Source organism: Delphinapterus leucas, chromosome 9, assembly GCF_059928025.1.
Source record: "Delphinapterus leucas isolate spDelLeu-1000000601 "Yukka" chromosome 9, BTC_Dleu_Yukka2, whole genome shotgun sequence".
NCBI classification, from domain to species: Eukaryota; Metazoa; Chordata; class Mammalia; order Artiodactyla; family Monodontidae; genus Delphinapterus; species Delphinapterus leucas.
The window spans coordinates 112,621,085-112,761,850 of NC_143137.1; positions in this window are offsets into that span (position 1 = coordinate 112,621,085).

Sequence of the window (140,766 nt, forward strand, 5' to 3'; positions counted from 1 at the left end):
CTCGGGTAGGCCTCGTTTTCCCTGCAAGTTCACTGAGTACCTGCAGACACCGGTGGGCCGGCTGAGCAACTTCGAGGCCCATTGGTGCATCCCTCGGAGGCCCACTGTGCGTGCCCAGTGATGGGCAACACACTGTACGTTCCTTGAGGAGAGCTACATTTCCAGAGTCCTCGAACGGCCTCAGGACAACATTGCTGGTGAGTCCGAAGTGCACAGGAAACTTCTCATGGTCCTTGTGTGAGCTGCCATGAGAGAACACTGTGCTTGGAGTACTTCGAGGCCCTCGTACGTGAAGTCACTCTGCTCGAGGAGAAAGTCAGCATCTTACCCTGCTATATCGCTACCGGCACACCCAGCATGAACACATGCCTGGAAGTAAGGCCCTGATTTGCCGTGCAGAAGCAGAGGCGTGCAGCAGTTTCCATGAGGCGCTGGCCTCTGCTCTGCGTTCCTTGAACGGCAGCACAGTTTTCTGGACACCTAGGACGCTAGCCTGGGCACCCTATTCCCGCAGGAACACTTGAGTACCCCAGGCTCACCTGGGTCAGCTAAGCAACGTCCAGACCCGGAGCCCGTTACAGCCCCTCTGTGCATGCCGGGTGTAGGGAAACGCACTGCCCTCTCTTTTGGAGCAGCTTCATTTCCTCAGCCCTCGCACACGTTCACGAACAGCGTTCTGGCACGTCCCACACGGCGTGCAAGTCTTACGCGTTGCCCTAGCCTGAGCTGCACTCAGGGTAACCCTCGTCTTCGCATTCCATCTAAGACGTCCTGCCTGAAGTCACCGTGCCTCCTAGAGGAAGTCAGCTTGCGTTCTTACTGCAGTTGAAGTCCTGTTCTTCCTGTGGCACTGCAGGCTTTCGAATAGCCACAGGCCCAGAGGAGCAGCTTACGGCGTTCCTTGGTTGAGGCAGTTCGCATGATGCAGAACACCCTACTTCGAGAAGTTGAGTCAGGGAAGGAAACACAGGGTAACCTGTGTCTCCTCGGACTTCTTAGAAGCCACAGGGGTGCATGCTGAGGGTGCCCCTGGAAAAGGGGACCTGCTGGAACTAGCCTTGCTTTCCCGTTTTGAAGGCAGCGTTCACGCTGCATTGAAAGTGCCTGCCATTCCCTCCTCTTGACAGGCCTGTAAACACTGTAAGAATGCTTCTGGGGAGAAAATGAGTTTGCTCTGTCTAAACCAGGGGCTTCCATGGCCGCGGTGGTGGTCAGCCTGACAAGCTCTAGAGCTAAAGGGAATCTCAACGTGAAAACTTGCCTCCAGGTTAGGCCCTTAGTAGCCGTGCAGAAAGGGAGGCATGCAGCTGTTTCCATGAGTTCTTTGTCCCTTATATGCTTTACTTTAAAGGAAGTACACGTCTGAGGACTCCTAGGCCTCTCGGGTAGGCCTCGTTTTCCCTGCAAGTTCACTGAGTACCTGCAGACATCGGTGGGCCGGCTGAGCAACTTCGAGGCCCATTGGTGCATCCCTCGGAGGCCCACTGTGCGTGCCCAGTGATGGGCAACACACTGTACGTTCCTTGAGGAGAGCTACATTTCCAGAGTCCTCGAACGGCCTCAGGACAACATTGCTGGTGAGTCCGAAGTGCACAGGAAACTTCTCATGGTCCTTGTGTGAGCTGCCATGAGAGAACACTGTGCTTGGAGTACTTCGAGGCCCTCGTACGTGAAGTCACTCTGCTCGAGGAGAAAGTCAGCATCTTACCCTGCTATATCGCTACCGGCACACCCAGCATGAACACATGCCTGGAAGTAAGGCCCTGATTTGCCGTGCAGAAGCAGAGGCGTGCAGCAGTCTCCATGAGGCGCTGGCCTCTGCTCTGCGTTCCTTGAACGGCAGCACAGTTTTCTGGACACCTAGGACGCTAGCCTGGGCACCCTATTCCCGCAGGAACACTTGAGTACCCCAATCTCACCTGGGTCAGTTAAGCAACGTCCAGACCCGGAGCCCGTTACAGCCCCTCTGTGCATGCCGGGTGTAGGGAAACGCACTGCCCTCTCTTTTGGAGCAGCTTCATTTCCTCAGCCCTCGCACACGTTCACGAACAGCGTTCTGGCACGTCCCACACGGCGTGCAAGTCTTACGCGTTGCCCTAGCCTGAGCTGCACTCAGGGTAACCCTCGTCTTCGCATTCCATCTAAGACGTCCTGCCTGAAGTCACCGTGCCTCCTAGAGGAAGTCAGCTTGCGTTCTTACTGCAGTTGAAGTCCTGTTCTTCCTGTGGCACTGCAGGCTTTCGAATAGCCACAGGCCCAGAGGAGCAGCTTACGGCGTTCCTTGGTTGAGGCAGTTCGCATGATGCAGAACACCCTACTTCGAGAAGTTGAGTCACGGAAGGAAACACAGGGTAACCTGTGTCTCCTCGGACTTCTTTGAAGCCACAGGGGTGCATGCTGAGGGTGCCCCTGGAAAAGGGGACCTGCTGGAACTAGCCTTGCTTTCTCGTTTTGAAGGCAGCGTTCACGCTGCATTGAAAGTGCCTGCCATTCCCTCCTCTTGACAGGCCTGTAAACACTGTAAGAATGCTTCTGGGGAGAAAATGAGTTTGCTCTGTCTAAACCAGGGGCTTCCATGGCCGCGGTGGTGGTCAGCCTGACAAGCTCTAGAGCTAAAGGGAATCTCAACGTGAAAACTTGCCTCCAGGTTAGGCCTTTAGTAGCCGTGCAGAAAGGGAGGCATGCAGCTGTTTCCATGAGTTCTTTGTCCCTTATATGCTTTACTTTAAAGGAAGTACACGTCTGAGGACTCCTAGGCCTCTCGGGTAGGCCTCGTTTTCCCTGCAAGTTCACTGAGTACCTGCAGACACCGGTGGGCCGGCTGAGCAACTTCGAGGCCCATTGGTGCATCCCTCGGAGGCCCACTGTGCGTGCCCAGTGATGGGCAACACACTGTACGTTCCTTGAGGAGAGCTACATTTCCAGAGTCCTCGAACGGCCTCAGGACAACATTGCTGGTGAGTCCGAAGTGCACAGGAAACTTCTCATGGTCCTTGTGTGAGCTGCCATGAGAGAACACTGTGCTTGGAGTACTTCGAGGCCCTCGTACGTGAAGTCACTCTGCTCGAGGAGAAAGTCAGCATCTTACCCTGCTATATCGCTACCGGCACACCCAGCATGAACACATGCCTGGAAGTAAGGCCCTGATTTGCCGTGCAGAAGCAGAGGCGTGCAGCAGTTTCCATGAGGCGCTGGCCTCTGCTCTGCGTTCCTTGAACGGCAGCACAGTTTTCTGGACACCTAGGACGCTAGCCTGGGCACCCTATTCCCGCAGGAACACTTGAGTACCCCAGGCTCACCTGGGTCAGCTAAGCAACGTCCAGACCCGGAGCCCGTTACAGCCCCTCTGTGCATGCCGGGTGTAGGGAAACGCACTGCCCTCTCTTTTGGAGCAGCTTCATTTCCTCAGCCCTCGCACACGTTCACGAACAGCGTTCTGGCACGTCCCACACGGCGTGCAAGTCTTACGCGTTGCCCTAGCCTGAGCTGCACTCAGGGTAACCCTCGTCTTCGCATTCCATCTAAGACGTCCTGCCTGAAGTCACCGTGCCTCCTAGAGGAAGTCAGCTTGCGTTCTTACTGCAGTTGAAGTCCTGTTCTTCCTGTGGCACTGCAGGCTTTCGAATAGCCACAGGCCCAGAGGAGCAGCTTACGGCGTTCCTTGGTTGAGGCAGTTCGCATGATGCAGAACACCCTACTTCGAGAAGTTGAGTCAGGGAAGGAAACACAGGGTAACCTGTGTCTCCTCGGACTTCTTAGAAGCCACAGGGGTGCATGCTGAGGGTGCCCCTGGAAAAGGGGACCTGCTGGAACTAGCCTTGCTTTCCCGTTTTGAAGGCAGCGTTCACGCTGCATTGAAAGTGCCTGCCATTCCCTCCTCTTGACAGGCCTGTAAACACTGTAAGAATGCTTCTGGGGAGAAAATGAGTTTGCTCTGTCTAAACCAGGGGCTTCCATGGCCGCGGTGGTGGTCAGCCTGACAAGCTCTAGAGCTAAAGGGAATCTCAACGTGAAAACTTGCCTCCAGGTTAGGCCCTTAGTAGCCGTGCAGAAAGGGAGGCATGCAGCTGTTTCCATGAGTTCTTTGTCCCTTATATGCTTTACTTTAAAGGAAGTACACGTCTGAGGACTCCTAGGCCTCTCGGGTAGGCCTCGTTTTCCCTGCAAGTTCACTGAGTACCTGCAGACATCGGTGGGCCGGCTGAGCAACTTCGAGGCCCATTGGTGCATCCCTCGGAGGCCCACTGTGCGTGCCCAGTGATGGGCAACACACTGTACGTTCCTTGAGGAGAGCTACATTTCCAGAGTCCTCGAACGGCCTCAGGACAACATTGCTGGTGAGTCCGAAGTGCACAGGAAACTTCTCATGGTCCTTGTGTGAGCTGCCATGAGAGAACACTGTGCTTGGAGTACTTCGAGGCCCTCGTACGTGAAGTCACTCTGCTCGAGGAGAAAGTCAGCATCTTACCCTGCTATATCGCTACCGGCACACCCAGCATGAACACATGCCTGGAAGTAAGGCCCTGATTTGCCGTGCAGAAGCAGAGGCGTGCAGCAGTCTCCATGAGGCGCTGGCCTCTGCTCTGCGTTCCTTGAACGGCAGCACAGTTTTCTGGACACCTAGGACGCTAGCCTGGGCACCCTATTCCCGCAGGAACACTTGAGTACCCCAGACTCACCTGGGTCAGCTAAGCAACGTCCAGACCCGGAGCCCGTTACAGCCCCTCTGTGCATGCCGGGTGTAGGGAAACGCACTGCCCTCTCTTTTGGAGCAGCTTCATTTCCTCAGCCCTCGCACACGTTCACGAACAGCGTTCTGGCACGTCCCACACGGCGTGCAAGTCTTACGCGTTGCCCTAGCCTGAGCTGCACTCAGGGTAACCCTCGTCTTCGCATTCCATCTAAGACGTCCTGCCTGAAGTCACCGTGCCTCCTAGAGGAAGTCAGCTTGCGTTCTTACTGCAGTTGAAGTCCTGTTCTTCCTGTGGCACTGCAGGCTTTCGAATAGCCACAGGCCCAGAGGAGCAGCTTACGGCGTTCCTTGGTTGAGGCAGTTCGCATGATGCAGAACACCCTACTTCGAGAAGTTGAGTCAGGGAAGGAAACACAGGGTAACCTGTGTCTCCTCGGACTTCTTAGAAGCCACAGGGGTGCATGCTGAGTGTGCCCCTGGAAAAGGGGACCTGCTGGAACTAGCCTTGCTTTCCCGTTTTGAAGGCAGCGTTCACGCTGCATTGAAAGTGCCTGCCATTCCCTCCTCTTGACAGGCCTGTAAACACTGTAAGAATGCTTCTGGGGAGAAAATGAGTTTGCTCTGTCTAAACCAGGGGCTTCCATGGCCGCGGTGGTGGTCAGCCTGACAAGCTCTAGAGCTAAAGGGAATCTCAACGTGAAAACTTGCCTCCAGGTTAGGCCCTTAGTAGCCGTGCAGAAAGGGAGGCATGCAGCTGTTTCCATGAGTTCTTAGTCCCTTATATTCTTTACTTTAAAGGAAGTACACGTCTGAGGACTCCTAGGCCTCTCGGGTAGGCCTCGTTTTCCCTGCAAATTCACTGAGTACCTCCAGACCCCTGTGGGCCGGCTGAGCAACTTCGAGGCCCATTGGTGCATCCCTCGGAGGCCCTCTGTGCGTGCCCAGTGATGGGCAACACACTGTACGTTCCTTGAGGAGAGCTACATTTCCAGAGTCCTCGAACGGCCACAGGACAACTTTGCTGGTGAGTCCGAAGTGCACAGAAAACTTCCCATGGTCCTTGTGTGAGCTGCCATGAGAGAACACTGTGCTTGGAGTACTTCGAGGCCCTCGTACGTGAAGTCACTCTGCTCGAGGAGAAAGTCAGCATCTTACCCTGCTATATCGCTACCGGCACACCCAGCATGAACACATGCCTGGAAGTAAGGCCCTGATTTGCCGTGCAGAAGCAGAGGCGTGCAGCAGTTTCCATGAGGCGCTGGCCTCTGCTCTGCGTTCCTTGAACGGCAGCACAGTTTTCTGGACACCTAGGACGCTAGCCTGGGCACCCTATTCCCGCAGGAACACTTGAGTACCCCAGGCTCACCTGGGTCAGCTAAGCAACGTCCAGACCCGGAGCCCGTTACAGCCCCTCTGTGCATGCCGGGTGTAGGGAAACGCACTGCCCTCTCTTTTGGAGCAGCTTCATTTCCTCAGCCCTCGCACACGTTCACGAACAGCGTTCTGGCACGTCCCACACGGCGTGCAAGTCTTATGCGTTGCCCTAGCCTGAGCTGCACTCAGGGTAACCCTCGTCTTCGCATTCCATCTAAGACGTCCTGCCTGAAGTCACCGTGCCTCCTAGAGGAAGTCAGCTTGCGTTCTTACTGCAGTTGAAGTCCTGTTCTTCCTGTGGCACTGCAGGCTTTCGAATAGCCACAGGCCCAGAGGAGCAGCTTACGGCGTTCCTTGGTTGAGGCAGTTCGCATGATGCAGAACAGCCTACTTCGAGAAGTTGAGTCAGGGAAGGAAACACAGGGTAACCTGTGTCTCCACGGACTTGTTAGAAGCCACAGGGGTGCATGCTGAGTGTGCCCCTGGAAAAGGGGACCTGCTGGAACTAGCCTAGCTTTCCCATTTTGAAGGCAGCGTTCACGCTGCATTGAAAGTGCCTGCCATTCCCTCCTCTTGACAGGCCTGTAAACACTGTAAGAATGCTTCTGGGGAGAAAATGAGTTGGCTCTGTCTAAACCAGGGGCTTCCATGGTCGCGGTGGTGGTCAGCCTGACAATCTCTAGAGCTAAAGGGAATTTCAACGTGAAAACTTGCCTCCAGGTTAGGCCCTTAGTAGCCGTGCAGAAAGGGAGGCATGCAGCTGTTTCCATGAGTTCTTAGTCCCTTATATGCTTCATTTTAAAGGAAGTACACGTCTGAGGACTCCTAGGCCTCTCGGGTAGGCCTCGTTTTCCTGAAAGTTCACTGAGCACCTCCAGACCCCTGTGGGCCGGTTGAGCAACTTCGAGGCCCATTGGTGCATCCCTCGGAGGCCCTCTGTGCGTGCCCAGTGATGGGCAACACACTGTACGATCCTTGAGGAGAGCTACATTTCCAGAGTCCTCGAACGGCCTCAGGACAACTTTGCTGGTGAGTCCGAAGTGCACAGGAAACTTCTCATGGTCCTTGTGTGAGCTGCCATGAGAGAACACTGTGCTTGGAGTACTTCGAGGCCCTCGTACGTGAAGTCACTCTGCTCGAGAGGAAAGTCAGCATCTTACCCTGCTATATCGCTACCGGCACACCCAGCATGAACACATGCCTGGAAGTAAGGCCCTGATTTGCTGTGCAGAAGCAGAGGCGTGCAGCAGTTTCCATGAGGCGCTGGCCTCTGCTCTGCGTTCCTTGAACGGCAGCACAGTTTTCTGGACACCTAGGACGCTAGCCTGGGCACCCTATTCCCGCAGGAACACTTGAGTACCCCAGGCTCACCTGGGTCAGCTAAGCAACGTCCAGACCCGGAGCCCGTTACAGCCCCTCTGTGCATGCCGGGTGTAGGGAAACGCACTGCCCTCTCTTTTGGAGCAGCTTCATTTCCTCAGCCCTCGCACACGTTCACGAACAGCGTTCTGGCAAGTCCCACACGGCGTGCAAGTCTTACGCGTTGCCCTAGCCTGAGCTGCACTCAGGGTAACCCTCGTCTTCGCATTCCATCTAAGACGTCCTGCCTGAAGTCACCGTGCCTCCTAGAGGAAGTCAGCTTGCGTTCTTACTGCAGTTGAAGTCCTGTTCTTCCTGTGGCACTGCAGGCTTTCGAATAGCCACAGGCCCAGAGGAGCAGCTTACGGCGTTCCTTGGTTGAGGCAGTTCGCATGATGCAGAACACCCTACTTCGAGAAGTTGAGTCAGGGAAGGAAACACAGGGTAACCTGTGTCTCCTCGGACTTCTTAGAAGCCACAGGGGTGCATGCTGAGTGTGCCCCTGGAAAAGGGGACCTGCTGGAACTAGCCTTGCTTTCCCGTTTTGAAGGCAGCGTTCACGCTGCATTGAAAGTGCCTGCCATTCCCTCCTCTTGACAGGCCTGTAAACACTGTAAGAATGCTTCTGGGGAGAAAATGAGTTGGCTCTGTCTAAACCAGGGGCTTCCATGGCCGCGGTGGTGGTCAGCCTGACAAGCTCTAGAGCTAAAGGGAATCTCAACGTGAAAACTTGCCTCCAGGTTAGGCCCTTAGTAGCCGTGCAGAAAGGGAGGCATGCAGCTGTTTCCATGAGTTCTTAGTCCTATATATGCTTTACTTTAAAGGAAGAACACGTCTGAGGACTCCTAGGCCTCTCGGGTAGGCCTCGTTTTCCTGCAAGTTCACTGAGCACCTCCAGACCCCTGTGGGCCGGCTGAGCAACTTCGAGGCCCATTGGTGCATCCCTCGGAGGCCCTCTGTGCGTGCCCAGTGATGGGCAACACACTGTACGTTCCTTGAGGAGAGCTACATTTCCAGAGTCCTCGAACGGCATCAGGACAACATTGCTGGTGAGTCCGAAGTGCACAGGAAACTTCTCATGGTCCTTGTGTGAGCTGCCATGAGAGAACACTGTGCTTGGAGTACTTCGAGGCCCTCGTACGTGAAGTCACTCTGCTCGAGGAGAAAGTCAGCATCTTACCCTGCTATATCGCTACCGGCACACCCAGCATGAACACATGCCTGGAAGTAAGGCCCTGATTTGCCGTGCAGAAGCAGAGGCGTGCAGCAGTTTCCATGAGGCGCTGGCCTCTGCTCTGCGTTCCTTGAACGGCAGCACAGTTTTCTGGACACCTAGGACGGTAGCCTGGGCACCCTATTCCCACAGGAACACTTGAGTACCCCAGGCTCACCTGGGTCAGCTAAGCAACGTCCAGACCCGGAGCCCGTTACAGCCCCTCTGTGCATGCCGGGTGTAGGGAAACGCACTGCCCTCTCTTTGGGAGCAGCTTCATTTCCTCAGCCCTCGCACACGTTCACGAACAGCGTTCTGGCACGTCCCACACGGCGTGCAAGTCTTACGCGTTGCCCTAGCCTGAGCTGCACTCAGGGTAACCCTCGTCTTCGCATTCCATCTAAGACGTCCTGCCTGAAGTCACCGTGCCTCCTAGAGGAAGTCAGCTTGCGTTCTTACTGCAGTTGAAGTCCTGTTCTTCCTGTGGCACTGCAGGCTTTCGAATAGCCACAGGCCCAGAAGAGCAGCTTACGGCGTACCTTGGTTGAGGCAGTTCGCACGATGCAGAACACCCTACTTCGAGAAGTTGAGTCAGGGAAGGAAACACAGGGTAACCTGTGTCTCCTCGGACTTCTTAGAAGCCACAGGGGTGCATGCTGAGGGTGCCCCTGGAAAAGGGGACCTGCTGGAACTAGCCTTGCTTTCCCATTTTGAAGGCAGCGTTCACGCTGCATTGAAAGTGCCTGCCATTCCCTCCTCTTGACAGGCCTGTAAACACTGTAAGAATGCTTCTGGGGAGAAAATGAGTTGGCTCTGTCTAAACCAGGGTCTTCCATGGCCGCGGTGGTGGTCAGCCTGACAAGCTCTAGAGCTAAAGGGAATCTCAATGTGAAAACTTGCCTCCAGGTTAGGCCCTTAGTAGCCGTGCAGAAAGGGAGGCATGCAGCTGTTTCCATGAGTTCTTAGTCCCTTATATGCTTTACTTTAAAGGAAGTACACGTCTGAGGACTCCTAGGCCTCTCGGGTAGGCCTCGTTTTCCCTGCAAGTTCACTGAGCACCTCCAGACCCCTGTGGGCCGGCTGAGCAACTTCGAGGCCCATTGGTGCATCCCTCGGAGGCCCTCTGTGCGTGCCCAGTGATGGGCAACACACTGTATGTTCCTTGAGGAGAGCTACATTTCCAGAGTCCTCGAACGGCATCAGGACAACATTGCTGGTGAGTCCGAAGTGCACAGGAAACTTCTCATGGTCCTTGTGTGAGCTGCCATGAGAGAACACTGTGCTTGGAGTACTTCGAGGCCCTCGTACGTGAAGTCACTCTGCTCGAGGAGAAAGTCAGCATCTTACCCTGCTATATCGCTACCGGCACACCCAGCATGAACACATGCCTGGAAGTAAGGCCCTGATTTGCCGTGCAGAAGCAGAGGCGTGCAGCAGTTTCCATGAGGCGCTGGCCTCTGCTCTGCGTTCCTTGAACGGCAGCACAGTTTTCTGGACACCTAGGACGCTAGCCTGGGCACCCTATTCCCACAGGAACACTTGAGTACCCCAGGTTCACCTGGGTCAGCTAAGCAACGTCCAGACCCGGAGCCCGTTACAGCCCCTCTGTGCATGCCGGGTGTAGGGAAACGCACTGCCCTCTCTTTGGGAGCAGCTTCATTTCCTCAGCCCTCGCACACGTTCACGAACAGCGTTCTGGCACGTCCCACACGGCGTGCAAGTCTTACGCGTTGCCCTAGCCTGAGCTGCACTCAGGGTAACCCTCGTCTTCGCATTCCATCTAAGACGTCCTGCCTGAAGTCACCGTGCCTCCTAGAGGAAGTCAGCTTGCGTTCTTACTGCAGTTGAAGTCCTGTTCTTCCTGTGGCACTGCAGGCTTTCGAATAGCCACAGGCCCAGAAGAGCAGCTTACGGCGTACCTTGGTTGAGGCAGTTCGCACGATGCAGAACACCCTACTTCGAGAAGTTGAGTCAGGGAAGGAAACACAGGGTAACCTGTGTCTCCTCGGACTTCTTAGAAGCCACAGGGGTGCATGCTGAGTGTGCCCCTGGAAAAGGGGACCTGCTGGAACTAGCCTTGCTTTCCCGTTTTGAAGGCAGCGTTCACGCTGCATTGAAAGTGCCTGCCATTCCCTCCTCTTGACAGGCCTGTAAACACTGTAAGAATGCTTCTGGGGAGAAAATGAGTTGGCTCTGTCTAAACCAGTGGCTTCCATGGCCGCGGTGGTGGTCAGCCTGACAAGCTCTAGAGCTAAAGGGAATCTCAACGTGAAAACTTGCCTCCAGGTTAGGCCCTTAGTAGCCGTGCAGAAAGGGAGGCATGCAGCTGTTTCCATGAGTTCTTTGTCCCTTATATGCTTTACTTTAAAGGAAGAACACGTCTGAGGACTCCTAGGCCTCTCGGGTAGGCCTCGTTTTCCTGCAAGTTCACTGAGCACCTCCAGACCCCTGTGGGCCGGCTGAGCAACTTCAAGGCCCATTGGTGCATCCCTCGGAGGCCCTCTGTGCGTGCCCAGTGATGGGCAACACACTGTACGTTCCTTGAGGAGAGCTACATTTCCAGAGTCCTCGAACGGCCTCAGGACAACTTTGCTGGTGAGTCCGAAGTGCACAGAAAACTTCTCATGGTCCTTGTGTGAGCTGCCATAAGAGAACACTGTGCTTGGAGCACTTCGAGGCCCTCGTACGTGAAGTCACTCTGCTCGAGGAGAAAGTCAGCATCTTACCCTGCTATATCGCTACCGACACACCCAGCATGAACACATGCCTGGAAGTAAGGCCCTGATTTGCCGTGCAGAAGCAGAGGCGTGCAGCAGTTTCCATGAGGCGCTGGCCTCTGCTCTGCGTTCCTTGAACGGCAGCACAGTTTTCTGGACACCTAGGACGCTAGCCTGGGCACCCTATTCCCGCAGGAACACTTGAGTACCCCAGGCTCACCTGGGTCAGCTGAGCAACGTCCAGACCCGGAGCCCGTTACAGCCCCTCTATGCATGCCGGGTGTAGGGAAACGCACTGCCCTCTCTTTTGGAGCAGCTTCATTTCCTCAGCCCTCGCACACGTTCACGAACAGCGTTCTGGCACGTCCCACACGGCGTGCAAGTCTTACGCGTTGCCCTAGCCTGAGCTGCACTCAGGGTAACCCTCGTCTTCGCATTCCATCTAAGACGTCCTGCCTGAAGTCACCGTGCCTCCTAGAGGAAGTCAGCTTGCGTTCTTACTGCAGTTGAAGTCCTGTTCTTCCTGTGGCACTGCAGGCTTTCGAATAGCCACAGGCCCAGAGGAGCAGCTTACGGCGTTCCTTGGTTGAGGCAGTTCGCATGATGCAGAACACCCTACTTCGAGAAGTTGAGTCAGGGAAGGAAACACAGGGTAACCTGTGTCTCCTCGGACTTCTTAGAAGCCACAGGGGTGCATGCTGAGGGTGCCCCTGGAAAAGGGGACCTGCTGGAACTAGCCTTGCTTTCCCATTTTGAAGGCAGCGTTCACGCTGCATTGAAAGTGCCTGCCATTCCCTCCTCTTGACAGGCCTGTAAACACTGTAAGAATGCTTCTGGGGAGAAAATGAGTTGGCTCTGTCTAAACCAGGGTCTTCCATGGCCGCGGTGGTGGTCAGCCTGACAAGCTCTAGAGCTAAAGGGAATCTCAATGTGAAAACTTGCCTCCAGGTTAGGCCCTTAGTAGCCGTGCAGAAAGGGAGGCATGCAGCTGTTTCCATGAGTTCTTAGTCCTATATATGCTTTACTTTAAAGGAAGTACACGTCTGAGGACTCCTAGGCCTCTCGGGTAGGCCTCGTTTTCCCTGCAAGTTCACTGAGCACCTCCAGACCCCTGTGGGCCGGCTGAGCAACTTCGAGGCCCATTGGTGCATCCCTCGGAGGCCCTCTGTGCGTGCCCAGTGATGGGCAACACACTGTACGTTCCTTGAGGAGAGCTACATTTCCAGAGTCCTCGAACGGCATCAGGACAACATTGCTGGTGAGTCCGAAGTGCACAGGAAACTTCTCATGGTCCTTGTGTGAGCTGCCATGAGAGAACACTGTGCTTGGAGTACTTCGAGGCCCTCGTACGTGAAGTCACTCTGCTCGAGGAGAAAGTCAGCATCTTACCCTGCTATATCGCTACCGGCACACCCAGCATGAACACATGCCTGGAAGTAAGGCCCTGATTTGCCGTGAAGAAGCAGAGGCGTGCAGCAGTTTCCATGAGGCGCTGGCCTCTGCTCTGCGTTCCTTGAACGGCAGCACAGTTTTCTGGACACCTAGGACGCTAGCCTGGGCACCCTATTCCCACAGGAACACTTGAGTACCCCAGGCTCACCTGGGTCAGCTAAGCAACGTCCAGACCCGGAGCCCGTTACAGCCCCTCTGTGCATGCCGGGTGTAGGGAAACGCACTGCCCTCTCTTTGGGAGCAGCTTCATTTCCTCAGCCCTCGCACACGTTCACGAACAGCGTTCTGGCACGTCCCACACGGCGTGCAAGTCTTACGCGTTGCCCTAGCCTGAGCTGCACTCAGGGTAACCCTCGTCTTCGCATTCCATCTAAGACGTCCTGCCTGAAGTCACCGTGCCTCCTAGAGGAAGTCAGCTTGCGTTCTTACTGCAGTTGAAGTCCTGTTCTTCCTGTGGCACTGCAGGCTTTCGAATAGCCACAGGCCCAGAAGAGCAGCTTACGGCGTACCTTGGTTGAGGCAGTTCGCACGATGCAGAACACCCTACTTCGAGAAGTTGAGTCAGGGAAGGAAACACAGGGTAACCTGTGTCTCCTCGGACTTCTTAGAAGCCACAGGGGTGCATGCTGAGTGTGCCCCTGGAAAAGGGGACCTGCTGGAACTAGCCTTGCTTTCCCGTTTTGAAGGCAGCGTTCACGCTGCATTGAAAGTGCCTGCCATTCCCTCCTCTTGACAGGCCTGTAAACACTGTAAGAATGCTTCTGGGGAGAAAATGAGTTTGCTCTGTCTAAACCAGGGGCTTCCATGGCCGCGGTGGTGGTCAGCCTGACAAGCTCTAGAGCTAAAGGGAATCTCAACGTGAAAACTTGCCTCCAGGTTAGGCCCTTAGTAGCCGTGCAGAAAGGGAGGCATGCAGCTGTTTCCATGAGTTCTTTGTCCCTTATATGCTTTACTTTAAAGGAAGAACACGTCTGAGGACTCCTAGGCCTCTCGGGTAGGCCTCGTTTTCCTGCAAGTTCACTGAGCACCTCCAGACCCCTGTGGGCCGGCTGAGCAACTTCAAGGCCCATTGGTGCATCCCTCGGAGGCCCTCTGTGCGTGCCCAGTGATGGGCAACACACTGTACGTTCCTTGAGGAGAGCTACATTTCCAGAGTCCTCGAACGGCCTCAGGACAACTTTGCTGGTGAGTCCGAAGTGCACAGAAAACTTCTCATGGTCCTTGTGTGAGCTGCCATAAGAGAACACTGTGCTTGGAGCACTTCGAGGCCCTCGTACGTGAAGTCACTCTGCTCGAGGAGAAAGTCAGCATCTTACCCTGCTATATCGCTACCGGCACACCCAGCATGAACACATGCCTGGAAGTAAGGCCCTGATTTGCCGTGCAGAAGCAGAGGCGTGCAGCAGTTTCCATGAGGCGCTGGCCTCTGCTCTGCGTTCCTTGAACGGCACCACAGTTTTCTGGACACCTAGGACGCTAGCCTGGGCACCCTATTCCCGCAGGAACACTTGAGTACCCCAGGCTCACCTGGGTCAGCTGAGCAACGTCCAGATCCGGAGCCCGTTACAGCCCCTCTATGAATGCCGGGTGTAGGGAAACGCACTGCCCTCTCTTTTGGAGCAGCTTCATTTCCTCAGCCCTCGCACACGTTCACGAACAGCGTTCTGGCACGTCCCACACGGCGTGCAAGTCTTACGCGTTGCCCTAGCCTGAGCTGCACTCAGGGTAACCCTCGTCTTCGCATTCCATCTAAGACGTCCTGCCTGAAGTCACCGTGCCTCCTAGAGGAAGTCAGCTTGCGTTCTTACTGCAGTTGAAGTCCTGTTCTTCCTGTGGCACTGCAGGCTTTCGAATAGCCACAGGCCCAGAGGAGCAGCTTACGGCGTTCCTTGGTTGAGGCAGTTCGCATGATGCAGAACACCCTACTTCGAGAAGTTGAGTCAGGGAAGGAAACACAGGGTAACCTGTGTCTCCTCGGACTTCTTAGAAGCCACAGGGGTGCATGCTGAGGGTGCCCCTGGAAAAGGGGATCTGCTGGAACTAGCCTTGCTTTCCCATTTTGAAGGCAGCGTTCACGCTGCATTGAAAGTGCCTGCCATTCCCTCCTCTTGACAGGCCTGTAAACACTGTAAGAATGCTTCTGGGGAGAAAATGAGTTGGCTCTGTCTAAACCAGGGTCTTCCATGGCCGCGGTGGTGGTCAGCCTGACAAGCTCTAGAGCTAAAGGGAATCTCAATGTGAAAACTTGCCTCCAGGTTAGGCCCTTAGTACCCGTGCAGAAAGGGAGGCATGCAGCTGTTTCCATGAGTTCTTAGTCCTATATATGCTTTACTTTAAAGGAAGTACACGTCTGAGGACTCCTAGGCCTCTCGGGTAGACCTCGTTTTACCTGCAAGTTCACTGAGCACCTCCAGACCCCTGTGGGCCGGCTGAGCAACTTCGAGGCCCATTGGTGCATCCCTCGGAGGCCCTCTGTGCGTGCCCAGTGATGGGCAACACACTGTACGTTCCTTGAGGAGAGCTACATTTCCAGAGTCCTCGAACGGCCTCAGGACAACATTGCTGGTGAGTCCGAAGTGCACAGGAAACTTCTCATGGTCCTTGTGTGAGCTGCCATAAGAGAACACTGTGCTTGGAGTACTTCGAGGCCCTCGTACGTGAAGTCACTCTGCTCGAGGAGAAAGTCAGCATCTTACCCTGCTATATCGCTACCGGCACACCCAGCATGAACACATGCCTGGAAGTAAGGCCCTGATTTGCCGTGCAGAAGCAGAGGCGTGCAGCAGTTTCCATGAGGCGCTGGCCTCTGCTCTGCGTTCCTTGAACGGCAGCACAGTTTTCTGGACACCTAGGACGGTAGCCTGGGCACCCTATTCCCGCAGGAACACTTGAGTACCCCAGGCTCACCTGGGTCAGCTAAGCAACGTCCAGACCCGGAGCCCGTTACAGCCCCTCTGTGCATGCCGGGTGTCGGGAAACGCACTGCCCTCTCTTTTGGAGCAGCTTCATTTCCTCAGCCCTCGCACACGTTCACGAACAGCGTTCTGGCACGTCCCACACGGCGTGCAAGTCTTACGCGTTGCCCTAGCCTGAGCTGCACTCAGGGTAACCCTCGTCTTCGCATTCCATCTAAGACGTCCTGCCTGAAGTCACCGTGCCTCCTAGAGGAAGACAGCTTGCTTTTTTACTGCAGTTGAAGTCCTGTTCTTCCTGTGGCACTGCAGGCTTTCGAATAGCCACAGGCCCAGAGGAGCAGCTTACGGCGTTCCTTGGTTGAGGCAGTTCGCATGATGCAGAAAACCCTTCCTCGAGAAGTTGAGTCAGGGAAGGAAACACAGGGTAACCTGTGTCTCCTCGGACTTCTTAGAAGCCACAGGGGTGCATGCTGAGTGTGCCCCTGGAAAAGGGGACCTGCTGGAACTAGCCTTGCTTTCCCGTTTTGAAGGCAGCGTTCACGCTGCATTGAAAGTGCCTGCCATTCCCTCCTCTTGACAGGCCTGTAAACACTGTAAGAATGCTTCTGGGGAGAAAATGAGTTTGCTCTGTCTAAACCAGGGGCTTCCATGGCCGCGGTGGTGGTCAGCCTGACAAGCTCTAGAGCTAAAGGGAATCTCAACGTGAAAACTTGCCTCCAGGTTAGGCCCTTAGTAGCCGTGCAGAAAGGGAGGCATGCAGCTGTTTCCATGAGTTCTTAGTCCCTTATATGCTTTACTTTAAAGGAAGTACACGTCTGAGGACTCCTAGGCCTCTCGGGTAGGCCTCGTTTTCCCTGAAAGTTCACTGAGTACCTCCAGAACCCTGTGGGCCGGCTGAGCAACTTCGAGGCCCATTGGTGCATCCCTCGGAGGCCCTCTGTGCGTGCCCAGTGATGGGCAACACACTGTACGATCCTTGAGGAGAGCTACATTTCCAGAGTCCTCGAACGGCCTCAGGACAACTTTGCTGGTGAGTCCGAAGTGCACAGGAAACTTCTCATGGTCCTTGTGTGAGCTGCCATGAGAGAACACTGTGCTTGGAGTACTTCGAGGCCCTCGTACGTGAAGTCACTCTGCTCGAGGAGAAAGTCAGCATCTTACCCTGCTATATCGCTACCGGCACACCCAGCATGAACACATGCCTGGAAGTAAGGCCCTGATTTGCCGTGCAGAAGCAGAGGCGTGCAGCCGTTTCCATGAGGCGCTGGCCTCTGCTCTGCGTTCCTTGAACGGCAGCACAGTTTTCTGGACACCTAGGACGGTAGCCTGGGCACCCTATTCCCACAGGAACACTTGAGTACCCCAGGCTCACCTGGGTCAGCTGAGCAACGTCCAGACCCGGAGCCCGTTACAGCCCCTCTATGCATGCCGGGTGTAGGGAAACGCACTGCCCTCTCTTTTGGAGCAGCTTCATTTCCTCAGCCCTCGCACACGTTCACGAACAGCGTTCTGGCACGTCCCACACGGCGTGCAAGTCTTACGCGTTGCCCTAGCCTGAGCTGCACTCAGGGTAACCCTCGTCTTCGCATTCCATCTAAGACGTCCTGCCTGAAGTCACCGTGCCTCCTAGAGGAAGTCAGCTTGCGTTCTTACTGCAGTTGAAGTCCTGTTCTTCCTGTGGCACTGCAGGCTTTCGAATAGCCACAGGCCCAGAGGAGCAGCTTACGGCGTTCCTTGGTTGAGGCAGTTCGCATGATGCAGAACACCCTACTTCGAGAAGTTGAGTCAGGGAAGGAAACACAGGGTAACCTGTGTCTCCTCGGACTTCTTAGAAGCCACAGGGGTGCATGCTGAGGGTGCCCCTGGAAAAGGGGACCTGCTGGAACTAGCCTTGCTTTCCCATTTTGAAGGCAGCGTTCACGCTGCATTGAAAGTGCCTGCCATTCCCTCCTCTTGACAGGCCTGTAAACACTGTAAGAATGCTTCTGGGGAGAAAATGAGTTGGCTCTGTCTAAACCAGGGTCTTCCATGGCCGCGGTGGTGGTCAGCCTGACAAGCTCTAGAGCTAAAGGGAATCTCAATGTGAAAACTTGCCTCCAGGTTAGGCCCTTAGTAGCCGTGCAGAAAGGGAGGCATGCAGCTGTTTCCATGAGTTCTTAGTCCTATATATGCTTTACTTTAAAGGAAGTACACGTCTGAGGACTCCTAGGCCTCTCGGGTAGGCCTCGTTTTCCCTGCAAGTTCACTGAGCACCTCCAGACCCCTGTGGGCCGGCTGAGCAACTTCGAGGCCCATTGGTGCATCCCTCGGAGGCCCTCTGTGCGTGCCCAGTGATGGGCAACACACTGTACGTTCCTTGAGGAGAGCTACATTTCCAGAGTCCTCGAACGGCATCAGGACAACATTGCTGGTGAGTCCGAAGTGCACAGGAAACTTCTCATGGTCCTTGTGTGAGCTGCCATGAGAGAACACTGTGCTTGGAGTACTTCGAGGCCCTCGTACGTGAAGTCACTCTGCTCGAGGAGAAAGTCAGCATCTTACCCTGCTATATCGCTACCGGCACACCCAGCATGAACACATGCCTGGAAGTAAGGCCCTGATTTGCCGTGCAGAAGCAGAGGCGTGCAGCAGTTTCCATGAGGCGCTGGCCTCTGCTCTGCGTTCCTTGAACGGCAGCACAGTTTTCTGGACACCTAGGACGCTAGCCTGGGCACCCTATTCCCACAGGAACACTTGAGTACCCCAGGCTCACCTGGGTCAGCTAAGCAACGTCCAGACCCGGAGCCCGTTACAGCCCCTCTGTGCATGCCGGGTGTAGGGAAACGCACTGCCCTCTCTTTGGGAGCAGCTTCATTTCCTCAGCCCTCGCACACGTTCACGAACAGCGTTCTGGCACGTCCCACACGGCGTGCAAGTCTTACGCGTTGCCCTAGCCTGAGCTGCACTCAGGGTAACCCTCGTCTTCGCATTCCATCTAAGACGTCCTGCCTGAAGTCACCGTGCCTCCTAGAGGAAGTCAGCTTGCGTTCTTACTGCAGTTGAAGTCCTGTTCTTCCTGTGGCACTGCAGGCTTTCGAATAGCCACAGGCCCAGAAGAGCAGCTTACGGCGTACCTTGGTTGAGGCAGTTCGCACGATGCAGAACACCCTACTTCGAGAAGTTGAGTCAGGGAAGGAAACACAGGGTAACCTGTGTCTCCTCGGACTTCTTAGAAGCCACAGGGGTGCATGCTGAGTGTGCCCCTGGAAAAGGGGACCTGCTGGAACTAGCCTTGCTTTCCCGTTTTGAAGGCAGCGTTCACGCTGCATTGAAAGTGCCTGCCATTCCCTCCTCTTGACAGGCCTGTAAACACTGTAAGAATGCTTCTGGGGAGAAAATGAGTTGGCTCTGTCTAAACCAGGGGCTTCCATGGCCGCGGTGGTGGTCAGCCTGACAAGCTCTAGAGCTAAAGGGAATCTCAACGTGAAAACTTGCCTCCAGGTTAGGCCCTTAGTAGCCGTGCAGAAAGGGAGGCATGCAGCTGTTTCCATGAGTTCTTTGTCCCTTATATGCTTTACTTTAAAGGAAGAACACGTCTGAGGACTCCTAGGCCTCTCGGGTAGGCCTCGTTTTCCTGCAAGTTCACTGAGCACCTCCAGACCCCTGTGGGCCGGCTGAGCAACTTCAAGGCCCATTGGTGCATCCCTCGGAGGCCCTCTGTGCGTGCCCAGTGATGGGCAACACACTGTACGTTCCTTGAGGAGAGCTACATTTCCAGAGTCCTCGAACGGCCTCAGGACAACTTTGCTGGTGAGTCCGAAGTGCACAGAAAACTTCTCATGGTCCTTGTGTGAGCTGCCATAAGAGAACACTGTGCTTGGAGCACTTCGAGGCCCTCGTACGTGAAGTCACTCTGCTCGAGGAGAAAGTCAGCATCTTACCCTGCTATATCGCTACCGACACACCCAGCATGAACACATGCCTGGAAGTAAGGCCCTGATTTGCCGTGCAGAAGCAGAGGCGTGCAGCAGTTTCCATGAGGCGCTGGCCTCTGCTCTGCGTTCCTTGAACGGCACCACAGTTTTCTGGACACCTAGGACGCTAGCCTGGGCACCCTATTCCCGCAGGAACACTTGAGTACCCCAGGCTCACCTGGGTCAGCTGAGCAACGTCCAGACCCGGAGCCCGTTACAGCCCCTCTATGCATGCCGGGTGTAGGGAAACGCACTGCCCTCTCTTTTGGAGCAGCTTCATTTCCTCAGCCCTCGCACACGTTCACGAACACCGTTCTGGCACGTCCCACACGGCGTGCAAGTCTTACGCGTTGCCCTAGCCTGAGCTGCACTCAGGGTAACCCTCGTCTTCGCATTCCATCTAAGACGTCCTGCCTGAAGTCACCGTGCCTCCTAGAGGAAGTCAGCTTGCGTTCTTACTGCAGTTGAAGTCCTGTTCTTCCTGTGGCACTGCAGGCTTTCGAATAGCCACAGGCCCAGAGGAGCAGCTTACGGCGTTCCTTGGTTGAGGCAGTTCGCATGATGCAGAACACCCTACTTCGAGAAGTTGAGTCAGGGAAGGAAACACAGGGTAACCTGTGTCTCCTCGGACTTGTTAGAAGCCACAGGGGTGCATGCTGAGGGTGCCCCTGGAAAAGGGGACCTGCTGGAACTAGCCTTGCTTTCCCATTTTGAAGGCAGCGTTCACGCTGCATTGAAAGTGCCTGCCATTCCCTCCTCTTGACAGGCCTGTAAACACTGTAAGAATGCTTCTGGGGAGAAAATGAGTTGGCTCTGTCTAAACCAGGGTCTTCCATGGCCGCGGTGGTGGTCAGCCTGACAAGCTCTAGAGCTAAAGGGAATCTCAATGTGAAAACTTGCCTCCAGGTTAGGCCCTTAGTAGCCGTGCAGAAAGGGAGGCATGCAGCTGTTTCCATGAGTTCTTAGTCCTATATATGCTTTACTTTAAAGGAAGTACACGTCTGAGGACTCCTAGGCCTCTCGGGTAGACCTCGTTTTACCTGCAAGTTCACTGAGCACCTCCAGACCCCTGTGGGCCGGCTGAGCAACTTCGAGGCCCATTGGTGCATCCCTCGGAGGCCCTCTGTGCGTGCCCAGTGATGGGCAACACACTGTACGTTCCTTGAGGAGAGCTACATTTCCAGAGTCCTCGAACGGCCTCAGGACAACATTGCTGGTGAGTCCGAAGTGCACAGGAAACTTCTCATGGTCCTTGTGTGAGCTGCCATAAGAGAACACTATGCTTGGAGTACTTCGAGGCCCTCGTACGTGAAGTCACTCTGCTCGAGGAGAAAGTCAGCATCTTACCCTGCTATATCGCTACCGGCACACCCAGCATGAACACATGCCTGGAAGTAAGGCCCTGATTTGCCGTGCAGAAGCAGAGGCGTGCAGCAGTTTCCATGAGGCGCTGGCCTCTGCTCTGCGTTCCTTGAACGGCAGCACAGTTTTCTGGACACCTAGGACGCTAGCCTGGGCACCCTATTCCCGCAGGAACACTTGAGTACCCCAGGCTCACCTGGGTCAGCTAAGCAACGTCCAGACCCGGAGCCCGTTACAGCCCCTCTGTGCATGCCGGGTGTCGGGAAACGCACTGCCCTCTCTTTTGGAGCAGCTTCATTTCCTCAGCCCTCGCACACGTTCACGAACAGCGTTCTGGCACGTCCCACACGGCGTGCAAGTCTTACGCGTTGCCCTAGCCTGAGCTGCACTCAGGGTAACCCTCGTCTTCGCATTCCATCTAAGACGTCCTGCCTGAAGTCACCGTGCCTCCTAGAGGAAGACAGCTTGCTTTTTTACTGCAGTTGAAGTCCTGTTCTTCCTGTGGCACTGCAGGCTTTCGAATAGCCACAGGCCCAGAGGAGCAGCTTACGGCGTTCCTTGGTTGAGGCAGTTCGCATGATGCAGAAAACCCTTCCTCGAGAAGTTGAGTCAGGGAAGGAAACACAGGGTAACCTGTGTCTCCTCGGACTTCTAAGAAGCCACAGGGGTGCATGCTGAGTGTGCCCCTGGAAAAGGGGACCTGCTGGAACTAGCCTTGCTTTCCCGTTTTGAAGGCAGCGTTCACGCTGCATTGAAAGTGCCTGCCATTCCCTCCTCTTGACAGGCCTGTAAACACTGTAAGAATGCTTCTGGGGAGAAAATGAGTTTGCTCTGTCTAAACCAGGGGCTTCCATGGCCGCGGTGGTGGTCAGCCTGACAAGCTCTAGAGCTAAAGGGAATCTCAACGTGAAAACTTGCCTCCAGGTTAGGCCCTTAGTAGCCGTGCAGAAAGGGAGGCATGCAGCTGTTTCCATGAGTTCTTAGTCCCTTATATGCTTTACTTTAAAGGAAGTACACGTCTGAGGACTCCTAGGCCTCTCGGGTAGGCCTCGTTTTCCCTGAAAGTTCACTGAGTACCTCCAGAACCCTGTGGGCCGGCTGAGCAACTTCGAGGCCCATTGGTGCATCCCTCGGAGGCCCTCTGTGCGTGCCCAGTGATGGGCAACACACTGTACGATCCTTGAGGAGAGCTACATTTCCAGAGTCCTCGAACGGCCTCAGGACAACTTTGCTGGTGAGTCCGAAGTGCACAGGAAACTTCTCATGGTCCTTGTGTGAGCTGCCATGAGAGAACACTGTGCTTGGAGTACTTCGAGGCCCTCGTACGTGAAGTCACTCTGCTCGAGGAGAAAGTTAGCATCTTACCCTGCTATATCGCTACCGGCACACCCAGCATGAACACATGCCTGGAAGTAAGGCCCTGATTTGCCGTGCAGAAGCAGAGGCGTGCAGCAGTTTCCATGAGGCGCTGACCTCTGCTCTGCGTTCCTTAAACGGCAGCACAGTTTTCTGGACACCTAGGACTCTATCCTGGGCACCCTATTCCCGCAGGAACACTTGAGTACCCCAGGCTCACCTGGGTCAGCTAAGCAACGTCCAGACCCGGAGCCCGTTACAGCCCCTCTGTGCATGCCGGGTGTAGGGAAATGCACTGCCCTCTCTTTTGGAGCAGCTTCATTTCCTCAGCCCTCGCACACGTTCACGAACAGCGTTCTGGCACGTCCCACACGGCGTGGAAGTCTTACGCGTTGCCCTAGCCTGAGCTGCACTCAGGGTAACCCTCGTCTTCGCATTCCATCTAAGACGTCCTGCCTGAAGTCACCGTGCCTCCTAGAGGAAGACAGCTTGCTTTTTTACTGCAGTTGAAGTCCTGTTCTTCCTGTGGCACTGCAGGCTTTCGAATAGCCACAGGCCCAGAGGAGCAGCTTACGGCGTTCCTTGGTTGAGGCAGTTCGCATGATGCAGAAAACCCTTCCTCGAGAAGTTGAGTCAGGGAAGGAAACACAGGGTAACCTGTGTCTCCTCGGACTTCTTAGAAGCCACAGGGGTGCATGCTGAGTGTGCCCCTGGAAAAGGGGACCTGCTGGAACTAGCCTTGCTTTCCCATTTTGAAGGCAGCGTTCACGCTGCATTGAAAGTGCCTGCCATTCCCTCCTCTTGACAGGCCTGTAAACACTGTAAGAATGCTTCTGGGGAGAAAATGAGTTTGCTCTGTCTAAACCAGGGGCTTCCATGGCCGCGGTGGTGGTCAGCCTGACAAGCTCTAGAGCTAAAGGGAATCTCAACGTGAAAACTTGCCTCCAGGTTAGGCCCTTAGTAGCCGTGCAGAAAGGGAGGCATGCAGCTGTTTCCATGAGTTCTTTATCCCTTATATGCTTTACTTTAAAGGAAGTACACGTCTGAGGACTCCTAGGCCTCTCGGGTAGGCCTCGTTTTCCCTGCAAGTTCACTGAGTACCTGCAGACACCGGTGGGCCGGCTGAGCAACTTCGAGGCCCATTGGTGCATCCCTCGGAGGCCCTCTGTGCGTGCCCAGTGATGGGCAACACACTGTACGTTCCTTGAGGAGAGCTACATTTCCAGAGTCCTCGAACGGCCACAGGACAACTTTGCTGGTGAGTCCGAAGTGCACAGAAAACTTCTCATGGTCCTTGTGTGAGCTGCCATGAGAGAACACTGTGCTTGGAGTTCTTCGAGGCCCTCGTACGTGAAGTCACTCTGCTCGAGGAGAAAGTCAGCATCTTACCCTGCTATATCGCTACCGGCACACCCAGCATGAACACATGCCTGGAAGTAAGGCCCTGATTTGCCGTGCAGAAGCAGAGGCGTGCAGCAGTTTCCATGAGGCGCTGGCCTCTGCTCTGCGTTCCTTAAACGGCATCACAGTTTTCTGGACACCTAGGACGCTAGCCTGGGCACCCTATTCCCGCAGGAACACTTGAGTACCCCAGGCTCACCTGGGTCAGGTAAGCAACGTCCAGACCCGGAGCCCGTTACAGCCCCTCTGTGCATGCCGGGTGTAGGGAAACGCACTGCCCTCTCTTTTGGAGCAGCTTCATTTCCTCAGCCCTCGCACACGTTCACGAACAGCGTTCTGGCACGTCCCACACGGCGTGCAAGTCTTACGCGTTGCCCTAGCCTGAGCTGCACTCAGGGTAACCCTCGTCTTCGCATTCCATCTAAGACGTCCTGCCTGAAGTCACCGTGCCTCCTAGAGGAAGTCAGCTTGCGTTCTTACTGCAGTTGAAGTCCTGTTCTTCCTGTGACACTGCAGGCTTTCGAATAGCCACAGACCCAGAGGAGCAGCTTACGGCGTTCCTTGGTTGAGGCACTTCGCATGATGCAGAACACCCTACTTCGAAAAGTTGAGTCAGGGAAGGAAACACAGGGTAACCTGTGTCTCCTCGGACTTGTTAGAAGCACAGGGGTGCATGCTGAGTGTGCCCCTGGAAAAGGGGACCTGTTGGAACTAGCCTTGCTTTCCCGTTTTGAAGGCAGCGTTCACGCTGCATTGAAAGTGCCTGCCATTCCCTCCTCTTGACAGGCCTGTAAACACTGTAAGAATGCTTCTGGGGAGAAAATGAGTTTGCTCTGTCTAAACCAGGGGCTTCCATGGCCGCGGTGGTGGTCAGCCTGACAAGCTCTAGAGCTAAAGGGAATCTCAACGTGAAAACTTGCCTCCAGGTTAGGCCCTTAGTAGCCGTGCAGAAAGGGAGGCATGCAGCTGTTTCCATGAGTTCTTAGTCCCTTATATGCTTTACTTTAAAGGAAGTACACGTCTGTGGACTCCTAGGCCTCTCGGGTAGGCCTCGTTTTCCCTGCAAGTTCACTGAGCACCTCCAGACCCCTGTGGGCCGATTGAGCAACTTCGAGGCCCATTGGTGCATCCCTCGGAGGCCCTCTGTGCGTGCCCAGTGATGGGCAACACACTGTACGTTCCTTGAGGAGAGCTACATTTCCAGAGTCCTCGAACGGCCTCAGGACAACTTTGCTGGTGAGTCCGAAGTGCACAGAAAACTTCTCATGGTCCTTGTGTGAGCTGCCATGAGAGAACACTGTGCTTGGAGTACTTCGAGGCCCTCGTACGTGAAGTCACTCTGCTCGAGGAGAAAGTCAGCATCTTACCCTGCTATATCGCTACCGGCACACCCAGCATGAACACATGCCTGGAAGTAAGGCCCTGATTTGCCGTGCAGAAGCAGAGGCGTGCAGCAGTTTCCATGAGGCGCTGGCCTCTGCTCTGCGTTCCTTGAACGGCATCACAGTTTTCTGGACACCTAGGACGCTAGCCTGGGCACCCTATTCCCGCAGGAACACTTGAGTACCCCAGGCTCACCTGGGTCAGCTAAGCAACGTCCAGACCTGGAGCCCGTTACAGCCCCTCTGTGCATGCCGGGTGTAGGGAAACGCACTGCCCTCTCTTTTGGAGCAGCTTCATTTCCTCAGCCCTCGCACACGTTCACGAACAGCGTTCTGGCACGTCCCACACGGCGTGCAAGTCTTACGCGTTGCCCTAGCCTGAGCTGCACTCAGGGTAACCCTCGTCTTCGCATTCCATCTAAGACGTCCTGCCTGAAGTCAGCGTGCCTCCTAGAGGAAGTCAGCTTACGTTCTTACTGCAGTTGAAGTCCTGTTCTTCCTGTGGCACTGCAGGCTTTCGAATAGCCACAGGCCCAGAGGAGCAGCTTACGGCGTTCCTTGGTTGAGGCAGTTCGCATGATGCAGAACACCCTACTTCGAGAAGTTGAGTCAGGGAAGGAAACACAGGGTAACCTGTGTCTCCTCGGACTTCTTAGAAGCCACAGGGGTGCATGCTGAGTGTGCCCCTGGAAAAGGGGACCTGCTGTAACTAGCCTTGCTTTCCCGTTTTGAAGGCAGCGTTCACGCTGCATTGAAAGTGCCTGCCATTCCCTCCTCCTGACAGGCCTGTAAACACTGTAAGAATGCTTCTGGGGAGAAAATGAGTTTGCTCTGTTTAAACCAGGGGCTTCCATGGCCGCGGTGGTGGTCAGCCTGACAAGCTCTAGAGCTAAAGGGAATCTCAACGTGAAAACTTGCCTCCAGGTTAGGCCCTTAGTAGCCGTGCAGAAAGGGAGGCATGCAGCTGTTTCCATGAGTTCTTAGTCCCTTATATGCTTTACTTTAAAGGAAGTACACGTCTGAGGACTCCTAGGCCTCTCGGGTAGACCTCGTTTTCCCTGCAAGTTCACTGAGTACCTCCAGACCCCTGTGGGCCGGCTGAGCATGTTCGAGGCCCATTGGTGCATCCCTCGGAGGCCCTCTGTGCGTGCCCAGTGATGGGCAACACACTGTACGTTCCTTGAGGAGAGCTACATTTCCAGAGTCCTCGAACGGCCTCAGGACCACATTGCAGGTGAGACCGAAGTGCACAGGAAACTTCTCATGGTCCTTGTGTGAGCTGCCATGAGAGAACACTGTGCTTGGAGTACTTCGAGGCCCTCGTACGTGAAGTCACTCTGCTCGAGGAGAAAGTCAGCATCTTACCCTGCTATATCGCTACCGGCACACCCAGCATGAACACATGCCTGGAAGTAAGGCCCTGATTTGCCGTGCAGAAGCAGAGGCGTGCAGCAGTTTCCATGAGGCGCTGGCCTCTGCTCTGCGTTCCTTGAACGGCAGCACAGTTTTCTGGACACCTAGGACGCTAGCCTGGGCACCCTATTCCCGCAGGAACACTTGAGTACCCCAGGCTCACCTGGGTCAGCTAAGCAACGTCCAGACCCGGAGCCCGTTACAGCCCCTCTGTGCATGCCGGGTGTAGGGAAACGCACTGCCCTCTCTTTTGGAGCAGCTTCATTTCCTCAGCCCTCGCACACGTTCACGAACAGCGTTCTGGCACGTCCCACACGGCGTGCAAGTCTTACGCGTTGCCCTAGCCTGAGCTGCACTCAGGGTAACCCTCGTCTTCCATTCCATCTAAGACGTCCTGCCTGAAGTCACCGTGCCTCCTAGAGGAAGTCAGCTTGCGTTCTTACTGCAGTTGAAGTCCTGTTCTTCCTGTGGCACTGCAGGCTTTCGAATAGCCACAGGCCCAGAGGAGCAGCTTACGGCGTTCCTTGGTTGAGGCAGTTCGCATGATGCAGAAGAGCCTACTTCGAGAAGTTGAGTCAGGGAAGGAAACACAGGGTAACCTGTGTCTCCTCGGACTTCTTAGAAGCCACAGGGGTGCATTCTGAGTGTGCCCCTGGAAAAGGGGACCTGCTGGAACTAGCCTTGCTTTCCCGTTTTGAAGGCAGCGTTCACGCTGCATTGAAAGTGCCTGCCATTCCCTCCTCTTGACAGGCCTGTAAACACTGTAAGAATGCTTCTGGGGAGAAAATGAGTTTGCTCTGTTTAAACCAGGGGCTTCCATGGCCGCGGTGGTGGTCAGCCTGACAAGCTCTAGAGCTAAAGGGAATCTCAACGTGAAAACTTGCCTCCAGGTTAGGCCCTTAGTAGCCGTGCAGAAAGGGAGGCATGCAGCTGTTTCCATGAGTTCTTAGTCCCTTATATGCTTTACTTTAAAGGAAGTACACGTCTGAGGACTCCTAGGCCTCTCGGGTAGACCTCGTTTTCCCTGCAAGTTCACTGAGTACCTCCAGACCCCTGTGGGCCGGCTGAGCAAGTTCGAGGCCCATTGGTGCATCCCTCGGAGGCCCTCTGTGCGTGCCCAGTGATGGGCAACACACTGTACGTTCCTTGAGGAGAGCTACATTTCCAGAGTCCTCGAACGGCCTCAGGACCACATTGCTGGTGAGTCCGAAGTGCACAGGAAACTTCTCATGGTCCTTGTGTGAGCTGCCATGAGAGAACACTGTGCTTGGAGTACTTCGAGGCCCTCGTACGTGAAGTCACTCTGCTCGAGGAGAAAGTCAGCATCTTACCCTGCTATATCGCTACCGGCACACCCAGCATGAACACATGCCTGGAAGTAAGGCCCTGATTTGCCGTGCAGAAGCAGAGGCGTGCAGCAGTCTCCATGAGGCGCTGGCCTCTGCTCTGCGTTCCTTGAACGGCAGCACAGTTTTCTGGACACCTAGGACGCTAGCCTGGGCACCCTATTCCCGCAGGAACACTTGAGTACCCCAGGCTCACCTGGGTCAGCTAAGCAACGTCCAGACCCGGAGCCCGTTACAGCCCCTCTGTGCATGCCGGGTGTAGGGAAACGCACTGCCCTCTCTTTTGGAGCAGCTTCATTTCCTCAGCCCTCGCACACGTTCACGAACAGCGTTCTGGCACGTCCCACACGGCGTGCAAGTCTTACGCGTTGCCCTAGCCTGAGCTGCACTCAGGGTAACCCTCGTCTTCGCATTCCAACTAAGACGTCCTGCCTGAAGTCACCGTGCCTCCTAGAGGAAGTCAGCTTGCGTTCTTACTGCAGTTGAAGTCCTGTTCTTCCTGTGGCACTGCAGGCTTTCGAATAGCCACAGGCCCAGAGGAGCAGCTTACGGCGTTCCTTGGTTGAGGCAGTTCGCATGATGCAGAACACCCTACTTCGAGAAGTTGAGTCAGGGAAGGAAACACAGGGTAACCTGTGTCTCCTCGGACTTCTTAGAAGCCACAGGGGTGCATGCTGAGTGTGCCCCTGGAAAAGGGGACCTGCTGGAACTAGCCTTGCTTTCCCGTTTTGAAGGCAGCGTTCACGCTGCATTGAAAGTGCCTGCCATTCCCTCCTCTTGACAGGCCTGTAAACACTGTAAGAATGCTTCTGGGGAGAAAATGAGTTTGCACTGTTTAAACCAGGGGCTTCCATGGCCGCGGTGGTGGTCAGCCTGACAAGCTCTAGAGCTAAAGGGAATCTCAACGTGAAAACTTGCCTCCAGGTTAGGCCCTTAGTAGCCGTGCAGAAAGGGAGGCATGCAGCTGTTTCCATGAGTTCTTAGTCCCTTATATGCTTTACTTTAAAGGAAGTACACGTCTGAGGACTCCTAGGCCTCTCGGGTAGACCTCGTTTTCACTGCAAGTTCACTGAGTACCTCCAGACCCCTTTGGGCCGGCAGAGCAAGTTCGAGGCCCATTGGTGCAACCTTCGGAGGCCCTCTGTGCGTGCCCAGTGATGGGCAACACACTGTACGTTCCTTGAGGAGAGCTACATTTCCAGAGTCCTCGAACGGCCTCAGGACAACATTGCTGGTGAGTCCGAAGTGCACAGGAAACTTCTCATGGTCCTTGTGTGAGCTGCCATGAGAGAACACTGTGCTTGGAGTACTTCGAGGCCCTCGTACGTGAAGTCACTCTGCTCGAGGAGAAAGTCAGCATCTTACCCTGCTATATCGCTACCGGCACACCCAGCCTGAACACATGCCTGGAAGTAAGGCCCTGATTTGCCGTGCAGAAGCAGAGGCGTGCAGCAGTTTCCATGAGGCGCTGGCCTCTGCTCTGCGTTCCTTGAACGGCAGCACAGTTTTCTGGACACCTAGGACGCTAGCCTGGGCACCCTATTCCCACAGGAACACTTGAGTACCCCAGACTCACCTGGGTCAGCTAAGCAACGTCCAGACCCGGAGCCCGTTACAGCCCCTCTGTGCATGCCGGGTGTAGGGAAACGCACTGCCCTCTCTTTTGGAGCAGCTTCATTTCCTCAGCCCTCGCACACGTTCACGAACAGCGTTCTGGCACGTCCCACACGGCGTGCAAGTCTTACGCGTTGCCCTAGCCTGAGCTGCACTCAGGGTAACCCTCGTCTTCGCATTCCATCTAAGACGTCCTGCCTGAAGTCACCGTGCCTCCTAGAGGAAGTCAGCTTGCGTTCTTACTGCAGTTGAAGTCCTGTTCTTCCTGTGGCACTGCAGGCTTTCGAATAGCCACAGGCCCAGAGGAGCAGCTTACGGCGTTCCTTGGTTGAGGCAGTTCGCATGATGCAGAACACCCTACTTCGAGAAGTTGAGTCAGGGAAGGAAACACAGGGTAACCTGTGTCTCCTCGGACTTGTTAGAAGGACAGGGGTGCATGCTGAGTGTGCCCCTGGAAAAGGGGACCTGTTGGAACTAGCCTTGCTTTCCCGTTTTGAAGGCAGCGTTCACGCTGCATTGAAAGTGCCTGCCATTCCCTCCTCTTGACAGGCCTGTAAACACTGTAAGAATGCTTCTGGGGAGAAAATGAGTTTGCTCTGTCTAAACCAGGGGCTTCCATGGCCGCGGTGGTGGTCAGCCTGACAAGCTCTAGAGCTAAAGGGAATCTCAACGTGAAAACTTGCCTCCAGGTTAGGCCCTTAGTAGCCGTGCAGAAAGGGAGGCATGCAGCTGTTTCCATGAGTTCTTAGTCCCTTATATGCTTTACTTTAAAGGAAGTACACGTCTGAGGACTCCTAGGCCTCTCGGGTAGGCCTCGTTTTCCTGAAAGTTCACTGAGCACCTCCAGACCCCTGTGGGCCGATTGAGCAACTTCGAGGCCCATTGGTGCATCCCTCGGAGGCCCTCTGTGCGTGCCCAGTGATGGGCAACACACTGTACGTTCCTTGAGGAGAGCTACATTTCCAGAGTCCTCGAACGGCCTCAGGACAACTTTGCTGGTGAGTCCGAAGTGCACAGGAAACTTCTCATGGTCCTTGTGTGAGCTGCCATGAGAGAACACTGTGCTTGGAGTACTTCGAGGCCCTCGTACGTGAAGTCACTCTGCTCGAGGAGAAAGTCAGCATCTTACCCTGCTATATCGCTACCGGCACACCCAGCATGAACACATGCCTGGAAGTAAGGCCCTGATTTGCTGTGCAGAAGCAGAGGCGTGCAGCAGTTTCCATGAGGCGCTGGCCTCTGCTCTGCGTTCTTTGAACGGCAGCACAGTTTTCTGGACACCTAGGACGCTAGCCTGGGCACCCTATTCCCGCAGGAACACTTGAGTACCCCAGGCTCACCTGGGTCAGCTAAGCAACGTCCAGACCCGGAGCCCGTTACAGCCCCTCTGTGCATGCCGGGTGTAGGGAAACGCACTGCCCTCTCTTTTGGAGCAGCTTCATTTCCTCAGCCCTCGCACACGTTCACGAACAGCGTTCTGGCACGTCCCACACGGCGTGCAAGTCTTACGCGTTGCCCTAGCCTGAGCTGCACTCAGGGTAACCCTCGTCTTCGCATTCCATCTAAGACGTCCTGCCTGAAGTCACCGTGCCTCCTAGAGGAAGTCAGCTTGCGTTCTTACTGCAGTTGAAGTCCTGTTCTTTCTGTGGCACTGCAGGCTTTCGAATAGCCACAGGCCCAGAGGAGCAGCTTACGGCGTTCCTTGGTTGAGGCAGTTCGCATGATGCAGAACACCCTACTTCGAGAAGTTGAGTCAGGGAAGGAAACACAGGGTAACCTGTGTCTCCTCGGACTTCTTAGAAGCCACAGGGGTGCATGCTGAGTGTGCCCCTGGAAAAGGGGACCTGCTGGAACTAGCCTTGCTTTCCCGTTTTGAAGGCAGCGTTCACGCTGCATTGAAAGTGCCTGCCATTCCCTCCTCTTGACAGGCCTGTAAACACTGTAAGAATGCTTCTGGGGAGAAAATGAGTTTGCTCTGTTTAAACCAGGGGCTTCCATGGCCGCGGTGGTGGTCAGCCTGACAAGCTCTAGAGCTAAAGGGAATCTCAACGTGAAAACTTGCCTCCAGGTTAGGCCCTCAGTAGCCGTGCAGAAAGGGAGGCATGCAGCTGTTTCCATGAGTTCTTAGTCCCTTATATGCTTTACTTTAAAGGAAGTACACGTCTGAGGACTCCTAGGCCTCTCGGGTAGGCCTCGTTTTCCCTGAAAGTTCACTGAGCACCTCCAGACCCCTGTGGGCCGGCTGAGCAACTTCGAGGCCCATTGGTGCATCCCTCGGAGGCCCTCTGTGCGTGCCCAGTGATGGGCAACACACTGTACGTTCCTTGAGGAGAGCTACATTTCCAGAGTCCTCGAACGGCCACAGGACAACTTTGCTAGTGAGTCCGAAGTGCACAGAAATCTTCTCATGGTCCTTGTGTGAGCTGCCATGAGAGAACACTGTGCTTGGAGTACTTCGAGGCCCTCCTACGTGAAGTCAGCCTGCTCGAGGAGAAAGTCAGCATCTTAACCTGCTATATCGCTACCGGCACACCCAGCATGAACACATGCCTGGAAGTAAGGCCCTGATTTGCCGTGCAGAAGCAGAGGCGTGCAGCAGTTTCCATGAGGTGCTGGCCTCTGCTCTGCGTTCCTTAAACGGCAGCACAGTTTTCTGGACACCTAGGACTCTATCCTGGGCACGCTATTCCCGCAGGAACACTTGAGTACCCCAGGCTCACCTGGGTCAGCTAAGCAACGTCCAGACCCGGAGCCCGTTACAGCCCCTCTGTGCATGCCGGGTGTAGGGAAACGCACTGCCCTCTCTTTTGGAGCAGCTTCATTTCCTCAGCCCTCGCACACGTTCACGAACAGCGTTCTGGCACGTCCCACACGGCGTGCAAGTCTTACGCGTTGCCCTAGCCTGAGCTGCACTCAGGGTAACCCTCGTCTTCGCATTCCATCTAAGACGTCCTGCCTGAAGTCACCGTGCCTCCTAGAGGAAGTCAGCTTGCGTTCTTACTGCAGTTGAAGTCCTGTTCTTCCTGTGGCACTGCAGGCTTTCGAATAGCCACAGACCCAGAGGAGCAGCTTACGGCGTTCCTTGGTTGAGGCACTTCGCATGATGCAGAACACCCTACTTCGAAAAGTTGAGTCAGGGAAGGAAACACAGGGTAACCTGTGTCTCCTCGGACTTGTTAGAAGGACAGGGGTGCATGCTGAGTGTGCCCCTGGAAAAGGGGACCTGTTGGAACTAGCCTTGCTTTCCCGTTTTGAAGGCAGCGTTCACGCTGCATTGAAAGTGCCTGCCATTCCCTCCTCTTGACAGGCCTGTAAACACTGTAAGAATGTTTCTGGGGAGAAAATGAGTTTGCTCTGTCTAAACCAGGGGCTTCCATGGCCGCGGTGGTGGTCAGCCTGACAAGCTCTAGAGCTAAAGGGAATCTCAACGTGAAAACTTGCCTCCAGGTTAGGCCCTTAGTAGCCGTGCAGAAAGGGAGGCATGCAGCTGTTTCCATGAGTTCTTAGTCCCTTATATGCTTTACTTTAAAGGAAGTACACGTCTGAGGACTCCTAGGCCTCTCGGGTAGGCCTCGTTTTCCTGAAAGTTCACTGAGCACCTCCAGACCCCTGTGGGCCGATTGAGCAACTTCGAGGCCCATTGGTGCATCCCTCGGAGGCCCTCTGTGCGTGCCCAGTGATGGGCAACACACTGTACGTTCCTTGAGGAGAGCTACATTTCCAGAGTCCTCGAACGGCCTCAGGACAACTTTGCTGGTGAGTCCGAAGTGCACAGGAAACTTCTCATGGTCCTTGTGTGAGCTGCCATGAGAGAACACTGTGCTTGGAGTACTTCGAGGCCCTCGTACGTGAAGTCACTCTGCTCGAGGAGAAAGTCAGCATCTTACCCTGCTATATCGCTACCGGCACACCCAGCATGAACACATGCCTGGAAGTAAGGCCCTGATTTGCTGTGCAGAAGCAGAGGCGTGCAGCAGTTTCCATGAGGCGCTGGCCTCTGCTCTGCGTTCCTTAAACGGCAGCACAGTTTTCTGGACACCTAGGACTCTATCCTGGGCACGCTATTCCCGCAGGAACACTTGAGTACCCCAGGCTCACCTGGGTCAGCTAAGCAACGTCCAGACCCGGAGCCCGTTACAGCCCCTCTGTGCATGCCGGGTGTAGGGAAACGCACTGCCCTCTCTTTTGGAGCAGCTTCATTTCCTCAGCCCACGCACACGTTCACGAACAGCGTTCTGGCACGTCCCACACGGCGTGCAAGTCTTACGCGTTGCCCTAGCCTGAGCTGCACTCAGGGTAACCCTCGTCTTCGCATTCCATCTAAGACGTCCTGCCTGAAGTCACCGTGCCTCCTAGAGGAAGTCAGCTTGCGTTCTTACTGCAGTTGAAGTCCTGTTCTTCCTGTGGCACTGCAGGCTTTCGAATAGCCACAGACCCAGAGGAGCAGCTTACGGCGTTCCTTGGTTGAGGCACTTCGCATGATGCAGAACACCCTACTTCGAAAAGTTGAGTCAGGGAAGGAAACACAGGGTAACCTGTGTCTCCTCGGACTTGTTAGAAGGACAGGGGTGCATGCTGAGTGTGCCCCTGGAAAAGGGGACCTGTTGGAACTAGCCTTGCTTTCCCGTTTTGAAGGCAGCGTTCACGCTGCATTGAAAGTGCCTGCCATTCCCTCCTCTTGACAGGCCTGTAAACACTGTAAGAATGCTTCTGGGGAGAAAATGAGTTTGCTCTGTCTAAACCAGGGGCTTCCATGGCCGCGGTGGTGGTCAGCCTGACAAGCTCTAGAGCTAAAGGGAATCTCAACGTGAAAACTTGCCTCCAGGTTAGGCCCTTAGTAGCCGTGCAGAAAGGGAGGCATGCAGCTGTTTCCATGAGTTCTTAGTCCCTTATATGCTTTACTTTAAAGGAAGTACACGTCTGAGGACTCCTAGGCCTCTCGGGTAGGCCTCGTTTTCCTGAAAGTTCACTGAGCACCTCCAGACCCCTGTGGGCCGATTGAGCAACTTCGAGGCCCATTGGTGCATCCCTCGGAGGCCCTCTGTGCGTGCCCAGTGATGGGCAACACACTGTACGTTCCTTGAGGAGAGCTACATTTCCAGAGTCCTCGAACGGCCTCAGGACAACTTTGCTGGTGAGTCCGAAGTGCACAGGAAACTTCTCATGGTCCTTGTGTGAGCTGCCATGAGAGAACACTGTGCTTGGAGTACTTCGAGGCCCTCGTACGTGAAGTCACTCTGCTCGAGGAGAAAGTCAGCATCTTACCCTGCTATATCGCTACCGGCACACCCAGCATGAACACATGCCTGGAAGTAAGGCCCTGATTTGCTGTGCAGAAGCAGAGGCGTGCAGCAGTTTCCATGAGGCGCTGGCCTCTGCTCTGCGTTCTTTGAACGGCAGCACAGTTTTCTGGACACCTAGGACGCTAGCCTGGGCACCCTATTCCCGCAGGAACACTTGAGTACCCCAGGCTCACCTGGGTCAGCTAAGCAACGTCCAGACCCGGAGCCCGTTACAGCCCCTCTGTGCATGCCGGGTGTAGGGAAACGCACTGCCCTCTCTTTTGGAGCAGCTTCATTTCCTCAGCCCTCGCACACGTTCACGAACAGCGTTCTGGCACGTCCCACACGGCGTGCAAGTCTTACGCGTTGCCCTAGCCTGAGCTGCACTCAGGGTAACCCTCGTCTTCGCATTCCATCTAAGACGTCCTGCCTGAAGTCACCGTGCCTCCTAGAGGAAGTCAGCTTGCGTTCTTACTGCAGTTGAAGTCCTGTTCTTTCTGTGGCACTGCAGGCTTTCGAATAGCCACAGGCCCAGAGGAGCAGCTTACGGCGTTCCTTGGTTGAGGCAGTTCGCATGATGCAGAACACCCTACTTCGAGAAGTTGAGTCAGGGAAGGAAACACAGGGTAACCTGTGTCTCCTCGGACTTCTTAGAAGCCACAGGGGTGCATGCTGAGTGTGCCCCTGGAAAAGGGGACCTGCTGGAACTAGCCTTGCTTTCCCGTTTTGAAGGCAGCGTTCACGCTGCATTGAAAGTGCCTGCCATTCCCTCCTCTTGACAGGCCTGTAAACACTGTAAGAATGCTTCTGGGGAGAAAATGAGTTTGCTCTGTTTAAACCAGGGGCTTCCATGGCCGCGGTGGTGGTCAGCCTGACAAGCTCTAGAGCTAAAGGGAATCTCAACGTGAAAACTTGCCTCCAGGTTAGGCCCTCAGTAGCCGTGCAGAAAGGGAGGCATGCAGCTGTTTCCATGAGTTCTTAGTCCCTTATATGCTTTACTTTAAAGGAAGTACACGTCTGAGGACTCCTAGGCCTCTCGGGTAGGCCTCGTTTTCCCTGAAAGTTCACTGAGCACCTCCAGACCCCTGTGGGCCGGCTGAGCAACTTCGAGGCCCATTGGTGCATCCCTCGGAGGCCCTCTGTGCGTGCCCAGTGATGGGCAACACACTGTACGTTCCTTGAGGAGAGCTACATTTCCAGAGTCCTCGAACGGCCACAGGACAACTTTGCTAGTGAGTCCGAAGTGCACAGAAATCTTCTCATGGTCCTTGTGTGAGCTGCCATGAGAGAACACTGTGCTTGGAGTACTTCGAGGCCCTCCTACGTGAAGTCACTCTGCTCGAGGAGAAAGTCAGCATCTTAACCTGCTATATCGCTACCGGCACACCCAGCATGAACACATGCCTGGAAGTAAGGCCCTGATTTGCCGTGCAGAAGCAGAGGCGTGCAGCAGTTTCCATGAGGTGCTGGCCTCTGCTCTGCGTTCCTTAAACGGCAGCACAGTTTTCTGGACACCTAGGACTCTATCCTGGGCACGCTATTCCCGCAGGAACACTTGAGTACCCCAGGCTCACCTGGGTCAGCTAAGCAACGTCCAGACCCGGAGCCCGTTACAGCCCCTCTGTGCATGCCGGGTGTAGGGAAACGCACTGCCCTCTCTTTTGGAGCAGCTTCATTTCCTCAGCCCTCGCACACGTTCACGAACAGCGTTCTGGCACGTCCCACACGGCGTGCAAGTCTTACGCGTTGCCCTAGCCTGAGCTGCACTCAGGGTAACCCTCGTCTTCGCATTCCATCTAAGACGTCCTGCCTGAAGTCACCGTGCCTCCTAGAGGAAGTCAGCTTGCGTTCTTACTGCAGTTGAAGTCCTGTTCTTTCTGTGGCACTGCAGGCTTTCGAATAGCCACAGGCCCAGAGGAGCAGCTTACGGCGTTCCTTGGTTGAGGCAGTTCGCATGATGCAGAACACCCTACTTCGAGAAGTTGAGTCAGGGAAGGAAACACAGGGTAACCTGTGTCTCCTCGGACTTCTTAGAAGCCACAGGGGTGCATGCTGAGTGTGCCCCTGGAAAAGGGGACCTGCTGGAACTAGCCTTGCTTTCCCGTTTTGAAGGCAGCGTTCACGCTGCATTGAAAGTGCCTGCCATTCCCTCCTCTTGACAGGCCTGTAAACACTGTAAGAATGCTTCTGGGGAGAAAATGAGTTTGCTCTGTTTAAACCAGGGGCTTCCATGGCCGCGGTGGTGGTCAGCCTGACAAGCTCTAGAGCTAAAGGGAATCTCAACGTGAAAACTTGCCTCCAGGTTAGGCCCTTAGTAGCCGTGCAGAAAGGGAGGCATGCAGCTGTTTCCATGAGTTCTTAGTCCCTTATATGCTTTACTTTAAAGGAAGTACACGTCTGAGGACTCCTAGGCCTCTCGGGTAGGCCTCGTTTTCCCTGAAAGTTCACTGAGCACCTCCAGACCCCTGTGGGCCGGCTGAGCAACTTCGAGGCCCATTGGTGCATCCCTCGGAGGCCCTCTGTGCGTGCCCAGTGATGGGCAACACACTGTACGTTCCTTGAGGAGAGCTACATTTCCAGAGTCCTCGAACGGCCTCAGGACAACTTTGCTGGTGAGTCCGAAGTGCACAGGAAACTTCTCATGGTCCTTGTGTGAGCTGCCATGAGAGAACACTGTGCTTGGAGTACTTCGAGGCCCTCGTACGTGAAGTCACTCTGCTCGAGGAGAAAGTCAGCATCTTACCCTGCTATATCGCTACCGGCACACCCAGCATGAACACATGCCTGGAAGTAAGGCCCTGATTTGCTGTGCAGAAGCAGAGGCGTGCAGCAGTTTCCATGAGGCGCTGGCCTCTGCTCTGCGTTCTTTGAACGGCAGCACAGTTTTCTGGACACCTAGGACGCTAGCCTGGGCACCCTATTCCCGCAGGAACACTTGAGTACCCCAGGCTCACCTGGGTCAGCTAAGCAACGTCCAGACCCGGAGCCCGTTACAGCCCCTCTGTGCATGCCGGGTGTAGGGAAACGCACTGCCCTCTCTTTTGGAGCAGCTTCATTTCCTCAGCCCTCGCACACGTTCACGAACAGCGTTCTGGCACGTCCCACACGGCGTGCAAGTCTTACGCGTTGCCCTAGCCTGAGCTGCACTCAGGGTAACCCTCGTCTTCGCATTCCATCTAAGACGTCCTGCCTGAAGTCACCGTGCCTCCTAGAGGAAGTCAGCTTGCGTTCTTACTGCAGTTGAAGTCCTGTTCTTTCTGTGGCACTGCAGGCTTTCGAATAGCCACAGGCCCAGAGGAGCAGCTTACGGCGTTCCTTGGTTGAGGCAGTTCGCATGATGCAGAACACCCTACTTCGAGAAGTTGAGTCAGGGAAGGAAACACAGGGTAACCTGTGTCTCCTCGGACTTCTTAGAAGCCACAGGGGTGCATGCTGAGTGTGCCCCTGGAAAAGGGGACCTGCTGGAACTAGCCTTGCTTTCCCATTTTGAAGGCAGCGTTCACGCTGCATTGAAAGTGCCTGCCATTCCCTCCTCTTGACAGGCCTGTAAACACTGTAAGAATGCTTCTGGGGAGAAAATGAGTTTGCTCTGTTTAAACCAGGGGCTTCCATGGCCGCGGTGGTGGTCAGCCTGACAAGCTCTAGAGCTAAAGGGAATCTCAACGTGAAAACTTGCCTCCAGGTTAGGCCCTCAGTAGCCGTGCAGAAAGGGAGGCATGCAGCTGTTTCCATGAGTTCTTAGTCCCTTATATGCTTTACTTTAAAGGAAGTACACGTCTGAGGACTCCTAGGCCTCTCGGGTAGGCCTCGTTTTCCCTGAAAGTTCACTGAGCACCTCCAGACCCCTGTGGGCCGGCTGAGCAACTTCGAGGCCCATTGGTGCATCCCTCGGAGGCCCTCTGTGCGTGCCCAGTGATGGGCAACACACTGTACGTTCCTTGAGGAGAGCTACATTTCCAGAGTCCTCGAACGGCCACAGGACAACTTTGCTAGTGAGTCCGAAGTGCACAGAAAACTTCTCATGGTCCTTGTGTGAGCTGCCATGAGAGAACACTGTGCTTGGAGTACTTCGAGGCCCTCGTACGTGAAGTCAGCCTGCTCGAGGAGAAAGTCAGCATCTTACCCTGCTATATCGCTACCGGCACACCCAGCATGAACACATGCCTGGAAGTAAGGCCCTGATTTGCCGTGCAGAAGCAGAGGCGTGCAGCAGTTTCCATGAGGTGCTGGCCTCTGCTCTGCGTTCCTTAAACGGCAGCACAGTTTTCTGGACACCTAGGACTCTATCCTGGGCACCCTATTCCCGCAGGAACACTTGAGTACCCCAGGCTCACCTGGGTCAGCTAAGCAACGTCCAGACCCGGAGCCCGTTACAGCCCCTCTGTGCATGCCGGGTGTAGGGAAACGCACTGCCCTCTCTTTTGGAGCAGCTTCATTTCCTCAGCCCTCGCACACGTTCACGAACACCGTTCTGGCACGTCCCACACGGCGTGCAAGTCTTACGCGTTGCCCTAGCCTGAGCTGCACTCAGGGTAACCCTCGTCTTCGCATTCCATCTAAGACGTCCTGCCTGAAGTCACCGTGCCTCCTAGAGGAAGTCAGCTTGCGTTCTTACTGCAGTTGAAGTCCTGTTCTTTCTGTGGCACTGCAGGCTTTCGAATAGCCACAGGCCCAGAGGAGCAGCTTACGGCGTTCCTTGGTTGAGGCAGTTCGCATGATGCAGAACACCCTACTTCGAGAAGTTGAGTCAGGGAAGGAAACACAGGGTAACCTGTGTCTCCTCGGACTTCTTAGAAGCCACAGGGGTGCATGCTGAGTGTGCCCCTGGAAAAGGGGACCTGCTGGAACTAGCCTTGCTTTCCCGTTTTGAAGGCAGCGTTCACGCTGCATTGAAAGTGCCTGCCATTCCCTCCTCTTGACAGGCCTGTAAACACTGTAAGAATGCTTCTGGGGAGAAAATGAGTTTGCTCTGTTTAAACCAGGGGCTTCCATGGCCGCGGTGGTGGTCAGCCTGACAAGCTCTAGAGCTAAAGGGAATCTCAACGTGAAAACTTGCCTCCAGGTTAGGCCCTTAGTAGCCGTGCAGAAAGGGAGGCATGCAGCTGTTTCCATGAGTTCTTAGTCCCTTATATGCTTTACTTTAAAGGAAGTACACGTCTGAGGACTCCTAGGCCTCTCGGGTAGGCCTCGTTTTCCCTGAAAGTTCACTGAGCACCTCCAGACCCCTGTGGGCCGGCTGAGCAACTTCGAGGCCCATTGGTGCATCCCTCGGAGGCCCTCTGTGCGTGCCCAGTGATGGGCAACACACTGTACGTTCCTTGAGGAGAGCTACATTTCCAGAGTCCTCGAACGGCCTCAGGACAACTTTGCTGGTGAGTCCGAAGTGCACAGGAAACTTCTCATGGTCCTTGTGTGAGCTGCCATGAGAGAACACTGTGCTTGGAGTACTTCGAGGCCCTCGTACGTGAAGTCACTCTGCTCGAGGAGAAAGTCAGCATCTTACCCTGCTATATCGCTACCGGCACACCCAGCATGAACACATGCCTGGAAGTAAGGCCCTGATTTGCCGTGCAGAAGCAGAGGCGTGCAGCAGTTTCCATGAGGCGCTGGCCTCTGCTCTGCGTTCTTTGAACGGCATCACAGTTTTCTGGACACCTAGGACGCTAGCCTGGGCACCCTATTCCCGCAGGAACACTTGAGTACCCCAGGCTCACCTGGGTCAGCTAAGCAACGTCCAGACCCGGAGCCCGTTACAGCCCCTCTGTGCATGCCGGGTGTAGGGAAACGCACTGCCCTCTCTTTTGGAGCAGCTTCATTTCCTCAGCCCTCGCACACGTTCACGAACAGCGTTCTGGCACGTCCCACACGGCGTGCAAGTCTTACGCGTTGCCCTAGCCTGAGCTGCACTCAGGGTAACCCTCGTCTTCGCATTCCATCTAAGACGTCCTGCCTGAAGTCACCGTGCCTCCTAGAGGAAGTCAGCTTGCGTTCTTACTGCAGTTGAAGTCCTGTTCTTTCTGTGGCACTGCAGGCTTTCGAATAGCCACAGGCCCAGAGGAGCAGCTTACGGCGTTCCTTGGTTGAGGCAGTTCGCATGATGCAGAACACCCTACTTCGAGAAGTTGAGTCAGGGAAGGAAACACAGGGTAACCTGTGTCTCCTCGGACTTCTTAGAAGCCACAGGGGTGCATGCTGAGTGTGCCCCTGGAAAAGGGGACCTGCTGGAACTAGCCTTGCTTTCCCGTTTTGAAGGCAGCGTTCACGCTGCATTGAAAGTGCCTGCCATTCCCTCCTCTTGACAGGCCTGTAAACACTGTAAGAATGCTTCTGGGGAGAAAATGAGTTTGCTCTGTTTAAACCAGGGGCTTCCATGGCCGCGGTGGTGGTCAGCCTGACAAGCTCTAGAGCTAAAGGGAATCTCAACGTGAAAACTTGCCTCCAGGTTAGGCCCTTAGTAGCCGTGCAGAAAGGGAGGCATGCAGCTGTTTCCATGAGTTCTTAGTCCCTTATATGCTTTACTTTAAAGGAAGTACACGTCTGAGGACTCCTAGGCCTCTCGGGTAGGCCTCGTTTTCCCTGAAAGTTCACTGAGCACCTCCAGACCCCTGTGGGCCGGCTGAGCAACTTCGAGGCCCATTGGTGCATCCCTCGGAGGCCCTCTGTGCGTGCCCAGTGATGGGCAACACACTGTACGTTCCTTGAGGAGAGCTACATTTCCAGAGTCCTCGAACGGCCACAGGACAACTTTGCTAGTGAGTCCGAAGTGCACAGAAAACTTCTCATGGTCCTTGTGTGAGCTGCCATGAGAGAACACTGTGCTTGGAGTACTTCGAGGCCCTCCTACGTGAAGTCACTCTGCTCGAGGAGAAAGTCAGCATCTTACCCTGCTATATCGCTACCGGCACACCCAGCATGAACACATGCCTGGAAGTAAGGCCCTGATTTGCCGTGCAGAAGCAGAGGCGTGCAGCAGTTTCCATGAGGTGCTGGCCTCTGCTCTGCGTTCCTTAAACGGCAGCACAGTTTTCTGGACACCTAGGACTCTATCCTGGGCACCCTATTCCCGCAGGAACACTTGAGTACCCCAGGCTCACCTGGGTCAGCTAAGCAACGTCCAGACCCGGAGCCCGTTACAGCCCCTCTGTGCATGCCGGGTGTAGGGAAACGCACTGCCCTCTCTTTTGGAGCAGCTTCATTTCCTCAGCCCTCGCACACGTTCACGAACAGCGTTCTGGCACGTCCCACACGGCGTGCAAGTCTTACGCGTTGCCCTAGCCTGAGCTGCACTCAGGGTAACCCTCGTCTTCGCATTCCATCTAAGACGTCCTGCCTGAAGTCACCGTGCCTCCTAGAGGAAGTCAGCTTGCGTTCTTACTGCAGTTGAAGTCCTGTTCTTCCTGTGGCACTGCAGGCTTTCGAATAGCCACAGGCCCAGAGGAGCAGCTTACGGCGTTCCTTGGTTGAGGCAGTTCGCATGATGCAGAAAACCCTTCCTCGAGAAGTTGAGTCAGGGAAGGAAACACAGGGTAATCTGTGTCTCCTCGGACTTCTTAGAAGCCACAGGGGTGCATGCTGAGTGTGCCCCTGGAAAAGGGGATCTGCTGGAACTAGCCTTGCTTTCCCATTTTGAAGGCAGCGTTCACGCTGCATTGAAAGTGCCTGCCATTCCCTCCTCTTGACAGGCCTGTAAACACTGTAAGAATGCTTCTGGGGAGAAAATGAGTTTGCTCTGTCTAAACCAGGGGCTTCCATGGCCGCGGTGGTGGTCAGCCTGACAAGCTCTAGAGCTAAAGGGAATCTCAACGTGAAAACTTGCCTCCAGGTTAGGCCCTTAGTAGCCGTGCAGAAAGGGAGGCATGCAGCTGTTTCCATGAGTTCTTAGTCCCTTATATGCTTTATTTTAAAGGAAGTACACGTCTGAGGACTCCTAGGCCTCTCGGGTAGGCCTCGTTTTCCTGCAAGTTCACTGAGTACCTCCAGACCCCTGTGGGCCGGTTGAGCAACTTCGAGGCCCATTGGTGCATCCCTCGGAGGCCCTCTGTGCGTGCCCAGTGATGGGCAACACACTGTACGATCCTTGAGGAGAGCTACATTTCCAGAGTCCTCGAACGGCCTCAGGACAACTTTGCTGGTGAGTCCGAAGTGCACAGAAAACTTCTCATGGTCCTTGTGTGAGCTGCCATGAGAGAACACTGTGCTTGGAGTACTTCGAGGCCCTCGTACGTGAAGTCACTCTGCTCGAGGAGAAAGTCAGCATCTTACCCTGCTATATCGCTACCGGCACACCCAGCATGAACACATGCCTGGAAGTAAGGCCCTGATTTGCCGTGCAGAAGCAGAGGCGTGCAGCAGTTTCCATGAGGCGCTGGCCTCTGCTCTGCGTTCCTTGAACGGCAGCACAGTTTTCTGGACACCTAGGACGCTAGCCTGGGCACCCTATTCCCGCAGGAACACTTGAGTACCCCAGGCTCACCTGGGTCAGCTAAGCAACGTCCAGACCCGGAGCCCGTTACAGCCCCTCTGTGCATGCCGGGTGTAGGGAAACGCACTGCCCTCTCTTTTGGAGCAGCTTCATTTCCTCAGCCCTCGCACACGTTCACGAACAGCGTTCTGGCACGTCCCACACGGCGTGCAAGTCTTACGCGTTGCCCTAGCCTGAGCTGCACTCAGGGTAACCCTCGTCTTCGCATTCCATCTAAGACGTCCTGCCTGAAGTCACCGTGCCTCCTAGAGGAAGTCAGCTTGCGTTCTTACTGCAGTTGAAGTCCTGTTCTTCCTGTGGCACTGCAGGCTTTCGAATAGCCACAGGCCCAGAGGAGCAGCTTACGGCGTTCCTTGGTTGAGGCAGTTCGCATGATGCAGAACACCCTACTTCGAGAAGTTGAGTCAGGGAAGGAAACACAGGGTAACCTGTGTCTCCTCGGACTTCTTAGAAGCCACAGGGGTGCATGCTGAGTGTGCCCCTGGAAAAGGGGACCTGCTGGAACTAGCCTTGCTTTCCCGTTTTGAAGGCAGCGTTCACGCTGCATTGAAAGTGCCTGCCATTCCCTCCTCTTGACAGGCCTGTAAACACTGTAAGAATGCTTCTGGGGAGAAAATGAGTTTGCTCTGTTTAAACCAGGGGCTTCCATGGCCGCGGTGGTGGTCAGCCTGACAAGCTCTAGAGCTAAAGGGAATCTCAACGTGAAAACTTGCCTCCAGGTTAGGCCCTTAGTAGCCGTGCAGAAAGGGAGGCATGCAGCTGTTTCCATGAGTTCTTAGTCCCTTATATGCTTTACTTTAAAGGAAGTACACGTCTGAGGACTCCTAGGCCTCTCGGGTAGACCTCGTTTTCCCTGCAAGTACACTGAGTACCTCCAGACCCCTGTGGGCCGGCTGAGCAAGTTCGAGGCCCATTGGTGCATCCCTCGGAGGCCCTCTGTGCGTGCCCAGTGATGGGCAACACACTGTACGTTCCTTGAGGAGAGCTACATTTCCAGGGTCCTCGAACGGCCTCAGGACAACATTGCTGGTGAGTCCGAAGGGCACAGGAAACTTCTCATGGTCCTTGTGTGAGCTGCCATGAGAGAACACTGTGCTTGGAGTACTTCGAGGCCCTCGTACGTGAAGTCACTCTGCTCGAGGAGAAAGTCAGCATCTTACCCTGCTATATCGCTACCGGCACACCCAGCATGAACACATGCCTGGAAGTAAGGCCCTGATTTGCCGTGCAGAAGCAGAGGCGTGCAGCAGTTTCCATGAGGCGCTGGCCTCTGCTCTGCGTTCCTTGAACGGCAGCACAGTTTTCTGGACACCTAGGACGCTAGCCTGGGCACCCTATTCCCACAGGAACACTTGAGTACCCCAGACTCACCTGGGTCAGCTAAGCAACGTCCAGACCCGGAGCCCGTTACAGCCCCTCTGTGCATGCCGGGTGTAGGGAAACGCACTGCCCTCTCTTTTGGAGCAGCTTCATTTCCTCAGCCCTCGCACACATTCACGAACAGCGTTCTGGCACGTCCCACACGGCGTGCAAGTCTTACGCGTTGCCCTAGCCTGAGCTGCACTCAGGGTAACCCTCGTCTTCGCATTCCATCTAAGACGTCCTGCCTGAAGTCACCGTGCCTCCTAGAGGAAGTCAGCTTGCGTTCTTACTGCAGTTGAAGTCCTGTTCTTCCTGTGGCACTGCAGGCTTTCGAATAGCCACAGGCCCAGAGGAGCAGCTTACGGCGTTCCTTGGTTGAGGCAGTTCGCATGATGCAGAACACCCTACTTCGAGAAGTTGAGTCAGGGAAGGAAACACAGGGTAACCTGTGTCTCCTCGGACTTCTTAGAAGCCACAGGGGTGCATGCTGAGTGTGCCCCTGGAAAAGGGGACCTGCTGGAACTAGCCTTGCTTTCCCGATTTGAAGGCAGCGTTCACGCTGCATTGAAAGTGCCTGCCATTCCCTCCTCTTGACAGGCCTGAAAACACTGTAAGAATGCTTCTGGGGAGAAAATGAGTTTGCTCTGTCTAAACCAGGGGCTTCCATGGCCGCGGTGGTGGTCAGCCTGACAAGCTCTAGAGCTAAAGGGAATCTCAACGTGAAAACTTGCCTCCAGGTTAGGCCCTTAGTAGCCGTGCAGAAAGGGAGGCATGCAGCTGTTTCCATGAGTTCTTAGTCCCTTATATGCTTTACTTTAAAGGAAGTACACGTCTGAGGACTCCTAGGCCTCTCGGGTAGGCCTCGTTTTCCCTGCAAATTCACTGAGTACCTCCAGACCCCTGTGGGCCGGCTGAGCAACTTCGAGGCCCATTGGTGCATCCCTCGGAGGCCCTCTGTGCGTGCCCAGTGATGGGCAACACACTGTACGTTCCTTGAGGAGAGCTACATTTCCAGAGTCCTCGAACGGCCACAGGACAACTTTGCTGGTGAGTCCGAAGTGCACAGAAAACTTCTCATGGTCCTTGTGTGAGCTGCCATGAGAGAACACTGTGCTTGGAGTACTTCGAGGCCCTCGTACGTGAAGTCACTCTGCTCGAGGAGAAAGTCAGCATCTTACCCTGCTATATCGCTACCGGCACACCCAGCATGAACACATGCCTGGAAGTAAGGCCCTGATTTGCCGTGCAGAAGCAGAGGCGTGCAGCAGTTTCCATGAGGCGCTGGCCTCTGCTCTGCGTTCCTTGAACGGCAGCACAGTTTTCTGGACACCTAGGACGCTAGCCTGGGCACCCTATTCCCGCAGGAACACTTGAGTACCCCAGGCTCACCTGGGTCAGCTAAGCAACGTCCAGACCCGGAGCCCGTTACAGCCCCTCTGTGCATGCCGGGTGTAGGGAAACGCACTGCCCTCTCTTTTGGAGCAGCTTCATTTCCTCAGCCCTCGCACACGTTCACGAACAGCGTTCTGGCACGTCCCACACGGCGTGCAAGTCTTACGCGTTGCCCTAGCCTGAGCTGCACTCAGGGTAACCCTCGTCTTCGCATTCCATCTAAGACGTCCTGCCTGAAGTCACCGTGCCTCCTAGAGGAAGTCAGCTTGCGTTCTTACTGCAGTTGAAGTCCTGTTCTTCCTGTGGCACTGCAGGCTTTCGAATAGCCACAGGCCCAGAGGAGCAGCTTACGGCGTTCCTTGGTTGAGGCAGTTCGCATGATGCAGAACACCCTACTTCGAGAAGTTGAGTCAGGGAAGGAAACACAGGGTAACCTGTGTCTCCTCGGACTTCTTAGAAGCCACAGGGGTGCATGCTGAGTGTGCCCCTGGAAAAGGGGACCTGCCTGAACTAGCCTTGTTTCCCATTTTGAAGGCAGCGTTCACGCTGCATTGAAAGTGCCTGCCATTCCCTCCTCTTGACAGGCCTGTAAACACTGTAAGAATGCTTCTGGGGAGAAAATGAGTTTGCTCTGTCTAAACCAGGGGCTTCCATGGTCGCGGTGGTGGTCAGCCTGACAAGCTCTAGAGCTAAAGGGAATCTCAACGTGAAAACTTGCCTCCAGGTTAGGCCCTTAGTAGCCGTGCAGAAAGGGAGGCATGCAGCTGTTTCCATGAGTTCTTAGTCCCTTATATGCTTCATTTTAAAGGAAGTACACGTCTGAGGACTCCTAGGCCTCTCGGGTAGGCCTCGTTTTCCTGAAAGTTCACTGAGCACCTCCAGACCCCTGTGGGCCGGTTGAGCAACTTCGAGGCCCATTGGTGTATCCCTCGGAGGCCCTCTGTGCGTGCCCAGTGATGGGCAACACACTGTACGATCCTTGAGGAGAGCTACATTTCCAGAGTCCTCGAACGGCCTCAGGACAACTTTGCTGGTGAGTCCGAAGTGCACAGGAAACTTCTCATGGTCCTTGTGTGAGCTGCCATGAGAGAACACTGTGCTTGGAGTACTTCGAGGCCCTCGTACGTGAAGTCACTCTGCTCGAGGAGAAAGTCAGCATCTTACCCTGCTATATCGCTACCGGCACACCCAGCATGAACACATGCCTGGAAGTAAGGCCCTGATTTGCCGTGCAGAAGCAGAGGCGTGCAGCAGTTTCCATGAGGCGCTGGCCTCTGCTCTGCGTTCCTTAAACGGCATCACAGTTTTCTGGACACCTAGGACGCTAGCCTGGGCACCCTATTCCCGCAGGAACACTTGAGTACCCCAGGCTCACCTGGGTCAGCTAAGCAACGTCCAGACCCGGAGCCCGTTACAGCCCCTCTGTGCATGCCGGGTGTAGGGAAACGCACTGCCCTCTCTTTTGGAGCAGCTTCATTTCCTCAGCCCTCGCACACGTTCACGAACAGCGTTCTGGCACGTCCCACACGGCGTGCAAGTCTTACGCGTTGCCCTAGCCTGAGCTGCACTCAGGGTAACCCTCGTCTTCGCATTCCATCTAAGACGTCCTGCGTGAAGTCACCGTGCCTCCTAGAGGAAGTCAGCTTGCGTTCTTACTGCAGTTGAAGTCCTGTTCTTCCTGTGGCACTGCAGGCTTTCGAATAGCCACAGGCCCAGAGGAGCAGCTTACGGCGTTCCTTGGTTGAGGCAGTTCGCATGATGCAGAACACCCTACTTCGAGAAGTTGAGTCAGGGAAGGAAACACAGGGTAACCTGTGTCTCCTCGGACTTCTTAGAGGCCACAGGGGTGCATGCTGAGGGTGCCCCTGGAAAAGGGGACCTGCTGGAACTAGCCTTGCTTTCCCATTTTGAAGGCAGCGTTCACGCTGCATTGAAAGTGCCTGCCATTCCCTCCTCTTGACAGGCCTGTAAACACTGTAAGAATGCTTCTGGGGAGAAAATGAGTTTGCTCTGTCTAAACCAGGGGCTTCCATGGCCGCGGTGGTGGTCAGCCTGACAAGCTCTAGAGCTAAAGGGAATCTCAATGTGAAAACTTGCCTCCAGGTTAGGCCCTTAGTAGCCGTGCAGAAAGGGAGGCATGCAGCTGTTTCCATGAGTTCTTAGTCCCTTATATGCTTTACTTTAAAGGAAGTACACGTCTGAGGACTCCTAGGCCTCTCGGGTAGGCCTCGTTTTCCCTGCAAGTTCACTGAGCACCTCCAGACCCCTGTGGGCCGGCTGAGCAACTTCGAGGCCCATTGGTGCATCCCTCGGAGGCCCTCTGTGCGTGCCCAGTGATGGGCAACACACTGTACGTTCCTTGAGGAGAGCTACATTTCCAGAGTCCTCGAACGGCCTCAGGACAACATTGCTGGTGAGTCAGAAGTGCACAGGAAACTTCTCATGGTCCTTGTGTGAGCTGCCATGAGAGAACACTGTGCTTGGAGTACTTCGAGGCCCTCGTACGTGAAGTCACTCTGCTCGAGGAGAAAGTCAGCATCTTACCCTGCTATATCGCTACCGGCACACCCAGCATGAACACATGCCTGGAAGTAAGGCCCTGATTTGCCGTGCAGAAGCAGAGGCGTGCAGCAGTTTCCATGAGGCGCTGGCCTCTGCTCTGCGTTCCTTGAACGGCAGCACAGTTTTCTGGACACCTAGGACGCTAGCCTGGGCACCCTATTCCCGCAGGAACACTTGAGTACCCCAGGCTCACCTTGTCAGCTAAGCAACGTCCAGACCCGGAGCCCGTTACAGCCCCTCTGTGCATGCCGGGTGTAGGGAAACGCACTGCCCTCTCTTTTGGAGCAGCTTCATTTCCTCAGCCCTCGCACACGTTCACGAACAGCGTTCTGGCACGTCCCACACGGCGTGGAAGTCTTACGCATTGCCCTAGCCTGAGCTGCACTCAGGGTAACCCTCGTCTTCGCATTCCATCTAAGACGTCCTGCCTGAAGTCACCGTGCCTCCTAGAGGAAGTCAGCTTGCGTTCTTACTGCAGTTGAAGTCCTGTTCTTCCTGTGGCACTGCAGGCTTTCGAATAGCCACAGGCCCAGAGGAGCAGCTTACGGCGTTCCTTGGTTGAGGCAGTTCGCATGATGCAGAACACCCTACTTCGAGAAGTTGAGTCAGGGAAGGAAACACAGGGTAACCTGTGTCTCCTCGGACTTCTTAGAAGCCTCAGGGGTGCATGCTGAGTGTGCTCCTGGAAAAGGGGACCTGCTGGAACTAGCCTTGCTTTCCCATTTTGAAGGCAGCGTTCACGCTGCATTGAAAGTGCCTGCCATTCCCTCCTCTTGACAGGCCTGTAAACACTGTAAGAATGCTTCTGGGGAGAAAATGAGTTGGCTCTGTCTTAACCAGGGGCATCCATGGCCGCGGTGGTGGTCAGCCTGACAAGCTCTAGAGCTAAAGGGAATCTCAACGTGAAAACTTGCCTCCAGGTTAGACCCTTAGTAGCCGTGCAGAAAGGGAGGCATGCAGCTGTTTCCATGAGTTCTTTGTCCCTTATATGCTTTACTTTAAAGGAAGTACACGTCTGAGGACTCCTAGGCCTCTCGGGTAGGCCTCGTTTTCCTGCAAGTTCACTGAGCACCTCCAGACCCCTGTGGGCCGGCTGAGCAACTTCGAGGCCCATTGGTGCATCCCTCGGAGACCCTCTGTGCGTGCCCAGTGATGGGCAACACACTGTACGTTCCTTGAGGAGAGCTACATTTCCAGAGTCCTCGAACGGCCTCAGGACAACTTTGCTGGTGAGTCCGAAGTGCACAGAAAACTTCTCATGGTCCTTGTGTGAGCTGCCATGAGAGAACACTGTGCTTGGAGTACTTCGAGGCCCTCGTACGTGAAGTCACTCTGCTCGAGGAGAAAGTCAGCATCTTACCCTGCTATATCGCTACCGGCACACCCAGCATGAACACATGCCTGGAAGTAAGGCCCTGATTTGCCGTGCAGAAGCAGAGGCGTGCAGCAGTTTCCATGAGGCGCTGGCCTCTGCTCTGCGTTCCTTGAAGGGCAGCACAGTTTTCTGGACACCTAGGACGCTAGCCTGGGCACCCTATTCCCGCAGGAACACTTGAGTACCCCAGGCTCACCTGGGTCAGCTAAGCAACGTCCAGACCCGGAGCCCGTTACAGCCCCTCTGTGCATGCCGGGTGTAGGGAAACGCACTGCCCTCTCTTTTGGAGCAGCTTCATTTCCTCAGCCCTCGCACACGTTCACGAACAGCGTTCTGGCACGTCCCACACGGCGTGCAAGTCTTACGCGTTGCCCTAGCCTGAGCTGCACTCAGGGTAACCCTCGTCTTCGCATTCCATCTAAGACGTCCTGCCTGAAGTCACCGTGCCTCCTAGAGGAAGTCAGCTTGCGTTCTTACTGCAGTTGAAGTCCTGTTCTTCCTGTGGCACTGCAGGCTTTCGAATAGCCACAGGCCCAGAGGAGCAGCTTACGGCGTTCCTTGGTTGAGGCAGTTCGCATGATGCAGAACACCCTACTTCGAGAAGTTGAGTCAGGGAAGGAAACACAGGGTAACCTGTGTCTCCTCGGACTTCTTAGAAGCCACAGGGGTGCATGCTGAGTGTGCCCCTGGAAAAGGGGACCTGCTGGAACTAGCCTGGCTTTCCCATTTTGAAGGCAGCGTTCACGCTGCATTGAAAGTGCCTGCCATTCCCTCCTCTTGACAGGCCTGTAAACACTGTAAGAATGCTTCTGGGGAGAAAATGAGTTTGCTCTGTCTAAACCAGGGGCTTCCATGGCCGCGGTGGTGGTCAGCCTGACAAGCTCTAGAGCTAAAGGGAATCTCAACGTGAAAACTTGCCTCCAGGTTAGGCCCTTAGTAGCCGTGCAGAAAGGGAGGCATGCAGCTATTTCCATGAGTTCTTTGTCCCTTATATGCTTTACTTTAAAGGAAGTACACGTCTGAGGACTCCTAGGCCTCTCGGGTAGGCCTCGTTTCCCTGCAAGTTCACTGAGCACCTCCAGACCCCTGTGGGCCGGCTGAGCAACTTCGAGGCCCATTGGTGCATCCCTCGGAGGCCCTCTGTGCGTGCCCAGTGATGGGCAACACACTGTACGATCCTTGAGGAGAGCTACATTTCCAGAGTCCTCGAACGGCCTCAGGACAACATTGCTGGTGAGTCCGAAGTGCACAGAAAACTTCTCATGGTCCTTGTGTGAGCTGCCATGAGAGAACACTGTGCTTGGAGTACTTCGAGGCCCTCGTACGTGAAGTCACTCTGCTCGAGGAGAAAGTCAGCATCTTACCCTGCTATATCGCTACCGGCACACCCAGCATGAACACATGCCTGGAAGTAAGGCCCTGATTTGCCGTGCAGAAGCAGAGGCGTGCAGCAGTTTCCATGAGGCGCTGGCCTCTGCTCTGCGTTCCTTGAACGGCAGCACAGTTTTCTGGACACCTAGGACGCTAGCCTGGGCACCCTATTCCCGCAGGAACACTTGAGTACCCCAGGCTCACCTGGGTCAGCTAAGCAACGTCCAGACCCGGAGCCCGTTACAGCCCCTCTGTGCATGCCGGGTGTAGGGAAACGCACTGCACTCTCTTTTGGAGCAGCTTCATTTCCTCAGCCCTCGCACACGTTCACGAACAGCGTTCTGGCACGTCCCACACGGCGTGCAAGTCTTACGCGTTGCCCTAGCCTGAGCTGCACTCAGGGTAACCCTCGTCTTCGCATTCCATCTAAGACGTCCTGCCTGAAGTCACCGTGCCTCCTAGAGGAAGTCAGCTTGCGTTCTTACTGCAGTTGAAGTCCTGTTCTTCCTGTGGCACTGCAGGCTTTCGAATAGCCACAGGCCCAGAGGAGCAGCTTACGGCGTTCCTTGGTTGAGGCAGTTCGCATGATGCAGAACAGCCTCCTTCGAGAAGTTGAGTCAGGGAAGGAAACACAGGGTAACCTGTGTCTCCTCGGACTTCTTAGAAGCCACAGGGGTGCATGCTGAGTGTGCCCCTGGAAAAGGGGACCTACTGGAACTAGCCTGGCTTTCCCATTTTGAAGGCAGCATTCACGCTGCATTGAAAGTGCCTGCCATTCCCACCTCTTGACAGGCCTGTAAACACTGTAAGAATGCTTCTGGGGAGAAAATGAGTTTGCTCTGTCTAAACCAGGGGCTTCCATGGCCGCGGTGGTGGTCAGCCTGACAAGCTCTAGATGTAAAGGGAATCTCAACGTGAAAACTTACCTCCAGGTTAGGCCCTTAGTAGCCGTGCAGAAAGGGAGGCATGCAGCTGTTTCCATGAGTTCTTAGTCCCTTATATGCTTTACTTTAAAGGAAGTACACGTCTGAGGACTCCTAGGCCTCTCGGGTAGGCCTCGTTTTCCCTGCAAGTTCACTGAGCACCTCCAGACCCCTGTGGGCCGGCTGAGCAACTTCGAGGCCCATTGGTGCATCCCTCGGAGGCCCTCTGTGCGTGCCCAGTGATGGGCAACACACTGTACGTTCCTTGAGGAGAGCTACATTTCCAGAGTCCTCGAACGGCCTCAGGACAACTTTCCTGGTGAGTCCGAAGTGCACAGAAAACTTTTCATGGTCCTTGTGTGAGCTGCCATGAGAGAACACTGTGCTTGGAGTACTTCGAGGCCCTCGTACGTGAAGTCACTCTGCTCGAGGAGAAAGTCAGCATCTTACCCTGCTATATCGCTACCGGCACACCCAGCATGAACACATGCCTGGAAGTAAGGCCCTGATTTGCCGTGCAGAAGCAGAGGCGTGCAGCAGTTTCCATGAGGCGCTGGCCTCTGCTCAGCGTTCCTTGAACGGCAGCACAGTTTTCTGGACACCTAGGACGCTAGCCTGGGCACCCTATTCCCGCAGGAACACTTGAGTACCCCAGGCTCACCTGGGTCAGCTAAGCAACGTCCAGACCCGGAGCCCGTTACAGCCCCTCTGTGCATGCCGGGTGTAGGGAAACGCACTGCCCTCTCTTTTGCAGCAGCTTCATTTCCTCAGCCCTCGCACACGTTCACGAACAGCGTTCTGGCACGTCCCACACGGCGTGCAAGTCTTACGCGTTGCCCTAGCCTGAGCTGCACTCAGGGTAACCCTCGTCTTCGCATTCCATCTAAGACGTCCTGCCTGAAGTCACCGTGCCTCCTAGAGGAAGTCAGCTTGCGTTCTTACTGCAGTTGAAGTCCTGTTCTTCCTGTGGCACTGCAGGCTTTCGAATAGCCACAGGCCCAGAGGAGCAGCTTACGGCGTTCCTTTGTTGAGGCAGTTCGCATGATGCAGAACACCCTACTTCGAGAAGTTGAGTCAGGGAAGGAAACACAGGGTAACCTGTGTCTCCTCGGACTTCTTAGAAGCCACAGGGGTGCATGCTGAGTGTGCCCCTGGAAAAGGGGACCTGCTGGAGCTAGCCTGGCTTTCCCATTTTGAAGGCAGCGTTCACGCTGCATTGAAAGTGCCTGCCATTCCCTCCTCTTGACAGGCCTGTAAACACTGTAAGAATGCTTCTGGGGAGAAAATGAGTTTGCTCTGTCTAAACCAGGGGCTTACATGGCCGCGGTGGTGGTCAGCCTGACAAGCTCTAGAGCTAAAGGGAATCTCAACGTGAAAACTTGCCTCCAGGTTAGGCCCTTAGTAGCCGTGCAGAAAGGGAGGCATGCAGCTGTTTCCATGAGTTCTTAGTCCCTTATATGCTTTATTTTAAAGGAAGTACACGTCTGAGGACTCCTAGGCCTCTCGGGTAGGCCTCGTTTTCCTGCAAGTTCACTGAGCACCTCCAGACCCCTGTGGGCCGGCTGAGCAACTTCGAGGCCCATTGGTGCATCCCTCGGAGGCCCTCTGTGCGTGCCCAGTGATGGGCAACACACTGTACGTTCCTTGAGGAGAGCTACATTTCCAGAGTCCTCGAACGGCCTCAGGACAACTTTGCTGGTGAGTCCGAAGTGCACAGAAAACTTCTCATGGTCCTTGTGTGAGCTGCCATGAGAGAACACTGTGCTTGGAGTACTTCGAGGCCCTCGTACGTGAAGTCACTCTGCTCGAGGAGAAAGTCAGCATCTTACCCTGCTATATCGCTACCGGCACACCCAGCATGAACACATGCCTGGAAGTAAGGCCCTGATTTGCCGTGCAGAAGCAGAGGCGTGCAGCAGTTTCCATGAGGCGCTGGCCTCTGCTCTGCGTTCCTTGAACGGCAGCACAGTTTTCTGGACACCTAGGACGCTAGCCTGGGCACCCTATTCCCGCAGGAACACTTGAGTACCCCAGGCTCACCTGGGTCAGCTAAGCAACGTCCAGACCCGGAGCCCGTTACAGCCCCTCTGTGCATGCCGGGTGTAGGGAAACGCACTGCCCTCTCTTTGGGAGCAGCTTCATTTCCTCAGCCCTCGCACACGTTCACGAACAGCGTTCTGGCACGTCCCACACGGCGTGCAAGTCTTACGCGTTGCCCTAGCCTGAGCTGCACTCAGGGTAACCCTCGTCTTCGCATTCCATCTAAGACGTCCTGCCTGAAGTCACCGTGCCTCCTAGAGGAAGTCAGCTTGCGTTCTTACTGCAGTTGAAGTCCTGTTCTTCCTGTGGCACTGCAGGCTTTCGAATAGCCACAGGCCCAGAGGAGCAGCTTACGGCGTTCCTTGGTTGAGGCAGTTCGCATGATGCAGAACACCCTACTTCGAGAAGTTGAGTCAGGGAAGGAAACACAGGGTAACCTGTGTCTCCTCGGACTTCTTAGAAGCCACAGGGGTGCATGCTGAGTGTGCCCCTGGAAAAGGGGACCTGCTGGAACTAGCCTTGCTTTCCCATTTTGAAAGCAGTGTTCACGCTGCATTGAAAGTGCCTGCCATTCCCTCCTCTTGACAGGCCTGTAAACACTGTAAGAATGCTTCTGGGGAGAAAATGAGTTTGCTCTGTCTAAACCAGGGGCTTCCATGGCCGCGGTGGTGGTCAGCCTGACAAGCTCTAGAGCTAAAGGGAATCTCAACGTGAAAACTTGCCTCCAGGTTAGGCCCTTAGTAGCCGTGCAGAAAGGGAGGCATGCAGCTGTTTCCATGAGTTCTTTGTCCCTTATATGCTTTACTTTAAAGGAAGTACACGTCTGAGGACTCCTAGGCCTCTCGGGTAGGCCTCGTTTTCCTGCAAGTTCACTGAGCACCTCCAGACCCCTGTGGGCCGGCTGAGCAACTTCGAGGCCCATTGGTGCATCCCTCAGAGGCCCTCTGTGCGTGCCCAGTGATGGGCAACACACTGTACGTTCCTTGAGGAGAGCTACATTTCCAGAGTCCTCGAACGGCCTCAGGACAACTTTGCTGGTGAGTCCGAAGTGCACAGAAATCTTCTCCTGGTCCTTGTGTGAGCTGCCATGAGAGAACACTGTGCTTGGAGTACTTCGAGGCCCTCGTACGTGAAGTCACTCTGCTCGAGGAGAAAGTCAGCATCTTACCCTGCTATATCGCTACCGGCACACCCAGCATGAACACATGCCTGGAAGTAAGGCCCTGATTTGCCGTGCAGAAGCAGAGGCGTGCAGCAGTTTCCATGAGGCGCTGGCCTCTGCTCTGCGTTCCTTGAACGGCAGCACAGTTTTCTGGACACCTAGGACGCTAGCCTGGGCACCCTATTCCCGCAGGAACACTTGAGTACCCCAGGCTCACCTGGGTCAGCTAAGCAACGTCCAGACCCGGAGCCCGTTACAGCCCCTCTGTGCATGCCGGGTGTAGGGAAACGCACTGCCCTCTCTTTTGGAGCAGCTTCATTTCCTCAGCCCTCGCACACGTTCACGAACAGCGTTCTGGCACGTCCCACACGGCGTGCAAGTCTTACGCGTTGCCCTAGCCTGAGCTGCACTCAGGGTAACCCTCGTCTTCGCATTCCATCTAAGACGTCCTGCCTGAAGTCACCGTGCCTCCTAGAGGAAGTCAGCTTGCGTTCTTACTGCAGTTGAAGTCCTGTTTTTCCTGTGGCACTGCAGGCTTTCGAATAGCCACAGGCCCAGAGGAGCAGCTTACGGCGTTCCTTCGTTGAGGCAGTTCGCATGATGCAGAACAGCCTACTTCGAGAAGTTGAGTCAGGGAAGGAAACACAGGGTAACCTGTGTCTCCTTGGACTTCTTAGAAGCCACAGGGGTGCATGCTGAGTGTGCCCCTGGAAAAGGGGACCTGCTGGAACTAGCCTGGCTTTCCCATTTTGAAGGCAGCGTTCACGCTGCATTGAAAGTGCCTGCCATTCCCTCCTCTTGACAGGCCTGTAAACACTGTAAGAATGCTTCTGGGGAGAAAATGAGTTTGCTCTGTCTAAACCAGGGGCTTCCATGGCCGCGGTGGTGGTCAGCCTGACAAGCTCTAGAGCTAAAGGGAATCTCAACGTGAAAACTTGCCTCCAGGTTAGGCCCTTAGTAGCCGTGCAGAAAGGGAGGCATGCAGCTGTTTCCATGAGTTCTTTGTCCCTTATATGCTTTACTTTAAAGGAAGTACACGTCTGAGGACTCCTAGGCCTCTCGGGTAGGCCTCGTTTTCCTGCAAGTTCACTGAGCACCTCCAGACCCCTGTGGGCCGGCTGAGCAACTTCGAGGCCCATTGGTGCATCCCTCGGAGGCCCTCTGTGCGTGCCCAGTGATGGGCAACACACTGTACGTTCCTTGAGGAGAGCTACATTTCCAGAGTCCTCGAACGGCCTCAGGACAACATTGCTGGTGAGTCCGAAGTGCACAGGAAACTTCTCATGGTCCTTGTGTGAGCTGCCATGAGAGAACACTGTGCTTGGAGTACTTCGAGGCCCTCGTACGTGAAGTCACTCTGCTCGAGGAGAAAGTCAGCATCTTACCCTGCTATATCGCTACCGGCACACCCAGCATGAACACATGCCTGGAAGTAAGGCCCTGATTTGCCGTGCAGAAGCAGAGGCGTGCAGCAGTTTCCATGAGGCGCTGGCCTCTGCTCTGCGTTCCTTGAAGGGCAGCACAGTTTTCTGGACACCTAGGACGCTAGCCTGGGCACCCTATTCCCGCAGGAACACTTGAGTACCCCAGGCTCACCTGGGTCAGCTAAGCAACGTCCAGACCCGGAGCCCGTTACAGCCCCTCTGTGCATGCCGGGTGTAGGGAAACGCACTGCCCTCTCTTTGGGAGCAGCTTCATTTCCTCAGCCCTCGCACACGTTCACGAACAGCGTTCTGGCACGTCCCACACGGCGTGCAAGTCTTACGCGTTGCCCTAGCCTGAGCTGCACTCAGGGTAACCCTCGTCTTCGCATTCCATCTAAGACGTCCTGCCTGAAGTCACCGTGCCTCCTAGAGGAAGTCAGCTTGCGTTCTTACTGCAGTTGAAGTCCTGTTCTTCCTGTGGCACTGCAGGCTTTCGAATAGCCACAGGCCCAGAGGAGCAGCTTACGGCGTTCCTTGGTTGAGGCAGTTCGCATGATGCAGAACACCCTACTTCGATAAGTTGACTCAGGGAAGGAAACACAGGGTAACCTGTGTCTCCTCGGACTTCTTAGAAGCCACAGGGGTACATGCTGAGTGTGCCCCTGGAAAAGGGGACCTGCTGGAACTAGCCTTGCTTTCCCGTTTTGAAGGCAGCGTTCACGCTGCATTGAAAGTGCCTGCCATTCCCTCCTCTTGACAGGCCTGTAAACACTGTAAGAATGCTTCTGGGAAGAAAATGAGTTTGCTCTGTCTAAACCAGGGGCTTCCATGGCCGCGGTGGTGGTCAGCCTGACAAGCTCTAGAGCTAAAGGGAATCTCAATGTGAAAACTTGCCTCCAGGTTAGGCCCTTAGTAGCCGTGCAGAAAGGGAGGCATGCAGCTGTTTCCATGAGTTCTTAGTCCCTTATATGCTTTACTTTAAAGGAAGTACACGTCTGAGGACTCCTAGGCCTCTCGGGTAGGCCTCGTTTTCCCTGCAAGTTCACTGAGCACCTCCAGACCCCTGTGGGCCGGCTGAGCAACTTCGAGGCCCATTGGTGCATCCCTCGGAGGCCCTCTGTGCGTGCCCAGTGATGGGCAACACACTGTACGTTCCTTGAGGAGAGCTACATTTCCAGAGTCCTCGAACGGCCTCAGGACAACATTGCTGGTGAGTCCGAAGGGCACAGGAAACTTCTCATGGTCCTTGTGTGAGCTGCCATGAGAGAACACTGTGCTTGGAGTACTTCGAGGCCCTCGTACGTGAAGTCACTCTGCTCGAGGAGAAAGTCAGCATCTTACCCTGCTATATCGCTACCGGCACACCCAGCATGAACACATGCCTGGAAGTAAGGCCCTGATTTGCCGTGCAGAAGCAGAGGCGTGCAGCAGTTTCCATGAGGCGCTGGCCTCTGCTCTGCGTTCCTTGAAGGGCAGCACAGTTTTCTGGACACCTAGGACGCTAGCCTGGGCACCCTATTCCCGCAGGAACACTTGAGTACCCCAGGCTCACCTGGGTCAGCTAAGCAACGTCCAGACCCGGAGCCCGTTACAGCCCCTCTGTGCATGCCGGGTGTAGGGAAACGCACTGCCCTCTCTTTGGGAGCAGCTTCATTTCCTCAGCCCTCGCACACGTTCACGAACAGCGTTCTGGCACGTCCCACACGGCGTGCAAGTCTTACGCGTTGCCCTAGCCTGAGCTGCACTCAGGGTAACCCTCGTCTTCGCATTCCATCTAAGACGTCCTGCCTGAAGTCACCGTGCCTCCTAGAGGAAGTCAGCTTGCGTTCTTACTGCAGTTGAAGTCCTGTTCTTCCTGTGGCACTGCAGGCTTTCGAATAGCCACAGGCCCAGAGGAGCAGCTTACGGCGTTCCTTGGTTGAGGCAGTTCGCATGATGCAGAACACCCTACTTCGATAAGTTGACTCAGGGAAGGAAACACAGGGTAACCTGTGTCTCCTCGGACTTCTTAGAAGCCACAGGGGTACATGCTGAGTGTGCCCCTGGAAAAGGGGACCTGCTGGAACTAGCCTTGCTTTCCCGTTTTGAAGGCAGCGTTCACGCTGCATTGAAAGTGCCTGCCATTCCCTCCTCTTGACAGGCCTGTAAACACTGTAAGAATGCTTCTGGGAAGAAAATGAGTTTGCTCTGTCTAAACCAGGGGCTTCCATGGCCGCGGTGGTGGTCAGCCTGACAAGCTCTAGAGCTAAAGGGAATCTCAATGTGAAAACTTGCCTCCAGGTTAGGCCCTTAGTAGCCGTGCAGAAAGGGAGGCATGCAGCTGTTTCCATGAGTTCTTAGTCCCTTATATGCTTTACTTTAAAGGAAGTACACGTCTGAGGACTCCTAGGCCTCTCGGGTAGGCCTCGTTTTCCCTGCAAGTTCACTGAGCACCTCCAGACCCCTGTGGGCCGGCTGAGCAACTTCGAGGCCCATTGGTGCATCCCTCGGAGGCCCTCTGTGCGTGCCCAGTGATGGGCAACACACTGTACGTTCCTTGAGGAGAGCTACATTTCCAGAGTCCTCGAACGGCCTCAGGACAACATTGCTGGTGAGTCCGAAGTGCACAGGAAACTTCTCATGGTCCTTGTGTGAGCTGCCATGAGAGAACACTGTGCTTGGAGTACTTCGAGGCCCTCGTACGTGAAGTCACTCTGCTCGAGGAGAAAGTCAGCATCTTACCCTGCTATATCGCTACCGGCACACCCAGCATGAACACATGCCTGGAAGTAAGGCCCTGATTTGCCGTGCAGAAGCAGAGGCGTGCAGCAGTTTCCATGAGGCGCTGGCCTCTGCTCTGCGTTCCTTGAACGGCAGCACAGTTTTCTGGACACCTAGGACGCTAGCCTGGGCACCCTATTCCCGCAGGAACACTTGAGTACCCCAGGCTCACCTGGGTCAGCTAAGCAACGTCCAGACCCGGAGCCCGTTACAGCCCCTCTGTGCATGCCGGGTGTAGGGAAACGCACTGCCCTCTCTTTGGGAGCAGCTTCATTTCCTCAGCCCTCGCACACGTTCACGAACAGCGTTCTGGCACGTCCCACACGGCGTGCAAGTCTTACGCGTTGCCCTAGCCTCAGCTGCACTCAGGGTAACCCTCGTCTTCGCATTCCATCTAAGACGTCCTGCCTGAAGTCACCGTGCCTCCTAGAGGAAGTCAGCTTGCGTTCTTACTGCAGTTGAAGTCCTGTTCTTCCTGTGGCACTGCAGGCTTTCGAATAGCCACAGGCCCAGAGGAGCAGCTTACGGCGTTCCTTGGTTGAGGCAGTTCGCATGATGCAGAACACCCTACTTCGAGAAGTTGAGTCAGGGAAGGAAACACAGGGTAACCTGTGTCTCCTCGGACTTCTTAGAAGCCACAGGGGTGCATGCTGAGTGTGCCCCTGGAAAAGGGGACCTGCTGGAACTAGCCTTGCTTTCCCGTTTTGAAGGCAGCGTTCACGCTGCATTGAAAGTGCCTGCCATTCCCTCCTCTTGACAGGCCTGTAAACACTGTAAGAATGCTTCTGGGGAGAAAATGAGTTGGCTCTGTCTAAACCAGGGGCTTCCATGGCCGCGGTGGTGGTCAGCCTGACAAGCTCTAGAGCTAAAGGGAATCTCAATGTGAAAACTTGCCTCCAGGTTAGGCCCTTAGTAGCCGTGCAGAAAGGGAGGCATGCAGCTGTTTCCAAGAGTTCTTAGTCCCTTATATGCTTTACTTTAAAGGAAGTACACGTCTGAGGACTCCTAGGCCTCTCGGGTAGGCCTCGTTTTCCCTGCAATTTCACTGAGCACCTCCAGACCCCTGTGGGCGGGCTGAGCAACTTCGAGGCCCATTGGTGCATCCCTCGGAGGCCCTCTGTGCGTGCCCAGTGATGGGCAACACACTGTACGTTCCTTGAGGAGAGCTACATTTCCAGAGTCCTCGAACGGCCTCAGGACAACATTGCTGGTGAGTCCGAAGTGCACAGGAAACTTCTCATGGTCCTTGTGTGAGCTGCCATGAGAGAACACTGTGCTTGGAGTACTTCGAGGCCCTCGTACGTGAAGTCACTCTGCTCGAGGAGAAAGTCAGCATCTTACCCTGCTATATCGCTACCGGCACACCCAGCATGAACACATGCCTGGAAGTAAGGCCCTGATTTGCCGTGCAGAAGCAGAGGCGTGCAGCAGTTTCCATGAGGCGCTGGCCTCTGCTCTGCGTTCCTTGAACGGCAGCACAGTTTTCTGGACACCTAGGACGCTAGCCTGGGCACCCTATTCCCGCAGGAACACTTGAGTACCCCAGGCTCACCTGGGTCAGCTAAGCAACGTCCAGACCCGGAGCCCGTTACAGCCCCTCTGTGCATGCCGGGTGTAGGGAAACGCACTGCCCTCTCTTTTGGAGCAGCTTCATTTCCTCAGCCCTCGCACACGTTCACGAACAGCGTTCTGGCACGTCCCACACGGCGTGCAAGTCTTACGCGTTGCCCTAGCCTGAGCTGCACTCAGGGTAACCCTCGTCTTCGCATTCCATCTAAGACGTCCTGCCTGAAGTCACCGTGCCTCCTAGAGGAAGTCAGCTTGCGTTCTTACTGCAGTTGAAGTCCTGTTCTTCCTGTGGCACTGCAGGTTTTCGAATAGCCACAGGCCCAGAGGAGCAGCTTACGGCGTTCCTTGGTTGAGGCAGTTCGCATGATGCAGAACACCCTACTTCGAGAAGTTGAGTCAGGGAAAGAAACACTGGGTAACCTGTATCTCCTCGGACTTCTTAGAAGCCACAGGGGTGCATGCTGAGTGTGCCCCTGGAAAAGGGGACCTGCTGGAACTAGCCTTGCTTTCCCGTTTTGAAGGCAGCGTTCACGCTGCATTGAAAGTGCCTGCCATTCCCTCCTCTTGACAGGCCTGTAAACACTGTAAGAATGCTTCTGGGGAGAAAATGAGTTTGCTCTGTCTAAACCAGGGGCTTCCATGGCCGCGGTGGTGGTCAGCCTGACAAGCTCTAGAGCTAAAGGGAATCTCAACGTGAAAACTTGCCTCCAGGTTAGGCCCTTAGTAGCCGTGCAGAAAGGGAGGCATGCAGCTGTTTCCATGAGTTCTTAGTCCCTTATATGCTTTACTTTAAAGGAAGTACACGTCTGAGGACTCCTAGGCCTCCCGGGTAGGCCTCGTTTTCCCTGCAAGTTCACTGAGCACCTCCAGACCCCTGTGGGCCGGCTGAGCAACTTCGAGGCCCATTGGTGCATCCCTCGGAGGCCCTCTGTGCGTGCCCAGTGATGGGCAACACACTGTACGTTCCTTGAGGAGAGCTACATTTCCAGAGTCCTCGAACGGCCTCAGGACAACTTTGCTGGTGAGTCCGAAGTGCACAGGAAACTTCGCATGGTCCTTGTGTGAGCTGCCATGAGAGAACACTGTGCTTGGAGTACTTCGAGGCCCTCGTACGTGAAGTCACTCTGCTCGAGGAGAAAGTCAGCATCTTACCCTGCTATATCGCTACCGGCACACCCAGCATGAACACATGCCTGGAAGTAAGGCCCTGATTTGCCGTGCAGAAGCAGAGGCGTGCAGCAGTTTCCATGAGGCGCTGGCCTCTGCTCTGCGTTCCTTGAACGGCAGCACAGTTTTCTGGACACCTAGGACCCTAGCCTGGGCACCCTATTCCCGCAGGAACACTTGAGTACCCCAGGCTCACCTGGGTCAGCTAAGCAACGTCCAGACCCGGAGCCCGTTACAGCCCCTCTGTGCATGCCGGGTGTAGGGAAACGCACTGCCCTCTCTTTTGGAGCAGCTTCATTTCCTCAGCCCTCGCACACGTTCACGAACAGCGTTCTGGCACGTCCCACACGGCGTGCAAGTCTTACGCGTTACCCTAGCCTGAGCTGCACTCAGGGTAACCCTCGTCTTCGCATTCCATCTAAGACGTCCTGCCTGAAGTCACCGTGCCTCCTAGAGGAAGTCAGCTTGCGTTCTTACTGCAGTTGAAGTCCTGTTCTTCCTGTGGCACTGCAGGCTTTCGAATAGCCACAGGCCCAGAGGAGCAGCTTACGGCGTTCCTTGGTTGAGGCAGTTCGCATGATGCAGAACACCCTACTTCGAGAAGTTGAGTCAGGGAAGGAAACACAGGGTAACCTGTGTCTCCTCGGACTTCTTAGAAGCCACAGGGGTGCATGCTGAGTGTGCCCCTGGAAAAGGGGACCTGCTGGAACTAGCCTTGCTTTCCCATTTTGAAGGCAGCGTTCACGCTGCATTGAAAGTGCCTGCCATTCCCTCCTCTTGACAGGCCTGTAAACACTGTAAGAATGCTTCTGGGGAGAAAATGAGTTGGCTCTGTCTAAACCAGGGGCTTCCATGGCCGCGGTGGTGGTCAGCCTGACAAGCTCTAGAGCTAAAGGGAATCTCAATGTGAAAACTTGCCTCCAGGTTAGGCCCTTAGTAGCCGTGCAGAAAGGGAGGCATGCAGCTGTTTCCAAGAGTTCTTAGTCCCTTATATGCTTTACTTTAAAGGAAGTACACGTCTGAGGACTCCTAGGCCTCTCGGGTAGGCCTCGTTTTCCCTGCAATTTCACTGAGCACCTCCAGACCCCTGTGGGCGGGCTGAGCAACTTCGAGGCCCATTGGTGCATCCCTCGGAGGCCCTCTGTGCGTGCCCAGTGATGGGCAACACACTGTACGTTCCTTGAGGAGAGCTACATTTCCAGAGTCCTCGAACGGCCTCAGGACAACATTGCTGGTGAGTCCGAAGTGCACAGGAAACTTCTCATGGTCCTTGTGTGAGCTGCCATGAGAGAACACTGTGCTTGGAGTACTTCGAGGCCCTCGTACGTGAAGTCACTCTGCTCGAGGAGAAAGTCAGCATCTTACCCTGCTATATCGCTACCGGCACACCCAGCATGAACACATGCCTGGAAGTAAGGCCCTGATTTGCCGTGCAGAAGCAGAGGCGTGCAGCAGTTTCCATGAGGCGCTGGCCTCTGCTCTGCGTTCCTTGAACGGCAGCACAGTTTTCTGGACACCTAGGACGCTAGCCTGGGCACCCTATTCCCGCAGGAACACTTGAGTACCCCAGGCTCACCTGGGTCAGCTAAGCAACGTCCAGACCCGGAGCCCGTTACAGCCCCTCTGTGCATGCCGGGTGTAGGGAAACGCACTGCCCTCTCTTTTGGAGCAGCTTCATTTCCTCAGCCCTCGCACACGTTCACGAACAGCGTTCTGGCACGTCCCACACGGCGTGCAAGTCTTACGCGTTGCCCTAGCCTGAGCTGCACTCAGGGTAACCCTCGTCTTCGCATTCCATCTAAGACGTCCTGCCTGAAGTCACCGTGCCTCCTAGAGGAAGTCAGCTTGCGTTCTTACTGCAGTTGAAGTCCTGTTCTTCCTGTGGCACTGCAGGTTTTCGAATAGCCACAGGCCCAGAGGAGCAGCTTACGGCGTTCCTTGGTTGAGGCAGTTCGCATGATGCAGAACACCCTACTTCGAGAAGTTGAGTCAGGGAAAGAAACACTGGGTAACCTGTATCTCCTCGGACTTCTTAGAAGCCACAGGGGTGCATGCTGAGTGTGCCCCTGGAAAAGGGGACCTGCTGGAACTAGCCTTGCTTTCCCGTTTTGAAGGCAGCGTTCACGCTGCATTGAAAGTGCCTGCCATTCCCTCCTCTTGACAGGCCTGTAAACACTGTAAGAATGCTTCTGGGGAGAAAATGAGTTTGCTCTGTCTAAACCAGGGGCTTCCATGGCCGCGGTGGTGGTCAGCCTGACAAGCTCTAGAGCTAAAGGGAATCTCAACGTGAAAACTTGCCTCCAGGTTAGGCCCTTAGTAGCCGTGCAGAAAGGGAGGCATGCAGCTGTTTCCATGAGTTCTTAGTCCCTTATATGCTTTACTTTAAAGGAAGTACACGTCTGAGGACTCCTAGGCCTCCCGGGTAGGCCTCGTTTTCCCTGCAAGTTCACTGAGCACCTCCAGACCCCTGTGGGCCGGCTGAGCAACTTCGAGGCCCATTGGTGCATCCCTCGGAGGCCCTCTGTGCGTGCCCAGTGATGGGCAACACACTGTACGTTCCTTGAGGAGAGCTACATTTCCAGAGTCCTCGAACGGCCTCAGGACAACTTTGCTGGTGAGTCCGAAGTGCACAGGAAACTTCGCATGGTCCTTGTGTGAGCTGCCATGAGAGAACACTGTGCTTGGAGTACTTCGAGGCCCTCGTACGTGAAGTCACTCTGCTCGAGGAGAAAGTCAGCATCTTACCCTGCTATATCGCTACCGGCACACCCAGCATGAACACATGCCTGGAAGTAAGGCCCTGATTTGCCGTGCAGAAGCAGAGGCGTGCAGCAGTTTCCATGAGGCGCTGGCCTCTGCTCTGCGTTCCTTGAACGGCAGCACAGTTTTCTGGACACCTAGGACCCTAGCCTGGGCACCCTATTCCCGCAGGAACACTTGAGTACCCCAGGCTCACCTGGGTCAGCTAAGCAACGTCCAGACCCGGAGCCCGTTACAGCCCCTCTGTGCATGCCGGGTGTAGGGAAACGCACTGCCCTCTCTTTTGGAGCAGCTTCATTTCCTCAGCCCTCGCACACGTTCACGAACAGCGTTCTGGCACGTCCCACACGGCGTGCAAGTCTTACGCGTTACCCTAGCCTGAGCTGCACTCAGGGTAACCCTCGTCTTCGCATTCCATCTAAGACGTCCTGCCTGAAGTCACCGTGCCTCCTAGAGGAAGTCAGCTTGCGTTCTTACTGCAGTTGAAGTCCTGTTCTTCCTGTGGCACTGCAGGCTTTCGAATAGCCACAGGCCCAGAGGAGCAGCTTACGGCGTTCCTTGGTTGAGGCAGTTCGCATGATGCAGAACACCCTACTTCGAGAAGTTGAGTCAGGGAAGGAAACACAGGGTAACCTGTGTCTCCTCGGACTTCTTAGAAGCCACAGGGGTGCATGCTGAGTGTGCCCCTGGAAAAGGGGACCTGCTGGAACTAGCCTTGCTTTCCCATTTTGAAGGCAGCGTTCACGCTGCATTGAAAGTGCCTGCCATTCCCTCCTCTTGACAGGCCTGTAAACACTGTAAGAATGCTTCTGGGGAGAAAATGAGTTGGCTCTGTCTAAACCAGGGGCTTCCATGGCCGCGGTGGTGGTCAGCCTGACAAGCTCTAGAGCTAAAGGGAATCTCAATGTGAAAACTTGCCTCCAGGTTAGGCCCTTAGTAGCCGTGCAGAAAGGGAGGCATGCAGCTGTTTCCAAGAGTTCTTAGTCCCTTATATGCTTTACTTTAAAGGAAGTACACGTCTGAGGACTCCTAGGCCTCTCGGGTAGGCCTCGTTTTCCCTGCAATTTCACTGAGCACCTCCAGACCCCTGTGGGCGGGCTGAGCAACTTCGAGGCCCATTGGTGCATCCCTCGGAGGCCCTCTGTGCGTGCCCAGTGATGGGCAACACACTGTACGTTCCTTGAGGAGAGCTACATTTCCAGAGTCCTCGAACGGCCTCAGGACAACATTGCTGGTGAGTCCGAAGTGCACAGGAAACTTCTCATGGTCCTTGTGTGAGCTGCCATGAGAGAACACTGTGCTTGGAGTACTTCGAGGCCCTCGTACGTGAAGTCACTCTGCTCGAGGAGAAAGTCAGCATCTTACCCTGCTATATCGCTACCGGCACACCCAGCATGAACACATGCCTGGAAGTAAGGCCCTGATTTGCCGTGCAGAAGCAGAGGCGTGCAGCAGTTTCCATGAGGCGCTGGCCTCTGCTCTGCGTTCCTTGAACGGCAGCACAGTTTTCTGGACACCTAGGACGCTAGCCTGGGCACCCTATTCCCGCAGGAACACTTGAGTACCCCAGGCTCACCTGGGTCAGCTAAGCAACGTCCAGACCCGGAGCCCGTTACAGCCCCTCTGTGCATGCCGGGTGTAGGGAAACGCACTGCCCTCTCTTTTGGAGCAGCTTCATTTCCTCAGCCCTCGCACACGTTCACGAACAGCGTTCTGGCACGTCCCACACGGCGTGCAAGTCTTACGCGTTGCCCTAGCCTGAGCTGCACTCAGGGTAACCCTCGTCTTCGCATTCCATCTAAGACGTCCTGCCTGAAGTCACCGTGCCTCCTAGAGGAAGTCAGCTTGCGTTCTTACTGCAGTTGAAGTCCTGTTCTTCCTGTGGCACTGCAGGTTTTCGAATAGCCACAGGCCCAGAGGAGCAGCTTACGGCGTTCCTTGGTTGAGGCAGTTCGCATGATGCAGAACACCCTACTTCGAGAAGTTGAGTCAGGGAAAGAAACACTGGGTAACCTGTATCTCCTCGGACTTCTTAGAAGCCACAGGGGTGCATGCTGAGTGTGCCCCTGGAAAAGGGGACCTGCTGGAACTAGCCTTGCTTTCCCGTTTTGAAGGCAGCGTTCACGCTGCATTGAAAGTGCCTGCCATTCCCTCCTCTTGACAGGCCTGTAAACACTGTAAGAATGCTTCTGGGGAGAAAATGAGTTTGCTCTGTCTAAACCAGGGGCTTCCATGGCCGCGGTGGTGGTCAGCCTGACAAGCTCTAGAGCTAAAGGGAATCTCAACGTGAAAACTTGCCTCCAGGTTAGGCCCTTAGTAGCCGTGCAGAAAGGGAGGCATGCAGCTGTTTCCATGAGTTCTTAGTCCCTTATATGCTTTACTTTAAAGGAAGTACACGTCTGAGGACTCCTAGGCCTCCCGGGTAGGCCTCGTTTTCCCTGCAAGTTCACTGAGCACCTCCAGACCCCTGTGGGCCGGCTGAGCAACTTCGAGGCCCATTGGTGCATCCCTCGGAGGCCCTCTGTGCGTGCCCAGTGATGGGCAACACACTGTACGTTCCTTGAGGAGAGCTACATTTCCAGAGTCCTCGAACGGCCTCAGGACAACTTTGCTGGTGAGTCCGAAGTGCACAGGAAACTTCGCATGGTCCTTGTGTGAGCTGCCATGAGAGAACACTGTGCTTGGAGTACTTCGAGGCCCTCGTACGTGAAGTCACTCTGCTCGAGGAGAAAGTCAGCATCTTACCCTGCTATATCGCTACCGGCACACCCAGCATGAACACATGCCTGGAAGTAAGGCCCTGATTTGCCGTGCAGAAGCAGAGGCGTGCAGCAGTTTCCATGAGGCGCTGGCCTCTGCTCTGCGTTCCTTGAACGGCAGCACAGTTTTCTGGACACCTAGGACCCTAGCCTGGGCACCCTATTCCCGCAGGAACACTTGAGTACCCCAGGCTCACCTGGGTCAGCTAAGCAACGTCCAGACCCGGAGCCCGTTACAGCCCCTCTGTGCATGCCGGGTGTAGGGAAACGCACTGCCCTCTCTTTTGGAGCAGCTTCATTTCCTCAGCCCTCGCACACGTTCACGAACAGCGTTCTGGCACGTCCCACACGGCGTGCAAGTCTTACGCGTTACCCTAGCCTGAGCTGCACTCAGGGTAACCCTCGTCTTCGCATTCCATCTAAGACGTCCTGCCTGAAGTCACCGTGCCTCCTAGAGGAAGTCAGCTTGCGTTCTTACTGCAGTTGAAGTCCTGTTCTTCCTGTGGCACTGCAGGCTTTCGAATAGCCACAGGCCCAGAGGAGCAGCTTACGGCGTTCCTTGGTTGAGGCAGTTCGCATGATGCAGAACACCCTACTTCGAGAAGTTGAGTCAGGGAAGGAAACACAGGGTAACCTGTGTCTCCTCGGACTTCTTAGAAGCCACAGGGGTGCATGCTGAGTGTGCCCCTGGAAAAGGGGACCTGCTGGAACTAGCCTTGCTTTCCCATTTTGAAGGCAGCGTTCACGCTGCATTGAAAGTGCCTGCCATTCCCTCCTCTTGACAGGCCTGTAAACACTGTAAGAATGCTTCTGGGGAGAAAATGAGTTTGCTCTGTCTAAACCAGGGGCTTCCATGGCCGCGGTGGTGGTCAGCCTGACAAGCTCTAGAGCTAAAGGGAATCTCAACGTGAAAACTTGCCTCCAGGTTAGGCCCTTAGTAGCCGTGCAGAAAGGGAGGCATGCAGCTGTTTCCATGAGTTCTTAGTCCTATATATGCTTTACTTTAAAGGAAGTACACGTCTGAGGACTCCTAGGCCTCTCGGGTAGACCTCGTTTTACCTGCAAGTTCACTGAGCACCTCCAGACCCCTGTGGGCCGGCTGAGCAACTTCGAGGCCCATTGGTGCATCCCTCGGAGGCCCTCTGTGCGTGCCCAGTGATGGGCAACACACTGTACGTTCCTTGAGGAGAGCTACATTTCCAGAGTCCTCGAACGGCCTCAGGACAACATTGCTGGTGAGTCCGAAGTGCACAGGAAACTTCTCATGGTCCTTGTGTGAGCTGCCATAAGAGAACACTATGCTTGGAGTACTTCGAGGCCCTCGTACGTGAAGTCACTCTGCTCGAGGAGAAAGTCAGCATCTTACCCTGCTATATCGCTACCGGCACACCCAGCATGAACACATGCCTGGAAGTAAGGCCCTGATTTGCCGTGCAGAAGCAGAGGCGTGCAGCAGTTTCCATGAGGCGCTGGCCTCTGCTCTGCGTTCCTTGAACGGCAGCACAGTTTTCTGGACACCTAGGACGCTAGCCTGGGCACCCTATTCCCGCAGGAACACTTGAGTACCCCAGGCTCACCTGGGTCAGCTAAGCAACGTCCAGACCCGGAGCCCGTTACAGCCCCTCTGTGCATGCCGGGTGTCGGGAAACGCACTGCCCTCTCTTTTGGAGCAGCTTCATTTCCTCAGCCCTCGCACACGTTCACGAACAGCGTTCTGGCACGTCCCACACGGCGTGCAAGTCTTACGCGTTGCCCTAGCCTGAGCTGCACTCAGGGTAACCCTCGTCTTCGCATTCCATCTAAGACGTCCTGCCTGAAGTCACCGTGCCTCCTAGAGGAAGACAGCTTGCTTTTTTACTGCAGTTGAAGTCCTGTTCTTCCTGTGGCACTGCAGGCTTTCGAATAGCCACAGGCCCAGAGGAGCAGCTTACGGCGTTCCTTGGTTGAGGCAGTTCGCATGATGCAGAAAACCCTTCCTCGAGAAGTTGAGTCAGGGAAGGAAACACAGGGTAACCTGTGTCTCCTCGGACTTCTAAGAAGCCACAGGGGTGCATGCTGAGTGTGCCCCTGGAAAAGGGGACCTGCTGGAACTAGCCTTGCTTTCCCGTTTTGAAGGCAGCGTTCACGCTGCATTGAAAGTGCCTGCCATTCCCTCCTCTTGACAGGCCTGTAAACACTGTAAGAATGCTTCTGGGGAGAAAATGAGTTTGCTCTGTCTAAACCAGGGGCTTCCATGGCCGCGGTGGTGGTCAGCCTGACAAGCTCTAGAGCTAAAGGGAATCTCAACGTGAAAACTTGCCTCCAGGTTAGGCCCTTAGTAGCCGTGCAGAAAGGGAGGCATGCAGCTGTTTCCATGAGTTCTTAGTCCCTTATATGCTTTACTTTAAAGGAAGTACACGTCTGAGGACTCCTAGGCCTCTCGGGTAGGCCTCGTTTTCCCTGAAAGTTCACTGAGTACCTCCAGACCCCTGTGGGCCGGCTGAGCAACTTCGAGGCCCATTGGTGCATCCCTCGGAGGCCCTCTGTGCGTGCCCAGTGATGGGCAACACACTGTACGATCCTTGAGGAGAGCTACATTTCCAGAGTCCTCGAACGGCCTCAGGACAACTTTGCTGGTGAGTCCGAAGTGCACAGGAAACTTCTCATGGTCCTTGTGTGAGCTGCCATGAGAGAACACTGTGCTTGGAGTACTTCGAGGCCCTCGTACGTGAAGTCACTCTGCTCGAGGAGAAAGTTAGCATCTTACCCTGCTATATCGCTACCGGCACACCCAGCATGAACACATGCCTGGAAGTAAGGCCCTGATTTGCCGTGCAGAAGCAGAGGCGTGCAGCAGTTTCCATGAGGCGCTGACCTCTGCTCTGCGTTCCTTAAACGGCAGCACAGTTTTCTGGACACCTAGGACTCTATCCTGGGCACCCTATTCCCGCAGGAACACTTGAGTACCCCAGGCTCACCTGGGTCAGCTAAGCAACGTCCAGACCCGGAGCCCGTTACAGCCCCTCTGTGCATGCCGGGTGTAGGGAAACGCACTGCCCTCTCTTTTGGAGCAGCTTCATTTCCTCAGCCCTCGCACACGTTCACGAACAGCGTTCTGGCACGTCCCACACGGCGTGGAAGTCTTACGCGTTGCCCTAGCCTGAGCTGCACTCAGGGTAACCCTCGTCTTCGCATTCCATCTAAGACGTCCTGCCTGAAGTCACCGTGCCTCCTAGAGGAAGACAGCTTGCTTTTTTACTGCAGTTGAAGTCCTGTTCTTCCTGTGGCACTGCAGGCTTTCGAATAGCCACAGGCCCAGAGGAGCAGCTTACGGCGTTCCTTGGTTGAGGCAGTTCGCATGATGCAGAACACCCTACTTCGAGAAGTTGAGTCAGGGAAGGAAACACAGGGTAACCTGTGTCTCCTCGGACTTCTTAGAAGCCACAGGGGTGCATGCTGAGTGTGCCCCTGGAAAAGGGGACCTGCTGGAACTAGCCTTGCTTTCCCATTTTGAAGGCAGCGTTCACGCTGCATTGAAAGTGCCTGCCATTCCCTCCTCTTGACAGGCCTGTAAACACTGTAAGAATGCTTCTGGGGAGAAAATGAGTTTGCTCTGTCTAAACCAGGGGCTTCCATGGCCGCGGTGGTGGTCAGCCTGACAAGCTCTAGAGCTAAAGGGAATCTCAACGTGAAAACTTGCCTCCAGGTTAGGCCCTTAGTAGCCGTGCAGAAAGGGAGGCATGCAGCTGTTTCCATGAGTTCTTTATCCCTTATATGCTTTACTTTAAAGGAAGTACACGTCTGAGGACTCCTAGGCCTCTCGGGTAGGCCTCGTTTTCCCTGCAAGTTCACTGAGTACCTGCAGACACCGGTGGGCCGGCTGAGCAACTTCGAGGCCCATTGGTGCATCCCTCGGAGGCCCTCTGTGCGTGCCCAGTGATGGGCAACACACTGTACGTTCCTTGAGGAGAGCTACATTTCCAGAGTCCTCGAACGGCCACAGGACAACTTTGCTGGTGAGTCCGAAGTGCACAGAAAACTTCTCATGGTCCTTGTGTGAGCTGCCATGAGAGAACACTGTGCTTGGAGTTCTTCGAGGCCCTCGTACGTGAAGTCACTCTGCTCGAGGAGAAAGTCAGCATCTTACCCTGCTATATCGCTACCGGCACACCCAGCATGAACACATGCCTGGAAGTAAGGCCCTGATTTGCCGTGCAGAAGCAGAGGCGTGCAGCAGTTTCCATGAGGCGCTGGCCTCTGCTCTGCGTTCCTTAAACGGCATCACAGTTTTCTGGACACCTAGGACGCTAGCCTGGGCACCCTATTCCCGCAGGAACACTTGAGTACCCCAGGCTCACCTGGGTCAGGTAAGCAACGTCCAGACCCGGAGCCCGTTACAGCCCCTCTGTGCATGCCGGGTGTAGGGAAACGCACTGCCCTCTCTTTTGGAGCAGCTTCATTTCCTCAGCCCTCGCACACGTTCACGAACAGCGTTCTGGCACGTCCCACACGGCGTGCAAGTCTTACGCGTTGCCCTAGCCTGAGCTGCACTCAGGGTAACCCTCGTCTTCGCATTCCATCTAAGACGTCCTGCCTGAAGTCACCGTGCCTCCTAGAGGAAGTCAGCTTGCGTTCTTACTGCAGTTGAAGTCCTGTTCTTCCTGTGACACTGCAGGCTTTCGAATAGGCACAGACCCAGAGGAGCAGCTTACGGCGTTCCTTGGTTGAGGCACTTCGCATGATGCAGAACACCCTACTTCGAAAAGTTGAGTCAGGGAAGGAAACACAGGGTAACCTGTGTCTCCTCGGACTTGTTAGAAGCACAGGGGTGCATGCTGAGTGTGCCCCTGGAAAAGGGGACCTGTTGGAACTAGCCTTGCTTTCCCGTTTTGAAGGCAGCGTTCACGCTGCATTGAAAGTGCCTGCCATTCCCTCCTCTTGACAGGCCTGTAAACACTGTAAGAATGCTTCTGGGGAGAAAATGAGTTTGCTCTGTCTAAACCAGGGGCTTCCATGGCCGCGGTGGTGGTCAGCCTGACAAGCTCTAGAGCTAAAGGGAATCTCAACGTGAAAACTTGCCTCCAGGTTAGGCCCTTAGTAGCCGTGCAGAAAGGGAGGCATGCAGCTGTTTCCATGAGTTCTTAGTCCCTTATATGCTTTACTTTAAAGGAAGTACACGTCTGAGGACTCCTAGGCCTCTCGGGTAGACCTCGTTTTCCCTGCAAGTTCACTGAGTACCTCCAGACCCCTGTGGGCCGGCTGAGCAAGTTCGAGGCCCATTGGTGCATCCCTCGGAGGCCCTCTGTGCGTGCCCAGTGATGGGCAACACACTGTACGTTCCTTGAGGAGAGCTACATTTCCAGAGTCCTCGAACGGCCTCAGGACCACATTGCTGGTGAGTCCGAAGTGCACAGGAAACTTCTCATGGTCCTTGTGTGAGCTGCCATGAGAGAACACTGTGCTTGGAGTACTTCGAGGCCCTCGTACGTGAAGTCACTCTGCTCGAGGAGAAAGTCAGCATCTTACCCTGCTATATCGCTACCGGCACACCCAGCATGAACACATGCCTGGAAGTAAGGCCCTGATTTGCCGTGCAGAAGCAGAGGCGTGCAGCAGTCTCCATGAGGCGCTGGCCTCTGCTCTGCGTTCCTTGAACGGCAGCACAGTTTTCTGGACACCTAGGACGCTAGCCTGGGCACCCTATTCCCGCAGGAACACTTGAGTACCCCAGGCTCACCTGGGTCAGCTAAGCAACGTCCAGACCCGGAGCCCGTTACAGCCCCTCTGTGCATGCCGGGTGTAGGGAAACGCACTGCCCTCTCTTTTGGAGCAGCTTCATTTCCTCAGCCCTCGCACACGTTCACGAACAGCGTTCTGGCACGTCCCACACGGCGTGCAAGTCTTACGCGTTGCCCTAGCCTGAGCTGCACTCAGGGTAACCCTCGTCTTCGCATTCCAACTAAGACGTCGTGCCTGAAGTCACCGTGCCTCCTAGAGGAAGTCAGCTTGCGTTCTTACTGCAGTTGAAGTCCTGTTCTTCCTGTGGCACTGCAGGCTTTCGAATAGCCACAGGCCCAGAGGAGCAGCTTACGGCGTTCCTTGGTTGAGGCAGTTCGCATGATGCAGAACACCCTACTTCGAGAAGTTGAGTCAGGGAAGGAAACACAGGGTAACCTGTGTCTCCTCGGACTTCTTAGAAGCCACAGGGGTGCATGCTGAGTGTGCCCCTGGAAAAGGGGACCTGCTGGAACTAGCCTTGCTTTCCCGTTTTGAAGGCAGCGTTCACGCTGCATTGAAAGTGCCTGCCATTCCCTCCTCTTGACAGGCCTGTAAACACTGTAAGAATGCTTCTGGGGAGAAAATGAGTTTGCACTGTTTAAACCAGGGGCTTCCATGGCCGCGGTGGTGGTCAGCCTGACAAGCTCTAGAGCTAAAGGGAATCTCAACGTGAAAACTTGCCTCCAGGTTAGGCCCTTAGTAGCCGTGCAGAAAGGGAGGCATGCAGCTGTTTCCATGAGTTCTTAGTCCCTTATATGCTTTACTTTAAAGGAAGTACACGTCTGAGGACTCCTAGGCCTCTCGGGTAGACCTCGTTTTCACTGCAAGTTCACTGAGTACCTCCAGACCCCTTTGGGCCGGCAGAGCAAGTTCGAGGCCCATTGGTGCAACCTTCGGAGGCCCTCTGTGCGTGCCCAGTGATGGGCAACACACTGTACGTTCCTTGAGGAGAGCTACATTTCCAGAGTCCTCGAACGGCCTCAGGACAACATTGCTGGTGAGTCCGAAGTGCACAGGAAACTTCTCATGGTCCTTGTGTGAGCTGCCATGAGAGAACACTGTGCTTGGAGTACTTCGAGGCCCTCGTACGTGAAGTCACTCTGCTCGAGGAGAAAGTCAGCATCTTACCCTGCTATATCGCTACCGGCACACCCAGCCTGAACACATGCCTGGAAGTAAGGCCCTGATTTGCCGTGCAGAAGCAGAGGCGTGCAGCAGTTTCCATGAGGCGCTGGCCTCTGCTCTGCGTTCCTTGAACGGCAGCACAGTTTTCTGGACACCTAGGACGCTAGCCTGGGCACCCTATTCCCACAGGAACACTTGAGTACCCCAGACTCACCTGGGTCAGCTAAGCAACGTCCAGACCCGGAGCCCGTTACAGCCCCTCTGTGCATGCCGGGTGTAGGGAAACGCACTGCCCTCTCTTTTGGAGCAGCTTCATTTCCTCAGCCCTCGCACACGTTCACGAACACCGTTCTGGCACGTCCCACACGGCGTGCAAGTCTTACGCGTTGCCCTAGCCTGAGCTGCACTCAGGGTAACCCTCGTCTTCGCATTCCATCTAAGACGTCCTGCCTGAAGTCACCGTGCCTCCTAGAGGAAGTCAGCTTGCGTTCTTACTGCAGTTGAAGTCCTGTTCTTCCTGTGGCACTGCAGGCTTTCGAATAGCCACAGGCCCAGAGGAGCAGCTTACGGCGTTCCTTGGTTGAGGCAGTTCGCATGATGCAGAACACCCTACTTCGAGAAGTTGAGTCAGGGAAGGAAACACAGGGTAACCTGTGTCTCCTCGGACTTCTTAGAAGCCACAGGGGTGCATGCTGAGTGTGCCCCTGGAAAAGGGGACCTGCTGGAACTAGCCTTGCTTTCCCGTTTTGAAGGCAGCGTTCACGCTGCATTGAAAGTGCCTGCCATTCCCTCCTCTTGACAGGCCTGTAAACACTGTAAGAATGCTTCTGGGGAGAAAATGAGTTTGCTCTGTCTAAACCAGGGGCTTCCATGGCCGCGGTGGTGGTCAGCCTGACAAGCTCTAGAGCTAAAGGGAATCTCAACGTGAAAACTTGCCTCCAGGTTAGGCCCTTAGTAGCCGTGCAGAAAGGGAGGCATGCAGCTGTTTCCATGAGTTCTTAGTCCCTTATATGCTTTACTTTAAAGGAAGTACACGTCTGAGGACTCCTAGGCCTCTCGGGTAGGCCTCGTTTTCCTGAAAGTCCACTGAGCACCTCCAGACCCCTGTGGGCCGGTTGAGCAACTTCGAGGCCCATTGGTGCATCCCTCGGAGGCCCTCTGTGCGTGCCCAGTGATGGGCAACACACTGTACGATCCTTGAGGAGAGCTACATTTCCAGAGTCCTCGAACGGCCTCAGGACAACTTTGCTGGTGAGTCCGAAGTGCACAGGAAACTTCTCATGGTCCTTGTGTGAGCTGCCATGAGAGAACACTGTGCTTGGAGTACTTCGAGGCCCTCGTACGTGAAGTCACTCTGCTCGAGGAGAAAGTCAGCATCTTACCCTGCTATATCGCTACCGGCACACCCAGCATGAACACATGCCTGGAAGTAAGGCCCTGATTTGCCGTGCAGAAGCAGAGGCGTGCAGCAGTTTCCATGAGGCGCTGGCCTCTGCTCTGCGTTCCTTAAACGGCATCACAGTTTTCTGGACACCTAGGACGCTAGCCTGGGCACCCTATTCCCGCAGGAACACTTGAGTACCCCAGGCTCACCTGGGTCAGCTAAGCAACGTCCAGACCCGGAGCCCGTTACAGCCCCTCTGTGCATGCCGGGTGTAGGGAAACGCACTGCCCTCTCTTTTGGAGCAGCTTCATTTCCTCAGCCCTCGCACACGTTCACGAACAGCGTTCTGGCACGTCCCACACGGCGTGCAAGTCTTACGCGTTGCCCTAGCCTGAGCTGCACTCAGGGTAACCCTCGTCTTCGCATTCCATCTAAGACGTCCTGCCTGAAGTCACCGTGCCTCCTAGAGGAAGTCAGCTTGCGTTCTTACTGCAGTTGAAGTCCTGTTCTTCCTGTGGCACTGCAGGCTTTCGAATAGCCACAGACCCAGAGGAGCAGCTTACGGCGTTCCTTGGTTGAGGCACTTCGCATGATGCAGAACACCCTACTTCGAAAAGTTGAGTCAGGGAAGGAAACACAGGGTAACCTGTGTCTCCTCGGACTTGTTAGAAGGACAGGGGTGCATGCTGAGTGTGCCCCTGGAAAAGGGGACCTGTTGGAACTAGCCTTGCTTTCCCGTTTTGAAGGCAGCGTTCACGCTGCATTGAAAGTGCCTGCCATTCCCTCCTCTTGACAGGCCTGTAAACACTGTAAGAATGCTTCTGGGGAGAAAATGAGTTTGCTCTGTCTAAACCAGGGGCTTCCATGGCCGCGGTGGTGGTCAGCCTGACAAGCTCTAGAGCTAAAGGGAATCTCAACGTGAAAACTTGCCTCCAGGTTAGGCCCTTAGTAGCCGTGCAGAAAGGGAGGCATGCAGCTGTTTCCATGAGTTCTTAGTCCCTTATATGCTTTACTTTAAAGGAAGTACACGTCTGAGGACTCCTAGGCCTCTCGGGTAGGCCTCGTTTTCCTGAAAGTTCACTGAGCACCTCCAGACCCCTGTGGGCCGATTGAGCAACTTCGAGGCCCATTGGTGCATCCCTCGGAGGCCCTCTGTGCGTGCCCAGTGATGGGCAACACACTGTACGTTCCTTGAGGAGAGCTACATTTCCAGAGTCCTCGAACGGCCTCAGGACAACTTTGCTGGTGAGTCCGAAGTGCACAGGAAACTTCTCATGGTCCTTGTGTGAGCTGCCATGAGAGAACACTGTGCTTGGAGTACTTCGAGGCCCTCGTACGTGAAGTCACTCTGCTCGAGGAGAAAGTCAGCATCTTACCCTGCTATATCGCTACCGGCACACCCAGCATGAACACATGCCTGGAAGTAAGGCCCTGATTTGCTGTGCAGAAGCAGAGGCGTGCAGCAGTTTCCATGAGGCGCTGGCCTCTGCTCTGCGTTCTTTGAACGGCAGCACAGTTTTCTGGACACCTAGGACGCTAGCCTGGGCACCCTATTCCCGCAGGAACACTTGAGTACCCCAGGCTCACCTGGGTCAGCTAAGCAACGTCCAGACCCGGAGCCCGTTACAGCCCCTCTGTGCATGCCGGGTGTAGGGAAACGCACTGCCCTCTCTTTTGGAGCAGCTTCATTTCCTCAGCCCTCGCACACGTTCACGAACAGCGTTCTGGCACGTCCCACACGGCGTGCAAGTCTTACGCGTTGCCCTAGCCTGAGCTGCACTCAGGGTAACCCTCGTCTTCGCATTCCATCTAAGACGTCCTGCCTGAAGTCACCGTGCCTCCTAGAGGAAGTCAGCTTGCGTTCTTACTGCAGTTGAAGTCCTGTTCTTTCTGTGGCACTGCAGGCTTTCGAATAGCCACAGGCCCAGAGGAGCAGCTTACGGCGTTCCTTGGTTGAGGCAGTTCGCATGATGCAGAACACCCTACTTCGAGAAGTTGAGTCAGGGAAGGAAACACAGGGTAACCTGTGTCTCCTCGGACTTCTTAGAAGCCACAGGGGTGCATGCTGAGTGTGCCCCTGGAAAAGGGGACCTGCTGGAACTAGCCTTGCTTTCCCGTTTTGAAGGCAGCGTTCACGCTGCATTGAAAGTGCCTGCCATTCCCTCCTCTTGACAGGCCTGTAAACACTGTAAGAATGCTTCTGGGGAGAAAATGAGTTTGCTCTGTTTAAACCAGGGGCTTCCATGGCCGCGGTGGTGGTCAGCCTGACAAGCTCTAGAGCTAAAGGGAATCTCAACGTGAAAACTTGCCTCCAGGTTAGGCCCTCAGTAGCCGTGCAGAAAGGGAGGCATGCAGCTGTTTCCATGAGTTCTTAGTCCCTTATATGCTTTACTTTAAAGGAAGTACACGTCTGAGGACTCCTAGGCCTCTCGGGTAGGCCTCGTTTTCCCTGAAAGTTCACTGAGCACCTCCAGACCCCTGTGGGCCGGCTGAGCAACTTCGAGGCCCATTGGTGCATCCCTCGGAGGCCCTCTGTGCGTGCCCAGTGATGGGCAACACACTGTACGTTCCTTGAGGAGAGCTACATTTCCAGAGTCCTCGAACGGCCACAGGACAACTTTGCTAGTGAGTCCGAAGTGCACAGAAATCTTCTCATGGTCCTTGTGTGAGCTGCCATGAGAGAACACTGTGCTTGGAGTACTTCGAGGCCCTCCTACGTGAAGTCAGCCTGCTCGAGGAGAAAGTCAGCATCTTAACCTGCTATATCGCTACCGGCACACCCAGCATGAACACATGCCTGGAAGTAAGGCCCTGATTTGCCGTGCAGAAGCAGAGGCGTGCAGCAGTTTCCATGAGGTGCTGGCCTCTGCTCTGCGTTCCTTAAACGGCAGCACAGTTTTCTGGACACCTAGGACTCTATCCTGGGCACGCTATTCCCGCAGGAACACTTGAGTACCCCAGGCTCACCTGGGTCAGCTAAGCAACGTCCAGACCCGGAGCCCGTTACAGCCCCTCTGTGCATGCCGGGTGTAGGGAAACGCACTGCCCTCTCTTTTGGAGCAGCTTCATTTCCTCAGCCCTCGCACACGTTCACGAACAGCGTTCTGGCACGTCCCACACGGCGTGCAAGTCTTACGCGTTGCCCTAGCCTGAGCTGCACTCAGGGTAACCCTCGTCTTCGCATTCCATCTAAGACGTCCTGCCTGAAGTCACCGTGCCTCCTAGAGGAAGTCAGCTTGCGTTCTTACTGCAGTTGAAGTCCTGTTCTTCCTGTGGCACTGCAGGCTTTCGAATAGCCACAGACCCAGAGGAGCAGCTTACGGCGTTCCTTGGTTGAGGCACTTCGCATGATGCAGAACACCCTACTTCGAAAAGTTGAGTCAGGGAAGGAAACACAGGGTAACCTGTGTCTCCTCGGACTTGTTAGAAGGACAGGGGTGCATGCTGAGTGTGCCCCTGGAAAAGGGGACCTGTTGGAACTAGCCTTGCTTTCCCGTTTTGAAGGCAGCGTTCACGCTGCATTGAAAGTGCCTGCCATTCCCTCCTCTTGACAGGCCTGTAAACACTGTAAGAATGCTTCTGGGGAGAAAATGAGTTTGCTCTGTCTAAACCAGGGGCTTCCATGGCCGCGGTGGTGGTCAGCCTGACAAGCTCTAGAGCTAAAGGGAATCTCAACGTGAAAACTTGCCTCCAGGTTAGGCCCTTAGTAGCCGTGCAGAAAGGGAGGCATGCAGCTGTTTCCATGAGTTCTTAGTCCCTTATATGCTTTACTTTAAAGGAAGTACACGTCTGAGGACTCCTAGGCCTCTCGGGTAGGCCTCGTTTTCCTGAAAGTTCACTGAGCACCTCCAGACCCCTGTGGGCCGATTGAGCAACTTCGAGGCCCATTGGTGCATCCCTCGGAGGCCCTCTGTGCGTGCCCAGTGATGGGCAACACACTGTACGTTCCTTGAGGAGAGCTACATTTCCAGAGTCCTCGAACGGCCTCAGGACAACTTTGCTGGTGAGTCCGAAGTGCACAGGAAACTTCTCATGGTCCTTGTGTGAGCTGCCATGAGAGAACACTGTGCTTGGAGTACTTCGAGGCCCTCGTACGTGAAGTCACTCTGCTCGAGGAGAAAGTCAGCATCTTACCCTGCTATATCGCTACCGGCACACCCAGCATGAACACATGCCTGGAAGTAAGGCCCTGATTTGCTGTGCAGAAGCAGAGGCGTGCAGCAGTTTCCATGAGGCGCTGGCCTCTGCTCTGCGTTCCTTAAACGGCAGCACAGTTTTCTGGACACCTAGGACTCTATCCTGGGCACGCTATTCCCGCAGGAACACTTGAGTACCCCAGGCTCACCTGGGTCAGCTAAGCAACGTCCAGACCCGGAGCCCGTTACAGCCCCTCTGTGCATGCCGGGTGTAGGGAAACGCACTGCCCTCTCTTTTGGAGCAGCTTCATTTCCTCAGCCCACGCACACGTTCACGAACAGCGTTCTGGCACGTCCCACACGGCGTGCAAGTCTTACGCGTTGCCCTAGCCTGAGCTGCACTCAGGGTAACCCTCGTCTTCGCATTCCATCTAAGACGTCCTGCCTGAAGTCACCGTGCCTCCTAGAGGAAGTCAGCTTGCGTTCTTACTGCAGTTGAAGTCCTGTTCTTCCTGTGGCACTGCAGGCTTTCGAATAGCCACAGACCCAGAGGAGCAGCTTACGGCGTTCCTTGGTTGAGGCACTTCGCATGATGCAGAACACCCTACTTCGAAAAGTTGAGTCAGGGAAGGAAACACAGGGTAACCTGTGTCTCCTCGGACTTGTTAGAAGGACAGGGGTGCATGCTGAGTGTGCCCCTGGAAAAGGGGACCTGTTGGAACTAGCCTTGCTTTCCCGTTTTGAAGGCAGCGTTCACGCTGCATTGAAAGTGCCTGCCATTCCCTCCTCTTGACAGGCCTGTAAACACTGTAAGAATGCTTCTGGGGAGAAAATGAGTTTGCTCTGTCTAAACCAGGGGCTTCCATGGCCGCGGTGGTGGTCAGCCTGACAAGCTCTAGAGCTAAAGGGAATCTCAACGTGAAAACTTGCCTCCAGGTTAGGCCCTTAGTAGCCGTGCAGAAAGGGAGGCATGCAGCTGTTTCCATGAGTTCTTAGTCCCTTATATGCTTTACTTTAAAGGAAGTACACGTCTGAGGACTCCTAGGCCTCTCGGGTAGGCCTCGTTTTCCTGAAAGTTCACTGAGCACCTCCAGACCCCTGTGGGCCGATTGAGCAACTTCGAGGCCCATTGGTGCATCCCTCGGAGGCCCTCTGTGCGTGCCCAGTGATGGGCAACACACTGTACGTTCCTTGAGGAGAGCTACATTTCCAGAGTCCTCGAACGGCCTCAGGACAACTTTGCTGGTGAGTCCGAAGTGCACAGGAAACTTCTCATGGTCCTTGTGTGAGCTGCCATGAGAGAACACTGTGCTTGGAGTACTTCGAGGCCCTCGTACGTGAAGTCACTCTGCTCGAGGAGAAAGTCAGCATCTTACCCTGCTATATCGCTACCGGCACACCCAGCATGAACACATGCCTGGAAGTAAGGCCCTGATTTGCTGTGCAGAAGCAGAGGCGTGCAGCAGTTTCCATGAGGCGCTGGCCTCTGCTCTGCGTTCTTTGAACGGCAGCACAGTTTTCTGGACACCTAGGACGCTAGCCTGGGCACCCTATTCCCGCAGGAACACTTGAGTACCCCAGGCTCACCTGGGTCAGCTAAGCAACGTCCAGACCCGGAGCCCGTTACAGCCCCTCTGTGCATGCCGGGTGTAGGGAAACGCACTGCCCTCTCTTTTGGAGCAGCTTCATTTCCTCAGCCCTCGCACACGTTCACGAACACCGTTCTGGCACGTCCCACACGGCGTGCAAGTCTTACGCGTTGCCCTAGCCTGAGCTGCACTCAGGGTAACCCTCGTCTTCGCATTCCATCTAAGACGTCCTGCCTGAAGTCACCGTGCCTCCTAGAGGAAGTCAGCTTGCGTTCTTACTGCAGTTGAAGTCCTGTTCTTTCTGTGGCACTGCAGGCTTTCGAATAGCCACAGGCCCAGAGGAGCAGCTTACGGCGTTCCTTGGTTGAGGCAGTTCGCATGATGCAGAACACCCTACTTCGAGAAGTTGAGTCAGGGAAGGAAACACAGGGTAACCTGTGTCTCCTCGGACTTCTTAGAAGCCACAGGGGTGCATGCTGAGTGTGCCCCTGGAAAAGGGGACCTGCTGGAACTAGCCTTGCTTTCCCGTTTTGAAGGCAGCGTTCACGCTGCATTGAAAGTGCCTGCCATTCCCTCCTCTTGACAGGCCTGTAAACACTGTAAGAATGCTTCTGGGGAGAAAATGAGTTTGCTCTGTTTAAACCAGGGGCTTCCATGGCCGCGGTGGTGGTCAGCCTGACAAGCTCTAGAGCTAAAGGGAATCTCAACGTGAAAACTTGCCTCCAGGTTAGGCCCTCAGTAGCCGTGCAGAAAGGGAGGCATGCAGCTGTTTCCATGAGTTCTTAGTCCCTTATATGCTTTACTTTAAAGGAAGTACACGTCTGAGGACTCCTAGGCCTCTCGGGTAGGCCTCGTTTTCCCTGAAAGTTCACTGAGCACCTCCAGACCCCTGTGGGCCGGCTGAGCAACTTCGAGGCCCATTGGTGCATCCCTCGGAGGCCCTCTGTGCGTGCCCAGTGATGGGCAACACACTGTACGTTCCTTGAGGAGAGCTACATTTCCAGAGTCCTCGAACGGCCACAGGACAACTTTGCTAGTGAGTCCGAAGTGCACAGAAATCTTCTCATGGTCCTTGTGTGAGCTGCCATGAGAGAACACTGTGCTTGGAGTACTTCGAGGCCCTCCTACGTGAAGTCAGCCTGCTCGAGGAGAAAGTCAGCATCTTAACCTGCTATATCGCTACCGGCACACCCAGCATGAACACATGCCTGGAAGTAAGGCCCTGATTTGCCGTGCAGAAGCAGAGGCGTGCAGCAGTTTCCATGAGGTGCTGGCCTCTGCTCTGCGTTCCTTAAACGGCAGCACAGTTTTCTGGACACCTAGGACTCTATCCTGGGCACGCTATTCCCGCAGGAACACTTGAGTACCCCAGGCTCACCTGGGTCAGCTAAGCAACGTCCAGACCCGGAGCCCGTTACAGCCCCTCTGTGCATGCCGGGTGTAGGGAAACGCACTGCCCTCTCTTTTGGAGCAGCTTCATTTCCTCAGCCCTCGCACACGTTCACGAACAGCGTTCTGGCACGTCCCACACGGCGTGCAAGTCTTACGCGTTGCCCTAGCCTGAGCTGCACTCAGGGTAACCCTCGTCTTCGCATTCCATCTAAGACGTCCTGCCTGAAGTCACCGTGCCTCCTAGAGGAAGTCAGCTTGCGTTCTTACTGCAGTTGAAGTCCTGTTCTTTCTGTGGCACTGCAGGCTTTCGAATAGCCACAGGCCCAGAGGAGCAGCTTACGGCGTTCCTTGGTTGAGGCAGTTCGCATGATGCAGAACACCCTACTTCGAGAAGTTGAGTCAGGGAAGGAAACACAGGGTAACCTGTGTCTCCTCGGACTTCTTAGAAGCCACAGGGGTGCATGCTGAGTGTGCCCCTGGAAAAGGGGACCTGCTGGAACTAGCCTTGCTTTCCCGTTTTGAAGGCAGCGTTCACGCTGCATTGAAAGTGCCTGCCATTCCCTCCTCTTGACAGGCCTGTAAACACTGTAAGAATGCTTCTGGGGAGAAAATGAGTTTGCTCTGTTTAAACCAGGGGCTTCCATGGCCGCGGTGGTGGTCAGCCTGACAAGCTCTAGAGCTAAAGGGAATCTCAACGTGAAAACTTGCCTCCAGGTTAGGCCCTTAGTAGCCGTGCAGAAAGGGAGGCATGCAGCTGTTTCCATGAGTTCTTAGTCCCTTATATGCTTTACTTTAAAGGAAGTACACGTCTGAGGACTCCTAGGCCTCTCGGGTAGGCCTCGTTTTCCCTGAAAGTTCACTGAGCACCTCCAGACCCCTGTGGGCCGGCTGAGCAACTTCGAGGCCCATTGGTGCATCCCTCGGAGGCCCTCTGTGCGTGCCCAGTGATGGGCAACACACTGTACGTTCCTTGAGGAGAGCTACATTTCCAGAGTCCTCGAACGGCCTCAGGACAACTTTGCTGGTGAGTCCGAAGTGCACAGGAAACTTCTCATGGTCCTTGTGTGAGCTGCCATGAGAGAACACTGTGCTTGGAGTACTTCGAGGCCCTCGTACGTGAAGTCACTCTGCTCGAGGAGAAAGTCAGCATCTTACCCTGCTATATCGCTACCGGCACACCCAGCATGAACACATGCCTGGAAGTAAGGCCCTGATTTGCTGTGCAGAAGCAGAGGCGTGCAGCAGTTTCCATGAGGCGCTGGCCTCTGCTCTGCGTTCTTTGAACGGCAGCACAGTTTTCTGGACACCTAGGACGCTAGCCTGGGCACCCTATTCCCGCAGGAACACTTGAGTACCCCAGGCTCACCTGGGTCAGCTAAGCAACGTCCAGACCCGGAGCCCGTTACAGCCCCTCTGTGCATGCCGGGTGTAGGGAAACGCACTGCCCTCTCTTTTGGAGCAGCTTCATTTCCTCAGCCCTCGCACACGTTCACGAACAGCGTTCTGGCACGTCCCACACGGCGTGCAAGTCTTACGCGTTGCCCTAGCCTGAGCTGCACTCAGGGTAACCCTCGTCTTCGCATTCCATCTAAGACGTCCTGCCTGAAGTCACCGTGCCTCCTAGAGGAAGTCAGCTTGCGTTCTTACTGCAGTTGAAGTCCTGTTCTTTCTGTGGCACTGCAGGCTTTCGAATAGCCACAGGCCCAGAGGAGCAGCTTACGGCGTTCCTTGGTTGAGGCAGTTCGCATGATGCAGAACACCCTACTTCGAGAAGTTGAGTCAGGGAAGGAAACACAGGGTAACCTGTGTCTCCTCGGACTTCTTAGAAGCCACAGGGGTGCATGCTGAGTGTGCCCCTGGAAAAGGGGACCTGCTGGAACTAGCCTTGCTTTCCCGTTTTGAAGGCAGCGTTCACGCTGCATTGAAAGTGCCTGCCATTCCCTCCTCTTGACAGGCCTGTAAACACTGTAAGAATGCTTCTGGGGAGAAAATGAGTTTGCTCTGTTTAAACCAGGGGCTTCCATGGCCGCGGTGGTGGTCAGCCTGACAAGCTCTAGAGCTAAAGGGAATCTCAACGTGAAAACTTGCCTCCAGGTTAGGCCCTCAGTAGCCGTGCAGAAAGGGAGGCATGCAGCTGTTTCCATGAGTTCTTAGTCCCTTATATGCTTTACTTTAAAGGAAGTACACGTCTGAGGACTCCTAGGCCTCTCGGGTAGGCCTCGTTTTCCCTGAAAGTTCACTGAGCACCTCCAGACCCCTGTGGGCCGGCTGAGCAACTTCGAGGCCCATTGGTGCATCCCTCGGAGGCCCTCTGTGCGTGCCCAGTGATGGGCAACACACTGTACGTTCCTTGAGGAGAGCTACATTTCCAGAGTCCTCGAACGGCCACAGGACAACTTTGCTAGTGAGTCCGAAGTGCACAGAAAACTTCTCATGGTCCTTGTGTGAGCTGCCATGAGAGAACACTGTGCTTGGAGTACTTCGAGGCCCTCGTACGTGAAGTCAGCCTGCTCGAGGAGAAAGTCAGCATCTTACCCTGCTATATCGCTACCGGCACACCCAGCATGAACACATGCCTGGAAGTAAGGCCCTGATTTGCCGTGCAGAAGCAGAGGCGTGCAGCAGTTTCCATGAGGTGCTGGCCTCTGCTCTGCGTTCCTTAAACGGCAGCACAGTTTTCTGGACACCTAGGACTCTATCCTGGGCACCCTATTCCCGCAGGAACACTTGAGTACCCCAGGCTCACCTGGGTCAGCTAAGCAACGTCCAGACCCGGAGCCCGTTACAGCCCCTCTGTGCATGCCGGGTGTAGGGAAACGCACTGCCCTCTCTTTTGGAGCAGCTTCATTTCCTCAGCCCTCGCACACGTTCACGAACACCGTTCTGGCACGTCCCACACGGCGTGCAAGTCTTACGCGTTGCCCTAGCCTGAGCTGCACTCAGGGTAACCCTCGTCTTCGCATTCCATCTAAGACGTCCTGCCTGAAGTCACCGTGCCTCCTAGAGGAAGTCAGCTTGCGTTCTTACTGCAGTTGAAGTCCTGTTCTTTCTGTGGCACTGCAGGCTTTCGAATAGCCACAGGCCCAGAGGAGCAGCTTACGGCGTTCCTTTGTTGAGGCAGTTCGCATGATGCAGAACACCCTACTTCGAGAAGTTGAGTCAGGGAAGGAAACACAGGGTAACCTGTGTCTCCTCGGACTTCTTAGAAGCCACAGGGGTGCATGCTGAGTGTGCCCCTGGAAAAGGGGACCTGCTGGAACTAGCCTTGCTTTCCCGTTTTGAAGGCAGCGTTCACGCTGCATTGAAAGTGCCTGCCATTCCCTCCTCTTGACAGGCCTGTAAACACTGTAAGAATGCTTCTGGGGAGAAAATGAGTTTGCTCTGTTTAAACCAGGGGCTTCCATGGCCGCGGTGGTGGTCAGCCTGACAAGCTCTAGAGCTAAAGGGAATCTCAACGTGAAAACTTGCCTCCAGGTTAGGCCCTTAGTAGCCGTGCAGAAAGGGAGGCATGCAGCTGTTTCCATGAGTTCTTAGTCCCTTATATGCTTTACTTTAAAGGAAGTACACGTCTGAGGACTCCTAGGCCTCTCGGGTAGGCCTCGTTTTCCCTGAAAGTTCACTGAGCACCTCCAGACCCCTGTGGGCCGGCTGAGCAACTTCGAGGCCCATTGGTGCATCCCTCGGAGGCCCTCTGTGCGTGCCCAGTGATGGGCAACACACTGTACGTTCCTTGAGGAGAGCTACATTTCCAGAGTCCTCGAACGGCCTCAGGACAACTTTGCTGGTGAGTCCGAAGTGCACAGGAAACTTCTCATGGTCCTTGTGTGAGCTGCCATGAGAGAACACTGTGCTTGGAGTACTTCGAGGCCCTCGTACGTGAAGTCACTCTGCTCGAGGAGAAAGTCAGCATCTTACCCTGCTATATCGCTACCGGCACACCCAGCATGAACACATGCCTGGAAGTAAGGCCCTGATTTGCCGTGCAGAAGCAGAGGCGTGCAGCAGTTTCCATGAGGCGCTGGCCTCTGCTCTGCGTTCTTTGAACGGCATCACAGTTTTCTGGACACCTAGGACGCTAGCCTGGGCACCCTATTCCCGCAGGAACACTTGAGTACCCCAGGCTCACCTGGGTCAGCTAAGCAACGTCCAGACCCGGAGCCCGTTACAGCCCCTCTGTGCATGCCGGGTGTAGGGAAACGCACTGCCCTCTCTTTTGGAGCAGCTTCATTTCCTCAGCCCTCGCACACGTTCACGAACAGCGTTCTGGCACGTCCCACACGGCGTGCAAGTCTTACGCGTTGCCCTAGCCTGAGCTGCACTCAGGGTAACCCTCGTCTTCGCATTCCATCTAAGACGTCCTGCCTGAAGTCACCGTGCCTCCTAGAGGAAGTCAGCTTGCGTTCTTACTGCAGTTGAAGTCCTGTTCTTTCTGTGGCACTGCAGGCTTTCGAATAGCCACAGGCCCAGAGGAGCAGCTTACGGCGTTCCTTGGTTGAGGCAGTTCGCATGATGCAGAACACCCTACTTCGAGAAGTTGAGTCAGGGAAGGAAACACAGGGTAACCTGTGTCTCCTCGGACTTCTTAGAAGCCACAGGGGTGCATGCTGAGTGTGCCCCTGGAAAAGGGGACCTGCTGGAACTAGCCTTGCTTTCCCGTTTTGAAGGCAGCGTTCACGCTGCATTGAAAGTGCCTGCCATTCCCTCCTCTTGACAGGCCTGTAAACACTGTAAGAATGCTTCTGGGGAGAAAATGAGTTTGCTCTGTTTAAACCAGGGGCTTCCATGGCCGCGGTGGTGGTCAGCCTGACAAGCTCTAGAGCTAAAGGGAATCTCAACGTGAAAACTTGCCTCCAGGTTAGGCCCTTAGTAGCCGTGCAGAAAGGGAGGCATGCAGCTGTTTCCATGAGTTCTTAGTCCCTTATATGCTTTACTTTAAAGGAAGTACACGTCTGAGGACTCCTAGGCCTCTCGGGTAGGCCTCGTTTTCCCTGAAAGTTCACTGAGCACCTCCAGACCCCTGTGGGCCGGCTGAGCAACTTCGAGGCCCATTGGTGCATCCCTCGGAGGCCCTCTGTGCGTGCCCAGTGATGGGCAACACACTGTACGTTCCTTGAGGAGAGCTACATTTCCAGAGTCCTCGAACGGCCACAGGACAACTTTGCTAGTGAGTCCGAAGTGCACAGAAAACTTCTCATGGTCCTTGTGTGAGCTGCCATGAGAGAACACTGTGCTTGGAGTACTTCGAGGCCCTCCTACGTGAAGTCACTCTGCTCGAGGAGAAAGTCAGCATCTTACCCTGCTATATCGCTACCGGCACACCCAGCATGAACACATGCCTGGAAGTAAGGCCCTGATTTGCCGTGCAGAAGCAGAGGCGTGCAGCAGTTTCCATGAGGTGCTGGCCTCTGCTCTGCGTTCCTTAAACGGCAGCACAGTTTTCTGGACACCTAGGACTCTATCCTGGGCACCCTATTCCCGCAGGAACACTTGAGTACCCCAGGCTCACCTGGGTCAGCTAAGCAACGTCCAGACCCGGAGCCCGTTACAGCCCCTCTGTGCATGCCGGGTGTAGGGAAACGCACTGCCCTCTCTTTTGGAGCAGCTTCATTTCCTCAGCCCTCGCACACGTTCACGAACAGCGTTCTGGCACGTCCCACACGGCGTGCAAGTCTTACGCGTTGCCCTAGCCTGAGCTGCACTCAGGGTAACCCTCGTCTTCGCATTCCATCTAAGACGTCCTGCCTGAAGTCACCGTGCCTCCTAGAGGAAGTCAGCTTGCGTTCTTACTGCAGTTGAAGTCCTGTTCTTTCTGTGGCACTGCAGGCTTTCGAATAGCCACAGGCCCAGAGGAGCAGCTTACGGCGTTCCTTGGTTGAGGCAGTTCGCATGATGCAGAACACCCTACTTCGAGAAGTTGAGTCAGGGAAGGAAACACAGGGTAACCTGTGTCTCCTCGGACTTCTTAGAAGCCACAGGGGTGCATGCTGAGTGTGCCCCTGGAAAAGGGGACCTGCTGGAACTAGCCTTGCTTTCCCGTTTTGAAGGCAGCGTTCACGCTGCATTGAAAGTGCCTGCCATTCCCTCCTCTTGACAGGCCTGTAAACACTGTAAGAATGCTTCTGGGGAGAAAATGAGTTTGCTCTGTTTAAACCAGGGGCTTCCATGGCCGCGGTGGTGGTCAGCCTGACAAGCTCTAGAGCTAAAGGGAATCTCAACGTGAAAACTTGCCTCCAGGTTAGGCCCTTAGTAGCCGTGCAGAAAGGGAGGCATGCAGCTGTTTCCATGAGTTCTTAGTCCCTTATATGCTTTACTTTAAAGGAAGTACACGTCTGAGGACTCCTAGGCCTCTCGGGTAGGCCTCGTTTTCCCTGAAAGTTCACTGAGCACCTCCAGACCCCTGTGGGCCGGCTGAGCAACTTCGAGGCCCATTGGTGCATCCCTCGGAGGCCCTCTGTGCGTGCCCAGTGATGGGCAACACACTGTACGTTCCTTGAGGAGAGCTACATTTCCAGAGTCCTCGAACGGCCTCAGGACAACTTTGCTGGTGAGTCCGAAGTGCACAGGAAACTTCTCATGGTCCTTGTGTGAGCTGCCATGAGAGAACACTGTGCTTGGAGTACTTCGAGGCCCTCGTACGTGAAGTCACTCTGCTCGAGGAGAAAGTCAGCATCTTACCCTGCTATATCGCTACCGGCACACCCAGCATGAACACATGCCTGGAAGTAAGGCCCTGATTTGCTGTGCAGAAGCAGAGGCGTGCAGCAGTTTCCATGAGGCGCTGGCCTCTGCTCTGCGTTCTTTGAACGGCAGCACAGTTTTCTGGACACCTAGGACGCTAGCCTGGGCACCCTATTCCCGCAGGAACACTTGAGTACCCCAGGCTCACCTGGGTCAGCTAAGCAACGTCCAGACCCGGAGCCCGTTACAGCCCCTCTGTGCATGCCGGGTGTAGGGAAACGCACTGCCCTCTCTTTTGGAGCAGCTTCATTTCCTCAGCCCTCGCACACGTTCACGAACAGCGTTCTGGCACGTCCCACACGGCGTGCAAGTCTTACGCGTTGCCCTAGCCTGAGCTGCACTCAGGGTAACCCTCGTCTTCGCATTCCATCTAAGACGTCCTGCCTGAAGTCACCGTGCCTCCTAGAGGAAGTCAGCTTGCGTTCTTACTGCAGTTGAAGTCCTGTTCTTTCTGTGGCACTGCAGGCTTTCGAATAGCCACAGGCCCAGAGGAGCAGCTTACGGCGTTCCTTGGTTGAGGCAGTTCGCATGATGCAGAACACCCTACTTCGAGAAGTTGAGTCAGGGAAGGAAACACAGGGTAACCTGTGTCTCCTCGGACTTCTTAGAAGCCACAGGGGTGCATGCTGAGTGTGCCCCTGGAAAAGGGGACCTGCTGGAACTAGCCTTGCTTTCCCGTTTTGAAGGCAGCGTTCACGCTGCATTGAAAGTGCCTGCCATTCCCTCCTCTTGACAGGCCTGTAAACACTGTAAGAATGCTTCTGGGGAGAAAATGAGTTTGCTCTGTTTAAACCAGGGGCTTCCATGGCCGCGGTGGTGGTCAGCCTGACAAGCTCTAGAGCTAAAGGGAATCTCAACGTGAAAACTTGCCTCCAGGTTAGGCCCTCAGTAGCCGTGCAGAAAGGGAGGCATGCAGCTGTTTCCATGAGTTCTTAGTCCCTTATATGCTTTACTTTAAAGGAAGTACACGTCTGAGGACTCCTAGGCCTCTCGGGTAGGCCTCGTTTTCCCTGAAAGTTCACTGAGCACCTCCAGACCCCTGTGGGCCGGCTGAGCAACTTCGAGGCCCATTGGTGCATCCCTCGGAGGCCCTCTGTGCGTGCCCAGTGATGGGCAACACACTGTACGTTCCTTGAGGAGAGCTACATTTCCAGAGTCCTCGAACGGCCACAGGACAACTTTGCTAGTGAGTCCGAAGTGCACAGAAAACTTCTCATGGTCCTTGTGTGAGCTGCCATGAGAGAACACTGTGCTTGGAGTACTTCGAGGCCCTCGTACGTGAAGTCAGCCTGCTCGAGGAGAAAGTCAGCATCTTACCCTGCTATATCGCTACCGGCACACCCAGCATGAACACATGCCTGGAAGTAAGGCCCTGATTTGCCGTGCAGAAGCAGAGGCGTGCAGCAGTTTCCATGAGGTGCTGGCCTCTGCTCTGCGTTCCTTAAACGGCAGCACAGTTTTCTGGACACCTAGGACTCTATCCTGGGCACCCTATTCCCGCAGGAACACTTGAGTACCCCAGGCTCACCTGGGTCAGCTAAGCAACGTCCAGACCCGGAGCCCGTTACAGCCCCTCTGTGCATGCCGGGTGTAGGGAAACGCACTGCCCTCTCTTTTGGAGCAGCTTCATTTCCTCAGCCCTCGCACACGTTCACGAACACCGTTCTGGCACGTCCCACACGGCGTGCAAGTCTTACGCGTTGCCCTAGCCTGAGCTGCACTCAGGGTAACCCTCGTCTTCGCATTCCATCTAAGACGTCCTGCCTGAAGTCACCGTGCCTCCTAGAGGAAGTCAGCTTGCGTTCTTACTGCAGTTGAAGTCCTGTTCTTTCTGTGGCACTGCAGGCTTTCGAATAGCCACAGGCCCAGAGGAGCAGCTTACGGCGTTCCTTTGTTGAGGCAGTTCGCATGATGCAGAACACCCTACTTCGAGAAGTTGAGTCAGGGAAGGAAACACAGGGTAACCTGTGTCTCCTCGGACTTCTTAGAAGCCACAGGGGTGCATGCTGAGTGTGCCCCTGGAAAAGGGGACCTGCTGGAACTAGCCTTGCTTTCCCGTTTTGAAGGCAGCGTTCACGCTGCATTGAAAGTGCCTGCCATTCCCTCCTCTTGACAGGCCTGTAAACACTGTAAGAATGCTTCTGGGGAGAAAATGAGTTTGCTCTGTTTAAACCAGGGGCTTCCATGGCCGCGGTGGTGGTCAGCCTGACAAGCTCTAGAGCTAAAGGGAATCTCAACGTGAAAACTTGCCTCCAGGTTAGGCCCTTAGTAGCCGTGCAGAAAGGGAGGCATGCAGCTGTTTCCATGAGTTCTTAGTCCCTTATATGCTTTACTTTAAAGGAAGTACACGTCTGAGGACTCCTAGGCCTCTCGGGTAGGCCTCGTTTTCCCTGAAAGTTCACTGAGCACCTCCAGACCCCTGTGGGCCGGCTGAGCAACTTCGAGGCCCATTGGTGCATCCCTCGGAGGCCCTCTGTGCGTGCCCAGTGATGGGCAACACACTGTACGTTCCTTGAGGAGAGCTACATTTCCAGAGTCCTCGAACGGCCTCAGGACAACTTTGCTGGTGAGTCCGAAGTGCACAGGAAACTTCTCATGGTCCTTGTGTGAGCTGCCATGAGAGAACACTGTGCTTGGAGTACTTCGAGGCCCTCGTACGTGAAGTCACTCTGCTCGAGGAGAAAGTCAGCATCTTACCCTGCTATATCGCTACCGGCACACCCAGCATGAACACATGCCTGGAAGTAAGGCCCTGATTTGCCGTGCAGAAGCAGAGGCGTGCAGCAGTTTCCATGAGGCGCTGGCCTCTGCTCTGCGTTCTTTGAACGGCATCACAGTTTTCTGGACACCTAGGACGCTAGCCTGGGCACCCTATTCCCGCAGGAACACTTGAGTACCCCAGGCTCACCTGGGTCAGCTAAGCAACGTCCAGACCCGGAGCCCGTTACAGCCCCTCTGTGCATGCCGGGTGTAGGGAAACGCACTGCCCTCTCTTTTGGAGCAGCTTCATTTCCTCAGCCCTCGCACACGTTCACGAACAGCGTTCTGGCACGTCCCACACGGCGTGCAAGTCTTACGCGTTGCCCTAGCCTGAGCTGCACTCAGGGTAACCCTCGTCTTCGCATTCCATCTAAGACGTCCTGCCTGAAGTCACCGTGCCTCCTAGAGGAAGTCAGCTTGCGTTCTTACTGCAGTTGAAGTCCTGTTCTTTCTGTGGCACTGCAGGCTTTCGAATAGCCACAGGCCCAGAGGAGCAGCTTACGGCGTTCCTTGGTTGAGGCAGTTCGCATGATGCAGAACACCCTACTTCGAGAAGTTGAGTCAGGGAAGGAAACACAGGGTAACCTGTGTCTCCTCGGACTTCTTAGAAGCCACAGGGGTGCATGCTGAGTGTGCCCCTGGAAAAGGGGACCTGCTGGAACTAGCCTTGCTTTCCCGTTTTGAAGGCAGCGTTCACGCTGCATTGAAAGTGCCTGCCATTCCCTCCTCTTGACAGGCCTGTAAACACTGTAAGAATGCTTCTGGGGAGAAAATGAGTTTGCTCTGTTTAAACCAGGGGCTTCCATGGCCGCGGTGGTGGTCAGCCTGACAAGCTCTAGAGCTAAAGGGAATCTCAACGTGAAAACTTGCCTCCAGGTTAGGCCCTTAGTAGCCGTGCAGAAAGGGAGGCATGCAGCTGTTTCCATGAGTTCTTAGTCCCTTATATGCTTTACTTTAAAGGAAGTACACGTCTGAGGACTCCTAGGCCTCTCGGGTAGGCCTCGTTTTCCCTGAAAGTTCACTGAGCACCTCCAGACCCCTGTGGGCCGGCTGAGCAACTTCGAGGCCCATTGGTGCATCCCTCGGAGGCCCTCTGTGCGTGCCCAGTGATGGGCAACACACTGTACGTTCCTTGAGGAGAGCTACATTTCCAGAGTCCTCGAACGGCCACAGGACAACTTTGCTAGTGAGTCCGAAGTGCACAGAAAACTTCTCATGGTCCTTGTGTGAGCTGCCATGAGAGAACACTGTGCTTGGAGTACTTCGAGGCCCTCCTACGTGAAGTCACTCTGCTCGAGGAGAAAGTCAGCATCTTACCCTGCTATATCGCTACCGGCACACCCAGCATGAACACATGCCTGGAAGTAAGGCCCTGATTTGCCGTGCAGAAGCAGAGGCGTGCAGCAGTTTCCATGAGGTGCTGGCCTCTGCTCTGCGTTCCTTAAACGGCAGCACAGTTTTCTGGACACCTAGGACTCTATCCTGGGCACCCTATTCCCGCAGGAACACTTGAGTACCCCAGGCTCACCTGGGTCAGCTAAGCAACGTCCAGACCCGGAGCCCGTTACAGCCCCTCTGTGCATGCCGGGTGTAGGGAAACGCACTGCCCTCTCTTTTGGAGCAGCTTCATTTCCTCAGCCCTCGCACACGTTCACGAACAGCGTTCTGGCACGTCCCACACGGCGTGCAAGTCTTACGCGTTGCCCTAGCCTGAGCTGCACTCAGGGTAACCCTCGTCTTCGCATTCCATCTAAGACGTCCTGCCTGAAGTCACCGTGCCTCCTAGAGGAAGTCAGCTTGCGTTCTTACTGCAGTTGAAGTCCTGTTCTTCCTGTGGCACTGCAGGCTTTCGAATAGCCACAGGCCCAGAGGAGCAGCTTACGGCGTTCCTTGGTTGAGGCAGTTCGCATGATGCAGAAAACCCTTCCTCGAGAAGTTGAGTCAGGGAAGGAAACACAGGGTAATCTGTGTCTCCTCGGACTTCTTAGAAGCCACAGGGGTGCATGCTGAGTGTGCCCCTGGAAAAGGGGATCTGCTGGAACTAGCCTTGCTTTCCCATTTTGAAGGCAGCGTTCACGCTGCATTGAAAGTGCCTGCCATTCCCTCCTCTTGACAGGCCTGTAAACACTGTAAGAATGCTTCTGGGGAGAAAATGAGTTTGCTCTGTCTAAACCAGGGGCTTCCATGGCCGCGGTGGTGGTCAGCCTGACAAGCTCTAGAGCTAAAGGGAATCTCAACGTGAAAACTTGCCTCCAGGTTAGGCCCTTAGTAGCCGTGCAGAAAGGGAGGCATGCAGCTGTTTCCATGAGTTCTTAGTCCCTTATATGCTTTATTTTAAAGGAAGTACACGTCTGAGGACTCCTAGGCCTCTCGGGTAGGCCTCGTTTTCCTGCAAGTTCACTGAGTACCTCCAGACCCCTGTGGGCCGGTTGAGCAACTTCGAGGCCCATTGGTGCATCCCTCGGAGGCCCTCTGTGCGTGCCCAGTGATGGGCAACACACTGTACGATCCTTGAGGAGAGCTACATTTCCAGAGTCCTCGAACGGCCTCAGGACAACTTTGCTGGTGAGTCCGAAGTGCACAGAAAACTTCTCATGGTCCTTGTGTGAGCTGCCATGAGAGAACACTGTGCTTGGAGTACTTCGAGGCCCTCGTACGTGAAGTCACTCTGCTCGAGGAGAAAGTCAGCATCTTACCCTGCTATATCGCTACCGGCACACCCAGCATGAACACATGCCTGGAAGTAAGGCCCTGATTTGCCGTGCAGAAGCAGAGGCGTGCAGCAGTTTCCATGAGGCGCTGGCCTCTGCTCTGCGTTCCTTGAACGGCAGCACAGTTTTCTGGACACCTAGGACGCTAGCCTGGGCACCCTATTCCCGCAGGAACACTTGAGTACCCCAGGCTCACCTGGGTCAGCTAAGCAACGTCCAGACCCGGAGCCCGTTACAGCCCCTCTGTGCATGCCGGGTGTAGGGAAACGCACTGCCCTCTCTTTTGGAGCAGCTTCATTTCCTCAGCCCTCGCACACGTTCACGAACAGCGTTCTGGCACGTCCCACACGGCGTGCAAGTCTTACGCGTTGCCCTAGCCTGAGCTGCACTCAGGGTAACCCTCGTCTTCGCATTCCATCTAAGACGTCCTGCCTGAAGTCACCGTGCCTCCTAGAGGAAGTCAGCTTGCGTTCTTACTGCAGTTGAAGTCCTGTTCTTCCTGTGGCACTGCAGGCTTTCGAATAGCCACAGGCCCAGAGGAGCAGCTTACGGCGTTCCTTGGTTGAGGCAGTTCGCATGATGCAGAACACCCTACTTCGAGAAGTTGAGTCAGGGAAGGAAACACAGGGTAACCTGTGTCTCCTCGGACTTCTTAGAAGCCACAGGGGTGCATGCTGAGTGTGCCCCTGGAAAAGGGGACCTGCTGGAACTAGCCTTGCTTTCCCGTTTTGAAGGCAGCGTTCACGCTGCATTGAAAGTGCCTGCCATTCCCTCCTCTTGACAGGCCTGTAAACACTGTAAGAATGCTTCTGGGGAGAAAATGAGTTTGCTCTGTTTAAACCAGGGGCTTCCATGGCCGCGGTGGTGGTCAGCCTGACAAGCTCTAGAGCTAAAGGGAATCTCAACGTGAAAACTTGCCTCCAGGTTAGGCCCTTAGTAGCCGTGCAGAAAGGGAGGCATGCAGCTGTTTCCATGAGTTCTTAGTCCCTTATATGCTTTACTTTAAAGGAAGTACACGTCTGAGGACTCCTAGGCCTCTCGGGTAGACCTCGTTTTCCCTGCAAGTACACTGAGTACCTCCAGACCCCTGTGGGCCGGCTGAGCAAGTTCGAGGCCCATTGGTGCATCCCTCGGAGGCCCTCTGTGCGTGCCCAGTGATGGGCAACACACTGTACGTTCCTTGAGGAGAGCTACATTTCCAGGGTCCTCGAACGGCCTCAGGACAACATTGCTGGTGAGTCCGAAGGGCACAGGAAACTTCTCATGGTCCTTGTGTGAGCTGCCATGAGAGAACACTGTGCTTGGAGTACTTCGAGGCCCTCGTACGTGAAGTCACTCTGCTCGAGGAGAAAGTCAGCATCTTACCCTGCTATATCGCTACCGGCACACCCAGCATGAACACATGCCTGGAAGTAAGGCCCTGATTTGCCGTGCAGAAGCAGAGGCGTGCAGCAGTTTCCATGAGGCGCTGGCCTCTGCTCTGCGTTCCTTGAACGGCAGCACAGTTTTCTGGACACCTAGGACGCTAGCCTGGGCACCCTATTCCCACAGGAACACTTGAGTACCCCAGACTCACCTGGGTCAGCTAAGCAACGTCCAGACCCGGAGCCCGTTACAGCCCCTCTGTGCATGCCGGGTGTAGGGAAACGCACTGCCCTCTCTTTTGGAGCAGCTTCATTTCCTCAGCCCTCGCACACATTCACGAACAGCGTTCTGGCACGTCCCACACGGCGTGCAAGTCTTACGCGTTGCCCTAGCCTGAGCTGCACTCAGGGTAACCCTCGTCTTCGCATTCCATCTAAGACGTCCTGCCTGAAGTCACCGTGCCTCCTAGAGGAAGTCAGCTTGCGTTCTTACTGCAGTTGAAGTCCTGTTCTTCCTGTGGCACTGCAGGCTTTCGAATAGCCACAGGCCCAGAGGAGCAGCTTACGGCGTTCCTTGGTTGAGGCAGTTCGCATGATGCAGAACACCCTACTTCGAGAAGTTGAGTCAGGGAAGGAAACACAGGGTAACCTGTGTCTCCTCGGACTTCTTAGAAGCCACAGGGGTGCATGCTGAGTGTGCCCCTGGAAAAGGGGACCTGCTGGAACTAGCCTTGCTTTCCCGATTTGAAGGCAGCGTTCACGCTGCATTGAAAGTGCCTGCCATTCCCTCCTCTTGACAGGCCTGAAAACACTGTAAGAATGCTTCTGGGGAGAAAATGAGTTTGCTCTGTCTAAACCAGGGGCTTCCATGGCCGCGGTGGTGGTCAGCCTGACAAGCTCTAGAGCTAAAGGGAATCTCAACGTGAAAACTTGCCTCCAGGTTAGGCCCTTAGTAGCCGTGCAGAAAGGGAGGCATGCAGCTGTTTCCATGAGTTCTTAGTCCCTTATATGCTTTACTTTAAAGGAAGTACACGTCTGAGGACTCCTAGGCCTCTCGGGTAGGCCTCGTTTTCCCTGCAAATTCACTGAGTACCTCCAGACCCCTGTGGGCCGGCTGAGCAACTTCGAGGCCCATTGGTGCATCCCTCGGAGGCCCTCTGTGCGTGCCCAGTGATGGGCAACACACTGTACGTTCCTTGAGGAGAGCTACATTTCCAGAGTCCTCGAACGGCCACAGGACAACTTTGCTGGTGAGTCCGAAGTGCACAGAAAACTTCTCATGGTCCTTGTGTGAGCTGCCATGAGAGAACACTGTGCTTGGAGTACTTCGAGGCCCTCGTACGTGAAGTCACTCTGCTCGAGGAGAAAGTCAGCATCTTACCCTGCTATATCGCTACCGGCACACCCAGCATGAACACATGCCTGGAAGTAAGGCCCTGATTTGCCGTGCAGAAGCAGAGGCGTGCAGCAGTTTCCATGAGGCGCTGGCCTCTGCTCTGCGTTCCTTGAACGGCAGCACAGTTTTCTGGACACCTAGGACGCTAGCCTGGGCACCCTATTCCCGCAGGAACACTTGAGTACCCCAGGCTCACCTGGGTCAGCTAAGCAACGTCCAGACCCGGAGCCCGTTACAGCCCCTCTGTGCATGCCGGGTGTAGGGAAACGCACTGCCCTCTCTTTTGGAGCAGCTTCATTTCCTCAGCCCTCGCACACGTTCACGAACAGCGTTCTGGCACGTCCCACACGGCGTGCAAGTCTTACGCGTTGCCCTAGCCTGAGCTGCACTCAGGGTAACCCTCGTCTTCGCATTCCATCTAAGACGTCCTGCCTGAAGTCACCGTGCCTCCTAGAGGAAGTCAGCTTGCGTTCTTACTGCAGTTGAAGTCCTGTTCTTCCTGTGGCACTGCAGGCTTTCGAATAGCCACAGGCCCAGAGGAGCAGCTTACGGCGTTCCTTGGTTGAGGCAGTTCGCATGATGCAGAACACCCTACTTCGAGAAGTTGAGTCAGGGAAGGAAACACAGGGTAACCTGTGTCTCCTCGGACTTCTTAGAAGCCACAGGGGTGCATGCTGAGTGTGCCCCTGGAAAAGGGGACCTGCCTGAACTAGCCTTGTTTCCCATTTTGAAGGCAGCGTTCACGCTGCATTGAAAGTGCCTGCCATTCCCTCCTCTTGACAGGCCTGTAAACACTGTAAGAATGCTTCTGGGGAGAAAATGAGTTTGCTCTGTCTAAACCAGGGGCTTCCATGGTCGCGGTGGTGGTCAGCCTGACAAGCTCTAGAGCTAAAGGGAATCTCAACGTGAAAACTTGCCTCCAGGTTAGGCCCTTAGTAGCCGTGCAGAAAGGGAGGCATGCAGCTGTTTCCATGAGTTCTTAGTCCCTTATATGCTTCATTTTAAAGGAAGTACACGTCTGAGGACTCCTAGGCCTCTCGGGTAGGCCTCGTTTTCCTGAAAGTTCACTGAGCACCTCCAGACCCCTGTGGGCCGGTTGAGCAACTTCGAGGCCCATTGGTGTATCCCTCGGAGGCCCTCTGTGCGTGCCCAGTGATGGGCAACACACTGTACGATCCTTGAGGAGAGCTACATTTCCAGAGTCCTCGAACGGCCTCAGGACAACTTTGCTGGTGAGTCCGAAGTGCACAGGAAACTTCTCATGGTCCTTGTGTGAGCTGCCATGAGAGAACACTGTGCTTGGAGTACTTCGAGGCCCTCGTACGTGAAGTCACTCTGCTCGAGGAGAAAGTCAGCATCTTACCCTGCTATATCGCTACCGGCACACCCAGCATGAACACATGCCTGGAAGTAAGGCCCTGATTTGCCGTGCAGAAGCAGAGGCGTGCAGCAGTTTCCATGAGGCGCTGGCCTCTGCTCTGCGTTCCTTAAACGGCATCACAGTTTTCTGGACACCTAGGACGCTAGCCTGGGCACCCTATTCCCGCAGGAACACTTGAGTACCCCAGGCTCACCTGGGTCAGCTAAGCAACGTCCAGACCCGGAGCCCGTTACAGCCCCTCTGTGCATGCCGGGTGTAGGGAAACGCACTGCCCTCTCTTTTGGAGCAGCTTCATTTCCTCAGCCCTCGCACACGTTCACGAACAGCGTTCTGGCACGTCCCACACGGCGTGCAAGTCTTACGCGTTGCCCTAGCCTGAGCTGCACTCAGGGTAACCCTCGTCTTCGCATTCCATCTAAGACGTCCTGCGTGAAGTCACCGTGCCTCCTAGAGGAAGTCAGCTTGCGTTCTTACTGCAGTTGAAGTCCTGTTCTTCCTGTGGCACTGCAGGCTTTCGAATAGCCACAGGCCCAGAGGAGCAGCTTACGGCGTTCCTTGGTTGAGGCAGTTCGCATGATGCAGAACACCCTACTTCGAGAAGTTGAGTCAGGGAAGGAAACACAGGGTAACCTGTGTCTCCTCGGACTTCTTAGAGGCCACAGGGGTGCATGCTGAGGGTGCCCCTGGAAAAGGGGACCTGCTGGAACTAGCCTTGCTTTCCCATTTTGAAGGCAGCGTTCACGCTGCATTGAAAGTGCCTGCCATTCCCTCCTCTTGACAGGCCTGTAAACACTGTAAGAATGCTTCTGGGGAGAAAATGAGTTTGCTCTGTCTAAACCAGGGGCTTCCATGGCCGCGGTGGTGGTCAGCCTGACAAGCTCTAGAGCTAAAGGGAATCTCAATGTGAAAACTTGCCTCCAGGTTAGGCCCTTAGTAGCCGTGCAGAAAGGGAGGCATGCAGCTGTTTCCATGAGTTCTTAGTCCCTTATATGCTTTACTTTAAAGGAAGTACACGTCTGAGGACTCCTAGGCCTCTCGGGTAGGCCTCGTTTTCCCTGCAAGTTCACTGAGCACCTCCAGACCCCTGTGGGCCGGCTGAGCAACTTCGAGGCCCATTGGTGCATCCCTCGGAGGCCCTCTGTGCGTGCCCAGTGATGGGCAACACACTGTACGTTCCTTGAGGAGAGCTACATTTCCAGAGTCCTCGAACGGCCTCAGGACAACATTGCTGGTGAGTCAGAAGTGCACAGGAAACTTCTCATGGTCCTTGTGTGAGCTGCCATGAGAGAACACTGTGCTTGGAGTACTTCGAGGCCCTCGTACGTGAAGTCACTCTGCTCGAGGAGAAAGTCAGCATCTTACCCTGCTATATCGCTACCGGCACACCCAGCATGAACACATGCCTGGAAGTAAGGCCCTGATTTGCCGTGCAGAAGCAGAGGCGTGCAGCAGTTTCCATGAGGCGCTGGCCTCTGCTCTGCGTTCCTTGAACGGCAGCACAGTTTTCTGGACACCTAGGACGCTAGCCTGGGCACCCTATTCCCGCAGGAACACTTGAGTACCCCAGGCTCACCTTGTCAGCTAAGCAACGTCCAGACCCGGAGCCCGTTACAGCCCCTCTGTGCATGCCGGGTGTAGGGAAACGCACTGCCCTCTCTTTTGGAGCAGCTTCATTTCCTCAGCCCTCGCACACGTTCACGAACAGCGTTCTGGCACGTCCCACACGGCGTGGAAGTCTTACGCATTGCCCTAGCCTGAGCTGCACTCAGGGTAACCCTCGTCTTCGCATTCCATCTAAGACGTCCTGCCTGAAGTCACCGTGCCTCCTAGAGGAAGTCAGCTTGCGTTCTTACTGCAGTTGAAGTCCTGTTCTTCCTGTGGCACTGCAGGCTTTCGAATAGCCACAGGCCCAGAGGAGCAGCTTACGGCGTTCCTTGGTTGAGGCAGTTCGCATGATGCAGAACACCCTACTTCGAGAAGTTGAGTCAGGGAAGGAAACACAGGGTAACCTGTGTCTCCTCGGACTTCTTAGAAGCCTCAGGGGTGCATGCTGAGTGTGCTCCTGGAAAAGGGGACCTGCTGGAACTAGCCTTGCTTTCCCATTTTGAAGGCAGCGTTCACGCTGCATTGAAAGTGCCTGCCATTCCCTCCTCTTGACAGGCCTGTAAACACTGTAAGAATGCTTCTGGGGAGAAAATGAGTTGGCTCTGTCTTAACCAGGGGCATCCATGGCCGCGGTGGTGGTCAGCCTGACAAGCTCTAGAGCTAAAGGGAATCTCAACGTGAAAACTTGCCTCCAGGTTAGACCCTTAGTAGCCGTGCAGAAAGGGAGGCATGCAGCTGTTTCCATGAGTTCTTTGTCCCTTATATGCTTTACTTTAAAGGAAGTACACGTCTGAGGACTCCTAGGCCTCTCGGGTAGGCCTCGTTTTCCTGCAAGTTCACTGAGCACCTCCAGACCCCTGTGGGCCGGCTGAGCAACTTCGAGGCCCATTGGTGCATCCCTCGGAGGCCCTCTGTGCGTGCCCAGTGATGGGCAACACACTGTACGTTCCTTGAGGAGAGCTACATTTCCAGAGTCCTCGAACGGCCTCAGGACAACATTGCTGGTGAGTCAGAAGTGCACAGGAAACTTCTCATGGTCCTTGTGTGAGCTGCCATGAGAGAACACTGTGCTTGGAGTACTTCGAGGCCCTCGTACGTGAAGTCACTCTGCTCGAGGAGAAAGTCAGCATCTTACCCTGCTATATCGCTACCGGCACACCCAGCATGAACACATGCCTGGAAGTAAGGCCCTGATTTGCCGTGCAGAAGCAGAGGCGTGCAGCAGTTTCCATGAGGCGCTGGCCTCTGCTCTGCGTTCCTTGAACGGCAGCACAGTTTTCTGGACACCTAGGACGCTAGCCTGGGCACCCTATTCCCGCAGGAACACTTGAGTACCCCAGGCTCACCTTGTCAGCTAAGCAACGTCCAGACCCGGAGCCCGTTACAGCCCCTCTGTGCATGCCGGGTGTAGGGAAACGCACTGCCCTCTCTTTTGGAGCAGCTTCATTTCCTCAGCCCTCGCACACGTTCACGAACAGCGTTCTGGCACGTCCCACACGGCGTGGAAGTCTTACGCATTGCCCTAGCCTGAGCTGCACTCAGGGTAACCCTCGTCTTCGCATTCCATCTAAGACGTCCTGCCTGAAGTCACCGTGCCTCCTAGAGGAAGTCAGCTTGCGTTCTTACTGCAGTTGAAGTCCTGTTCTTCCTGTGGCACTGCAGGCTTTCGAATAGCCACAGGCCCAGAGGAGCAGCTTACGGCGTTCCTTGGTTGAGGCAGTTCGCATGATGCAGAACACCCTACTTCGAGAAGTTGAGTCAGGGAAGGAAACACAGGGTAACCTGTGTCTCCTCGGACTTCTTAGAAGCCTCAGGGGTGCATGCTGAGTGTGCTCCTGGAAAAGGGGACCTGCTGGAACTAGCCTTGCTTTCCCATTTTGAAGGCAGCGTTCACGCTGCATTGAAAGTGCCTGCCATTCCCTCCTCTTGACAGGCCTGTAAACACTGTAAGAATGCTTCTGGGGAGAAAATGAGTTGGCTCTGTCTTAACCAGGGGCATCCATGGCCGCGGTGGTGGTCAGCCTGACAAGCTCTAGAGCTAAAGGGAATCTCAACGTGAAAACTTGCCTCCAGGTTAGACCCTTAGTAGCCGTGCAGAAAGGGAGGCATGCAGCTGTTTCCATGAGTTCTTTGTCCCTTATATGCTTTACTTTAAAGGAAGTACACGTCTGAGGACTCCTAGGCCTCTCGGGTAGGCCTCGTTTTCCTGCAAGTTCACTGAGCACCTCCAGACCCCTGTGGGCCGGCTGAGCAACTTCGAGGCCCATTGGTGCATCCCTCGGAGACCCTCTGTGCGTGCCCAGTGATGGGCAACACACTGTACGTTCCTTGAGGAGAGCTACATTTCCAGAGTCCTCGAACGGCCTCAGGACAACTTTGCTGGTGAGTCCGAAGTGCACAGAAAACTTCTCATGGTCCTTGTGTGAGCTGCCATGAGAGAACACTGTGCTTGGAGTACTTCGAGGCCCTCGTACGTGAAGTCACTCTGCTCGAGGAGAAAGTCAGCATCTTACCCTGCTATATCGCTACCGGCACACCCAGCATGAACACATGCCTGGAAGTAAGGCCCTGATTTGCCGTTCAGAAGCAGAGGCGTGCAGCAGTTTCCATGAGGCGCTGGCCTCTGCTCTGCGTTCCTTGAACGGCAGCACAGTTTTCTGGACACCTAGGACGCTAGCCTGGGCACCCTATTCCCGCAGGAACACTTGAGTACCCCAGGCTCACCTGGGTCAGCTAAGCAACGTCCAGACCCGGAGCCCGTTACAGCCCCTCTGTGCATGCCGGGTGTAGGGAAACGCACTGCCCTCTCTTTTGGAGCAGCTTCATTTCCTCAGCCCTCGCACACGTTCACGAACAGCGTTCTGGCACGTCCCACACGGCGTGCAAGTCTTACGCGTTGCCCTAGCCTGAGCTGCACTCAGGGTAACCCTCGTCTTCGCATTCCATCTAAGACGTCCTGCCTGAAGTCACCGTGCCTCCTAGAGGAAGTCAGCTTGCGTTCTTACTGCAGTTGAAGTCCTGTTCTTCCTGTGGCACTGCAGGCTTTCGAATAGCCACAGGCCCAGAGGAGCAGCTTACGGCGTTCCTTGGTTGAGGCAGTTCGCATGATGCAGAACACCCTACTTCGAGAAGTTGAGTCAGGGAAGGAAACACAGGGTAACCTGTGTCTCCTCGGACTTCTTAGAAGCCACAGGGGTGCATGCTGAGTGTGCCCCTGGAAAAGGGGACCTGCTGGAACTAGCCTGGCTTTCCCATTTTGAAGGCAGCGTTCACGCTGCATTGAAAGTGCCTGCCATTCCCTCCTCTTGACAGGCCTGTAAACACTGTAAGAATGCTTCTGGGGAGAAAATGAGTTTGCTCTGTCTAAACCAGGGGCTTCCATGGCCGCGGTGGTGGTCAGCCTGACAAGCTCTAGAGCTAAAGGGAATCTCAACGTGAAAACTTGCCTCCAGGTTAGGCCCTTAGTAGCCGTGCAGAAAGGGAGGCATGCAGCTATTTCCATGAGTTCTTTGTCCCTTATATGCTTTACTTTAAAGGAAGTACACGTCTGAGGACTCCTAGGCCTCTCGGGTAGGCCTCGTTTCCCTGCAAGTTCACTGAGCACCTCCAGACCCCTGTGGGCCGGCTGAGCAACTTCGAGGCCCATTGGTGCATCCCTCGGAGGCCCTCTGTGCGTGCCCAGTGATGGGCAACACACTGTACGATCCTTGAGGAGAGCTACATTTCCAGAGTCCTCGAACGGCCTCAGGACAACATTGCTGGTGAGTCCGAAGTGCACAGAAAACTTCTCATGGTCCTTGTGTGAGCTGCCATGAGAGAACACTGTGCTTGGAGTACTTCGAGGCCCTCGTACGTGAAGTCACTCTGCTCGAGGAGAAAGTCAGCATCTTACCCTGCTATATCGCTACCGGCACACCCAGCATGAACACATGCCTGGAAGTAAGGCCCTGATTTGCCGTGCAGAAGCAGAGGCGTGCAGCAGTTTCCATGAGGCGCTGGCCTCTGCTCTGCGTTCCTTGAACGGCAGCACAGTTTTCTGGACACCTAGGACGCTAGCCTGGGCACCCTATTCCCGCAGGAACACTTGAGTACCCCAGGCTCACCTGGGTCAGCTAAGCAACGTCCAGACCCGGAGCCCGTTACAGCCCCTCTGTGCATGCCGGGTGTAGGGAAACGCACTGCACTCTCTTTTGGAGCAGCTTCATTTCCTCAGCCCTCGCACACGTTCACGAACAGCGTTCTGGCACGTCCCACACGGCGTGCAAGTCTTACGCGTTGCCCTAGCCTGAGCTGCACTCAGGGTAACCCTCGTCTTCGCATTCCATCTAAGACGTCCTGCCTGAAGTCACCGTGCCTCCTAGAGGAAGTCAGCTTGCGTTCTTACTGCAGTTGAAGTCCTGTTCTTCCTGTGGCACTGCAGGCTTTCGAATAGCCACAGGCCCAGAGGAGCAGCTTACGGCGTTCCTTGGTTGAGGCAGTTCGCATGATGCAGAACAGCCTCCTTCGAGAAGTTGAGTCAGGGAAGGAAACACAGGGTAACCTGTGTCTCCTCGGACTTCTTAGAAGCCACAGGGGTGCATGCTGAGTGTGCCCCTGGAAAAGGGGACCTACTGGAACTAGCCTGGCTTTCCCATTTTGAAGGCAGCATTCACGCTGCATTGAAAGTGCCTGCCATTCCCACCTCTTGACAGGCCTGTAAACACTGTAAGAATGCTTCTGGGGAGAAAATGAGTTTGCTCTGTCTAAACCAGGGGCTTCCATGGCCGCGGTGGTGGTCAGCCTGACAAGCTCTAGATGTAAAGGGAATCTCAACGTGAAAACTTACCTCCAGGTTAGGCCCTTAGTAGCCGTGCAGAAAGGGAGGCATGCAGCTTTTTCCATGAGTTCTTAGTCCCTTATATGCTTTACTTTAAAGGAAGTACACGTCTGAGGACTCCTAGGCCTCTCGGGTAGGCCTCGTTTTCCCTGCAAGTTCACTGAGCACCTCCAGACCCCTGTGGGCCGGCTGAGCAACTTCGAGGCCCATTGGTGCATCCCTCGGAGGCCCTCTGTGCGTGCCCAGTGATGGGCAACACACTGTACGTTCCTTGAGGAGAGCTACATTTCCAGAGTCCTCGAACGGCCTCAGGACAACTTTCCTGGTGAGTCCGAAGTGCACAGAAAACTTTTCATGGTCCTTGTGTGAGCTGCCATGAGAGAACACTGTGCTTGGAGTACTTCGAGGCCCTCGTACGTGAAGTCACTCTGCTCGAGGAGAAAGTCAGCATCTTACCCTGCTATATCGCTACCGGCACACCCAGCATGAACACATGCCTGGAAGTAAGGCCCTGATTTGCCGTGCAGAAGCAGAGGCGTGCAGCAGTTTCCATGAGGCGCTGGCCTCTGCTCAGCGTTCCTTGAACGGCAGCACAGTTTTCTGGACACCTAGGACGCTAGCCTGGGCACCCTATTCCCGCAGGAACACTTGAGTACCCCAGGCTCACCTGGGTCAGCTAAGCAACGTCCAGACCCGGAGCCCGTTACAGCCCCTCTGTGCATGCCGGGTGTAGGGAAACGCACTGCCCTCTCTTTTGGAGCAGCTTCATTTCCTCAGCCCTCGCACACGTTCACGAACAGCGTTCTGGCACGTCCCACACGGCGTGCAAGTCTTACGCGTTGCCCTAGCCTGAGCTGCACTCAGGGTAACCCTCGTCTTCGCATTCCATCTAAGACGTCCTGCCTGAAGTCACCGTGCCTCCTAGAGGAAGTCAGCTTGCGTTCTTACTGCAGTTGAAGTCCTGTTCTTCCTGTGGCACTGCAGGCTTTCGAATAGCCACAGGCCCAGAGGAGCAGCTTACGGCGTTCCTTTGTTGAGGCAGTTCGCATGATGCAGAACACCCTACTTCGAGAAGTTGAGTCAGGGAAGGAAACACAGGGTAACCTGTGTCTCCTCGGACTTCTTAGAAGCCACAGGGGTGCATGCTGAGTGTGCCCCTGGAAAAGGGGACCTGCTGGAGCTAGCCTGGCTTTCCCATTTTGAAGGCAGCGTTCACGCTGCATTGAAAGTGCCTGCCATTCCCTCCTCTTGACAGGCCTGTAAACACTGTAAGAATGCTTCTGGGGAGAAAATGAGTTTGCTCTGTCTAAACCAGGGGCTTACATGGCCGCGGTGGTGGTCAGCCTGACAAGCTCTAGAGCTAAAGGGAATCTCAACGTGAAAACTTGCCTCCAGGTTAGGCCCTTAGTAGCCGTGCAGAAAGGGAGGCATGCAGCTGTTTCCATGAGTTCTTAGTCCCTTATATGCTTTATTTTAAAGGAAGTACACGTCTGAGGACTCCTAGGCCTCTCGGGTAGGCCTCGTTTTCCTGCAAGTTCACTGAGCACCTCCAGACCCCTGTGGGCCGGCTGAGCAACTTCGAGGCCCATTGGTGCATCCCTCGGAGGCCCTCTGTGCGTGCCCAGTGATGGGCAACACACTGTACGTTCCTTGAGGAGAGCTACATTTCCAGAGTCCTCGAACGGCCTCAGGACAACTTTGCTGGTGAGTCCGAAGTGCACAGAAAACTTCTCATGGTCCTTGTGTGAGCTGCCATGAGAGAACACTGTGCTTGGAGTACTTCGAGGCCCTCGTACGTGAAGTCACTCTGCTCGAGGAGAAAGTCAGCATCTTACCCTGCTATATCGCTACCGGCACACCCAGCATGAACACATGCCTGGAAGTAAGGCCCTGATTTGCCGTGCAGAAGCAGAGGCGTGCAGCAGTTTCCATGAGGCGCTGGCCTCTGCTCTGCGTTCCTTGAACGGCAGCACAGTTTTCTGGACACCTAGGACGCTAGCCTGGGCACCCTATTCCCGCAGGAACACTTGAGTACCCCAGGCTCACCTGGGTCAGCTAAGCAACGTCCAGACCCGGAGCCCGTTACAGCCCCTCTGTGCATGCCGGGTGTAGGGAAACGCACTGCCCTCTCTTTTGGAGCAGCTTCATTTCCTCAGCCCTCGCACACGTTCACGAACAGCGTTCTGGCACGTCCCACACGGCGTGCAAGTCTTACGCGTTGCCCTAGCCTGAGCTGCACTCAGGGTAACCCTCGTCTTCGCATTCCATCTAAGACGTCCTGCCTGAAGTCACCGTGCCTCCTAGAGGAAGTCAGCTTGCGTTCTTACTGCAGTTGAAGTCCTGTTCTTCCTGTGGCACTGCAGGCTTTCGAATAGCCACAGGCCCAGAGGAGCAGCTTACGGCGTTCCTTGGTTGAGGCAGTTCGCATGATGCAGAACACCCTACTTCGAGAAGTTGAGTCAGGGAAGGAAACACAGGGTAACCTGTGTCTCCTCGGACTTCTTAGAAGCCACAGGGGTGCATGCTGAGTGTGCCCCTGGAAAAGGGGACCTGCTGGAACTAGCCTTGCTTTCCCATTTTGAAAGCAGTGTTCACGCTGCATTGAAAGTGCCTGCCATTCCCTCCTCTTGACAGGCCTGTAAACACTGTAAGAATGCTTCTGGGGAGAAAATGAGTTTGCTCTGTCTAAACCAGGGGCTTCCATGGCCGCGGTGGTGGTCAGCCTGACAAGCTCTAGAGCTAAAGGGAATCTCAACGTGAAAACTTGCCTCCAGGTTAGGCCCTTAGTAGCCGTGCAGAAAGGGAGGCATGCAGCTGTTTCCATGAGTTCTTTGTCCCTTATATGCTTTACTTTAAAGGAAGTACACGTCTGAGGACTCCTAGGCCTCTCGGGTAGGCCTCGTTTTCCTGCAAGTTCACTGAGCACCTCCAGACCCCTGTGGGCCGGCTGAGCAACTTCGAGGCCCATTGGTGCATCCCTCGGAGGCCCTCTGTGCGTGCCCAGTGATGGGCAACACACTGTACGTTCCTTGAGGAGAGCTACATTTCCAGAGTCCTCGAACGGCCTCAGGACAACTTTGCTGGTGAGTCCGAAGTGCACAGAAATCTTCTCCTGGTCCTTGTGTGAGCTGCCATGAGAGAACACTGTGCTTGGAGTACTTCGAGGCCCTCGTACGTGAAGTCACTCTGCTCGAGGAGAAAGTCAGCATCTTACCCTGCTATATCGCTACCGGCACACCCAGCATGAACACATGCCTGGAAGTAAGGCCCTGATTTGCCGTGCAGAAGCAGAGGCGTGCAGCAGTTTCCATGAGGCGCTGGCCTCTGCTCTGCGTTCCTTGAACGGCAGCACAGTTTTCTGGACACCTAGGACGCTAGCCTGGGCACCCTATTCCCGCAGGAACACTTGAGTACCCCAGGCTCACCTGGGTCAGCTAAGCAACGTCCAGACCCGGAGCCCGTTACAGCCCCTCTGTGCATGCCGGGTGTAGGGAAACGCACTGCCCTCTCTTTTGGAGCAGCTTCATTTCCTCAGCCCTCGCACACGTTCACGAACAGCGTTCTGGCACGTCCCACACGGCGTGCAAGTCTTACGCGTTGCCCTAGCCTGAGCTGCACTCAGGGTAACCCTCGTCTTCGCATTCCATCTAAGACGTCCTGCCTGAAGTCACCGTGCCTCCTAGAGGAAGTCAGCTTGCGTTCTTACTGCAGTTGAAGTCCTGTTTTTCCTGTGGCACTGCAGGCTTTCGAATAGCCACAGGCCCAGAGGAGCAGCTTACGGCGTTCCTTCGTTGAGGCAGTTCGCATGATGCAGAACAGCCTACTTCGAGAAGTTGAGTCAGGGAAGGAAACACAGGGTAACCTGTGTCTCCTTGGACTTCTTAGAAGCCACAGGGGTGCATGCTGAGTGTGCCCCTGGAAAAGGGGACCTGCTGGAACTAGCCTGGCTTTCCCATTTTGAAGGCAGCGTTCACGCTGCATTGAAAGTGCCTGCCATTCCCTCCTCTTGACAGGCCTGTAAACACTGTAAGAATGCTTCTGGGGAGAAAATGAGTTTGCTCTGTCTAAACCAGGGGCTTCCATGGCCGCGGTGGTGGTCAGCCTGACAAGCTCTAGAGCTAAAGGGAATCTCAACGTGAAAACTTGCCTCCAGGTTAGGCCCTTAGTAGCCGTGCAGAAAGGGAGGCATGCAGCTGTTTCCATGAGTTCTTTGTCCCTTATATGCTTTACTTTAAAGGAAGTACACGTCTGAGGACTCCTAGGCCTCTCGGGTAGGCCTCGTTTTCCTGCAAGTTCACTGAGCACCTCCAGACCCCTGTGGGCCGGCTGAGCAACTTCGAGGCCCATTGGTGCATCCCTCGGAGGCCCTCTGTGCGTGCCCAGTGATGGGCAACACACTGTACGTTCCTTGAGGAGAGCTACATTTCCAGAGTCCTCGAACGGCCTCAGGACAACATTGCTGGTGAGTCCGAAGTGCACAGGAAACTTCTCATGGTCCTTGTGTGAGCTGCCATGAGAGAACACTGTGCTTGGAGTACTTCGAGGCCCTCGTACGTGAAGTCACTCTGCTCGAGGAGAAAGTCAGCATCTTACCCTGCTATATCGCTACCGGCACACCCAGCATGAACACATGCCTGGAAGTAAGGCCCTGATTTGCCGTGCAGAAGCAGAGGCGTGCAGCAGTTTCCATGAGGCGCTGGCCTCTGCTCTGCGTTCCTTGAAGGGCAGCACAGTTTTCTGGACACCTAGGACGCTAGCCTGGGCACCCTATTCCCGCAGGAACACTTGAGTACCCCAGGCTCACCTGGGTCAGCTAAGCAACGTCCAGACCCGGAGCCCGTTACAGCCCCTCTGTGCATGCCGGGTGTAGGGAAACGCACTGCCCTCTCTTTGGGAGCAGCTTCATTTCCTCAGCCCTCGCACACGTTCACGAACAGCGTTCTGGCACGTCCCACACGGCGTGCAAGTCTTACGCGTTGCCCTAGCCTGAGCTGCACTCAGGGTAACCCTCGTCTTCGCATTCCATCTAAGACGTCCTGCCTGAAGTCACCGTGCCTCCTAGAGGAAGTCAGCTTGCGTTCTTACTGCAGTTGAAGTCCTGTTCTTCCTGTGGCACTGCAGGCTTTCGAATAGCCACAGGCCCAGAGGAGCAGCTTACGGCGTTCCTTGGTTGAGGCAGTTCGCATGATGCAGAACACCCTACTTCGATAAGTTGACTCAGGGAAGGAAACACAGGGTAACCTGTGTCTCCTCGGACTTCTTAGAAGCCACAGGGGTACATGCTGAGTGTGCCCCTGGAAAAGGGGACCTGCTGGAACTAGCCTTGCTTTCCCGTTTTGAAGGCAGCGTTCACGCTGCATTGAAAGTGCCTGCCATTCCCTCCTCTTGACAGGCCTGTAAACACTGTAAGAATGCTTCTGGGAAGAAAATGAGTTTGCTCTGTCTAAACCAGGGGCTTCCATGGCCGCGGTGGTGGTCAGCCTGACAAGCTCTAGAGCTAAAGGGAATCTCAATGTGAAAACTTGCCTCCAGGTTAGGCCCTTAGTAGCCGTGCAGAAAGGGAGGCATGCAGCTGTTTCCATGAGTTCTTAGTCCCTTATATGCTTTACTTTAAAGGAAGTACACGTCTGAGGACTCCTAGGCCTCTCGGGTAGGCCTCGTTTTCCCTGCAAGTTCACTGAGCACCTCCAGACCCCTGTGGGCCGGCTGAGCAACTTCGAGGCCCATTGGTGCATCCCTCGGAGGCCCTCTGTGCGTGCCCAGTGATGGGCAACACACTGTACGTTCCTTGAGGAGAGCTACATTTCCAGAGTCCTCGAACGGCCTCAGGACAACATTGCTGGTGAGTCCGAAGTGCACAGGAAACTTCTCATGGTCCTTGTGTGAGCTGCCATGAGAGAACACTGTGCTTGGAGTACTTCGAGGCCCTCGTACGTGAAGTCACTCTGCTCGAGGAGAAAGTCAGCATCTTACCCTGCTATATCGCTACCGGCACACCCAGCATGAACACATGCCTGGAAGTAAGGCCCTGATTTGCCGTGCAGAAGCAGAGGCGTGCAGCAGTTTCCATGAGGCGCTGGCCTCTGCTCTGCGTTCCTTGAACGGCAGCACAGTTTTCTGGACACCTAGGACGCTAGCCTGGGCACCCTATTCCCGCAGGAACACTTGAGTACCCCAGGCTCACCTGGGTCAGCTAAGCAACGTCCAGACCCGGAGCCCGTTACAGCCCCTCTGTGCATGCCGGGTGTAGGGAAACGCACTGCCCTCTCTTTGGGAGCAGCTTCATTTCCTCAGCCCTCGCACACGTTCACGAACAGCGTTCTGGCACGTCCCACACGGCGTGCAAGTCTTACGCGTTGCCCTAGCCTGAGCTGCACTCAGGGTAACCCTCGTCTTCGCATTCCATCTAAGACGTCCTGCCTGAAGTCACCGTGCCTCCTAGAGGAAGTCAGCTTGCGTTCTTACTGCAGTTGAAGTCCTGTTCTTCCTGTGGCACTGCAGGCTTTCGAATAGCCACAGGCCCAGAGGAGCAGCTTACGGCGTTCCTTGGTTGAGGCAGTTCGCATGATGCAGAACACCCTACTTCGAGAAGTTGAGTCAGGGAAGGAAACACAGGGTAACCTGTGTCTCCTCGGACTTCTTAGAAGCCACAGGGGTGCATGCTGAGTGTGCCCCTGGAAAAGGGGACCTGCTGGAACTAGCCTTGCTTTCCCGTTTTGAAGGCAGCGTTCACGCTGCATTGAAAGTGCCTGCCATTCCCTCCTCTTGACAGGCCTGTAAACACTGTAAGAATGCTTCTGGGGAGAAAATGAGTTGGCTCTGTCTAAACCAGGGGCTTCCATGGCCGCGGTGGTGGTCAGCCTGACAAGCTCTAGAGCTAAAGGGAATCTCAATGTGAAAACTTGCCTCCAGGTTAGGCCCTTAGTAGCCGTGCAGAAAGGGAGGCATGCAGCTGTTTCCAAGAGTTCTTAGTCCCTTATATGCTTTACTTTAAAGGAAGTACACGTCTGAGGACTCCTAGGCCTCTCGGGTAGGCCTCGTTTTCCCTGCAATTTCACTGAGCACCTCCAGACCCCTGTGGGCGGGCTGGGCAACTTCGAGGCCCATTGGTGCATCCCTCGGAGGCCCTCTGTGCGTGCCCAGTGATGGGCAACACACTGTACGTTCCTTGAGGAGAGCTACATTTCCAGAGTCCTCGAACGGCCTCAGGACAACATTGCTGGTGAGTCCGAAGTGCACAGGAAACTTCTCATGGTCCTTGTGTGAGCTGCCATGAGAGAACACTGTGCTTGGAGTACTTCGAGGCCCTCGTACGTGAAGTCACTCTGCTCGAGGAGAAAGTCAGCATCTTACCCTGCTATATCGCTACCGGCACACCCAGCATGAACACATGCCTGGAAGTAAGGCCCTGATTTGCCGTGCAGAAGCAGAGGCGTGCAGCAGTTTCCATGAGGCGCTGGCCTCTGCTCTGCGTTCCTTGAACGGCAGCACAGTTTTCTGGACACCTAGGACGCTAGCCTGGGCACCCTATTCCCGCAGGAACACTTGAGTACCCCAGGCTCACCTGGGTCAGCTAAGCAACGTCCAGACCCGGAGCCCGTTACAGCCCCTCTGTGCATGCCGGGTGTAGGGAAACGCACTGCCCTCTCTTTTGGAGCAGCTTCATTTCCTCAGCCCTCGCACACGTTCACGAACAGCGTTCTGGCACGTCCCACACGGCGTGCAAGTCTTACGCGTTGCCCTAGCCTGAGCTGCACTCAGGGTAACCCTCGTCTTCGCATTCCATCTAAGACGTCCTGCCTGAAGTCACCGTGCCTCCTAGAGGAAGTCAGCTTGCGTTCTTACTGCAGTTGAAGTCCTGTTCTTCCTGTGGCACTGCAGGTTTTCGAATAGCCACAGGCCCAGAGGAGCAGCTTACGGCGTTCCTTGGTTGAGGCAGTTCGCATGATGCAGAACACCCTACTTCGAGAAGTTGAGTCAGGGAAAGAAACACTGGGTAACCTGTATCTCCTCGGACTTCTTAGAAGCCACAGGGGTGCATGCTGAGTGTGCCCCTGGAAAAGGGGACCTGCTGGAACTAGCCTTGCTTTCCCGTTTTGAAGGCAGCGTTCACGCTGCATTGAAAGTGCCTGCCATTCCCTCCTCTTGACAGGCCTGTAAACACTGTAAGAATGCTTCTGGGGAGAAAATGAGTTTGCTCTGTCTAAACCAGGGGCTTCCATGGCCGCGGTGGTGGTCAGCCTGACAAGCTCTAGAGCTAAAGGGAATCTCAACGTGAAAACTTGCCTCCAGGTTAGGCCCTTAGTAGCCGTGCAGAAAGGGAGGCATGCAGCTGTTTCCATGAGTTCTTAGTCCCTTATATGCTTTACTTTAAAGGAAGTACACGTCTGAGGACTCCTAGGCCTCCCGGGTAGGCCTCGTTTTCCCTGCAAGTTCACTGAGCACCTCCAGACCCCTGTGGGCCGGCTGAGCAACTTCGAGGCCCATTGGTGCATCCCTCGGAGGCCCTCTGTGCGTGCCCAGTGATGGGCAACACACTGTACGTTCCTTGAGGAGAGCTACATTTCCAGAGTCCTCGAACGGCCTCAGGACAACTTTGCTGGTGAGTCCGAAGTGCACAGGAAACTTCGCATGGTCCTTGTGTGAGCTGCCATGAGAGAACACTGTGCTTGGAGTACTTCGAGGCCCTCGTACGTGAAGTCACTCTGCTCGAGGAGAAAGTCAGCATCTTACCCTGCTATATCGCTACCGGCACACCCAGCATGAACACATGCCTGGAAGTAAGGCCCTGATTTGCCGTGCAGAAGCAGAGGCGTGCAGCAGTTTCCATGAGGCGCTGGCCTCTGCTCTGCGTTCCTTGAACGGCAGCACAGTTTTCTGGACACCTAGGACCCTAGCCTGGGCACCCTATTCCCGCAGGAACACTTGAGTACCCCAGGCTCACCTGGGTCAGCTAAGCAACGTCCAGACCCGGAGCCCGTTACAGCCCCTCTGTGCATGCCGGGTGTAGGGAAACGCACTGCCCTCTCTTTTGGAGCAGCTTCATTTCCTCAGCCCTCGCACACGTTCACGAACAGCGTTCTGGCACGTCCCACACGGCGTGCAAGTCTTACGCGTTACCCTAGCCTGAGCTGCACTCAGGGTAACCCTCGTCTTCGCATTCCATCTAAGACGTCCTGCCTGAAGTCACCGTGCCTCCTAGAGGAAGTCAGCTTGCGTTCTTACTGCAGTTGAAGTCCTGTTCTTCCTGTGGCACTGCAGGCTTTCGAATAGCCACAGGCCCAGAGGAGCAGCTTACGGCGTTCCTTGGTTGAGGCAGTTCGCATGATGCAGAACACCCTACTTCGAGAAGTTGAGTCAGGGAAGGAAACACAGGGTAACCTGTGTCTCCTCGGACTTCTTAGAAGCCACAGGGGTGCATGCTGAGTGTGCCCCTGGAAAAGGGGACCTGCTGGAACTAGCCTTGCTTTCCCATTTTGAAGGCAGCGTTCACGCTGCATTGAAAGTGCCTGCCATTCCCTCCTCTTGACAGGCCTGTAAACACTGTAAGAATGCTTCTGGGGAGAAAATGAGTTTGCTCTGTCTAAACCAGGGGCTTCCATGGCCGCGGTGGTGGTCAGCCTGACAAGCTCTAGAGCTAAAGGGAATCTCAACGTGAAAACTTGCCTCCAGGTTAGGCCCTTAGTAGCCGTGCAGAAAGGGAGGCATGCAGCTGTTTCCATGAGTTCTTTGTCCCTTATATGCTTTACTTTAAAGGAAGTACACGTCTGAGGACTCCTAGGCCTCTCGGGTAGGCCTCGTTTTCCTGCAAGTTCACTGAGCACCTCCAGACCCCTGTGGGCCGGCTGAGCAACTTCAAGGCCCATTGGTGCATCCCTCGGAGGCCCTCTGTGCGTGCCCAGTGATGGGCAACACACTGTACGTTCCTTGAGGAGAGCTACTTTTCCAGAGTCCTCGAACGGCCTCAGGACAACTTTGCTGGTGAGTCCGAAGTGCACAGAAAACTTCTCATGGTCCTTGTGTGAGCTGCCATGAGAGAACACTGTGCTTGGAGTACTTCGAGGCCCTCGTACGTGAAGTCACTCTGCTCGAGGAGAAAGTCAGCATCTTACCCTGCTATATCGCTACCGGCACACCCAGCATGAACACATGCCTGGAAGTAAGGCCCTGATTTGCCGTGCAGAAGCAGAGGCGTGCAGCAGTTTCCATGAGGCGCTGGCCTCTGCTCTGCGTTCCTTGAACGGCAGCACAGTTTTCTGGACACCTAGGACGCTAGCCTGGGCACCCTATTCCCGCAGGAACACTTGAGTACCCCAGGCTCACCTAGGTCAGCTAAGCAACGTCCAGACCCGGAGCCCGTTACAGCCCCTCTGTGCATGCCGGGAGTAGGGAAACGCACTGCCCTCTCTTTGGGAGCAGCTTCATTTCCTCAGCCCTCGCACACGTTCACGAACACCGTTCTGGCACGTCCCACACGGCGTGCAAGTCTTACGCGTTGCCCTAGCCTGAGCTGCACTCAGGGTAACCCTCGTCTTCGCATTCCATCTAAGACGTCCTGCCTGAAGTCACCGTGCCTCCTAGAGGAAGTCAGCTTGCGTTCTTACTGCAGTTGAAGTCCTGTTCTTCCTGTGGCACTGCAGGCTTTCGAATAGCCACAGGCCCAGAGGAGCAGCTTACGGCGTTCCTTGGTTGAGGCAGTTCGCATGATGCAGAACAACCTCCTTCGAGAAGTTGAGTCAGGGAAGGAAACACAGGGTAACCTGTGTCTCCTCGGACTTCTTAGAAGCCACAGGGGTGCATGCTGAGTGTGCCCCTGGAAAAGGGGACCTGCTGGAACTAGCCTTGCTTTCCCATTTTGAAGGCAGCGTTCACGCTGCATTGAAAGTGCCTGCCATTCCCTCCTCTTGACAGGCCTGTAAACACTGTAAGAATGCTTCTGGGGAGAAAATGAGTTTGCTCTGTCTAAACCAGGGGCTTCCATGGCCGCGGTGGTGGTCAGCCTGACAAGCTCTAGAGCTAAAGGGAATCTCAATGTGAAAACTTGCCTCCAGGTTAGGCCCTTAGTAGCCGTGCAGAAAGGGAGGCATGCAGCTGTTTCCATGAGTTCTTAGTCCCTTATATGCTTTACTTTAAAGGAAGTACACGTCTGAGGACTCCTAGTCCTCTCGGGTAGGCCTCGTTTTCCCTGCAAGTTCACTGAGCACCTCCAGACCCCTGTGGGCCGGCTGAGCAACTTCGAGGCCCATTGGTGCATCCCTCGGAGGCCCTCTGTGCGTGCCCAGTGATGGGCAACACACTGTACGTTCCTTGAGGAGAGCTACATTTCCAGAGTCCTCGAACGGCCTCAGGACAACATTACTGGTGAGTCCGAAGTGCACAGGAAACTTCTCATGGTCCTTGTGTGAGCTGCCATGAGAGTACACTGTGCTTGGAGTACTTCGAGGCCCTCGTACGTGAAGTCACTCTGCTCGAGGAGAAAGTTAGCATCTTACCCTGCTATATCGCTACCGGCACACCCAGCATGAACACATGCCTGGAAGTAAGGCCCTGATTTGCCGTGCAGAAGCAGAGGCGTGCAGCAGTTTCCATGAGGCGCTGGCCTCTGCTCTGCGTTCCTTGAACGGCAGCACAGTTTTCTGGACACCTAGGACGCTAGCCTGGGCACCCTATTCCCGCAGGAACACTTGAGTACCCCAGGCTCACCTGGGTCAGCTAAGCAACGTCCAGACCCGGAGCCCGTTACAGCCCCTCTGTGCATGCCGGGTGTAGGGAAACGCACTGCCCTCTCTTTTGGAGCAGCTTCATTTCCTCAGCCCTCGCACACGTTCACGAACAGCGTTCTGGCACGTCCCACACGGCGTGCAAGTCTTACGCGTTGCCCTAGCCTGAGCTGCACTCAGGGTAACCCTCGTCTTCGCATTCCATCTAAGACGTCCTGCCTGAAGTCACCGTGCCTCCTAGAGGAAGTCAGCTTGCGTTCTTACTGCAGTTGAAGTCCTGTTCTTCCTGTGGCACTGCAGGCTTTCGAATAGCCACAGGCCCAGAGGAGCAGCTTACGGCGTTCCTTGGTTGAGGCAGTTCGCATGATGCAGAACAACCTCCTTCGAGAAGTTGAGTCAGGGAAGGAAACACAGGGTAACCTGTGTCTCCTCGGACTTCTTAGAAGCCACAGGGGTGCATGCTGAGTGTGCCCCTGGAAAAGGGGACCTGCTGGAACTAGCCTTGCTTTCCCATTTTGAAGGCAGCGTTCACGCTGCATTGAAAGTGCCTGCCATTCCCTCCTCTTGACAGGCCTGTAAACACTGTAAGAATGCTTCTGGGGAGAAAATGAGTTTGCTCTGTCTAAACCAGGGGCTTCCATGGCCGCGGTGGTGGTCAGCCTGACAAGCTCTAGAGCTAAAGGGAATCTCAACGTGAAAACTTGCCTCCAGGTTAGGCCCTTAGTAGCCGTGCAGAAAGGGAGGCATGCAGCTGTTTCCATGAGTTCTTAGTCCCTTATATGCTTTACTTTAAAGGAAGTACACGTCTGAGGACTCCTAGTCCTCTCGGGTAGGCCTCGTTTTCCCTGCAAGTTCACTGAGCACCTCCAGACCCCTGTGGGCCGGCTGAGCAACTTCGAGGCCCATTGGTGCATCCCTCGGAGGCCCTCTGTGCGTGCCCAGTGATGGGCAACACACTGTACGTTCCTTGAGGAGAGCTACATTTCCAGAGTCCTCGAACGGCCTCAGGACAACATTACTGGTGAGTCCGAAGTGCACAGGAAACTTCTCATGGTCCTTGTGTGAGCTGCCATGAGAGTACACTGTGCTTGGAGTACTTCGAGGCCCTCGTACGTGAAGTCACTCTGCTCGAGGAGAAAGTTAGCATCTTACCCTGCTATATCGCTACCGGCACACCCAGCATGAACACATGCCTGGAAGTAAGGCCCTGATTTGCCGTGCAGAAGCAGAGGCGTGCAGCAGTTTCCATGAGGCGCTGGCCTCTGCTCTGCGTTCCTTGAACGGCAGCACAGTTTTCTGGACACCTAGGACGCTAGCCTGGGCACCCTATTCCCGCAGGAACACTTGAGTACCCCAGGCTCACCTGGGTCAGCTAAGCAACGTCCAGACCCGGAGCCCGTTACAGCCCCTCTGTGCATGCCGGGTGTAGGGAAACGCACTGCCCTCTCTTTTGGAGCAGCTTCATTTCCTCAGCCCTCGCACACGTTCACGAACAGCGTTCTGGCACGTCCCACACGGCGTGCAAGTCTTACGCGTTGCCCTAGCCTGAGCTGCACTCAGGGTAACCCTCGTCTTCACATTCCATCTAAGACGTCCTGCCTAAAGTCACCGTGCCTCCTAGAGGAAGTCAGCTTGCGTTCTTACTGCAGTTGAAGTCCTGTTCTTCCTGTGGCACTGCAGGCTTTCGAATAGCCACAGGCCCAGAGGAGCAGCTTACGGCGTTCCTTGGTTGAGGCAGTTCGCATGATGCAGAACACCCTACTTCGAGAAGTTGAGTCAGGGAAGGAAACACTGGGTAACCTGTATCTCCTCGGACTTCTTAGAAGCCACAGGGGTGCATGCTGAGTGTGCCCCTGGAAAAGGGGACCTGCTGGAACTAGCCTTGCTTTCCCGTTTTGAAGGCAGCGTTCACGCTGCATTGAAAGTGCCTGCCATTCCCTCCTCTTGACAGGCCTGTAAACACTGTAAGAATGCTTCTGGGGAGAAAATGAGTTTGCTCTGTCTAAACCAGGGGCTTCCATGGCCGCGGTGGTGGTCAGCCTGACAAGCTCTAGAGCTAAAGGGAATCTCAATGTGAAAACTTGCCTCCAGGTTAGGCCCTTAGTAGCCGTGCAGAAAGGGAGGCATGCAGCTGTTTCCATGAGTTCTTAGTCCCTTATATGCTTTACTTTAAAGGAAGTACACGTCTGAGGACTCCTAGTCCTCTCGGGTAGGCCTCGTTTTCCCTGCAAGTTCACTGAGAACCTCCAGACCCCTGTGGGCCGGCTGAGCAACTTCGAGGCCCATTGGTGCATCCCTCGGAGGCCCTCTGTGCGTGCCCAGTGATGGGCAACACACTGTACGTTCCTTGAGGAGAGCTATATTTCCAGAGTCCTCGAACGGCCTCAGGACAACTTTGCTGGTGAGTCCGAAGTGCACAGGAAACTTCGCATGGTCCTTGTGTGAGCTGCCATGAGAGAACACTGTGCTTGGAGTATTTCGAGGCCCTCGTACGTGAAGTCACTCTGCTCGAGGAGAAAGTCAGCATCTTACCCTGCTATATCGCTACCGGCACACCCAGCATGAACACATGCCTGGAAGTAAGGCCCTGATTTGCCGTGCAGAAGCAGAGTCGTGCAGCAGTTTCCATGAGGCGCTGGCCTCTGCTCTCCGTTCCTTGAACGGCAGCACAGTTTTCTGGACACCTAGGACGCTAGCCTGGGCACCCTATTCCCGCAGGAACACTTGAGTACCCCAGGCTCACCTGGGTCAGCTAAGCAACGTCCAGACCCGGAGCCCGTTACAGCCCCTCTGTGCATGCCGGGTGTAGGGAAACGCACTGCCCTCTCTTTTGGAGCAGCTTTATTTCCTCAGACCTCGCACACGTTCACGAACAGCGTTCTGGCACGTCCCACACGGTGTGCAAGTCTTACGCGTTGCCCTAGCCTGAGCTGCACTCAGGGTAACCCTCGTCTTCGCATTCCATCTAAGACGTCCTGCCTGAAGTCACCGTGCCTCCTAGAGGAAGTCAGCTTGCGTTCTTACTGCAGTTGAAGTCCTGTTCTTCCTGTGGCACTGCAGGCTTTCGAATAGCCACAGGCCCAGAGGAGCAGCTTACGGCGTTCCTTGGTTGAGGCAGTTCGCATGATGCAGAACACCCTACTTCGAGAAGTTGAGTCAGGGAAGGAAACACAGGGTAACCTGTGTCTCCTCGGACTTGTTAGAAGCCACAGGGGTGCATGCTGAGTGTGCCCCTGGAAAAGGGGACCTGCTGGAACTAGCCTTGCTTTCCCATTTTGAAGGCAGCGTTCACGCTGCATTGAAAGTGCCTGCCATTCCCTCCTCTTGACAGGCCTGTAAACACTGTAAGAATGCTTCTGGGGAGAAAATGAGTTGGCTCTGTCTAAACCAGGGGCTTCCATGGCCGCGGTGGTGGTCAGCCTGACAAGCTCTAGAGCTAAAGGGAATCTCAACGTGAAAAATTGCCTCCAGGTTAGGCCCTTAGTAGCCGTGCAGAAAGGGAGGCATGCAGCTATTTCCATGAGTTCTTTGTCCCTTATATGCTTTACTTTAAAGGAAGTACACGTCTGAGGACTCCTAGGCCTCTCGGGTAGGCCTCGTTTTCCTGCAAGTTCACTGAGCACCTCCAGACCCCTGTGGGCTGGCTGAGCAACATCGAGGCCCATTGGTGCATCCCTCGGAGGCCCTCTGTGCGTGCCCAGTGATGGGCAACACACTGTACGTTCCTTGAGGAAAGCTACATTTCCAGAGTCCTCGAACGGCCTCAGGACAACATTGCTGGTGAGTCCGAAGTGCACAGGAAACTTCTCATGGTCCTTGTGTGAGCTGCCATGAGAGAACACTGTGCTTGGAGTACTTCGAGGCCCTCGTACGTGAAGTCACTCTGCTCGAGGAGAAAGTCAGCATCTTACCCTGCTATATCGCTACCGGCACACCCAGCATGAACACATGCCTGGAAGTAAGGCCCTGATTTGCCGTGCAGAAGCAGAGGCGTGCAGCAGTTTCCATGAGGCGCTGGCCTCTGCTCTGCGTTCCTTGAACGGCAGCACAGTTTTCTGGACACCTAGGACGCTAGCCTGGGCACCCTATTCCCGCAGGAACACTTGAGTACCCCAGGCTCACCTGGGTCAGCTAAGCAACGTCCAGACCCGGAGCCCGTTACAGCCCCTCTGTGCATGCCGGGTGTAGGGAAACGCACTGCCCTCTCTTTTGGAGCAGCTTCATTTCCTCAGCCCTCGCACACGTTCACGAACAGCGTTCTGGCACGTCCCACACGGCGTGGAAGTCTTACGCGTTGCCCTAGCCTGAGCTGCACTCAGGGTAACCCTCGTCTTCGCATTCCATCTAAGACGTCCTGCCTGAAGTCACCGTGCCTCCTAGAGGAAGTCAGCTTGGGTTCTTACTGCAGTTGAAGTCCTGTTCTTCCTGTGGCACTGCAGGCTTTCGAATAGCCACCGGCCCAGAGGAGCAGCTTACGGCGTTCCTTGGTTGAGGCAGTTCGCATGATGCAGAACACCATACTTCGAGAAGTTGAGTCAGGGAAGGAAACACAGGGTAACCTGTGTCTCCTCGGACTTCTTAGAAGCCACAGGGGTGCATGCTGAGTGTGCCCCTGGAAAAGGGGACCTGCTGGAACTAGCCTTGCTTTCCCATTTTGAAGGCAGCGTTCACGCTGCATTGAAAGTGCCTGCCATTCCCTCCTCTTGACAGGCCTGTAAACACTGTAAGAATGCTTCTGGGGAGAAAATGAGTTGGCTCTGTCTAAACCAGGGGCTTCCATGGCCGCGGTGGTGGTCAGCCTGACAAGCTCTAGAGCTAAAGGGAATCTCAATGTGAAAACTTGCCTCCAGGTTAGGCCCTTAGTAGCCGTGCAGAAAGGGAGGCATGCAGCTGTTTCCATGAGTTCTTAGTCCCTTATATGCTTTACTTTAAAGGAAGTACACGTCTGAGGACTCCTAGTCCTCTCGGGTAGGCCTCGTTTTCCCTGCAAGTTCACTGAGCACCTCCAGACCCCTGTGGGCCGGCTGAGCAACTTCGAGGCCCATTGGTGCATCCCTCGGAGGCCCTCTGTGCGTGCCCAGTGATGGGCAACACACTGTACGTTCCTTGAGGAGAGCTACATTTCCAGAGTCCTCGAACGGCCTCAGGACAACATTACTGGTGAGTCCGAAGTGCACAGGAAACTTCTCATGGTCTTTGTGTGAGCTGCCATGAGAGTACACTGTGCTTGGAGTACTTCGAGGCCTTCGTACGTGAAGTCACTCTGCTCGAGGAGAAAGTTAGCATCTTACCCTGCTATATCGCTACCGGCACACCCAGCATGAACACATGCCTGGAAGTAAGGCCCTGATTTGCCGTGCAGAAGCAGAGGCGTGCAGCAGTTTCCATGAGGCGCTGGCCTCTGCTCTGCGTTCCTTGAACGGCAGCACAGTTTTCTGGACACCTAGGACGCTAGCCTGGGCACCCTATTCCCGCAGGAACACTTGAGTACCCCAGGCTCACCTGGGTCAGCTAAGCAACGTCCAGACCCGGAGCCCGTTACAGCCCCTCTGTGCATGCCGGGTGTAGGGAAACGCACTGCCCTCTCTTTTGGAGCAGCTTCATTTCCTCAGCCCTCGCACACGTTCACGAACAGCGTTCTGGCACGTCCCACACGGCGTGCAAGTCTTACGCGTTGCCCTAGCCTGAGCTGCACTCAGGGTAACCCTCGTCTTCGCATTCCATCTAAGACGTCCTGCCTGAAGTCACCGTGCCTCCTAGAGGAAGTCAGCTTGCGTTCTTACTGCAGTTGAAGTCCTGTTCTTCCTGTGGCACTGCAGGCTTTCGAATAGCCACAGGCCCAGAGGAGCAGCTTACGGCGTTCCTTGGTTGAGGCAGTTCGCATGATGCAGAACACCCTACTTCGAGAAGTTGAGTCAGGGAAGGAAACACAGGGTAACCTGTGTCTCCTCGGACTTCTTAGAAGCCACAGGGGTGCATGCTGAGTGTGCCCCTGGAAAAGGGGACCTGCTGGAACTAGGCTTGCTTTCCCGTTTTGAAGGCAGCGTTCACGCTGCATTGAAAGTGCCTGCTATTCCCTCCTCTTGACAGGCCTGTAAACACTGTAAGAATGCTTCTGGGGAGAAAATGAGTTGGCTCTGTCTAAACCAGGGGCTTCCATGGCCGCGGTGGTGGTCAGCCTGACAAGCTCTAGAGCTAAAGGGAATCTCAATGTGAAAACTTGCCTCCAGGTTAGGCCCTTAGTAGCCGTGCAGAAAGGGAGGCATGCAGCTGTTTCCATGAGTTCTTAGTCCCTTATATGCTTTACTTTAAAGGAAGTACACGTCTGAGGACTCCTAGGCCTCTCGGGCAGACCTCGTTTTCCCTGCAAGTTCACTGAGTACCTCCAGACCCCTGTGGGCCGGCTGAGCAACTTCGAGGCCCATTGGTGCATCCCTCGGAGGCCCTCTGTGCGTGCCCAGTGATGGGCAACACACTGTACGTTCCTTGAGGAGAGCTACATTTCCAGAGTCCTCGAACGGCCTCAGGACAACATTGCTGGTGAGTCCGAAGTGCACAGGAAACTTCTCATGGTCCTTGTGTGAGCTGCCATGAGAGAACACTGTGCTTGGAGTACTTCGAGGCCCTCGTACGTGAAGTCACTCTGCTCGAGGAGAAAGTCAGCATCTTACCCTGCTATATCGCTACCGGCACACCCAGCATGAACACATGCCTGGAAGTAAGGCCCTGATTTGCCGTGCAGAAGCAGAGGCGTGCAGCAGTTTCCATGAGGCGCTGGCCTCTGCTCTGCGTTCCTTAAACGGCAGCACAGTTTTCTGGACACCTAGGACGCTAGCCTGGGCACCCTATTCCCGCAGGAACACTTGAGTACCCCAGGCTCACCTGGGTCAGATAAGCAACGACCAGACCCGGAGCCCGTTACAGCCCCTCTGTGCATGCCAGGTGTAGGGAAACGCACTGGCCTCTCTTTTGGAGCAGCTTCATTTCCTCAGCCCTCGCACACGTTCACGAACACCGTTCTGGCACGTCCCACACGGTGTGCAAGTATTACGCGTTGCCCTAGCCTGAGCTGCACTCAGGGTAACCCTCGTCTTCGCATTCCATCTAAGACGTCCTGCCTGAAGTCACCGTGCCTCCTAGAGGAAGTCAGCTTGCGTTCTTACTGCAGTTGAAGTCCTGTTCTTCCTGTGGCACTGCAGGCTTTCGAATAGCCACAGGCCCAGAGGAGCAGCTTACGGCGTACCTTGGTTGAGGCAGTTCGCACGATGCAGAACACCCTACTTCGAGAAGTTGAGTCAGGGAAGGAAACACAGGGTAACCTGTGTCTCCTCGGACTTCTTAGAAGCCACAGGGGTGCATGCTGAGTGTGCCCCTGGAAAAGGGGACCTGCTGGAACTAGGCTTGCTTTCCCGTTTTGAAGGCAGCGTTCACGCTGCATTGAAAGTGCCTGCCATTCCCTCCTCTTGACAGGCCTGTAAACACTGTAAGAATGCTTCTGGGGAGAAAATGAGTTTGCTCTGTCTAAACCAGGGGCTTCCATGGCCGCGGTGGTGGTCAGCCTGACAAGCTCTAGAGCTAAAGGGAATCTCAACGTGAAAACTTGCCTCCAGGTTAGGCCCTTAGTAGCCGTGCAGAAAGGGAGGCATGCAGCTGTTTCCATGAGTTCTTAGTCCTATATATGCTTTACTTTAAAGGAAGAACACGTCTGAGGACTCCTAGGCGTCTCGGGTAGGCCTCGTTTTCCTGCAAGTTCACTGAGCACCTCCAGACCCCTGTGGGCCGGCTGAGCAACTTCAAGGCCCATTGGTGCATCCCTCGGAGGCCCTCTGTGCGTGCCCAGTGATGGGCAACACACTGTACGTTCCTTGAGGAGAGCTACATTTCCAGAGTCCTCGAACGGCCTCAGGACAACTTTGCTGGTGAGTCCGAAGTGCACAGAAAACTTCTCATGGTCCTTGTGTGAGCTGCCATAAGAGAACACTGTGCTTGGAGCACTTCGAGGCCCTCGTACGTGAAGTCACTCTGCTCGAGGAGAAAGTCAGCATCTTACCCTGCTATATCGCTACCGGCACACCCAGCATGAACCCATGCCTGGAAGTAAGGCCCTGATTTGCCGTGCAGAAGCAGAGGCGTGCAGCAGTTTCCATGAGGCGCTGGCCTCTGCTCTGCGTTCCTTGAACGGCAGCACAGTTTTCTGGACACCTAGGACGCTAGCCTGGGCACCCTATTCCCGCAGGAACACTTGAGTACCCCAGGCTCACCTGGGTCAGCTAAGCAACGTCCAGACCCGGAGCCCGTTACAGCCCCTCTGTGCATGCCGGGTGTAGGGAAACGCACTGCCCTCTCTTTTGGAGCAGCTTCATTTCCTCAGCCCTCGCACACGTTCACGAACAGCGTTCTGGCACGTCCCACACGGCGTGCAAGTCTTACGCGTTGCCCTAGCCTGAGCTGCACTCAGGGTAACCCTCGTCTTCGCATTCCATCTAAGACGTCCTGCCTGAAGTCACCGTGCCTCCTAGAGGAAGTCAGCTTGCGTTCTTACTGCAGTTGAAGTCCTGTTCTTCCTGTGGCACTGCAGGCTTTCGAATAGCCACAGGCCCAGAGGAGCAGCTTACGGCGTTCCTTGGTTGAGGCAGTTCGCATGATGCAGAACAACCTACTTCGAGAAGTTGAGTCAGGGAAGGAAACACAGGGTAACCTGTGTCTCCTCGGACTTGTTAGAAGCCACAGGGGTGCATGCTGAGTGTGCCCCTGGAAAAGGGGACCTGCTGGAACTAGCCTTGCTTTCCCATTTTGAAGGCAGCGTTCACGCTGCATTGAAAGTGCCTGCCATTCCCTCCTCTTGACAGGCCTGTAAACACTGTAAGAATGCTTCTGGGGAGAAAATGAGTTTGCTCTGTCTAAACCAGGGGCTTCCATGGCCGCGGTGGTGGTCAGCCTGACAAGCTCTAGAGCTAAAGGGAATCTCAATGTGAAAACTTGCCTCCAGGTTAGGCCCTTAGTAGCCGTGCAGAAAGGGAGGCATGCAGCTGTTTCCATGAGTTCTTAGTCCCTTATATGCTTTACTTTAAAGGAAGTACACGTCTGAGGACTCCTAGTCCTCTCGGGTAGGCCTCGTTTTCCCTGCAAGTTCACTGAGCACCTCCAGACCCCTGTGGGCCGGCTGAGCAACTTCGAGGCCCATTGGTGCATCCCTCGGAGGCCCTCTGTGCGTGCCCAGTGATGGGCAACACACTGTACGTTCCTTGAGGAGAGCTACATTTCCAGAGTCCTCGAACGGCCTCAGGACAACATTACTGGTGAGTCCGAAGTGCACAGGAAACTTCTCATGGTCCTTGTGTGAGCTGCCATGAGAGTACACTGTGCTTGGAGTACTTCGAGGCCCTCGTACGTGAAGTCACTCTGCTCGAGGAGAAAGTTAGCATCTTACCCTGCTATATCGCTACCGGCACACCCAGCATGAACACATGCCTGGAAGTAAGGCCCTGATTTGCCGTGCAGAAGCAGAGGCGTGCAGCAGTTTCCATGAGGCGCTGGCCTCTGCTCTGCGTTCCTTGAACGGCAGCACAGTTTTCTGGACACCTAGGACGCTAGCCTGGGCACCCTATTCCCGCAGGAACACTTGAGTACCCCAGGCTCACCTGGGTCAGCTAAGCAACGTCCAGACCCGGAGCCCGTTACAGCCCCTCTGTGCATGCCGGGTGTAGGGAAACGCACTGCCCTCTCTTTTGGAGCAGCTTCATTTCCTCAGCCCTCGCACACGTTCACGAACAGCGTTCTGGCACGTCCCACACGGCGTGCAAGTCTTACGCGTTGCCCTAGCCTGAGCTGCACTCAGGGTAACCCTCGTCTTCGCATTCCATCTAAGACGTCCTGCCTAAAGTCACCGTGCCTCCTAGAGGAAGTCAGCTTGCGTTCTTACTGCAGTTGAAGTCCTGTTCTTCCTGTGGCACTGCAGGCTTTCGAATAGCCACAGGCCCAGAGGACCAGCTTACGGCGTTCCTTGGTTGAGGCAGTTCGCATGATGCAGAACAACCTACTTCGAGAAGTTGAGTCAGGGAAGGAAACACTGGGTAACCTGTATCTCCTCGGACTTCTTAGAAGCCACAGGGGTGCATGCTGAGTGTGCCCCTGGAAAAGGGGACCTGCTGGAACTAGCCTTGCTTTCCCGTTTTGAAGGCAGCGTTCACGCTGCATTGAAAGTGCCTGCCATTCCCTCCTCTTGACAGGCCTGTAAACACTGTAAGAATGCTTCTGGGGAGAAAATGAGTTTGCTCTGTCTAAACCAGGGGCTTCCATGGCCGCGGTGGTGGTCAGCCTGACAAGCTCTAGAGCTAAAGGGAATCTCAACGTGAAAACTTGCCTCCAGGTTAGGCCCTTAGTAGCCGTGCAGAAAGGGAGGCATGCAGCTGTTTCCATGAGTTCTTAGTCCCTTATATGCTTTACTTTAAAGGAAGTACACGTCTGAGGACTCCTAGGCCTCTCGGGTAGGCCTCGTTTTCCCTGAAAGTTCACTGAGCACCTCCAGACCCCTGTGGGCCGGCTGAGCAACTTCGAGGCCCATTGGTGCATCCCTCGGGGGCCCTCTGTGCGTGCCCAGTGATGGGCAACACACTGTACGTTCCTTGAGGAGAGCTACATTTCCAGAGTCCTCGAACGGCCTCAGGACAACATTGCTGGTGAGTCCGAAGTGCACAGGAAACTTCTCATGGTCCTTGTGTGAGCTGCCATGAGAGAACACTGTGCTTGGAGTACTTCGAAGCCCTCGTACGTGAAGTCACTCTGCTCGAGGAGAAAGTCAGCATCTTACCCTGCTATATCGCTACCGGCACACCCAGCATGAACACATGCCTGGAAGTAAGGCCCTGATTTGCCGTGCAGAAGCAGAGGCGTGCAGCAGTTTCCATGAGGCGCTGGCCTCTGCTCTGCGTTCCTTGAACGGCAGCACAGTTTTCTGGACACCTAGGACGCTAGCCTGGGCACCCTATTCCCGCAGGAACACTTGAGTACCCCAGGCTCACCTGGGTCAGCTAAGCAACGTCCAGACCCGGAGCCCGTTAGAGCCCCTCTGTGCATGCCGGGTGTAGGGAAACGCACTGCCCTCTCTTTGGGAGCAGCTTCATTTCCTCAGCCCTCGCACACGTTCACGAACAGCGTTCTGGCACGTCCCACACGGCGTGCACGTCTTACGCGTTGCCCTAGCCTGAGCTGCACTCAGGGTAACCCTCGTCTTCGCATTCCATCTAAGACGTCCTGCCTGAAGTCACCGTGCCTCCTAGAGGAAGTCAGCTTGCGTTCTTACTGCAGTTGAAGTCCTGTTCTTCCTGTGGCACTGCAGGCTTTCGAATAGCCACAGGCCCAGAGGAGCAGCTTACGGCGTTCCTTGGTTGAGGCAGTTCGCATGATGCAGAACAGCCTACTTCGAGAAGTTGAGTCAGGGAAGGAAACACCGGGTAACCTGTATCTCCTCGGACTTCTTAGAAGCCACAGGGGTGCATGCTGAGTGTGCCCCTGGAAAAGGGGACCTGCTGGAACTAGCCTTGCTTTCCCGTTTTGAAGGCAGCGTTCACGCTGCATTGAAAGTGCCTGCCATTCCCTCCTCTTGACAGGCCTGTAAACACTGTAAGAATGCTTCTGGGGAGAAAATGAGTTGGCTCTGTCTAAACCACGGGCTTCCATGGCCGCGGTGGTGGTCAGCCTGACAAGCTCTAGAGCTAAAGGGAATCTCAACGTGAAAACTTGCCTCCAGGTTAGGCCCTTAGTAGCCGTGCAGAAAGGGAGGCATGCAGCTGTTTCCATGAGTTCTTAGTCCCTTATATGCTTTACTTTAAAGGAAGTACACGTCTGAGGACTCCTAGGCCTCTCGGGTAGGCCTCGTTTTCCCTGCAAGTTCACTGAGCACCTCCAGACCCCTGTGGGCCGGCTGAGCAAGTTCGAGGCCCATTGGTGCATCCCTCGGAGGCCCTCTGTGCGTGCCCAGTGATGGGCAACACACTGTACGTTCCTTGAGGAGAGCTATATTTCCAGAGTCCTCGAACGGCCTCAGGACAACTTTGCTGGTGAGTCCGAAGTGCAAAGGAAACTTCGCATGGTCCTTGTGTGAGCTGCCATGAGAGAACACTGTGCTTGGAGTACTTCGAGGCCCTCGTACGTGAAGTCACTCTGCTCGAGGAGAAAGTCAGCATCTTACCCTGCTATATCGCTACCGGCACACCCAGCATGAACACATGCCTGGAAGTAAGGCCCTGATTTGCCGTGCAGAAGCAGAGGCGTGCAGCAGTTTCCATGAGGCGCTGGCCTCTGCTCTGCGTTCCTTGAACGGCAGCACAGTTTTCTGGACACCTAGGACGGTAGCCTGGGCACCCTATTCCCGCAGGAACACTTGAGTACCCCAGGCTCACCTGGGTCAGCTAAGCAACGTCCAGACCCGGAGCCCGTTACAGCCCCTCTGTGCATGCCGGGTGTAGGGAAACGCACTGCCCTCTCTTTTGGAGCAGCTTCATTTCCTCAGCCCTCGCACATGTTCACGAACACCGTTCTGGCACGTCCCACACCGTGTGCAAGTCTTACGCGTTGCCCTAGCCTGAGCTGCACTCAGGGTAACCCTCGTCTTCGCATTCCATCTAAGACGTCCTGCCTGAAGTCACCGTGCCTCCTAGAGGAAGTCATCTTGCGTTCTTACTGCAGTTGAAGTCCTGTTCTTCCTGTGGCACTGCAGGCTTTCGAATAGCCACAGGCCCAGAGGACCAGCTTACGGCGTTCCTTGGTTGAGGCAGTTCGCATGATGCAGAACACCATACTTCGAGAAGTTGAGTCAGGGAAGGAAACACAGGGTAACCTGTGTCTCCTCGGACTTCTTAGAAGCCACAGGGGTGCATGCTGAGTGTGCTCCTGGAAAAGTGGACCTGCTGGAACTAGCCTTGCTTTCCCGTTTTGAAGGCAGCGTTCACGCTGCATTAAAGTGCCTGCCATTCCCTCCTCTTGACAGGCCTGTAAACACTGTAAGAATGCTTCTGGGGAGAAAATGAGTTGGCTCTGTCTAAACCAGGGGCTTCCATGGCCGCGGTGGTGGTCAGCCTGACAAGCTCTAGAGCTAAAGGGAATCTCAATGTGAAAACTTGCCTCCAGGTTAGGCCCTTAGTAGCCGTGCAGAAAGGGAGGCATGCAGCAGTTTCCATGAGTTCTTAGTCCCTTATATGCTTTACTTTAAAGGAAGTACACGTCTGAGGACTCCTAGGCCTCTCGGGCAGACCTCGTTTTCCCTGCAAGTTCACTGAGCACCTCCAGACCCCTGTGGGCCGGCTGAGCAACTTCGAGGCCCATTGGTGCATCCCTCGGAGGCCCTCTGTGCGTGCCCAGTGATGGGCAACACACTGTACGTTCCTTGAGGAGAGCTACATTTCCAGAGTCCTCGAACGGCCTCAGGACAACATTGCTGGTGAGTCCGAAGTGCACAGGAAACTTCTCATGGTCCTTGTGTGAGCTGCCATGAGAGAACACTGTGCTTGGAGTACTTCGAGGCCCTCGTACGTGAAGTCACTCTGCTCGAGGAGAAAGTCAGCATCTTACCCTGCTATATCGCTACCGGCACACCCAGCATGAACACATGCCTGGAAGTAAGGCCCTGATTTGCCGTGCAGAAGCAGAGGCGTGCAGCAGTTTCCATGAGGCGCTGGCCTCTGCTCTGCGTTCCTTAAACGGCAGCACAGTTTTCTGGACACCTAGGACGCTAGCCTGGGCACCCTATTCCCGCAGGAACACTTGAGTACCCCAGGCTCACCTGGGTCAGATAAGCAACGACCAGACCCGGAGCCCGTTACAGCCCCTCTGTGCATGCCAGGTGTAGGGAAACGCACTGGCCTCTCTTTTGGAGCAGCTTCATTTCCTCAGCCCTCGCACACGTTCACGAACACCGTTCTGGCACGTCCCACACGGCGTGCAAGTCTTACGCGTTGCCCTAGCCTGAGCTGCACTCAGGGTAACCCTCGTCTTCGCATTCCATCTAAGACGACCTGCCTGAAGTCACCGTGCCTCCTAGAGGAAGTCAGCTTGCGTTCTTACTGCAGTTGAAGTCCTGTTCTTCCTGTGGCACTGCAGGCTTTCGAATAGCCACAGGCCCAGAGGAGCAGCTTACGGCGTTCCTTGGTTGAGGCAGTTCGCATGATGCAGAACAGCCTACTTCGAGAAGTTGAGTCAGGGAAGGAAACACCGGGTAACCTGTATCTCCTCGGACTTCTTAGAAGCCACAGGGGTGCATGCTGAGTGTGCCCCTGGAAAAGGGGACCTGCTGGAACTAGCCTTGCTTTCCCGTTTTGAAGGCAGCGTTCACGCTGCATTGAAAGTGCCTGCCATTCCCTCCTCTTGACAGGCCTGTAAACACTGTAAGAATGCTTCTGGGGAGAAAATGAGTTGGCTCTGTCTAAACCAGGGGCTTCCATGGCCGCGGTGGTGGTCAGCCTGACAAGCTCTAGAGCTAAAGGGAATCTCAACGTGAAAACTTTCCTCCAGGTTAGGCCCTTAGTAGCCGTGCAGAAAGGGAGGCATGCAGCTGTTTCCATGAGTTCTTTGTCCCTTATATGCTTTACTTTAAAGGAAGAACATGTCTGAGGACTCCTAGGCCTCTCGGGTAGGCCTCGTTTTCCTGCAAGTTCACTGAGCACCTCCAGACCCCTGTGGGCCGGCTGAGCAACTTCAAGGCCCATTGGTGCATCCCTCGGAGGCCCTCTGTGCGTGCCCAGTGATGGGCAACACACTGTACGTTCCTTGAGGAGAGCTACATTTCCAGAGTCCTCGAACGGCATCAGGACAACATTGCTGGTGAGTCCGAAGTGCACAGGAAACTTCTCATGGTCCTTGTGTGAGCTGCCATGAGAGAACACTGTGCTTGGAGTACTTCGAGGCCCTCGTACGTGAAGTCACTCTGCTCGAGGAGAAAGTCAGCATCTTACCCTGCTATATCGCTACCGGCACACCCAGCATGAACACATGCCTGGAAGTAAGGCCCTGATTTGCCGTGCAGAAGCAGAGGCGTGCAGCAGTTTCCATGAGGCGCTGGCCTCTGCTCTGCGTTCCTTGAACGGCAGCACAGTTTTCTGGACACCTAGGACGCTAGCCTGGGCACCCTATTCCCGCAGGAACACTTGAGTACCCCAGGCTCACCTGGGTCAGCTAAGCAACGTCCAGACCCGGAGCCCGTTACAGCCCCTCTGTGCATGCCGGGTGTAGGGAAACGCACTGCCCTCTCTTTTGGAGCAGCTTCATTTCCTCAGCCCTCGCACACGTTCACGAACAGCGTTCTGGCACGTCCCACACGGCGTGCAAGTCTTACGCGTTGCCCTAGCCTGAGCTGCACTCAGGGTAACCCTCGTCTTCGCATTCCATCTAAGACGTCCTGCCTGAAGTCACCGTGCCTCCTAGAGGAAGTCAGCTTGCGTTCTTACTGCAGTTGAAGTCCTGTTCTTCCTGTGGCACTGCAGGCTTTCGAATAGCCACAGGCCCAGAGGAGCAGCTTACGGCGTTCCTTGGTTGAGGCAGTTCGCATGATGCAGAACACCCTACTTCGAGAAGTTGAGTCAGGGAAGGAAACACAGGGTAACCTGTGTCTCCTCGGACTTCTTAGAAGCCACAGGGGTGCATGCTGAGTGTGCCCCTGGAAAAGGGGACCTGCTGGAACTAGGCTTGCTTTCCCGTTTTGAAGGCAGCGTTCACGCTGCATTGAAAGTGCCTGCTATTCCCTCCTCTTGACAGGCCTGTAAACACTGTAAGAATGCTTCTGGGGAGAAAATGAGTTGGCTCTGTCTAAACCAGGGGCTTCCATGGCCGCGGTGGTGGTCAGCCTGACAAGCTCTAGAGCTAAAGGGAATCTCAATGTGAAAACTTCCTCCAGGTTAGGCCCTTAGTAGCCGTGCAGAAAGGGAGGCATGCAGCTGTTTCCATGAGTTCTTAGTCCCTTATATGCTTTACTTTAAAGGAAGTACACGTCTGAGGACTCCTAGGCCTCTCGGGCAGACCTCGTTTTCCCTGCAAGTTCACTGAGTACCTCCAGACCCCTGTGGGCCGGCTGAGCAACTTCGAGGCCCATTGGTGCATCCCTCGGAGGCCCTCTGTGCGTGCCCAGTGATGGGCAACACACTGTACGTTCCTTGAGGAGAGCTACATTTCCAGAGTCCTCGAACGGCCTCAGGACAACATTGCTGGTGAGTCCGAAGTGCACAGGAAACTTCTCATGGTCCTTGTGTGAGCTGCCATGAGAGAACACTGTGCTTGGAGTACTTCGAGGCCCTCGTACGTGAAGTCACTCTGCTCGAGGAGAAAGTCAGCATCTTACCCTGCTATATCGCTACCGGCACACCCAGCATGAACACATGCCTGGAAGTAAGGCCCTGATTTGCCGTGCAGAAGCAGAGGCGTGCAGCAGTTTCCATGAGGCGCTGGCCTCTGCTCTGCGTTCCTTAAACGGCAGCACAGTTTTCTGGACACCTAGGACGCTAGCCTGGGCACCCTATTCCCGCAGGAACACTTGAGTACCCCAGGCTCACCTGGGTCAGATAAGCAACGACCAGACCCGGAGCCCGTTACAGCCCCTCTGTGCATCCCAGGTGTAGGGAAACGCACTGGCCTCTCTTTTGGAGCAGCTTCATTTCCTCAGCCCTCGCACACGTTCACGAACACCGTTCTGGCACGTCCCACACGGTGTGCAAGTCTTACGCGTTGCCCTAGCCTGAGCTGCACTCAGGGTAACCCTCGTCTTCGCATTCCATCTAAGACGTCCTGCCTGAAGTCACCGTGCCTCCTAGAGGAAGTCAGCTTGCGTTCTTACTGCAGTTGAAGTCCTGTTCTTCCTGTGGCACTGCAGGCTTTCGAATAGCCACAGGCCCAGAGGAGCAGCTTACGGCGTACCTTGGTTGAGGCAGTTCGCACGATGCAGAACACCCTACTTCGAGAAGTTGAGTCAGGGAAGGAAACACAGGGTAACCTGTGTCTCCTCGGACTTCTTAGAAGCCACAGGGGTGCATGCTGAGTGTGCCCCTGGAAAAGGGGACCTGCTGGAACTAGGCTTGCTTTCCCGTTTTGAAGGCAGCGTTCACGCTGCATTGAAAGTGCCTGCCATTCCCTCCTCTTGACAGGCCTGTAAACACTGTAAGAATGCTTCTGGGGAGAAAATGAGTTTGCTCTGTCTAAACCAGGGGCTTCCATGGCCGCGGTGGTGGTCAGCCTGACAAGCTCTAGAGCTAAAGGGAATCTCAACGTGAAAACTTGCCTCCAGGTTAGGCCCTTAGTAGCCGTGCAGAAAGGGAGGCATGCAGCTGTTTCCATGAGTTCTTAGTCCTATATATGCTTTACTTTAAAGGAAGAACACGTCTGAGGACTCCTAGGCGTCTCGGGTAGGCCTCGTTTTCCTGCAAGTTCACTGAGCACCTCCAGACCCCTGTGGGCCGGCTGAGCAACTTCAAGGCCCATTGGTGCATCCCTCGGAGGCCCTCTGTGCGTGCCCAGTGATGGGCAACACACTGTACGTTCCTTGAGGAGAGCTACATTTCCAGAGTCCTCGAACGGCCTCAGGACAACTTTGCTGGTGAGTCCGAAGTGCACAGAAAACTTCTCATGGTCCTTGTGTGAGCTGCCATAAGAGAACACTGTGCTTGGAGCACTTCGAGGCCCTCGTACGTGAAGTCACTCTGCTCGAGGAGAAAGTCAGCATCTTACCCTGCTATATCGCTACCGGCACACCCAGCATGAACCCATGCCTGGAAGTAAGGCCCTGATTTGCCGTGCAGAAGCAGAGGCGTGCAGCAGTTTCCATGAGGCGCTGGCCTCTGCTCTGCGTTCCTTGAACGGCAGCACAGTTTTCTGGACACCTAGGACGGTAGCCTGGGCACCCTATTCCCGCAGGAACACTTGAGTACCCCAGGCTCACCTGGGTCAGCTAAGCAACGTCCAGACCCGGAGCCCGTTACAGCCCCTCTGTGCATGCCGGGTGTAGGGAAACGCACTGCCCTCTCTTTTGGAGCAGCTTCATTTCCTCAGCCCTCGCACACGTTCACGAACAGCGTTCTGGCACGTCCCACACGGCGTGCAAGTCTTACGCGTTGCCCTAGCCTGAGCTGCACTCAGGGTAACCCTCGTCTTCGCATTCCATCTAAGACGTCCTGCCTGAAGTCACCGTGCCTCCTAGAGGAAGTCAGCTTGCGTTCTTACTGCAGTTGAAGTCCTGTTCTTCCTGTGGCACTGCAGGCTTTCGAATAGCCACAGGCCCAGAGGAGCAGCTTACGGCGTTCCTTGGTTGAGGCAGTTCGCATGATGCAGAACAACCTACTTCGAGAAGTTGAGTCAGGGAAGGAAACACAGGGTAACCTGTGTCTCCTCGGACTTCTTAGAAGCCACAGGGGTGCATGCTGAGTGTTCCCCTGGAAAAGGGGACCTGCTGGAACTAGCCTTGCTTTCCCATTTTGAAGGCAGCGTTCACGCTGCATTGAAAGTGCCTGCCATTCCCTCCTCTTGACAGGCCTGTAAACACTGTAAGAATGCTTCTGGGGAGAAAATGAGTTTGCTCTGTCTAAACCAGGGGCTTCCATGGCCGCGGTGGTGGTCAGCCTGACAAGCTCTAGAGCTAAAGGGAATCTCAATGTGAAAACTTGCCTCCAGGTTAGGCCCTTAGTAGCCGTGCAGAAAGGGAGGCATGCAGCTGTTTCCATGAGTTCTTAGTCCCTTATATGCTTTACTTTAAAGGAAGTACACGTCTGAGGACTCCTAGTCCTCTCGGGTAGGCCTCGTTTTCCCTGCAAGTTCACTGAGCACCTCCAGACCCCTGTGGGCCGGCTGAGCAACTTCGAGGCCCATTGGTGCATCCCTCGGAGGCCCTCTGTGCGTGCCCAGTGATGGGCAACACACTGTACGTTCCTTGAGGAGAGCTACATTTCCAGAGTCCTCGAACGGCCTCAGGACAACATTACTGGTGAGTCCGAAGTGCACAGGAAACTTCTCATGGTCCTTGTGTGAGCTGCCATGAGAGTACACTGTGCTTGGAGTACTTCGAGGCCCTCGTACGTGAAGTCACTCTGCTCGAGGAGAAAGTTAGCATCTTACCCTGCTATATCGCTACCGGCACACCCAGCATGAACACATGCCTGGAAGTAAGGCCCTGATTTGCCGTGCAGAAGCAGAGGCGTGCAGCAGTTTCCATGAGGCGCTGGCCTCTGCTCTGCGTTCCTTGAACGGCAGCACAGTTTTCTGGACACCTAGGACGCTAGCCTGGGCACCCTATTCCCGCAGGAACACTTGAGTACCCCAGGCTCACCTGGGTCAGCTAAGCAACGTCCAGACCCGGAGCCCGTTACAGCCCCTCTGTGCATGCCGGGTGTAGGGAAACGCACTGCCCTCTCTTTTGGAGCAGCTTCATTTCCTCAGCCCTCGCACACGTTCACGAACAGCGTTCTGGCACGTCCCACACGGCGTGCAAGTCTTACGCGTTGCCCTAGCCTGAGCTGCACTCAGGGTAACCCTCGTCTTCGCATTCCATCTAAGACGTCCTGCCTAAAGTCACCGTGCCTCCTAGAGGAAGTCAGCTTGCGTTCTTACTGCAGTTGAAGTCCTGTTCTTCCTGTGGCACTGCAGGCTTTCGAATAGCCACAGGCCCAGAGGACCAGCTTACGGCGTTCCTTGGTTGAGGCAGTTCGCATGATGCAGAACACCCTACTTCGAGAAGTTGAGTCAGGGAAGGAAACACTGGGTAACCTGTATCTCCTCGGACTTCTTAGAAGCCACAGGGGTGCATGCTGAGTGTGCCCCTGGAAAAGGGGACCTGCTGGAACTAGCCTTGCTTTCCCGTTTTGAAGGCAGCGTTCACGCTGCATTGAAAGTGCCTGCCATTCCCTCCTCTTGACAGGCCTGTAAACACTAAGAATGCTTCTGGGGAGAAAATGAGTTTGCTCTGTCTAAACCAGGGGCTTCCATGGCCGCGGTGGTGGTCAGCCTGACAAGCTCTAGAGCTAAAGGGAATCTCAACGTGAAAACTTGCCTCCAGGTTAGGCCCTTAGTAGCCGTGCAGAAAGGGAGGCATGCAGCTGTTTCCATGAGTTCTTAGTCCCTTATATGCTTTACTTTAAAGGAAGTACACGTCTGAGGACTCCTAGGCCTCTCGGGTAGGCCTCGTTTTCCCTGAAAGTTCACTGAGCACCTCCAGACCCCTGTGGGCCGGCTGAGCAACTTCGAGGCCCATTGGTGCATCCCTCGGGGGCCCTCTGTGCGTGCCCAGTGATGGGCAACACACTGTACGTTCCTTGAGGAGAGCTACATTTCCAGAGTCCTCGAACGGCCTCAGGACAACATTGCTGGTGAGTCCGAAGTGCACAGGAAACTTCTCATGGTCCTTGTGTGAGCTGCCATGAGAGAACACTGTGCTTGGAGTACTTCGAAGCCCTCGTACGTGAAGTCACTCTGCTCGAGGAGAAAGTCAGCATCTTACCCTGCTATATCGCTACCGGCACACCCAGCATGAACACATGCCTGGAAGTAAGGCCCTGATTTGCCGTGCAGAAGCAGAGGCGTGCAGCAGTTTCCATGAGGCGCTGGCCTCTGCTCTGCGTTCCTTGAACGGCAGCACAGTTTTCTGGACACCTAGGACGCTAGCCTGGGCACCCTATTCCCGCAGGAACACTTGAGTACCCCAGGCTCACCTGGGTCAGCTAAGCAACGTCCAGACCCGGAGCCCGTTAGAGCCCCTCTGTGCATGCCGGGTGTAGGGAAACGCACTGCCCTCTCTTTGGGAGCAGCTTCATTTCCTCAGCCCTCGCACACGTTCACGAACAGCGTTCTGGCACGTCCCACACGGCGTGCACGTCTTACGCGTTGCCCTAGCCTGAGCTGCACTCAGGGTAACCCTCGTCTTCGCATTCCATCTAAGACGTCCTGCCTGAAGTCACCGTGCCTCCTAGAGGAAGTCAGCTTGCGTTCTTACTGCAGTTGAAGTCCTGTTCTTCCTGTGGCACTGCAGGCTTTCGAATAGCCACAGGCCCAGACGAGCAGCTTACGGCGTTCCTTGGTTGAGGCAGTTCGCATGATGCAGAACAACCTACTTCGAGAAGTTGAGTCAGGGAAGGAAACACAGGGTAACCTGTGTCTCCTCGGACTTCTTAGAAGCCACAGGGGTGCATGCTGAGTGTGCCCCTGGAAAAGGGGACCTGCTGGAACTAGAATTGCTTTCCCATTTTGAAGGCAGCGTTCACGCTGCATTGAAAGTGCCTGCCATTCCCTCCTCTTGACAGGCCTGTAAACACTGTAAGAATGCTTCTGGGGAGAAAATGAGTTTGCTCTGTCTAAACCAGGGGCTTCCATGGCCGCGGTGGTGGTCAGCCTGACAAGCTCTAGAGCTAAAGGGAATCTCAATGTGAAAACTTGCCTCCAGGTTAGGCCCTTAGTAGCCGTGCAGAAAGGGAGGCATGCAGCTGTTTCCATGAGTTCTTAGTCCCTTATATGCTTTACTTTAAAGGAAGTACACGTCTGAGGACTCCTAGTCCTCTCGGGTAGGCCTCGTTTTCCCTGCAAGTTCACTGAGCACCTCCAGACCCCTGTGGGCCGGCTGAGCAACTTCGAGGCCCATTGGTGCATCCCTCGGAGGCCCTCTGTGCGTGCCCAGTGATGGGCAACACACTGTACGTTCCTTGAGGAGAGCTACATTTCCAGAGTCCTCGAACGGCCTCAGGACAACATTACTGGTGAGTCCGAAGTGCACAGGAAATTTCTCATGGTCCTTGTGTGAGCTGCCATGAGAGTACACTGTGCTTGGAGTACTTCGAGGCCCTCGTACGTGAAGTCACTCTGCTCGAGGAGAAAGTTAGCATCTTACTCTGCTATATCGCTACCGGCACACCCAGCATGAACACATGCCTGGAAGTAAGGCCCTGATTTGCCGTGCAGAAGCAGAGGCGTGCAGCAGTTTCCATGAGGCGCTGGCCTCTGCTCTGCGTTCCTTGAACGGCAGCACAGTTTTCTGGACACCTAGGACGCTAGCCTGGGCACCCTATTCCCGCAGGAACACTTGAGTACCCCAGACTCACCTGGGTCAGCTAAGCAACGTCCAGACCCGGAGCCCGTTACAGCCCCTCTGTGCATGCCGGGTGTAGGGAAACGCACTGCCCTCTCTTTTGGAGCAGCTTCATTTCCTCAGCCCTCGCACACGTTCACGAACAGCGTTCTGGCACGTCCCACACGGCGTGCAAGTCTTACGCGTTGCCCTAGCCTGAGCTGCACTCAGGGTAACCCTCGTCTTCGCATTCCATCTAAGACGTCCTGCCTAAAGTCACCGTGCCTCCTAGAGGAAGTCAGCCTGCGTTCTTACTGCAGTTGAAGTCCTGTTCTTCCTGTGGCACTGCAGGCTTTCGAATAGCCACAGGCCCAGAGGACCAGCTTACGGCGTTCCTTGGTTGAGGCAGTTCGCATGATGCAGAACACCCTACTTCGAGAAGTTGAGTCAGGGAAGGAAACACCAGGTAACCTGTATCTCCTCGGACTTCTTAGAAGCCACAGGGGTGCATGCTGAGTGTGCCCCTGGAAAAGGGGACCTGCTGGAACTAGCCTTGCTTTCCCGTTTTGAAGGCAGCGTTCACGCTGCATTGAAAGTGCCTGCCATTCCCTCCTCTTGACAGGCCTGTAAACACTGTAAGAATGCTTCTGGGGAGAAAATGAGTTGGCTCTATCTAAACCAGGGGCTTCCATGGCCGCGGTGGTGGTCAGCCTGACAAGCTCTAGAGCTAAAGGGAATCTCAACGTGAAAACTTGCCTCCAGCTTAGGCCCTTAGTAGCCGTGCAGAAAGGGAGGCATGCAGCTGTTTGCATTAGTTCTTAGTCCCTTATATGCTTTACTTTAAAGGAAGTACACGTCTGAGGACTCCTAGGCCTCTCGGGTAGGCCTCGTTTTCCCTGCAAGTTCACTGAGCACCTCCAGACCCCTGTGG